Source organism: Phocoena sinus, chromosome 7, assembly GCF_008692025.1.
Source record: "Phocoena sinus isolate mPhoSin1 chromosome 7, mPhoSin1.pri, whole genome shotgun sequence".
In the NCBI taxonomy this organism is placed as follows: Eukaryota; Metazoa; Chordata; class Mammalia; order Artiodactyla; family Phocoenidae; genus Phocoena; species Phocoena sinus.
The window spans coordinates 21,253,718-21,397,896 of NC_045769.1; the positions used below are offsets into that span (position 1 = coordinate 21,253,718).

Consider the following 144,179-nt stretch of genomic DNA (forward strand, 5'->3'; position numbering starts at 1 on the left):
CTGCCTCCCGCCTCGACCACGCCGCTTCGGTTCCCCCTCCCCACCCTCAGCCGGCACCGCAAACAAGCCTCACCTCGCTGCTTCTAGGAAGAGAGGTAGCAACAGCGAGCCCAGCCAGCCAGAGGCGGCGGAGAGGAGGGCGGGGCGGGGGGGGAGAGAGCCGACCGAGGCCGCCCCGGGTAGGGACCGCGGAGGCAGAGCTGCCCTGAAGACCCGGCAGCCGCCCTCCTCCGCCCCCGCGCACCCAGCAGCACCCTGCTCTGACTATTTGAGAAGCGAATTATGCTTGTTCCACTAGTGTGATTTCGTCTTCTCTTTCCCCTACTGCTGACTCCTGAGCCGCCCCCGCCCCTACGCCTGCCTCGCCTCCGGCTGCATGGCAGCGCTGCCCGGGCGCGGGGGCGCAGGGCCGGCCCCCCGGGAAAGGGGAGGAGGGGGAGGAGGATCATGAGGCCGGGAGCCTTGGCCGCGTCGGACGGCGAGCGGCAGCCAGAGGACGAGCCCGAGCAGCCCCCGCCCCGGAGACACCCGCACGCCGACAAGCGGTCGCCGCCGCAGCAGCATCGCTGGCCTCGGGCGGACCCGGAGCCAGAGAATCAGGGCGACAGCGGCCCCGAGGAGGCCCCCGAGGAGAAGGCGAGGCCACCCACCCGCCCGGACCTGCCCTTATCCCGGCCCTTGCCCCTCGCCCAGAGGGACATTTGATGGCGCCAAGGGAAGGGGGCCGAGGATTTACAGACTGCCGCAGGGGCGGGCGGGGGGCTGAGACCATGTAATTACTCCTTTCTCTAGTCCCCTCCCACAAGCCCCTATTCTCTACCCCGTATCTCTACTCCTCTCTCTGCCTCCCACCCCCCAAGCACACACCCTTCTTCTAGCCAGGATCTTAAAGCTCAGGAAGGAGGTGGCTCTGCAAGGGTTAAACGGTCTTTTCGGTTTTTCCCTTTCTTTCCCCCCGCCCCCCGCCTTCCAGTCCCTGATTTTCCCACCTCTGTTCTCCTAATTGGCTTTCCCCTCTTCTGTGCAGCCCTTTGGCTGCAAAGGCAAAGCACAAGCCCCTTGCCCAGTTGCACCTGAATCCCTTCCCTACCCCCACCGCTGCTCTCTTAAAAGTAATTCTGGTGCTTCTGGGGGTTAATTGCCCCAGTTTTCTGCCCAGGAGAATTAAAAGTTCTCCCAACCTCCTCTCTTCCCCACCTTACCTCCCTCAGCCCCTCACCACCAACCTCCCGTTACCTGAGGAAAACTACCTTTTCTCTCTAGCACATGCAGTCTTCAATTCTTCACTGAGCTAGCTTGCCCTAAGCCCAGCTCAGGCCACTCCAAATTTTATTGATAACCTTCCCCACCTTTTTATATGAAAGAAAAGATTTCCCACTGCCTAGGCATTTGAGAAAAACCCAATAAGCCTCTCCTGGGGAACTTTCTAACAATTAGACCTTGATCTCAAGGCCCTGACAACCCATCCTCAACATTTTTTTTCTCGCCCCCCCCCCCCCCGCCCCTACCAGTGCCACCAGGTCAAAAGCAAAAAGGAGACACTCTGAGCAAAGCCTAAGGTTGGGGTAGAGGTGGAGGGGCAAGGAAACTTTTGCTATTGTTGGGCTTTCCAGGTAGAGTTCAGAGGCAGTGGCTCGCAGTCGTCAGTCCTGGGGGCAATTTATTTGCTACTTGGAAGGGAGGTAACAGGAGCCAGTGCGAACGAAGCCTCCCCCCATCACACAGATACGCTGCGGACCCCCTCTACCGATCCCATCCTCTGCAAAGACTCCGCGTGCCCCTACCGGTCGCTCTGCTTCCACCGGGCACATGCTGATGCCCCAGAGCGGGCTGCCCTGGTGGTGGTGGTGGCACTGCTGTGCCTGGTGCCGCTGTGCATTGTGCCTCCCAGCCTCCCAGATGCTGCGCCACCAGGGTCTCCTCAAGTGCCGCTGCCGTATGCTCTTCAATGACCTGAAGGTTCTCCTCCTGCGGCGCCCCCCTCCAGCGCCCCTGCCCATGCACGGCGAACCCCAGCCGCCCGGCGTGGCAGCCAACAACACCCTTCCGGCTCTGGGTGCCGGGGGGCGGGCAGGCTGGAGGGGGCCTCGAGAAGGCGTGGGCAGGGAGACCCCTCCCCTGCCACCTTCAGTGGAAGATGACTGGGGTGGCCCAGCCGCAGAGCCACCTGCCTTGCTGCTCAGCAGTGCCTCTTCTGATGACTTCTGTAAGGGGAAGGCTGAGGATCGCTACTCGCTGGGCAGCAGCCTGGACAGTGGCATGAGAACCCCGCTCTGCCGCATCTGCTTCCAGGGGCCGGAACAGGTGAGACCCTTTTTCCCTTTTTGTGCTTCCTTCTGGGATCTCCAGGTCTTGCAGGTTGCTACTCACCTACTTGCCCTGGGGAACCACTGTGCTGTTTCTAGTGTGAGGACTGTAAGTTTTAAGGGCTCCTCAATGATGTCTCATGTGGTTAAGTTTGCCCAAGAGGTGTCTGGTGCCTGACGGAGCCTGTTTGGTGGCTCACTTGTACCCCATTTTTGCATTTTCCTTCCAGTGCTCAATTAGAATATGTTCAATTCCATCCAAAAATTCCATAAGCATCCTCAGAGTAGAAGATTCAGAAGTTGGAAGGGGTGAAGTGAAGAAACTTGGTGGTACATTCATGCTTGTTGCTGAGGTATCCTTGTACCTGATTTGTTGTTAGTGACATTTCCCCAGCCCATCTTCAGTTCCAGATTCAGACTTCTTCCCTCTCTGATAGTGTGTGGAGATCTTGTCCTCAGCAAGCCTATGCCTGTTCCTTCACTTTGATACTAACCCCTCCCATATTATATCGACATCCACAGCAGTCACCGAGGATGAGATGGAGAGGGATTGTAAGTTCATGAAGACTATACAGTTTGTTATGACACTTCTTGGCAGACTCAAGTTTTTCTAGGTTGAAAGCAGGTAGGTAAGTAGGGTGAGAGTGAGTGTAAGGAATATGGAGAAGGAAGTAGGGAGTCTTGTCATAACTATTTCCCTTCTCAGCCCTGAAGCACACAAACTTAGAAAGTCCCTTAAACTCTCCCCATCCAGGATTGGAGATGCTTAGTACCTTATGGGCCAGAGTCTTCCCAAGGCCAAGGGTTCTCCCTACTACATTCAATCAGATTTTCACAGACATACTCACCCCACCCCCTCTAGCTCCACTTTCAGTCTAGTTTCTGCAGTGCTGGATAGTATGTGCACATTCTTCTAGAATCATGAATTGTGGCAACACTTTCCACAGAATCCCAGATCAGAAAGGTTCACCTGAAAATCTGATCTAGTTAGTGATGCTGGTGAAAGAACATTCAGTTGCACCCTGGGCAGGGTTATGTGGTCACATCAGCCACTTCTTCACTAGTTTCCCGGAGGTGGGGTAAGACTCCTCGGTGCTCCTTGGACAAACGATGGTGTAGCAGGATGCCATGCCGGTGCTCCTGAGTGGCTCTGGTTCTTGTTGAAGGCTTTCTCTGTGAGAGTCAGGCTTCACCGACATTTTCATTCATTTTGTCCTTGCCCAGAAGGGGCAGGGCACTTCAGGGACAGATGATGACTGGGGCCGTGGCCTGGGCATTATGAGAGGAGGTGATGTTGATCTCAGTGTGAATAAATGTCTCTGAGAGGCTGAGGGCTGGGTTCCTCCTTCTTGTGACTAGGATTGCCTGAAGTCCCAATTGGACTGCAGCCCAGAGCCAAGGACTCTTGTTAGGCAAGAAGGCCCAGGGTGCCTGCACTGTGCCCCTCTTCCAGTGTTGGCTATCCAGCACAGACACAAGGAGGAGTGGCGGGGCTGAGAACAAGAATTGTGCTTTACTTTAGGACGCTCCTGGTCAGCATCTGCCCCAATCAGAAGCCCCATCTTCTCCAAAAAAAAAAAAAAAAAAAAGGATTTATTTAGCTTCCTAACTTCTTAAGCTATTTCTTTCTTCTTCCATGTGCCCCCGTTCAGGTCTGCATGTCACAGGGGCCACTGGGAGTGTGGCTTCTGGCAAGAACACCCTTGTCTCTAGAATACAGCAGGACTTGGAGTCTGTTCTGGAGGATATTTACCTGTTGTGTGAACTTCTTCAGATTTCTTTATACCCTTGAGCCCCTTTTCCAACTTCTGTGATTTAGAGGAAGCGTTTTCTGTTCCCCTCATTTGCTTATAAATGTGTTGAGAGGATCCGGAAGATAATGAGCCTGGAAATGACTTGAAAGTGACTAATATATAATGGCATGTACTTTGCTCACGGAAAAGCAGTATTTTGCTAAATAAAAAGGATCATTAGGAATATTGTGAAATACCCTCACGTGATACAGGGTCTGGTTGGAGGTTAGGAGCTTTCTTTTCTTGTTTGTTAATTTTACAATGTGTCATAAATAAAGCATGGAATAAAAAAAAAAGCTAACACCAATAAAGGAATGGGCTCTGTTATTATGTGGGAGGGATAGGGGGTCACGTTGATACTCAGACTGGATCAAATCAAGCACTCCCTGCATATTATTATACTTCGGGGGTTTGCTTTATTTGCGCAGCAGCCAGGAGATTTTAATGGGATTGTGTTATTAGTAATAAGAGTAAAATGTGTTAGATGTGAACACATCTTCCCACTTTTTACTTGTGTTTCTTCACAGGATTTCAGTGAGGAAGGGAGACAAAGAGGAGGAGGTGGGGAAAACTCTCTAGAGAAGGAAGAGAGGGAGAGAGACAGCCAGACACAGAAAGTGAAAAGCTGAGATTTCAGTATTTTGTTTTCTGTTCAAGGAGGGAGTGTCCAGCAATTGTCCACACGTGGCCCTGAATGGAGTGCAGACAGTCTGCAGTCTCAGTAGCTGAATGTCTTGGTCTTTTCTCTGCCCAGACAAAGGAACTGAACAGCTCCCCAGTCTTTTGCCACTGCTCCAGGGGCTAGAAGGCTGCAAAAACTGAAAATTTGGGTGTCTTCCTGCCAATGGCTTGAAATGTATGTGGTGAGGGGCAGGAAACTGAAGGATCCAGCTAGATCCATATTTGTACATATCTGTAAAGGACTTACTACTTATTCATTCACACATGCATTTATTTAGCAAATGTTTTGTGTACCTACAGCATGCCAGATGTTGTTTCAGACCCTGAGTATCCAGGAGTGAACAAAACAGATGAGGTCTCTGATCTCCTGAACCTAAAGTTCTAGTGAAGATACAGAAATAAACAAGTAAACTAGTAGACAAATAAAGTGATTTCAGATGGCGTTGAGTGCTGTGATGAAGACAAAATGAGTTAGACAAGAATGAAAGGGAGGGCTTGGGAGCTACATTACACAGAGTGACCAGGAAGAGCCTCCCTAAGAATGTACCATCTGAGCTGATACCTAAGTGATGAGGATGACCCAACGCTGCAGACATAGGTCTAGAGGAAGAGTTTTCCAGGTGGAGGAGACCCAAGTGTGAACAAGCTTAGCATGTTTGAGAAATAGAAAAGATAGGAGGAGGGAGAGGGATGGGGTGTGAACAAATGCTTTGAGGGCCAACTTGGCTCAAGGCTGGACAGCTGACTGACACTCTCCTTCCCTCAGCTGGTCACTCAGGTGGGACAGGGGTCGGTCGATCAAGGATCTGCGAGAGTGTGGGACAAGAGCCTGGTCGGCAACACTTCACTCTCCATTTCTGCTTGAAGCTCCACTAGTTCACGTCAGGGGACCATGTGCCGTGGTGGGCAAGCTGAGGTCTCCGAAGCCAGATGGCCCCAGCCTGAGGCCTGAACGATTTACACAACTTCTCTGTGCCTCAGTTTCCTCATTTGAAAACCGGGATAATAATGATAGTCCCCAAATTCATAAGGTTTTTCTGAGCATCAGATCAGTCCACACAATCAGAGCCGTGCTGTCACAGTGTTTGTTGTTGCTGTCATCTCAGAGGCAAGAGACAGTGCCCCTCCCACACACCTTGTTTAAAAGGAAAAAGTGTGCCCCAGCTCCCAGTCTGGCAGGAGGGCTGCTGTGACGTGGTCTGTCTGTGGTAGTAGATTGCCTCTTGCCCCCTCACAATGCTCTAGACGGAATGCTGTTCTTCTGTTTCCATCATCAAAAGTCTATATTAAGTGCCTACCTATGTGGGCTGCTCTGCTGAGCAGGGTCTGGAGACACGGGGCAGATGTGGCCCTGCCCCCTCAGGGAGTTTCACAATCTAACCCAGACATCACAGAGGCTTAGAGAGATCAAGGGCACACAGACAGTGAGTCGCAGGTGAATTACAGTAATATCGGGGACGAGAAAGAGATGCATGCTTAAAAGCGGCTAGTGTGTGGGGTGCCTATTCAGAGAGACAAGTGGATGAATTTGCTACCTTTTCCCCAATTAGTCAGAGAAGGTTTCTCTCCTGCTGCTGCAGACCAAGTGAGAAGAAATAGATTTAGGCTGAGTTTAGACAGCTGGAAGCGGAAGAGATGTGAGACACACGGATACCTTAACAAAGAGGTGAAACCGCCTCCCAGGCTGGGTCAGCTGTGGAGCCCCTGGAGTGGGTACAAAGATGGAATCTACCATGGCAGTGTGGTGATGGGGCATCTGTTTTGGACCTAATGAAAAGCAGGAAATGAGTCTGTAAGAGATTAACAATCTTGGTCTGCCTCCCTTATTCTTCCTACGGTTCATTTCCCTGAAGCTCTGAGTTCAGAAGGGGCAATAGTATGTGGAATATTTTAGTCAGTGTTTTGGGATCTCAGAAAATAAGGGAAGGGCTTTGCAGGGCTCAAGGGAACCTGGAGACCCCAAGATGCAAGGAGAACCCTGGGAATGGAGATCAAGCAGAACATTTTAGGAGAGACCCAAATGGTATATTATTTTTCTTAGAAATATGGTTCAATTTTACATTTCTTTCTGTGATTAATTAACTAATATCTGTATCCACAAAGAATAGACCCATCCCTAACATTTATGGACCCCAGGGCAAGAGTATGGATGGAGGCTCACATATCATAGAACAAAATATTTAAAAGTAATAAATCCAGCTAACAAACTGTTAAACAAAGTGCATTTTATCCTTCTATCCTGACAAATATACCTTCAAAACAACCTGGAAGACAGATTTGCATTTAAAACTCTTAGAGTCCTCTGAATTCTGTACTAGCCAAATGAGGATATCTGGCCCTTGGTCAACAGGCCACTCTGATTTGATTCTCTTTCCACTGCTGGCTCCATCCTGCACCATAATAAGCCTTGGACATACATGTGTGGGCACACTCACTGGCTTGTCCAGGCTCTATCTATACCACCTCCAAAGAGCTTCCCCTTGCCCCTCTTTCTTTGATTCTGAAGAAAGAGAACCATGAAGGTTTTGGGAGCAGGCTCATGGCTGAATAGGAAGGCATTCCAGGGTTCCAGGTAACTGAAGCATGTTCTAGAAGGAGGATGTGGGTCCTTGACCCTGTAGGCACCTCACCCTATGGGAAGCATGCAGCTGAAGAAGAGTCAGAGTGGAGCCTTCTATAGCAAGGGGCCCTCTTGCCTGGGTCTAAGGGAGGTACTGCAAAGGGACTGTAAGATCCCTGGAAGCAATGACATGGTTGTGTTTGCTCATCAATCCAGTTCCTGGCACTTGCTTCACGTTCTATAATTATTTGTTGAGTGAATGAGCCTTTAGAGTTCATCCAGTGGGCAGCCCCACAGGTAGGGGAACTGGGGAGAAGAGACTGCGAGGGAGAAGGATATTCACTGGCATCAAATGCTGACCGTGTGTTGTGCGCAAGAAGGGGCAGACCTGTTCTGTGGAATCACAAAGGGCAGTGCCTTGGCCAGTGATGGAATCTCCAGGGAAGCCAACTTGGGTTTTGATATCAGAAAGAACCTTCTATCAAAGCTGTCCCAAGATAGTATAGGCTGCCTTAGAAAGAGGGCTCAAGTGGGCAACTGGAACTAGTGACCCTCAAGATCCCTTTTGAGCTTGAGACTTGGGGTTCGTTATGAGATTTCTTGGGGTCCAGAGAGATTTTTAATCTAAGCACAAAGAGATGGGTCTGCATCCCTTCCAATTCAAGGGGTCATCTAGTCCCAGAATATCTATTTCCCGTGTATATAATACATGGCATGTATTATGCCATGGCATCTTCTGCAAAGATCACAAAGAATATTCTCTGTCCTGTGTTCATAGAAATCGTAAGTTGTTGGCAAGCATGTGATTGCTGCAATCCTGAATTTACACCATGCACATACAACAGGAGAGCAAGCATTTCATGAATGGCAGGGAACAGATACCATCGTGGACCTAGAATGCAAAACCATCCCAGGAAAGGGGAAGCACACTTGCCACACCTTCCCCAAAGTCATGAGCGAGCTGTTTTCATTTTCCCATCTGAGATTTTTTTTCCCACTGAAGTTTTTCAGTTGCTACATCTGCTAGTCCTAGTCCTATTTAAACTGGAAGGTCCAAGGACCACTTCCTTAGGGTTCTCACCAGTGCTCTAATACTTATTGGGAGATGATGTAAGGATGTTCAAACCTCAACACTGGGTCCCTGGCTATTTTCCATATTTAGCTATCTATTCTTTACATGCACACACGTGCAAGTGCATACATGTGAATAAAGTGTTCAGTGAAGCTGTCTGTCATTCACAGACAGAATTAGGGACTGGAGGAGGGGAGACACCTGGTGTCTTGACAGTGGTGGAGTGCTTCTCACCTCAACTGTCTGTAGATCCTCTGCATGGGGTTCACTTTGGAGTAATCCTTCTTCACTTGCCAGACTGCATCTGTTTGTGGTGGTTGGCTAATTTGTTGGGTGTGGCTTCTAGCTGAGGCCCCCATACAGAGAATTACTTAATAAAGCCAGTAGAGCAGGAGTGAAACATGCATTTCAAAAGAGCCTGGAAGGAGAAAGGAGAGATACTGGGAATCAATCTCTCTCTCTCTCTCTCTGCTCTTTTTTCCAGCTGGTATGTTGGAGAAGCCCAGTTGTGGCTTGTGAGTTGGGAGAGGTGGGTAGGTTTGACGGGGAGGGGATACTCAAAGGAGTGTGGGAATGAGCTAGCTGCTTCTTGTTTGATGAGAAGGAAGCCAAGTTGGAAGTGAGCCCGGATGTGAAGGAGCTGGCAAGTGAATACTGTGTGGGCTGAACCGTATACCATCCCCCTCTCAAGAAGTATCGTATGTAAGATAGAGTCACTTAGACTCTGTATTACATATAGTACACATTTGATACCTCCCTCTGTGTATGTTAAAAGTAAAAATGGGACGCACATGGGAATGACCGACGCATGACAAAATAGGTGAAATTGAATGAGTTATAATTTGAGTTCTAGGTAGATGCAAACTGTCCGCAAAGAAGGGGATCTGCGAACAGAAGCTCTGTCCAACTCTGTGATCCAAGCCCACAAAGGGGACACACAAGCCCCAGTCTGGCACCCAGAGCAATTCTCGTTGCTCTGATGAGAATATCTCCAGGGCCTGTGCTCAGAGGTGTTGAGGAAAACAGATCGAATTAGTTTCCTTCTTTATTGAAAGGTTACTCTGGATGTGGCTGAAGAGAATCAACATCAATTTCTGCAGAAGAAGCCTCTTGAAACTACCCTGGTGGCTAGCATAGGGCTCTGCATACAGTAGGAATTCAGTATTTGTTGATCCTTTCCCCTCCATCCTGGTACATGTTCATTCCAGACTGATAGAGTTATCTTTGGTTCCTAGTGCACACGTAGTAGAAGGCATATTTGCTTGTGTGTACATGGGCACATATGTGTATGTATGTGTCTATATAAATTAAAATGCCAAGCAAGGGGGATATGGACAATCTCTTGAGATACCTTTCACCCCATCCAACCTCCTTTTCTGATTCTATAACGACAAATAGCAATGATTCTTGTTCTAGTAATCACAGTGATCATCATCCTGGCTTGCGACCACTTGACCAGGAGCAGATCTTTTCTCGTACAATTTCAGAAGGATGGGAAGAACATGGGATTTCAAGTCAGGAAGACATGGATTTAAATCACAATTTGGGGCCTTCCTAGCTGGGTGATCTTGTGTGACTTATTTAACCTCCCTGCACCTAGATTTCATTGCTTATAAAACAGGAATAAAATACTGAGCTTGAACACTTGTCATAAGGAGTGGGCAGGATTAAAGTTCTAGGCACACAGCAGCTGTTCATTAAATGGGAACAATATTTGTCCCATTCTGTTCGTGTAACTCAGAGACCTGGAGTGGGGCCCCCAGATTACACTGCTGCCTTTTCTACCACACTGTCTCACGACAACCTTAAAAAATCAGATACTCTGATTAAGGCTGTGCTTTGACCACAGTAAACGCCAGCTGTTTTGTGCCCGACCCTCAGGGATGCACGTTTAGATCCAGTGTCTCTGTTTGGCTGACTTTCTGTCTTCCGTTGCCTGACTCTGCTGGACCTCTGTCCTCTCCTGCCTGGGTCCTTCACTCCTAACATATTTGTCTTTACCATCTCCATCACCACCATGTCCCTGACAGATCTTTGTTAAGCAACACTGTCTGCTTGGCAGGAACTGTGCAGAAAGACACTTTTCTGGACTCTGAGTCCCTAGAGGCCAGGAGCAGACCATGCACATGGAGGAGCATGTTGAGGAAGTGGCAGCGGAAAAACCTGCTCAACGTGTGACAGCGAGGTGTTTGCATTCAGGGTCATGCCTAGACTAGTGTTTCTGGAAGCTGGGGTAGGATGGATACCCCAGACAGACACGACGTTAAATAACATAGATCCTCAAGTGAGAATGTTGTTCTCTTCTCATTTTGCTCTCATGCCTTATGATTATGTCCAGGAGAAAATCTCATTGAAGAGATGATACGTCTTTAACACCCTTCTAACGCTTGTCATTCTCCTCTGCAAACAAAGAGAGAAGGCACCAGGCTCAGAGCCTTTGGACATACAGCAATACCTAGCTAGAATCTGTTAATCTTGTTTTGCTTGCATTTGTTTGTGTCTATTCTTTTTTATTAACAGACTTTATTTTTTAAAGCAATTTAATGTACAAAGAAACACTGAGTGAGTTCCCATATACTCACCCTCACCCCTCCTCCCTACTTCCCCCACCATCAACATCCTGCATCAGAGTGGTGCTTTTTTCCAATTGATGAACGAACGCTGACACATTGTTATTACCTAAAGTCCATAATTTGCACTGCAGTTCACTCTTGGTGTTGTACATTCTAGGGGCTTTGACAAAAGCATGATGACATGTATCTACCATTATAGTATCATACAGAATAGTTTCACTGCCTGAAAAATCCCCTGTGCTCCACCCATTCATCCCTCTGCCCCCACCCCTGAACGCCTGCAATATAGTCTGGCCTTTTCCAGAATGTCATATCGTTGAAATCACGCAGTATGTAGCCTTTCTAGATGGGCTTCTTTCATTTATTTGTATGCATTTACGGTTCCGTCTTTTCATGGCTTGATAGCACATTCCTTTTTAGTGCTGAATAACATTCTATCGTATTAGCACAACCCGTCTCTTCTTTTTATGGTGAATGATACCGCTTTTTCACTTATGGTAGTGGCAAGAAGTCTCCTTTAGACATAAATTTACTGAAGTAAAAATATGAGACATTTACAGAAAAATGTTACGTACGAAGAAAACAATAGTATGAATATGTCGAACAGTGTAAGCGACTGAAGTTTGGATAACACTGACCTGGGCTGCACACATTACAATAGTTCTGAGACATCTGTGGGCACCAAGAAGTGCGTCAGGAAGGGGAAGATGCAGAGGTGGTGCCCTGGAATCTGCATTTCTAACCATTAGCTCTGACAATTCCGAAGTAGGTGACGACTTCACAGTAATATTGTTTATTAGGCAGCAGTTTGAGGAGGAAGCCAAATAGGAAGGCGAAATGCTTCCGCCAGACCTGAGGTTCCCAGACATATAAGACACAGAGGTGTGGGCACCGGTAGAGGAGAGGGCGGTAGTTGGGTGGGCACAGGACCATGTGACTAAGAAGGAAGGGATATGTGTCACTCGGGGCAGAGGCAGGAAGGGATGCCTCTTGCATCCCTCTCCATCCCTGCCTCCGTGATCTGAGAGCTACAGGGTTCACATGGGGCAGCCACAAGATGGAAAAGTCTAGCCACCGTGGGAGTGTGACGTGACGGAGAGATGCAGACTTTGACTGTGTTAAGACATTGCCCAGCTAATGTTAATTTCCCTGATGAATACAACCATCAATTCCCTCTCCTGAATTATGTTCAGAGGGTAATCTTGAGCAAAGTCCAATCAGGGGCCTCTCTGGGGAAGCCCCAGAGTCCCAGAGTAAGGCAACAGATGGTGCACAGCCCGCTTCCTCACAGCTCACTGAATACCGACAATGAAGTGCTTCAGCTCTGGAATGGCACATCACACTCGCCTACAACTTGGCTGGATCTAGAAACATGGCTCTGCCTAACGGCAGCAGGGGTGGAGAGTGTCATCCTCCTAGGTACCTGGAAAGAGAGGAAATCCAGATGTGGGTGAGCTCTAGAAGTCTCCCCCTCCACAGTATTAGTACCTCCCTCTTAGGGTTGCTGTGGGATATCAATGAGATAACACACGCCAAACATTTGGAACACTGCTGACCCACAGAAAGCATGGGATAAATAGTAGTAGTTATTGTTATTATATAAGGAAGAGGTTGTACTCAGGAATATCCAAGCCCCTTCTAATTCTGTTGTCCTCTTTTATGCCGTATCAGGTGGAGGAGCTGTACCTGGGGGTGGTATAAATCCAGTTTCTCTTTCCACCAGAAGAAATCTCCCTAGAAGAACGCCCTTAGCACTAGGCCTTAAAGACTGAACCAGGGGGCTTCCCTGGTGGCGCAGTGGTTGAGAGTCCACCTGCCGATGCAGGGGACAAGGGTTCGTGCCCCGGTCCGGGAAGATCCCACATGCTGCGGAGCGGCTGGGCCCGTGAGCCATGGCCACTGAGCCTGCGCGTCCAGAGCCTGTGCTCCACAGTGGGAGAGGCCAGAACAGTGAGAGGCCCACGTACCGCAAAAAAAAAAAAAAAAGACTGAACCAGGGAAAGAATTTGGAAAATAGGAAATGAAGGCTTTTCCAGACATAGGAACAATGGAAGCAAAAAATCAGAGATGTTTTTGGAGAAAATTAGCATGGTGGATAAGAATATGGGGCTTTCAGAGCCAAGCAGAACTGTGTTCAAATCCCAGTGTTGCTGTGCAGTAGATGTGTGACCTTGGGCAAGTCACTTACAGACTCGAAATCTTAATTTCTTCCACTGTAGAATGGGAATGCTAATAATAGTACTTGTCTTAGAGGTACTATTGTGAGGCTCAAATGATATAATGCATGCAAAACTCTTGGCAAAGAATAGAGTACAAATGCACAATAAATTCTCAAAGATGGAGTGAACATTAGCTCTTGATGTTATCTGATCTACCAACTCTCAATGGTCTTCTCCAAACTTTCTTTGAGAACCTCTGCCTTGACGTGTGTATGATTGTGGGCTGCGGACCTCAGGAGGAGCTTCCAAAATATCACAGGGGTAGATGAAACTAAATATACCTAAGCATTGCCAGTATAGTAAATAAAAATTATCTCACAGACACACATACAAGTTTTCAAATGTATGTGGAAGGCACCGTGATGAGCAATATCAAAAGCATCCTTCACTTCAGGGCAGCTTCTTGTCAATAAATATATTCTCAATGAGCAGATACTCAAAGTACAACTACAGTCATTTGAGAGTTTGTGAAACTCTTTTAGCATTAAAAGGGATCCAAATTAAGGGACATTCTACAAAACAACCAGCCAACATGTCAAGGTCGTGAAAGATGAAGAATGAAGGGGGAACTTTCCTAGATTGGAGGCGTCCAAAGAGATATGATAACTAAATACAATGCGTGATTCAGATTGGCTTCTGGACCAGAGAAAGGGCATTAGTCAGACAGTTGGTGACATTCGAATAAGGTGCATAGATCACTTAATAGTATTGTATCAATGCTAAGTTCCTGGTTTGGGTCATTTTATTATGGTTCTATAAGATGTTAACCTTTGGAAAAGAAAGGTGAAGGGTTTATGGGAAGCTATGTTTATAAGTTTTTTTAATGAATCTTAAATTATTTCAAAATGAAAAGTTAAAAAATAATTTAAATGGGGGGTAGTTTCTCATACTTGGAAAAAAAAAGAGTACAGAAAAAAGAAAAAAAGTATAGAAAAAAGAGCATGGGTTTGGTGGTTAGAAAAATTGGGTTAGAATCCAGGCTCTAGCACTTAGCAGCTAAAAGCAACTTTGGGCAAATCAATTCAATCCCCTGAGATTCAATGTTTTCTTTCTGCAACATGGAGCCAATAAAAGAAATGCATTAAAGAATTATTGTGAGAATTTGAGGAGACAACACCTGCCATAGTACATGAAGGGGACTCCAGAAAAACATTCATTCTCTTTCTGGTCTCTCTTTACCCCTCTGTCTGAAGAGGATGATAAATATTCCTCACACATTTCCCCGGGTATAAGTACTGTGTGCTAAGTGCTCTGAGATCGACAGGGTGACACCTGAGCAGTGAAAAGTATTGAGTGGGCAGGAATGTTTTCCCAGTACGGGATCTTAAGCATATAAACAGAGTTCATAATCATCAGTATAAATAGCATTGGCCATTATGCAGAGTTCTTTAACACTGCCTAACCTGACATCCCGAAAGGAGCATTTTGGCATACTGAGTGACTGTGGGCTGTAGATTTGATTCATCCTCTGGCGATGCCTCAAGGAGCCACAGACCTAAGCCTCCGTGAAGCAGTGTGCTACTTTAGAAAGAAAGCTTTCTAGTGCTGAGGCTCTGAGTTCTCCAGTGTGTTCAGAAAGCAACCGCCCAAACCAGACAGCTGCAGGTGAACGAGGGCAGGCGTGAGTGGGAGTGAAGAGATGTCCACTCCTGTTGTGTGTGTGTGTCTGTGGGTGAGAGCGAGCGAGTGGGTATGTGTCTGCACATGACTACAACTGTTTAACACAGAAGAAAAAGGTGCTTGAGGGGGTTGGTCCATTAAGCTGCTCCTGTCTTTCTGTCATCTTTGTTCCAGAGAGAGCACACGGGGTCTGGTCCTTGCAAAGTCAGTACTGACATTCTATACAATAATCGCTTGTTTCTTACTTCTGACATCCATTAAGTGTTTGTCTGCAAAAAAAAAAAAAAAATCAGTTTGAGGCTTTTGGAGATGTATGTGATATGATTTCAAAAGTTCTATGCCTCCTCCCTCCCAAAACACATAGAGAGAGGTTCCTCGAGATTTAAATAAATTTTCATCATTTCTACGAATGCAATGCAAGTTTAAAAAAAGTGTTTATTTGACATGATGGCTGGAATTTGCTTCACAATAATCCAGTGACTAGAGGGGAAACAAGACTGGTCATGAGTTGATAGATGCTGAAGTTGGGTGATTGGGTACATGCTTTCTTCTACTATTCTATTTTTGTGTCTGTTTGAAATTTTTTGTAATAGAAAGGTATGGCCTATTGTCTGGTTAATTAAATGCTATGAAAAGACAGTTATTAAACAGGTTTTACAAAAGGGGAGGTGGAGCTAGCTGAGGGCTGAAAAAATAGCCTGGGGCACAGTGATGCTGAGGACCAGAGCCAAAGACAGGACCAGAGTGCATCCCAGTGGGCACTTCATCAGTCTTGCTCAATGAGGGGAATGAATTTGATGACCTCTTAAGGGATGTTCTGTCCCCAAAGGTCATGATTTAAGGATGAAATTGTCCTGTTGTCCATTTCTTTTCTGGTCCTCCTGGTTTGGTGGCAGCAAAAGGATCAGTGTGACAATTCACTCAACAGACGTCGAGTGAACGCAGCCAGTGCCAGGCCCTGGGAATGTGGAGATAAGATAGGGAGCTCAGAGTCCAGTGCAGGAACCCAGCATGCTAAGAAGCAACCATAAGATGACATTATGATGAGTGCTTTGGACCAGGGTTGCGTTCATTGTGCTGAAGGACCTCACAGAAGGGGTGACTAGTAATGTCTGGGAAAGCTAGAGAAGGATCGCCAGAGAAGCTAATCCTTGAGTGGCCACATAGGGATGAGTAGGGAGAATTCTCCAGGTGGAAGTGCGTGTAAGGTAAGGCTATACGAGACCTACCCTCACTCTCCACGTCAGGAACATTTTCCACTCAGCCTAATCCTCTCTGCCTTTCACTGCTTTTCAAATCACCCTTCTCTGCTCTAAGACCCAGAACTGCTCTCCTCAGAGAGCTGGGTGGATTAAAGTGTGGGCTCCGTGCAGACGGGGGAGGGGAGCATTAGCTCCTCTCTAGAAGCTATTCCGCTCAATGCCAGCCTTTCTGGGTTTGGTCCTACTGGACTTTCTGTAATTGCATCCCAGTGGTCTGACTGTTCTTGGGGGCCACCTACCTGGTAATAGTAACTCCACAAAAACTCTCTTGGCTGATTGAATTGAGTTTGTATCTGAAAGCTTCACTTGTGGGTCCAGAAGCTTCCTTACCCTCCAATGCGTGCAGAGGCACTGGATCATATTCCTGTGCTAGGGAGGAAAGAGCAAACTTTATTTTCCTAATTTTTAGAGGTAAGAAACCAGGTTCTACAGAAGTGAATGGAAGGCAAAATGCTAAGATGGGAAATACCAGGAGGAAGATATTTGCCCCTCACAGGAGGAAGACATTTCCTTCTCCACCCTTTTACCAGCTACAGAAGTATTCATTCATTCACTTCCTAACAGATGAACATATTGTAGTGAAGTGGTAATTTATCAGGATGTTTGGAGAATGAAAGAGATTAGGGAGGGGAAATGGGGAGGAATGGGACACATTTGTGGTTAATTTAATTTTCCAGTGAATTTGGGGATAACCCTATAATTTATATTTCAACTTTTATTGCTGACAATCTTTATAAAACATAAGTCCACTTTGCAGTGTATTTGAACACCACCACAAATTCCCTTTATGTTGAAGTGTTGTTGCTTAAAGTTAGGTTCTGTTACAGAAGACAAAGGAGGGACTTCCCTGGTGGTCCAGTGATTCAGAATCCGCCTTGCAATGCAGGGAACGCTGGTTCGATCCCTGGTCAGGGAACTAAGATCCCACATACCGCGGGGCAACTGAGCCCACATGCCACAGCTAGAGAGAAGCCCACGTGCCGCAGCTAGAGAGAAACCTGCACACCGCAACGAGGAGCCTGTGCGCTGCAACAAAAGATCCCATGTGCCACATCGTAGCCAAAAACGAAATTAAAAAAAAAAAAGAAGGCAAAGGAATGTCTTTTTAGCTTCACAGACCACAGGATATCTTGTAAAAATCAGTAGGTGGATTTTATTGAAACTGTGATATCAACTTGTTTCATCTTTCTCCCACAAGAGTGGTGTAAAATTTCCAGTTCATTCATTTAGCACATATTTATTGAGCAGCTGCTTTCTGCCAGAACTGTGCGAGGATTCTGGCTATCCACAGAATCCTCAGCAGAGCTGAGCTAGACCACAGCTCCTGTCTCCTGGGAGCTTTGCTGTCTTGTAACTGCAGCTGGGGCCATTATAATGCAGGATGCAAAGGACTAAGAATTGTGCAAAGTGCTCTGGGTGCACAGACTTGAGGATCAGGGAGGGCTTCTCACAAGAGGAGACAGCTATGGGAGCCCTGAAGTTGACCCAGATGAGAGAGTGGAAGGGCATTCCAGGCAGAAGGAGAAGCTTTTCCAAAAGCCCAGTTTGCTTCAATACACAAGCATTCCCTCATCTTCCGTTCTCTGTACTCTGGTCCGTAGTCATGTCTGCCACCCTAGGGCATCAGCTACAGCAGCTGTGAGCCTCACTCAGCTTGGGGCCTCCCCTGTGCAGGTCCCGGCCTAACCTAGTCCTGCTTCCGCCAAGAGGCTGCCTTGCTGAGCCCAGTTAAGGAGCGAGGACACCGGGGTCCGTCCATCGTGGGTGATCACCTTGGTAACAACCACCTCAGGTTGCCAGGGGTAGGGGTGCAGGAGGTTGACAAAGGAACGTGCAGAGGTACAGCAGCTCTAAACCCGGCAGGGTCCCTCCAACGTGCGTGGCAAACATCTCATTTAAGACCCAGGAACACTTTCATTTCAGGTCCCTCACCTGGAGGTCACTGTCTGGCCAGAGCTGAAAGAAAATGTCGTCAACATGGCACAGCTCCCATAATCTTCCCAGACCTTCAGCTTTCCTAGTTCTCCCAGTCCTCTGTGGAGCTCTGGTAGACACAGCACCAACGTACTATGTTTGCCTTTGGATTCCTTTGGAAATGATCATTCCAAAATCGCCATAAGCATTATTACTACCTACCCTCGGGCTAGAAAATGTTAACAGCATAGAACAGTACACTGAGAAAGGGACCTTCCTTCTTTTACGAGATAAAGAAATCGAAGCCCAAAGAGAGTAAGTGATGCGTCTGTGTTACCGTCAGATGCACAAACACCGGGCAAGGTGTAGATAACAGAGCCATGAACAAAACAGACAAGGCCTCAACTCTCATGGAGCTCACAGTCTAGAGGGGAAGTCTAGCCGGATCATGGCCCGCAAGTCAGGATGGCGGTCCTGTTGCTCCTTGGCCACCTGGGCAGCTGCTCTGACTCCCTGGCACAATCCTGTTTGTAGCTCTTGCCTCCCCTCCACTGACAAGCCTCCACCCCTTCCTGGATAATGTTAACAATTTCTTGATCAGCTTTCTAGTCCCTTCTCCACTGCATTTCTGCTTCATACATGCACAGGACATCCTTTCCCTTGCACTTGGTGATGTCGGGCAGGCAGCGGGACCCCCAGCAGCAGTAGCAACATCCGATCTTTTCATATTGGCCCTCCATGATCTCACCAGACTCTGAACAAGTAGCTATGGGTGAGGTAAGTGTGATGGCCAGAAGTACAGCCATCACGCTCCAGGAATATAATAGAGTCTTTCAGGATAAAATTACGAAATAGAAAGTATCATTCCTTACTCCCCTTATGGTTGAGGAGACAGACTCAGAAAAGGCAGGTACCTTTGTTGGTTTGCAGGGCTGGGTTTGGACTCTGGGCTCCTGACTCCAGGTCCAGGGCTCTTTCTACTCTTTAATTAAACATAATTCAATTCAGCAACTATTTTTCAAGCACCTATGATATGCCAAGCATGGTGCCAGCCCTACGAATACAGATGAATAAATGTGGTTCCTTCTCTCAGTGGCCTTTCAGTCAAACAAGAGAGAAGTATGTATGCAAGCAAATTGTTGTGAAAATCACAATGGAGAGATGGTCTAGTTACAACATATGCAGAAAAGAGGGGAGGGCCAGCTCTGAGGGAGTCAGAGGTGGGCAGCTTCATAGACAAGAACCTCCAGCTGCTGCTAAGAGGACGGGCAGGAGTTCACCAGAGACCTGTGGCAAAGGGGCACCAGGCACTTGCCAAGGTGAGGGGGTGTGACACAGTGTGGTGGTCGGACATGTGAAAGGAGGACTTGTGAGGAGTGTCAGGAGACGGGAGGCTGAGGACCAGAGGCCTCCGAGCATGTCCAGCTTGCTGCCTCCCTACATCTACTCCTATCACTAAGGAAGCTGGGGAAACATCCAGGCTACCCTCTGACTCTACATAATAAGGAGTTCTGAGCAGTTCACTCTCCTGCTTCTTATTGTCATGAGAAAAAAAAAAAAGTTAAATGCCCTCAGTACAGTAACAGTCAAGGACTCCTTGGATTTGGACTTGACTTTCCATCCAGCCTCCAGCCTCATGGCCTCTACTCCCCATCAGATGCTCCAGCCAATCCCCACTGCCTGCCATTCCCCAAATACACCCCATGGCTCTCTGACTTTTGATTTCCATTCAAAGGCTTTCTTTCGCCTGGGACATCCTTTTCCCTCTTCCTTTATCAGCCCAAACCCTAACCTCCTCCAAGCCCTACCTCATATATCACTTCCTCCATCCTATACCTCATCTCTTTCTGGCTGTGCCCCCATAGCATTTACTCACCACGGACAGCCTGCCCTCCCCTCCCGCTATTTCCTTCTCTCCGGGCAAAAGCAAGCTCAAAGGAGCTTGTCCCATGGGTCCCGTTCACCTTTGTATCACCCACCATGCCTGGCAGTTGTAGGGGCTCAAAAGGGTAATGTAATTAATGCAACCCAGGCCAATTAGGTATTTGAACACTTTCACGGATTCACTCAAGAAAAGAATCTCTATTTTTTCTGACCAACATTTCCCCCTTTCTGCTAAAGTGGGTGATATGCACTGAATGGTTTTCCCCCAAATGCTTATGTTGAAGCCCTATCCCCCAACATGGTGGTATTTGGGGATGGGGCTTTTGTGAAGTAATCAGATTGAGCTGAGGTCAAGAGGTGGGGGTTGGCTCACGGTGGGATTAGAGATATCAGAGAACTTGCTGGCTCTCTCTGCCAGGTAACAATACAATGAGAAAGTGGCATCCGCAAGCTAGGAAGTGAGCTCTGATCAAGCTAACAATTGGGCTTCCCTGGTGGCGCAGTGGTTGAGAGTCCGCCTGCTGATGCAGGGGACACGGGTTCGTGCCCCGGTCCGGGAAGATCCCACATGCTGCGGAGCGGCTGGGCCCGTGAGCCATGGCCGCTGAGCCTGCGCGTCCGGAGCCTGTGCTCCGCAACGGGAGAGGCCACGACAGTGAGAGGCCCGCGTACCGCAAAAAAAACCAAAAACCAAAAAAAAACCTAACCATCCTGATCTTGGACTTCTAGCTCTCAGAGCTGTGAGCAGTAAATGTCTGCTGTTTAAGACACCCAGCCTATGATATTTGGTTATAGCAGCCTGAGCAGACTAATACAGTGGGCGAGGGGAGACTTATGAAATGTATCATTTTTAACCATCTCAGTAGCTGACATGTCACCCTCCCAGTCACTCCTTCAAAACATCGAGCACCTACAGTGAGTCCATCCTTTTCCCAGCCCTGGGAATTTGTCAGTGAGAGTCAGACAATGTCCCTGCCCTCTAGGACTTACTTTCTTGATATCAGAGGCAGAAAGCTGTAGACATCAGACAGGCCAGAATTGAGGGGCATCCAGCAAACAATTAGGCAATAGTTTTCAGGGGTTCTAAATGTTACTCAATGTTACTTAACGTAGGGTGGGCATCATTCCAGTTTCCCTGGGGATTGATAAGTTTCCCAAGATGTGGAGCTTACAGTGCTCAAACTTGGACAGTCCCAGACCCACCTGGACAGTCGATCACCCTATAAGAATGTTCCAGCTAACTACACTGTAGACTAATACACCCCAGGACAATAACTCCGGTGCTCAGTGCCTAGCTGCCGTAAGTTGGGTAGCACTTGTTGATTGACTGGCTGATGGGTGACTGTTTTCACACTCTAGGAGAAAGCAGCCATTAGCTGTTTGCCGGGCTGCTTAGAGTCAAGGAGGCGTGATCTCTGAGACCCTCCTTTTTGATCTCATACAGGGCAGGAGGGAGGGCTTCAGAAATTAGATCTCCAGTACAAAGCGTCTCAGATTTTAATGTGCATATGAATCACCTGGAGCCCCTGTTGAGCTGCAACATCTGACTTCCACGCATCTGGAGCAGAGCCTGAAGATCTGCATCCCGACGGGTACCCAGATCAATGCAGATACTTTCTGTCCACAGACCACAACTGGAGTATCAAGGGGCTCAGTAGTTCTCATCCTTAGAATTATCTGGGGGGGCTGGGGGGCGGATTCTACAGATCTGCAGCCACAAACCCAGACCAATTAAGTCAGTCACTAGGGTCGAGAGCAGACATCAGTATTTTTAACTCTCCCCAGGTGATTCCAATGTGCACACAGGGCTGCAAATCCCAGGGAGGGGAAGGAGAGAAAAGTTCTGCCTGATGATAAGGGCTGATGGATTGGTCCAGGTGGGCTAGGCTGTGATGTCAAGAGATTTATTGGAAGTGGAGTCAGAAATCTAAAAGAAGTCTAGAGGCAAAATTGTTTTTAAAAATTGGGGGCATAATGGTTTGTGTTCTTTGGCCTTTTAGCAGGGCATCAACAATGTTTCCCTTGCCCTCAGGGTGATGGAGCCCAGTGAGCAACCTTGGGGAGAAGCAGGAGGTCCCCCTCTGAAAGTATCTGATAGCAGAGAACAGAGGTCGCGAAACCAGCAAATCACAGGTTTCACAGACTGAGTCATCTAAACGGGTCCTCCAACTATTCAGAATTTCTTTCATTTCCTTGCTTGTGGATGCTTTCTAGCATCTGTTTCCAACATTTCCCATTCTCATCAAGCTGCCAACCTCCTTCCAGCAGATGACCTTGCCTCCTACTTTACTGAGAAAATAGGGGTCAGCCATTCACATGCCATCATCTCTCCCCTCCCGCCGGCCATCGCTCCCTCTTCACTTCTGCAAATGTCTGTCTTTACCTAGGCTCTCCCCTTCCCTCCTACCTGCCTCCTTCCCAAAGTGACCACACCAGTGCCCTTTGCCCCAGCATCCTCCGTCTCCTCCGACTTCACTTCATCCATTGCCACCGCCAGACTCTTTCCATCACGTGCTCTCCACTGGCTCCCTCTCCTCTGGATACAGGCGTGTTCAGGTCTTTAATATCCCTTAAAGGGGCAGCACTTCCTCTTTCATCTCCTCACGCCCACTCCAGTTGTGCATTCCGTTTCCACCTCCACCACCTACTGAAAATGTTCCTTGGAAGGTCCTTGGTGATCTAATTCAAAAAACATGTGGCCTTTCAGAACGCTCTCCTCCCTAGATTCCTCTGCACATTAGGCACTCTGGAGTTCCCACTCCTCGCCTCTATGTTTCTGCTTTCGTCTTTGCTAACATCGTGTGCAGTGAAAATGAGGACTTGTGGCTCAGCCCCCATCCCCTTGCTGCTTGTGAAGTCCTGTCCAGGTTTCAGGCCGCTCATTTGTGGGTCCTCAAGTCAGTTGCATGATTGAGTTGCAACCAGCATTCCCTTTCTCCACCCGCTGTCCTACCGTTGAAATAGACAAGAATAGGATAGGAAAACATTTGCATGCATTACATGTGGGAAGGCGAGTATTGTTGAGAGGCTCCTATTCTAGTTTGTCATTCTGTACTGCCAAGCTGGGAAGTAAAAACAACATTTCCCACACTTGTGCAACATTTCTAAAATCACAGTAAGACTGTCTTCTGAAAACTGAGCCCTTCTCCCAAACTCCCTCTTCTGCTGATGGTTTCTCCAGGGTAATATCCTCCCATCTGTGACTTTTCCCTCTCGTTCTGTCCACACCGACTGTCACTAGGTCCTGCTCCGAGGAGTTGAGCATTCATCCTCCCACACACATCTCTCCTGGCTTCAGTGGCAGTTACAGATATCACTATTCATACCCCAACTATGACAATAGCCTTCAAACTACTCTCCCAACCTCCAGTCTCACAAAGCCCCCCAGTCCGTTACAATCCTGAACTGTCATTTACAAGCTAACCCTACCTGCAAAGTGGAAATATTTAATACTTTTCTCTTAGGGCTGTTCTTAGGATTAGTTGAAAGATACATAAGGAATATGTATAAACCTGGATAATGGATATGTCAAGAGGCTGGCACACGTTAGGAACTCAGATATTACTCTCCAGCCTCCTAATTCATCAGACATTCTGCTGCTGAACCTTCTATGGCTCCCTATTGCCTACTGAAAAAAAAATATCTCAATATCCTGGTCTTAGTCTCCTAAGGGTCCTTCAGTTTAGCCACAGCCTTCCGTCTAAGCCTTCTCTTTCTGCTGGTTCCTGTGCTTCTGGACAGTGGGACGACTCACCATTCCTCCCACAGACATGCACATTCTCGTCTCTGTCCTCTTTTCCTGGGCAGTGCCTTCTGCCTAACTGGTCCTTGCCCTCAATGCCATGCCACCTCTCTCCGACCTCGTTATCACAGTACAGTCTTGCAGAAGGGGACACAGGAGCCCCTCACACACACACACACCAGCTGGTGGCTCCACTGGAGACCTGTGGAAGCAGATTGGGTTCCAGCCCAGGCACTGCAGGCATCTTCAAGGGCAGGGTGTACTGCTGCACATGGTAATCAGTTCCCTGGGACCCAGTGCAAAGAAGAAGGTGGCATGTGGACCTTTCTGCAGGCTTGTGGAAAATAAAACCTCACCCCTGACTCTCTTTGCAGGGTCCCTACCTCTCCCACCATGAGCCAGATTTGCTCATTCCTCTGGCTGGAATAAAGTCCAGAATCTTTCTAACATACCTCCTCCATTCCCACTTCTACATATAGATTGTACCCACGCACCCCTATGTCCCGACCTCTCCCATAGCCATCCTGCCACTCACAGCCACCCCAGCTCCCTTGCTGGGCCCTCTGCAGGTCTGCCCTCAGCACCAGCCCATGCATCAAAAGGACAGGTGCCTACTGGAGCACCAGAACATTTTTGCACCCAAAGGTGTCCTTTCTTCTTTTGGAGACAGGAAATCCTGGATTCAAATAGCCGCCCTCTCTTGTACCAGTGACCTTGTGGACTCCTGCCGCCCCATAGAAAACACCTTTGGTTCTTCTTATCTGTCAACTGGAGGGAACAGTATGAACGTGATAGGTGGTTGTGAGAATTAACTTCAGTTTAACCTGTAAAGTGCAGCACAGTTCCTGGTATCCTAAGGCCACAGGGTTCAAAGTGGGTGCTCTTGGGGGGGTGTGTGGGCAAAGATGCATTTTCTTTGATCTGGGCTGGGCATATAGTTATTTTTAATCAAAAGAGTCCACACATCTATGTGTTAGCATACGGTATTTGTTTTTCTCTTTCTGACTTACTTCACTCTGTATGACAGACTCTAGGTCCATCCACCTCACTGCAAATACCGTATGCTAACACATATATATGGAATCTAAAAAAAAAAAGGTTATGAAGAACCTGCAGCAGGACGGGAATAAAGACGTAGACCTTATAGAGAGGACATGGGAGGGGGAAGGGTAAGCTGGGACGAAGTGAGAGAGTGGCGTGGACATATATACACTACCAAATGTAAAATAGATACCTAGTGGGAAGCAGCTGCATAGCACAGGGAGATCAGCTCGGTGGTTTGTGACCACCTAGAGGGGTGGGAAAGGGAGGGTGGGAGGGAGGGAGACGCAAGAGGGAAGAGATATGGGAACATATGTATAGCTGATTCACTTTGTTATAAAGCAGAAACTAACACACCATTGTAAAGCAATTATACTCCAATAAATATGTTAAAAAAATAGAGTCCACACACACACGCACACACACACACACACACACTCCAGAACTGACTCTTGAAGAACTGGAAGATCCAGAATCATTGGGCCCTTCCTTCCCTTGAGACACTGTGGGCTGTTGCTAAGTAGTGGTTGTCCCTCACTGTAGGCTGTTTGCTACAGTCCCTCCTCAACCCCCTGATCTGCTGCTCCGTGTACATGGCTGAAATTCAATATTGCTGTAATATCCCCAAACTTCCATGCCGGTTGGTGAGCAGCTGCTGTCTGGGGCTCTACCATCCTGGCTATCCCAGTTCCTCCCTTGGGACTCCACTTCCCTGGTATCACCAAGCTCCAGCAATTAAAGGGTTAATGCCAAGCGCAGCAGGGGGCCTTTGGGAACCTTTGTGCTACCCAGGTAGATGAGTGGTTGATGTCTGTGCAGGTCCTGTTGCCAAATATTTTGAACAACATCCCAGCCCAGACATAAGGGAGCTTGCCCCACTGTGTCCACCTCCGAGTCCCCAGCCTTGAGAACAGGTCCTGGCACACAGTAGGTGCTGTTTGTTGACTAACTGACTCTGCCTTATACTTTCAAAAATGTTAGCTTCCTCTCCTTTGCCTCATCCTCCCCTTCCTTTGATGCTAACAGGAAGGAAAGCAGTCCACCCTGGATCCTGTCTGTTCACTCAGCCCTCCCTCAATCGCCCTCAATCCACACTGGCTGCTGTGGGTGGGGTTGGGTTGGGTCTGGTGGTGACCCCGGCAGAAGCCCTGCAGCAAGCAGCAAGCAGGCCTCCTCCAGAAGCCAGAGGCAGAGAACACAGACGGTGCCTTCTGCCTTGTGGGCAGCCAAAGGTAGTCATGCATGGGAGACCGCGAGTGCAATCAAAACCATTTTATTTCTCAGACAATAGAAAGAAACAGAAGAGCGATCTCAGGACAAAGAAGGAGCTGCAAAATGGTATAAATTAATGAAAATGATTCTGCTGGCACTTCTCACTGCTTGCCTGCCTCCTTGGAACGGTTCTAGCAGCTGCTGCCCTGGGCGCCCGGCACTTGGGGGTCTGGTACTCGGGGAGGGCAAAAACTTGGGAATCTGAAAGCGGAAGGGAGTGTCACTAGTTCTGCAAGAAGCTGAATGACTCAGAGGAGAGTGAGGGGGAGGGAGAGGGAGTTGACGCGCATCTGTGGCGCTGTCCACAGCCTGGACAGGAACGCGTGGACATCCAGTTTGAGAAGCCAAGGAAGCTTCGATGGGAGTCCTACACTGCTCCTGGCTGGGTAACCTTGGGCAAGCTGCCTCACCTCTCTGGGCCCCAGTGTTCGCATCACTGAGTAGACTGGGCTAGTGGAGCTTCCAAGACCCTACCCGCCCTGATATTCAAATACTCGTCATGAATGCCCCCAACTCCATTTCCTTTGTTGCAATTACTTGGCTTGTCTCTCTCTCTCTCTCTTTCAGCCTGGAGCTCCTCCTCAATGCCAGGAATTATTTCCTTTCTGTTTTTGGTCATGAGGTCCGAGGAGCCTGGGAGGTTCTGTGTCTGTGCTGGAATGACAGAATGATGGACAGAGGGATGGCCAAGCCCATTGCAGGCAGCAGCCAGGCGGGCTACTTACAGTGGAAAATGTGGTGGAGGATTAGTTCAAATCACTGGCTTTGACTGGGTTCGCGTGGGGTTCATTAGTTCACACTGAGACTCGGGCCTGGAAGCGCCCCCTTTCTCCTCTCCCTCCCCCTCCCCCAAGGATACCGTCAGGTGGAAGGCTGTGGAGGACAATGTGTGTCAGTTCCTGGCCTGAAACTGACGGCCAGCCCAGCAAAATCATGGGGGGTTTATATTCATGTGTCACCCTAGATTTACAAAAACTGCAACAACGCAGATGGGAAAGTTTCCCCCGCAGCGCACCCAGAGGTCCCTCATTTTGGCCATGAACACTAAGCATGGCTCCCAGAGCCCAGGCTGCAACACCAAGCCTGCAGCAGGCTTTGCGGAGATGCTCCAGGGAGCGGTGATAGGTCTGAAGAGCCGGGCCCACCCCCTCGACTTCCTGTTTCCTTTGTCTGGGGCGAGGGCTGCTGGCGAGGTGTGGGAAGGAGGCAGGCAGCTCCGACTGGAAATTGGCTTCTGCGTCCGGGCGGGCTCCGAGGGAAAGGGGGCCGGGCTGGGGGCGGGGCCCAGCGGGCGGAGAGCCGGCGGCTGCTTGATGTAAGGAGTTGGTTTCGAATCACGCCAGCAGGAGGCCTAGAGAGATGGTGGAAATTAAGTGCACGACTCCCCCGAGGCTCCCTGGTCCCCTATCACCCGGGCAGAGTCCCAGGTGATAATGGGGTCTCCTGGAGGGTCTCCGTGGGATCCCTCATGATGCCTGTTTTATATTCGAGGGACCCCAGTAAAACCCAGAGCCCCAAGTCGGTGCCTGCCCCACGGTGGGCAAATGAATGACCAGGAGGGCAGGGGAGGGTTTGCAAAGGACTGTACAACTGCCAGGCTCCTTGAGTTAATGCCACTTTCGCTCTTGCTGAAGAAAAACACTTCTCAGTTGACCAGCTAAGAGAGAAGACTGTGTCTCAAGGAAGGAGGGGGGATGAAGGAATGAATGGATTTTGTGTTTGACATATTTACTAAGAAACGTGGAAACTGCTTAGCACCTGCTAATCTGAGTCAGAGCAACCTGAATTCCCTGCGATGTGCAAATGCCAAGGGAGCCGGAGCTGGAAGGAGGGGTGGATCTTCCAAAGGGAATCATGGCCTTTTATCAGTTGAGGATGGAGGAACTGAGGGAGGTGCTGAGGAAGGCGGGGTCATTAACTGCACCTAGGATTTCTTGGCATCTTCTGTCAGAGGCCAAGCACTTTCTTCTCTCATGATATGGCTGCTGCTGGAGGGGATCTGGGCATGGGATCTTGGTGACCAAGGTCTATCCTCTCAAACTATAGTGCAGGAATTACAATATTGAAGGTCAAAGACTGGTCCAAGGTCACCCTCTCTTGTAAATTGGAGATGATAACAGCACCCACTTCAGAGGGTTGCTGTGAGGGTTAAAGGTCTTGCCATGTAGTAGGCGCTCAATGGATGTGGATGATCATTTCAAGACTCTAGAGTCTCGGAGCCATGAGTGTCCTGGCTCAGCCAGTGAGTAGCTGTGAGACGATATGGATCAGGGTCTGTTCAGGAAAACAGGGCCCCCGCTAGGTACTTCAAGGAGGGAACTAATTACGGAGGTGTTGGTGGAGCTATAAGTCCAGGTAGATGTTGAGGCAAGTCGGAGAAGCCATGGAGTAAGGTGGTACCATCCCTAAGGTGGAGGGACAGAGGGAGGAGCCTGCGAGGTTACTGGAGCCTGGGAATCCAGGCTTCCTGGTGGGACCTGGGAACACTGAGGAAGGGTTATCGGGGATGGGGTGGGGGTTAGAACTGAGGAGGCTACATAGCTACTGCTGAAGTTGTTACCTGAAGCTGGGAGAAAATGAACTTCTCCCCAGCTCCCACCTTCCAACCTCCCACTCGGCTGGACCAGTTGGCAAGGAAGCCTAAGAAGTGTAGTCTCCAGGGGTCTGTGCCCTCCAACATAGAGCAGAACAGGGCAAGGCAAGGAGGGAGCTGCACAGGGACCTGGGGCACACTACTTACCCTCTGAAGCTTTAATATTCTAAACTGCTCAAGAAAAAGTGGGGAAAGGGAGAGAATGATGTCTGACCTGGTGTGACTCTTATGAGGCTTACACGAGATAAGGTGAACAAAGCCCACAGCACAGTGCCTGGTTGTAGTAAGTATTCAGTAACTGTGGTTCATGCCAGTCCTCCTTTCAGGGTCCAATTCGTATGTCACCTCTTCTGGAAGTCACTGCTGACCTCTGTGATCTGACACCACCTTGCTCATATCTTCAGCAGAGTGTTGATCACGCTGCGGTGCTGTTTGGGATCAAATGTCTGTCTCTTCCACTGGAGGATGGGCTCCTGGGGGTGGCTTCCTCCTTTGGCATTCCTTGCTCTCGGAGCGCCTGTCACTCAATAGTTATTGGACGAAAGCCCAGTAGGCCAACGTACAACATGTAACTCTTCAAAACCGTCTCCAGAGTTCATGGGCTATGGAGTTCTAGAAGTTTAGTGAAGGGAAAGGACAAACAAGGCGAGAAACATAAAGTTCAAGGAAGATGAGAAGTGTGAAGGTTTGGAGAAAGATGTAGGGGCTTGCTCACAGCGAGGATTGTCAGATCTCCTGGCTTCTAAGCTAGTGGGTGATTAGAATTTTTTTTCTCTTTATTAAAAAAACAGATATTCATTGGGGTTGGCATATATACACTAATATGTATAAAATAGATAACTAATGAAAACCTGCTGTATAGCACAGGGAACTCTACTTCGTTGTACAGTAGAAACTAACACAACATTATAAAATAACTATACCCACCCCCCCCAAAAAAAAACACATATTCAGTGTGGAAAATTTATGTAAACAAAAGAAGAAAATAAAAGTTATCCATAATGCCAATCACCCAAAATAACCACAGTAAATATTTTGGAGTTTATCCACTCAGTCATACACATATGGCATTTTCTTCCTTGCTAGAATAGTTTCAGTCTGTTCTGCAACCTATTTTTTTTTTAAACTTAACAATAATGCTTGAGCAACTTTCCAAGACATTAAATACTCTCTTACAGCACAAATTACAAAGCTTTACACTAGTTCACTATACACATTCACTTTTATTTAACCAACCCCCTCTTACTGAAATTTTTAGCTTGTCTGTAATATTTAACTGTACTAGAAAATTCTATAATGAAATCTGTGTAGCTTAATCTTTTTGCACATTGTCATTATTTCCTTAGGATAATTTCCTAGAAGTAGAATTACTGATCAAAGAACATGCTCATTTTTATAGCTTTTAACAAGGATTGCCAAATTGCTTTCAAGAAAGAGTTTTTTAAAAAAATTATTTGCATTCCCCATTTGCTATAGAGGAAATGGTTCTGGGTAAACTTACCAACACTGAATTGATCTAATGCTGTTTTGCCAAAAATCAATTCATCAATTTGCAAAATGGCCAGTTGGGAAAGAAGGGGATAGGTAGATAGATGGATAGATAGATAGATAGATAGATAGATAGAGCAAGGTAAAGCCAATTCATTAAATGACCAATTAACAGAATAAATAATTTAACACATGTACTGATTAACAGTGTTGTAAAGCAATTTCTATTGCATGGGAAAATTTTCATGTGGCTTTGGAGATCACCATTTAGAGTGAGTGGACTAGATTTCATTTTGTCTGTATAGTAGCAGTTTAAGGATTGCTCCCTTTGTTGAAACTATGGGGTTTTGTGTGTGAGAGTATCTTTAATAATCAAAAATTTATATTTTCTCATTAGAAGCCAGAATGTTGGCATTTTAAATGGGAATCTTTCCATTTTTACTGATTTCTTTTGAATTCTTTTGAATTCTTTTTTTTTTTTTTTTTTTTAGTGCAGGGTCTGCATTGGGTCTTTGTTGCTGCCCGTGGGCTTTCTCTAGTTGCGGCTGTGGTGTGCGGGCTTCTCATTGCGGTGGCTTCTCTTGTTGCGGAGCACGGACTCTAGGCACGCGGGCTCAGTAGTTGCGGCACGTGGGCTCTAGAACGCAAGCTCCGTAGTTGTGGTGCACAGGCTTAGTTGCTCCGCCACATGTGGGATCTTCCCGGACTGGGGATCGAACCTGTGTGCCCTGCATTGGCAGGCGGATTCTTAACCACTCCGCCACCAGGGAAGCCCCTGAATTCTTTTTAACATCATTTTCTGTTGCCACACTTTTAACATTTTTATGAGACTTCCACTCATTTCTCAATAGTCCCTTGATTTATTTCTAGCAATTAGTAAATAAAATATGATATGTGATATGCATACTACTGTTACTTCTTAGTTCCCCTCTTAGCTGAAAATTCTCTAGCATTTTTAGGATTAGTAAACAGTTTGCTTTTTATCCTTCCTCAATGATTTAATATTGATGGTTAGCGTCTGTCATATTTGAGACACTCATCATACTCTTCATTACAGTAATCTCTCCTGGATTCTTGTGCCCTTTTTTCTGCTGCTAATTACTCTTTCATGTCAAGTCTTCTGCAAACTTCTGACAAGTCATCATATTCCAATTACTCCTTGTTAGAAACCAAAATGCCAAGATTTCATATCCGATGGAACTGTTTCCTCTGATTTCTTTAGTGTGCTAGTGAATTTCTTTCATTTTTTTCAATTATATGTATTTTTAGCATTAATTTGCCAATTCCCCAAATTGCATATCATGTACTTCTAGCAGTTAAATTTTTAAATTTCAGCATTTCTTCTGTGTGATAGGATTGTTTGGGACATTTTTGCATGTCATTTTCTGTTTATCCAATCTTTAGCCATTGGGAGCATTCTTTTATCAGTTCCTCAAATGGCATATCAGCTTTAATTTAGAATTTCTGGAATGAATTGATGTGATAGTTTCTGCCTCTTTCTTGCTTAGCTCGTCTTTTGGTATTTATAAGATTAGGGGCCAATTAACGTTTGGCTTCTTTGTAGGTTTATGGTTATGGTGAATGTATAACAAATTTTGTGATTCTCTTTTGCATTGTTATCTTCACTTTGACCAGTTTTGTCCTGAATTGTGAACTATATAAAGTTTCTACAGATTCCTACCAAATTGATCTTACTGTTTATTTTTTTCTGACATACAAATCATACATCATCACTAGCCATTTGAACAGTGGGAATAGTCCTGAAGGTTCCATCCCCACACCAATCCTCACAGTACTCCAGATTCCATGGGTTATTTTCAGGGTGAATTTGGTCAATTTGCCCACTTATTGGACTAACCGGCTATTTGGGAAAATCCATGTTTTATCAAATTCTTTTCTGATAAGACAGTCTGCTTCCTTGTGGAGGTGCTATCTCCTTGCATCCTTGCCACTATATTAGTTTTTTATTGTTGCTGGAATTGCTACAATCTTAGTAGCTCTAAGTAGCACAGATTAATTTTCTTACAGTTCTGTAGGTGCGGAGCCCAATATGGGTCTCACTGGGCTAAAGTCAAGATGTTGGCACACCATCTGCTCCTTTCTGGAGGCCTTAAGGGAGATCTCGTTTAATCTCATTCAGACTGTTGGCAGTAGTCAGTTCCTTGTGCTTATAGGACCGATGTCCCTGTTTTGTTGCCGGTTGTAAACTGAGGGACTTCTCAGCTTCCAGAGGCTCATGGGCCCCTTTTGCCATCTTCAAAGCCAGCAACGGCTGTCAGTCCTTTTGCAACTGACAGAGCACCATTTATGAGAAGTCTAGCCTTTCCCCCACGGCCTTGTGATTTCACATTTGTCATAAATCAAGTAACCGTGGATATATATATGTGGGCCTGTTTCTGGACATTCTGCTCTGTTCCACTAGTATTTTAAATTAGTTCAATACCACACTGAACTAATTTCTGTGGTTCTATTATTGGTCTTGCTATCTGGTAGTGCAAACAGCTTTGTTCTTCTTCAAGATTGTGTTGGTTCTTCTTGGCCCTTTGTATTTCCACATAAATTTTAGAATTAATGTATCAATTTCCATAGAAAGATGGGATTTTGATTGGTATTGTATTGAATCCATAGATGTACTTAGGGAGAGGAGCATCCTCTTTATTTAATTTATTAAATAAATTTAATAAATCTACTTAATAATATTTGTTAAAGAAATTTGTTAAATTTCTCTCAGCAAAGTTTCGTAGTTTTTGATATTAAGTCCTTGCACGTCCTTCATAAGATTTATTTTTCAGTATTTGAAATTCTTGGTGCTATTGAAAATGATATTATTAAAATATTTTTAACTTTCTGTTTGTCACTAATATATATATGGATGTTTTATAAGCCCTAAAATCAAGAAATTTTGCTGAACTTATTTTAATTGTAATAATTTGTAGATTAATTTTTCCAAGGTACCTAATAATATTGACTACAAGTAATGTAATTTTATTTCTTTATTTCGAATTCTTATAAAGAGCTGTACTTTTTTCTTGATAGATGAAGAGACTAAGATTTCCAGGATAGTTTGAATACAAATGGTGATAGTGAGTTTCTTTGTCTCATTTTTTATTTCAGGGGGAAATCTTTCAGTATTGCTCCATTAAGTATTATTTTTGCTTTAGAAGTTTTGTAGGTGTTTTATAAAAGATTTAGAAATTCTCCTCCAGTCCTAGTTCACTAAGAACTTTTATCATGAATGGGTGTTAAGTTTTAGTAAATCTTTTTTTCTTCATCTATTGATATGGTCATATGATTTTTCTCCCTTATAAATAAATAAATAAACATATTTATTATGTTTCTAAGGTGAACTACATTGCTTGGTTTTCATTTGTTAAACAATCCTTGCATTTCTGTATAAACCCACTGGATCCTGGTGTGCCATCTCTTTGTATATCACTGGATTCAAGTTGCTGATGTTGTCTAGGATTTTTGTGTCGTGTTCATGGCAGAGACTGGCCAGTAATTTTCTTTCTTTTAATGACAGATTTTAGTATCAAAGTTATACTGGCTTCATAGAACGTAATTTCTCTCTTTTTCTTTTTAGTTTGTATAACATTGATATTATTTATTTTTTAAATATTTGGAATAATTCATCAGTGAAGACATTTGGGCCTAGAGCATTCTTTGTGTGAAGATTTTTAGTTATGAATTTAATTTATTTAGGAGATATAGTGATGTTAGATTTTCTATTTCTTTTATGTTGGTGCATATGTTGTACTTTTCTAGAAAGTGTCCATTTCACCTACATTTTCCAAAACTTTTGGCACAGGGAGTTATAATATTCTATTATTAGCTTTTTAATGTCTTAAAGGTCTGTGACGAACTTAATTCCTGATATAGGTAATTTGTGCTTTTCCTCTTTCTGTCTTATGAGTCTTATTAGAGATCTACCCATTTTATTATTCTTTTCAAAGACTCAGTTTTTGGCTTTGTTGGGTTTCTCTATTGTGAATTGTTTTCTACTTCATTAACTTCTGATCTTATTTTTATTTTTTTTTGTGGTACGCGGGCCTCTCACTGTTGTGGCCTCTCCCGTTGCGGAGCACAGGCCCCGGACGCGCAGGCTCAACGGCCACGGCTCACGGGCCTAGCCGCTCTGCGGCATGTGGGATCTTCCCGGACCGGGGCACGAACCCGCGTCCCCTGCATCGGCAGGTGGACTCTCAACCACTGCGCCACCAGGGAAGCCCTCTGATCGTATTTTTATGATTCCTTTCCTTCTACTTTCTTTGGGTTTAATTTGCTGTTCTGTTTCTAAATTATTCAGGTGAATGCCTAAATTACTGATTTTTTTAGCCTTTCTCTTTTCTAATACAAATGTATAAGGCTCTCAGTAAATCTTTAGTTGCATCACCCATTTTGATATATCATATTTTTATTACTAAGAATGGAAATTTCCATTGTGATTTCTTCTTTGACCTGTGGATTATTTAGAAGCGTATTACTTAACCTCCAAACATTTGGTGATATTCTAGTCATTTTTTGTTATTGATTCCTAGTTTAATTTTTTTTTTTTTTTTTTTTTTTTTTTTTTTTATGCGTTACGCGGGCCTCTCACTGTTGTGGCCTCTCCCGTTGCGGAGGACAGGCTCCGGACGCACAGGCTCAGCGGCCATGGCTCACGGGCCCAGCCGCTCCGCGGCATGTGGGATCTTCCCAGACCGGGGCACGAACCCGTGTCCCCTGCATCGGCAGGCGGACTCTCAACCACTGCGCCACCAGGGAAGCCCCCTAGTTTAATTTGACACAGAGAATATTCTGAGTGATTTCAGTTCTTGAATTTTCTTAGAACTTGCATAATATATGTTCAAATTTGGGAAATGTTTCACGTGCACTTAGAAAGAATGTACATTTTATCATCAGTATTAACAGTGTTTTGCCTATATCTGTAGGTCAACTCGGTCATTCAATTTTGTTTTTCAGACCTTCCGTATCCTTACTTTTTTCTTTTCCTTGTCTGCTTATTCTATCAGTTATTAAGGGAGATGTGTGAAGTTTTCCTCTGTGATGGCAGCTTTGTTTGCTTCTCCTTTTAGTTCCGTCCATTTTTGCTCTCTATATTTTGATTTTTATGTAAGTTATACATAAATTAAGAATTGTTATAAACTCCTGATAGATCGACCGTATTATCATGCCTTCCTACATTTTCCATAAACAGCTGACAAACTGTGGGAGACAGCCTCATCCACTGAGATGCTAACAACAGCTCTAACAGCCCCTGGAGCACAAAGCTGGGATTTAACAGGAGACACAGTGAAGCAGAACCATAAGTCCTGGGATCTGCCAGCTGGGAAGCTTGAACAACTCATTTAATACTTGTGAGCCTCAGTTTCTTCGGCTCTAAACAGCTGGGTTGTATACCTGCTTGCCTTACCTGTTGTACAGGTATATTCAAGGTTAAATGAGATAGCAAGTGTGAAAACACTGCATAAATTCTAGAGCAGAGATTGTGAACTAATACATGGGCTGCACTCAGGCAGTAGGCTTTTTTTTTTTTTTTTAACATTATAAAGTCATATTTCACATAAAGATACAGATTTCTGCCTTCCCCTCTGGGAAGAAAAATCTGACAGCTGTAGGCCTGGCATCAGACACATGGCCAGTGGGCTGTGGCTGAGCATATGCTCACCCTCAGCTCACTCTCACAACACAATCTCAGTTGTGTCACACCCTCCCCTGCTTAACACGTGCACACATGCACTTACACTGCCAGGCTTACACATCTTTACCCGCCTCTTCTTTTTTTTTTTTTTTGCGGTACGCGGGCCTCTCACTGTTGTGGCCCCTTCCGTTGCGGAGCACAGGATCCGGACGCGCAGGCTCAGCGGCCATGGCTCACGGGCCCAGCCGCTCCGCGGCATGTGGGATCTTTCTGGACCGGAGCACGAACCCGTGTCCCCTGCATCGGCAGGCGAACTCTCAACCACTGGGCCACCAGGGAAGCCCTACCCGCCTCTTCTTGATCTGTGGCTCTTGCTAAAGCATTATGTCATTATTAATTGTTTTTACTCATTTAGAAGTCAGACACACACAGGGACAGAGATTTTTAGTGTTTAGTGTTGCTAAGTGCTGAAACACATAGCTGAGGGAGGCTGTAGAAACACTTTCCCTGGAGACCTAAAAATAAAACTGATGCACAGCCTCTCCTGGATGCAGGGGAAAAGCAGAATGACTGTACCAAGTTCTCCCAGGTTTTAAATTGGGCTGGGGGTGGGCAGGAGCTAGTTCAGACTCTGTATGTTGGAGGAGGTGAAGGTGGAGATTTTTCATAGGTAAATTATATATTGTAGTGTAACTCAACATTTGGGAAACAAAAAGTTTTTGCAATATAGACAACAGAAAGAGCATGAGGTTTTTGCTTATCAAAAAGATTCATGGCTTTTTCAAAATTTATTGAACTGACCACTTAAAACCTGTGAATTTCACTGTATGTAAATTATATCTCAATTTTTTTTTTTTTAGATGTTGGGGGCAGGAGTTTATTAATTAATTAATTTATTTGTGCTGTGTTGGGTCTTCATTTCTGTGCGAGGGCTTTCTCTAGTTGTGGCAAGCGGTAGCCACTCTTCATCGCGGTGCGCGGGCCTCTCACTATCGCGGCCTTTCTTGTTGCGGAGCACAGGCTCCAGACGCGCAGACTCAGTAGTTGTGGCTCACGGGCCTAGTTGCTCCGCGGCATGTGGGATCCTCCCAAACCAGGGCTCGAACCCGTGTCCCCTGCATTAGCAGGCAGATTCTCAACCACTGCGCCACCAGGGAAGCCCATATCTCAATTTTTAAAAGCACAAAGTGAAAACAAATATTGTTGTTTGGGAGGCATGGGGTAAACTATAATTCTAACCTGTATCAGGCACTTACACTATACTAAGTACCTCACATGGATTAATTTAATTATTTTATTCTCACAATACCTTCTAAGGTGGGTACAATTATTATCCCCATTTTGCCAGATGTTGAAACTGAAGTTCAGGGTGATGAAATAACCTACCGATTTCTCCAGATGTTAAGGGGAAGAGCCAAGTCTTAAACTCCAGGTTGAAAAACTTCAGTGCCCAGATTCTCATCCATTCTATTCCATGTTCTAACCATTTGAATGATTGCAAAGAAGAAGAAAATTAATGATGGCAATCTGGAGGAGTGCCAACTTAAACACCTGATGATAAACACACTTTGCTTATTCAGTTTTAGGTTCACTGATTCAGAAAAGCCAAGCCTCCCAAAGAGGTATCATTGGGTTCTTATGGGCAGGGTAGTCTAATTCCATACAAGAAAGCAAGGATACTTGGAAGCACTGGTAGCTCCTTCTCAAGGAAAATTATGACCTCTTTGGCCTTAATAGTAACTGGCTTTGTTTTCTTCAGGACATCTCATGACAAGATGTTTCTGTCTGTACAGAATACACACTGACCCAGGCAGAGAGGTCATCTGAATAACCTGAAACCAGTGGTTCTTAATTTGAGCATTTGATTCTCAAATCTAAATGCTAAGAACCCTGCCCACAAAAATAGTGTTCGTGGTTCAGAGATCCCCTGAAGCTCATTCGCGGACCCCGAGTTAAACACCTTTGCTCCAAACCAGGATAGGGCCATGTTCCAGGGACCTCAGCCTTCAACTTCTCTGATGATTCCAGGCATCTCGTCACCAGTTGCCAATCATGTGGTTTTAGTTTTCTTCTCTCCTAGTGGCTTGGTGTCCATCTCTTGCTTTCTCCTTGTCTCCTGGAAAGTTGGTCCGGTAACACATTGCAGGAGAAGCTGGCTTTGCTGATTCTCGTTCCTGTTACTCCTCTTGGCCACCTCTAGTCATCTTCGGTAATTTACATTTATTCACCGGTACAACACACACACCTAATTATGCATCATTGTGCACAACAGGTTTTTGTTTGTTTGTTTGTTTTGCGGTACGCGGGCCTCTCACCGCTGTGGCCTCTCCCGCTGCGGAGCACGGGCCGCGGACGCGCAGGCCCAGCGGCCATGGCTCACGGGCCCAGCCGCTCCGCGGCATGTGGGATCTTCCCAGACCGGGGCACGAGCCCGTGTCCCCTGCATCGGCAGGCAGAGTCCCAACCACTGCACCACCAGGGAAGCCCCTGCACAACAGTTTTGATCAGTCTAGTCCTCGTTTCACAGCTATCTCAGTTACAGAGACTTGTATAACAGGGCTTTGTCCACAGGTCCACCATGTATGGATGTGATGATTTTTCACTGGAAAGAGTACCGGTTTGGGTTGGAGGGGGGTGCTGGTCAGTAGGGGTAGAAATCTAGCCCATTCTTTACTCTTCAAGCCAGGTGCCCTGGCCCAAGGTTGGGTTTTTCTAGAGGAACAGGCATCTGTTTCTAGATCAAACAAATGCAGGGTCTGGGACAGTTGCAGTCCTGTCTGCAGTGTCACCAGGGAGCCCAGAAGACTGATATATCAGAGGATAAAATAACAATGTCTCTATTCTGGTTTTGTATCACCAGTTACCTTGTCTCTTCTTTCTCCTCAGTGAATACAACATTCAGTGTTCCCAGGGCTACATTTGCTTGGAGGAATGAGACCTGAAGGATCCATTTCCTGTACTGCCCCATCTCCATTTCACAGGATTCAGGTTTCTGCTATGGCAAGATGAGAGGGAAGGAAGGCAGGAATGGCTGGATAATTTTATTAGCATTTTCCCTCCTCTCTCTTCCTATTTAATTCCTAGCCATCATTCATATCTTGGCTCAAACATTGCTTCTTCAAGGACAGACCAACCCCCTTTTACATGTCACTTATAGCACCACACAGCTCTCTTGCCTTGGACTTACCAGCATTGCAATTTAATATTTATTTTGGATAATGCTATAGATATGAAAATAGATAGATCGGTTTCAAGTACAAATACAAATGGGGAACGCTGTATTTACCATTTTATCCAGGTGGTCTGGCACATGCAAGGTGTTCAATTATATATTTGCTTGAATGAATGAGTGAATGAATGAATGGATGAGTGGGAAGTAGTTAGTACAGATCGTGGGAAGCCTCAGAGTTTTGACTGAGGAGGTAAGACCCTCCTACAAAAGGTAGGAAGCCTCTTTCCTAGGCTAAATGCACCCTCTTGTCTCTCCCCTACCCTCCAGTTTTGAACTGTGTATTACAGCTCTGGCTTTCCAATGTAGCCATTCCTCTCTACTCTTACCTAACTTCAGAGAAATTTTTCAAAATCTTACTTAAAGGAAAAGAGGCTACACTATACATCCTTATCTGTGGTGATAAAAATCATGCACTTTGGACTTAGGTAGACCTGGATTTGAAACCTGGGTTGCCCACTTGCTGGCTGTGTAGTTCTGAGCAAATGGTTTAATGTCTCCTCGCCTCAGTTACTTCAATCTGTAAAATGGGTGTGATAATATCTTCCTCATAGGATTAAATGAGTTAAGCTATGTGCAGTGTTAATCAGAGAACCTGACCCATAGTAGGTGCTCAATCAGTAGATGCTTTTATTATTAACTAAACTGAATGCTCATAAAAGAGTTGGAGAATTAAGAACCCGTAAGAGTTGGGCCAAAAAGAGCTACTATGTGACATCTGCCTTTCTTGTTTATTTCCCAGAAAATATGGAAAGAGGAAAACCTTAACAGCTTGTATAATTTACAGATTTGTTTACGTTCAGTTCTTGTGTTCCCTGAATCTACCTTTGTATCATATAATGGTCCTAAATTCTAAGCAGATTTTTCAACATTCCACTGACACCACCCAGCACACTGGAGAGATGAAGAAGAAACCAACCAAGGCATTGATTGGTGATACAGCTGATACACTCATATGAGATTCCAGATTGGATGAGCATGTCAGGGGGCAGCCATGCAGCAAGCTTGTTGTGTTTCCCGAAAGGCCAGTAGAAGGTCTGTAATCTCTTTGCTCAAAATTATTGTACTTCTCTAGACATTAAACTCCCCACAGCCATGGCTAATTTGAAAATAGCAAAACTCTGGATGAAGTGCAGAAGCCAGGATTACGTTGACCTGATTCAGGTAGGGCCTGGAGAGTTTCTTATTCTCCTGCTCCAAACAGAATGTGTAACTCATCTCCAGAGGTTCAGTTCATTGAGTCCACGAGCATTTATGAGTGTCTGACATGCACTGGGTGCAACTCGGAGTACTGGGGATACAGAAGCACCACCTGCCCTTGAGGGAGTAGATTTGTTTCTAGGGAAACATGTTTTATATTCTGGAAGCATTGCAGCAATCACAAATTTATTTTTTGGAAAAAAAAAAAAAAGGAGAAGAAAGTCCATAATCCCATCTCCCTAACGTGATTACTTTTATTTTTGCGTGTTCTTTTGTTACGTCTTTGTTTTGAACAATATCTAAAGAAGTAGTTTTGATGATTCTTCTTGTCACATCGTTAAAGTTTGGGGAGGAAATTGCTTAAGTTATAAGTGCTTCCCGTTAACTAATTCAAAATCCGGTCCTGAGTAATGGACCCCCTGGCTGCCTCTCTGATTTCATTTCCTGTCATTCTCCTCATTCACGGCAGCTTTCATGTAGCTCTTTGCTCAACCATTCTGCTTCTACCTCAGGGTCTGTGAATTTGCACTCTTCTGTCTGGAACAGTGCCCCTTCTGGTCGTCACCCGGCTCATTCCTTCACTTCCTTCCTGTCACTAGAGAGGCCTCCCTGGACCCTCCTCTAGTAGATTCTATCACTCTGTATCCCCTTATCCAGATTTAACCATCTTCACAGGACCTATGACCCTCTGGCATATGGTTGGTTTTTTGTTTTCACATCTTTATTGGAGTATACGACCCAGCAGTCCCACTACTGGGCGTATACCCTGAGAAAACCATAATTCAAAAAGAGTCATGTACCGAAATGTTCATGACATATGTATTTTAAATTACTTGGGTGTGGTCTATCTCCTCCTATTGGACGGAATCACGTGAGAGCAAGGGTACTGTCCGCTTTTTTCACTCCTATATCCCCAGCGCCTAGAGCAGTGGCTGGCCTGAGAGAGACACACATCTGACCCTTGAAAGATGCTTCTGCTTTGGCTCCCTTCCCCTTACATTTTGCTCGGTGGAGGTCGTGAGGAACTGCCCACCTTCCTTGGTATAACATTCTTCTAGGACGAGCTTCTCGACTGTAAGCACTAACTTGCAGAACCTGGAGACTAAAACCACGGAGACCCCTCTGCTCTCTGTGGGTGACTTGTGAGCTTCCTGACGCAAGAAGGGGAGATGCTCCAATGAGCAGCCTCCTGTCGTTTCCACAGCTTGCAACTCAAGTCAGCTGGGAAGGGCCAGTGGCATTTGCTTGCCAAAAAACCCTTCGTTTTCCTGGTAATCTTTTTTAAAAACTGTAGTAAGAACACTTATCATGAGACTTATTCTCTTAAGTGCACGATACAGCGTTGTTAGCTATAGACACTATGTTGTACAGTAGATCACTATGTGTTAGTCTTGAATAACTGAAAGTTTATACTCGTTGAACAGCAGCTACCTGTTCCCTCTTCCCTCTAGCCCCTAGCAACCAACATTCTACTCTCTGCTTCTCTGAGTTGGACGACTTTGGGTATCTCATGTAAGTGGAATCATGCACTATTTGTCTTGTGACTGACTTATTTCACTTAGCATAATGTTCTCCAAGTTCATCCATGTTGTCACATATGGCAGGATTGACTTCTTTCTAAAGGCTGAATAATATTCCATTTTATGTATATACCACATCTTCTTTATCCATTTATCCATCACTGGACATTTAAGTTGCTTCCATATCTTGGCTATTGTGAATAATGCCCCAATGAATATGTGAGTGCAGATATCACTTTAAGAGCCAGCTTTCAATTCTTTTGGGTATATATCAGAAGTGGGATCCCTGGATCGTATGGTAGTTCTACTTTTAATTTTTTGAGGAACTTCCATACTGTTTTCTATAGGGGTTGCACCATTTTACATTCCCACCAACAATGCACAAAGATTCCAAATTTTCCACGTCCTCGATAACACTAGTTATCTTTTGTTTTTATAATAGCCACCCTAACAGGTGTAGGTGATATCTCATTGTGGTTTTTATTTGCATTTTCCTGATGATTAATGATAATGAGCATCTTTTTATATACCTGTCAGCCATTTGTATGTCCTCTTTGGAAAAATGTCTATCCAAGTCCTTTGCCCATTTTTAAAATCAAGGGGTTTTTTTGCTACTGAGTTGTAGGAGTTCCTTATATATTTTGGATATTAACCTCTTCTCCAGCACTTTGGTTTGCAAATATTTTTTCCCATTTTGTAGCTTACATTTTCACTCTGTTGATTATTTCCTTTGCTGTGCAGAAGCTTTTCAGTTTGATGTAGACCCATTTGCCTAATTTTGCTTTTGTTGACTGTGTTTTTGGTTTCATATCCAAGAAATCATTGCCATGTCCAATGTCGTAAAGCTTTTCCCTTATGTTTTCTTCTAGAAGTTTTATAGTTTCAAGCCTGATGTTTAAACCTTTAATCCATTTTGAGTTGATTTTTGTGTATAATGTAAGATGAGTCCAATTTCAATTTTTTTTTTTTTTGCGTGTAGATATCCAGTTTTTACAACACTCTTGGTTGTAGAGGCTATCCTTTCCCCATGTGTATTCTTGGCATCCTTGTCAACCATCATTTGGACGTATATGTATGAGTTTATTTCTGAGCTCTCTGATCAGTTCCATCAGTCTATACATCTGTTTTTATGCCAGTACCACACTGTTTAACTTTAGCTCTTCAATAGACTTTGAAATTGTGATATGATGCCTCTAGCTTTGTTCTTCTTTCTCAAGATTGGTTTAAATATTTAGGGTCTTTTGTGGTTCCATATGAATTGTAAGATCGTCTCTCCTATTTCTGCAAAAAAAAAAAATGCCATTGGGGTTTTGATAGATTGCGTCAAACCTGTAGATTTCTTTGGACAGGATGGACATTTTAACAGTATTAAGCATTCCAATCTATGAACATAGAATGTCTTTTCATTTATTTGTGCCTTCTTTAATTCCTCTCATCAATGATTTATAGTTTTATTTCTGGTCATTTTAACTTGTGCTTTCTTTACGTACTCAGTGTCAGACAGCTGGAGCAATGGTTGATATGTTTCCCTCGTCTTCCAGCACCACAAACTACCGTGGAATTTCGACATTCTCTGGAAAGGCAACGTGTCCATTGTTCGCTCTTCCATTCATATCCTTCACACCATCCCCACACGACTTGGTCATATTCTTTCTTTCCTTACCTGCCCATGGAGAAGTGTAAAAAGAAAAGAGTTTGCTTTAAAAGAAACAGGAAGCTGATGTACATCAGAGCCCCAACAGTTCCTCATGGGAGGACAAGGGGTTTAGTGAACACAGGAACTGATTTAATGCTCTAGAGCCCAACCTCCCTGCTGCATTTCCTTGACAAGACCTGATGAAAGCTAAATGCACACATAATATTCCCATTACCTTAGAAACGCCTACAAAGATGAGAAAATAACACTGCCAACCAAGGGGGCAAAAATAGAGATACTAAAACCCACAGACAATCCCTAAAACCTCATTTTAGCTGGTGGTGTCACATTTTCCACTTGCCCAAACCCCCATATATTTCACAAAAGCCTTTGACAAAGTGCAGCATGGTCCCCTCTGCCCTGCCCACACTCCGGCGGCAATTAAGGAGAAACGTCCTCCATAAATCAAGGCATCATATTAACATGGATAATTTAGACCTAATCAAGCAGAAATAAAAATGTTGTCTACTCCCTAAAATAACAATTTAATATTGATGTTACTTCTCCCCCACAGATATAAGGTAATGGTTCTCAGCTTAAATGTAAGAACCACATGGGGAGTCAGATGCAGATTCCTGATTCAGGAGGTTTGAAGTGGGGCCCAGGAACCTGCCTGTTTCACAAGCACAGCCAGTGATTTTCATAGCAGTGGTTTTCGTTTTTCTTTTTTTTTTTTGGACTGTAAAAATCTTCCAAAGCCTACAAAGAATCTGGAAAAATACAGAATGTATTTCTTTCTTTTTTTGTTTTTAATTAAGATTTGTGTAGTTTTAAAAATTTTATTTATTTACTTTTTTTTTTTTTTTTTTTTTCTTTTTTGTGGTACGCAGGCTTCTCACTGTTGTGGCCTCTCCCGTTGTGGAGCACAGGCTCCGGACGCGCAGGTTAAGCGGCCATGGCTCACGGGCCCAGCCGCTCCACGGCATGTGGGATCTTCCCGGACCGGGGCACAAACCCGTGTCCCCTGCATCGGCAGGCGGACTCTCAACCACTGCGCCACCAGGGAAGCCCTATTTATTTACTTATTTTTATTTTGGGGTGCATTGTGTCTTCACTGGGCTCTCTCTAGTTGCGGTGCATGGGCTTCTCGTTGTGGTGGCTTCTCTTGTCGCAGAGCACAGGCTCTAGGTGCGGGCTTCAGTAGTTGTGGCTCGCGGGCTCTAGAGCGCAGGCTCAGTAGTTGTGGTGCACGGGCTTAGCTGCTCCGCGGCATGTGGAATCTTCCCAGACCAGGGCTCGAACCCGCGTCCCCCGCACTGGCAGGTGGATTCTAACCACTGTGCCACCAGGGAAGTCCCTGGAAGTGGTTTTCCACATCCAGATTTTGCCAAAGACTGAACTAAACGCTCTCAAACATATTTTTTAGGTCAGACCTCATCCCAAGACTCTCTAATAATAATTAGATAGTATTCACAGGAGCTAAGACTGCATTTTTTTTTAAAAAGACCCTCAGGTGACCCAAGAACCTTTGCCTTAATCCTCCAGGTGTCAGCTGGGGATTGGAGGCAGGTGGTGTGCAGTGTTGCTCAGACATTAATGTGTACATGAGTCGTCTGAAGATCCTGTTAAAATGCAGATCCTGACTCAGGCAGGTCTGAGATGGAGCTTGATACCCAACTCTCAGTATTAAAGCTAATCCTCACTTTTCCCTTTAAAATGTGTGTTATATCTGTCTCACCTCACAGAGATGTTATGAAGATCAAGTGCTATAATGTATGGGAAAGAACTTTGTAAACTTTAAAAAGTTATTTACAACATTATTATAATAATTATAAGTATTATTCTCAAGTGTAGAATATAGTTGAAGCCATATTTAAGCCCACGGGTCTGAGTCTATGTCTGAACTTTCTAATGTACATCCCGAGTTTCCATATTTATCTGTCTATTAGCGATTACTGAAGAAGAGGGAATGCTACCTGGCTGCCCCCTCCAGACCCCCGCCTGGCTCCACAACCCTCCTGGGATGCCCTCCCTGAGTAGTGGATGTCAGCTTTGGTGGGAAGCTTTAAACGTCCAGATGCCTCACACCAATTCCATCCTAACTCTGGAGGTGGGGCTTGGACACAGCTGTTTCCCAAAACTCTTCAGGTAATTGCACTGGGCAGCCCGGATTGTGAGCCACTGCCTTGGAGGGACTTGCTACCCAGGGTGGACCAGAAGTGACCTGGTAGCTTACTGGAAATCAGAGTCTCAGGCCCCACCCAGAACTACAGAATCAGAACCTGCATTTGAACAGCATCCTCCATCGAGCAGTGCGCACGTTTAAGCGCTGCTCCAGGGCAGTTGTCCAGCCAACGTTTCACTGGCGTGCAGGTCCTCTATAAAGACACCAACTAGAGCTTATAGCTTTGGGGCGCACTCACATCAGCCATGTACCTGATGGGGTCAGAAGCCACTTCTGGCCAAGCTCAGGCTCAAGAAACCAGAGGGTTGGGCTTCCCTGGTGGTGCAGTGGTTGAGAGTCCGCCTGCCGATGCAGGGGATGCGGGTTCGTGCCCCGGTCCAGGAAGATCCCATATGCCGCGGAGCGGCTGGGCCCGTGAGCCATGGCCGCTGAGCCTGCGCGTCCGGAGCCTGTGCTCCGCAATGGGAGAGGCCACAGCAGTGAGAGGCCCGCGTACCGCAAAAAAAAGAAACCAGAGGGTTATATAACTACATCCCTTGCCTTTCCTTACAGGCAATTCTTCCTCTCTCCACCCCATCACATCCTTCACTTTCTACCCCTTGGATTCCTCTGATGTGTTCAGCTACTAGTCCCTCAAACGTGTTCACCCTTATCCTTTAGACTGGGATTATCAAAGCAGGGGGCACAGACAGCCTGCTCCAAATGCCCTGGGTGCTTTTATAATGCAGATTCCTGGGCAGCACCCCTGACTGGCAGAATCAGCATTTCTGGGGTTGGGGCCGGCAGCACAGAGCTATTTGAGAGCTTCTGCCTCAGTCTTCAGAGTTTGTACTTTGTAGCGTCGTGCACTGCTTTAGTTCTACTAATAAGACTTTGGTGGGTGTTCTTTTCTCCTCTGTTCCTCTGACCCTTCTCCTCCCTGGCTTCCACACACTCCCCAAGGCTGCATATTTCTTTTCTCCAAAAATGCAGTTTCCTTCTTCCACCATGCGACCCTTTTCCTATAAATTCACTTTTCTCTCTCTGCTTGAATTGGAGAGCTGCTCTGTTTTTGCAAGGTTTTGCCATCACTGGTATTTTTTTTCACGTTCAAAGACCGTGGGGGGAGGCTAGGGTCTGCTTTACTGTAAGGGAGGGAGGGAGTGAGCAGGCAGGGACCCGCAACAGGAAGCACAATTAAGAACGTTCCCAGCAGGAAGGCTGCTCTCCGGGAAGCACAGAGAGCTGTCAGGACAAGTGACCTTTCTAATCACGCCTGACAATTCACAGCCTCGAAGGTGGAGGGGCTGCCCTTATCCTGGAGGTGTCGTGTCGTGCTGTGTCACCCCAGACACCTGCGTCTGAGGCTCCGGTGACTTGGCTTCTAACTGGAGGATGAATCAGAGCACGCGAAGGGCTTTGTTTCCCAGGAAAAGAGAAAACATTGAGCAGGGGGCTTATGTGGATGGGGTGACTGTGTCAAAACCAAGGATAGAAAGGGATTGGAGGTGGATATTGCCTCCCCAGGGATTAGCCCTCTTCCTGAGGGCTCAGGTGATGCTGATCAAACAGGCCTGCTTGAGGACGCAAAACAGACAGGATCATCTTCCAGTCCCTTCTGGCCCAGGGGAACCATAATGACTCACCTTTTACCCACCCCAATAGGAAAACAGCTTTATTTTTTCTTATTGTAAAAAGTAATGCATGTTCATTCTAAAAAGGTCATACAACACATAAAGGTATAAAGAAGAAAGTAAAACTTACATGTCCCATCATTCAGAGATAACCATTATTAACATTTTAAGGACATTTCTATGCATAGATATGATATTTTGAAACAAAATGCAATCCTATCATAGGTACTGTTTTTAAGCTGCATTTTTCACTTAACATCTTGAACATATTTCCATGTCAATAAATATACATGTAATAGACTCATTCTTAATGACTTCACTGTATTCCATTGTATGAATGACCCTCTTGAGGTTGCCTCTGATTTTTAATCATGATAGAATCTATTATAATGAACAGTCTCATAGTTTAACCTTTCTGCAGAACTGAGTGTTTCCTAATGATAAATTCCTAGAAGTGGAATTGCTGAGTATGAAGAGCAGTCAGTTTATTTTAACATCTTTATTGGAGTATAATCGCTTTACGATGTTGTGTTAGTTTCTGCTGTATAACAAAGTGAACCAGCTATACATATACATATATCCCCATATCCCCTCCCTCTTGTGTCTCCCTCCCAGCCTCCCTATCCCACCCCTCTAGGTGGACACAAAGCACCGAGCTGATCTCCCTGTGCGATGCAGCTGCTTCCCACTAGCTAGCTATTTTACTTTTGGTAGTGTATATATGTCAATGCTACTCTCTCATTTCGTCACAGCTTACCTTTCCCCCTCCCCGTGTCCTCAAGTCCATTCTCTACGTCTGCATCTTTATTCCTGTCCTGCCCCTAGGTTTGTCAGAACCTTTTTTTTTTTTTTTTTTTAGATTCTATGTGTTAGCATGGTATATTTTTAAGACTTGTTCTCTGTCCTCTAGGAAAGCTCTACCAATGTACACTCCCACCAGCAGGAAATAGAGTACCTGTTTCTCTTTACCTTCCTCAGTTCTGGGGATTAAAGTCTTTTCAATCTTTGCCAATTTCATGAGTGAAAAATGGTACCTTACAATCATTTTTATGTGCATTTCTCTATTTATAAGAGGAGTTTAACATTTCTTCCTATGTTCATTGGCCAATTGTGTTTCTTGTTTTGTGAATATCCTTGACCTTCTCCCCCCGCTTTGCGGGGTTAACCTTTCTTATATTTGTTTTAAGTACTTTCTATACAGTAAAGATAATAACTTATTGTTGTACAAGTTATAACTATTTTGTCTTGTTTACCACGTGTCTTTAACTTTATGTCGTTTCTGCCACGAAGTGGTTAAAAATTTTGATGTTATCTAACTTCTGTGGTCCCAGCTTTTTTGGAACCACATTTAGAAAGGCCTTCTCTATCCCATGGTTATAAAAATATGGATTTGTATCTTCTTCCTGTGTATTCTAGTTCCCGTGGTCTTTTGACTGCTGTCCCCTCGGCCTGGAAGGAATGATCTCTCTCTGCACTGCAGCTGGGTGGTGTCTTCTCACTCCTCAAGTCTCAGATTAAATATTATCTCAGGGAGCCTCTCCTGGTTATATAACCCAAAGAAGGTTCTCCCAAGCCCGGTTCTTCTTTCTTTTAGCACCCTATGGTTTTCCTTCATAAGTTTTATCCAGAATTGCAGTTACATATTTTGTCTACTTATGCAATATTTGCAACTAGACGTAAACTCTATGAAGGACGGAAATCGTAGATCTGTTTTGTTTTCCCAGCACCTCCCCTAGGGTCTGGCACACAGTGGATATACAAAAGATATTTGTGAAAACTCATGAAATGTTAAATTCATCTAGAATTTATTTTGGTATAAGGTGTGAACTAGAGATCTAATTTAAGTGTTTCCAAATAGTATCTTGTGATTACAACACACAACTATAATACAGACTAGTTCTCTTTTTTAAATTTATTTTTTATTGAAGTAAAGTTGAATTACAATGTTGTGTTAATTACTGCTGTCAGCAAAGTGACTCAGTTTTATATATATATATTATATATATATATATATATATATATATATATATATACATTCTTTTTCATATTCTTTTCCATTATGGTTTATCACAGGATGTTGAATATAGCTCCCTATGCAGACTAGCTCTCTTTTAATCCCTGTTTCACTTGCAACTGATAAATGAAGCCTGGGATATGGGAGGGGGTAGAATCAGTGACTCTCCTAATTGTGGTTTTCCAGCCCCACTGTCTCCTCTCTCTACAATAACTTCCCTTTCTCCATTATTGCCTTAGCCTTAAGTGCTTACCATAATGCTAATTTCCAGGCTCAGCCTAGAGAGGATCCTTAATTAATGGTATTTACTGGCTGATTCAAATCATTTAAATGGCAGGGGAATCAGATATCTTTGATGTGTTTCATATAATATTCACATCAGTCTTCGGAAGCCCTGAAAAATCTATGCTCCCTCCACGGCTCTGAAAAACTGTATTTCTCTACATCCTTTCCGTATCTAGGGTTCACGTATAACAGTTGTGAATGAAGATGAGAGAAATGGAGAGTTAGAGACAGAAAGAGGAAGATGACAACACCCACTTACATGTGCTCTTAAAGTCTTCAAGTGCCACCTCGTGTCACCTGCCATTGCTCCTTCACAACTACCTGTGGAGTAGCTGCGGCAGCTTAAAATCAGGCCTGTGGAGACTGTAACTTTTAGTGTTTAAAATTGGATACCAGTAAATTTTTTCCAATTTATAAAAGTAATACACTAGGTGTAAAATAATGGAAGAAGTCACAAAGGAATTGATTTGACTCCATTTAAAAACCATTTTTTTTTTTTTTTTTTTTTTGCGGTACGCGGGCCTCCCACTGCTGTGGCCTCTCCTATTGCGGAGCACAGGCTCCGGACGCGCAGGCTCAGCGGCCATGGCTCATGGGCCCAGCCGCTCCGCGGCATGTGGGATCTTCCCGGACCAGGGCACGAACCCGCGTCCCCTGCATCAGCAGGCGGACTCTCAACCACTGCGCCACCAGGGAAGCCCTAAAAACCATTTTGATGCATCTAAAAATGTTCAACTTTATTAATAATCAAGGGAATGCAACTTTAAAAAGCAATTAGATACCATTTACCTCTAAAAACAATGGAAAAGAGGAACCAATTTTACTCCATTTAAAAATTATTTTATTAAACCTAAAAAAGTCAACTATATGAATAATCAAAGGATGCAACTTAAAACCACAGTTAGATACTATTTACTCCTAAAAAATTCATTGCAATGTGAGAAATTACAATAAGTAACGTTGAGCAGACTGTGGTAAGGCAAGCACTTCATACACTATGGATGGAAAAATAAATGGAGAGGATATATCTGGAATGGAATTTCCCAGGAAGAAGCAAGAATCCTACAAATGTCCATTCTCTACTGTCCCCTAATCTTACTTCTAGGAAACTCTACTGAAAACGCTCATCATGGGCTTCCCTAGTGACCCAGTGGTTAAGAATCTGCCTACCAATGCAGGGGACATGGGTTTGAGCCCTGGTCGGAGAAGATCCCACATGCTGCAGAGCAACTAAGCCTGTGCACCACAACTACTGAGCCCACGTGCCACAACTACTAAAGCCCATGAGGCTAGGGCCCGTGCTCTGCAACAAGAGAGGCCACCATAATGAGAAGCACGCTCACCGCAACGAAGAGCAGCCCCCGCTCACCGCAACTAGAGAAAGCCCGTGTGCAGCAACAGAGATGCAACGCAGCCAAAAATAAATAAATTTATTTTAAAGATAAATAATTAATTAAAATGTTCATCATGTAGTTGTTTATTAAAATAAAAATGTGAGAAAAATCATGTTTGACAATAAGGACATGAAAAAATTGGAAGCTCAGTCACAGTATAGATTATTATGAAATCATTACCAATAATATTTCTGTGGATAAATTAATGACATGGGATATATTCCTGAATCTAATAAGTATTCAGGGTTTGATTTCAAATTTTATTTTTAAAGTATATTTATATTTTTATAGGAAAAGGATTAGAAGAGAGATAATAAAGTGTTAGCAGTGTTTATCTCCAGGTGATAGGGGTAAAGGAAATATTCTGTTTCCTTCTTAATATTTTCCAAATTCCTCATAATCGACTATATTATTTTTTTATTTTATTTTATTTTTTTGCAGTACACGGGCCTCTCACTGTTACGGCCTCTCTCGTTGCGGAGCACAGGCTCTGGACGCGCAGGCTCAGCGGCCATGGCTCACTGGCCCAGCCGCTCCGTGGCATGTGGGATCTTCTTGGACAGGGGCACGAACCCGTGTGCCCTGCATCGGCAGGCGGACTCTCAACCACTACGCCACCAGGGAAGCCCTTACTTTTAAAAAGCCTTCCCGGGGCTTCCCTTGCGGCGCAGTGATTGAGAATCTGCCTGCCGATGCAGGGCACACGGGTTCGAGTCCTGGTCTGGGAAGATCCCACATGACCCGGAGCAACTGGCCCCGTGAGCCACAATTACTGAGCCTGAGTGCTTGGAGTCGTGCTCCGCAACAAGAGAGGCCGCGATAGTGAGAGGCCCGCGCACCGTGATGAGGGGTGGCCCCCACTTGCCACAACTATAGAAAGCCCTCGCACAGAAATGAAGAGCCAACACAGCCATAAATAAACAAATAAATTTTTTTTTAAAAAAGTAATAGAAAAGGAAAGCAAGATTAATTAAAAAAAAAAAAAAAAGACTTCCCCACTCTTCTCCCTTCCTATTCCTTGGTGATGCTAACTTGATCTTGGGCTACATTCACTGAAGTGTGAAATCCAGAGAGGGAAAGTAAGAGCCCTCCTATATACCTCTCTTGTCAGCTTAATACCTGTTAGGTGCAAGATGAAGCTTTTAAGAGCATATACTTCCAGATGGGGGTTAATAAAAGGGTGACATGAAGAAGGCACTTAAAATCATGGGACATGAAAAATGTCTAGGATACATAGGCAGGGTTAGGAAGCTAGATTGCCTGCCCATAAGTACCTGAAAGTTATCATGAAGCAAAGGGAGAAAATTACTCTGTGCCACCCCAGAAAGCAAGAACAATGGCTGGAAATCACAGACAAATAGATTTGGGTTCACCATAAGAGAGAACGGTCTAATGATTGGAACTGCCCCAAAGTGAAAAGGGTAGTCTCAGCGAGGAGGGATATTCATTGCTGGGGTCATGGCTAAGTGACCACCTGGTGGCAAAGTTGAGAGGGGTCTGGCATTACTTGAGTGGCCATGCTGGTTAAATGCTTTCTATGGTCTCATCTAGGCCAATGATGCTATGCTTTTCCCATCATAAAATGGGAAGGAGAGTCCTGGAGATATCACTTAGTAGTTCTCCCCTCTCTCTGCTATTTCCTCAATTCCAAGCAGAAAGTCACCAAAGCCTTTTGAGACAAGTGGTTTGTGTCTGTGGATGGGATGGAATGGGATGGGGCTTGGAAACGAGGGAAATGGAGCTATATAGCACTCTTGGTTGTAAGTGACAAAAAGCCAACTAAAACTGTATCAAGCAAAATAAAAGGTATATTAGCCCCCAAAACAGGGAAACCAAAGTGAATGGAACTGGGTGCAGCGTGGTTGGAACCAAGGATACTTAACTATGGCAATTTCAATTTCAATGAATCTTTAAAATTAAATACAAGTAAAAATTTTCCAATTTCCATGGTATTCATGGGCTGATTCAAATCATTTAAATGGCAGGTATAATCCAATTTCAGATTCCATCCTTGATCCATGTAGCAGAGTCTGGCGATATCATAACAAAGGCCTCTTCATGTGGAAGCAAGATGGTGTCCAACAGCTCTGAGTTTATGTTGTACTCACGGTTCACGGTTCACGAATTCAGACTGAGACTGTGTCTTCCTCCTAAACTTAAGTAAAATCCTTAAGAAGACCATCTTAGATGATTTGGGTCGTGTGACCTATTCCTAAGCAAATCACTGTGTCCAAGGTAGTCCACTGATTCGTTAGGCTGGGTTACACATACACACCTGAATTTAGGTGTGGTGGAGGTAAGTAAGCCTTACATGGACCTTCTGGGTTGAGCAGGATATGTAAAGTGTCCTATGTCCAGTATAAGGAGCTCTCTCCTATTTTAAAAATATTTTGGAAAAAGAGATGTATCAGCTGCCATAGAAATCTATTTTATGTCCATACCATCTGGTAATTCTACCTCTCTTCTAGCATGAATTCCTTCCGCTATAATTTCCACCCTTCTTGTTCTGTGCCATCTTCAGGGTAGATTTAGATCAAAACCTCTCCTTTCACAGACACGCTGTGAGGATTAATTAGGTTTTCCAGAAACCATCTGTAAAGTGCCATGGGATCTTCAAAACCAGATGCTTTGTAAAGATATGTTGCCATTAGAATCAACCCTTCTTTTTTTTTTTAATGTTTTATTTATTTTATTTTATTTTATTTATTTTTGGCTGCGTTGGGTCTTTGTTGCTGCGTGCGCTTTCTTCTAGTTGCAGCGAGCGGGGGCTACTCTTCATTGCGGTGCACGGGCTTCTCATTGCGGTGGCTTCTCTTGTTGCGGAGCATGGGCTCTAGGCGCGCAGGCTTCAGTAGTTGTGGCACGCGGGCTCAGTAGTTGTGGCTCGCAGCTCTAGAGCACAGGCTCAGTAGTTGTGGCACATCGGCTTAGTTGCTCCACGGCATGAGGGATCTTCCCAGACCAGGGCTCAGACCCGTGTCCCCTGCATTGGCAGGCGGATTCTTAACCACTGCGCCACCAGGGAAGCCCAACCTTTCATTTTTTATGCTTATGGAGATGGGAGGAGGATGGATCAAAAGACAGGAAATGGAAGTCTGCAAATAATCTTGAGACTTTTATTTTGACCATGATTATTGTTCTCTTCCCTCTCCAAATACTTTTGCCTCTGCCATTCACAAGGAGCAAGCATGAAGAGCAACCATGATAGGTTTGCATGTCCACACCCTTCTCTAAGAAGGGAGTAGGAGAAGTTGGGAACAGGAGACTGGGAGTGGCAAAGCAGGTTGTATAACCTGAACCAAGTCAGAACCAGGGCCCTCAGGATTAGCAGCTGACAATGCTGAGTGCTTTCTTTTTTTAGCTCGGGTTAATGAACTATGAATGATGTATAACTGTCGGGGCAGTATGCAAACGTCATAGTCTGGGCTCCTCTGTCAACCTGCAAGATCCCTTTCTGGGGACTGTCAGGGACAAATGCTGAGAAGCACAGTGCTTAGTGGGAAGGTGGAATGCAGGTTCAGCATAGGCCTGGCTCATAAGCCACACCTTAGGCAGGACCAGGTATACTGGAGAGCTCTCCTGTCCAGTCTGCTTACCTAGCTTACGTGGGCCCATCATCAGCCTTCAGGAAACCAGTTTCCATGGCTGTTCCAGGGAGCAAGACCTAGAGTCCAGGACAGCAGCTCCATGGGCCTGACTTTTTTCCCTTTAAAATTTTTTCCCCAATTTTATGTTTAAAAACATTCAAAAATATACAAAAGTTGAAAGAATAGTACAATGAACACCCATATACTCTTCACCCAGATTCACCATTTTGTCACATTGTGTATTCTCTCTCTCTCTCTTTAGATAGATAGATTAGATAGATAGGTGGATAAATAGATAAATAGATAGATAGATAGATAGATGTAGATATGGCAGAAAGGTAGATAGACACACACCTATATATACACACAATATATCTCTCTAGATGTATCTACCTCTACATCTATCTACCTATCTAGCTAGCTATCTAGCTATCTATTGCCAGCAAGCTAGCTATCAAAAAATTTTCTCTAAACCATTTGAGAGTGGGACTTCCCTGGTGGTCTAGTGGGTAAGATTCTGTGCTCCCAGTGCAGGGGTCCCGGGTTCAATCCTTGGTCGGGGAACTAGATCCTGCATTCATGCCACAACTAAGAGTTCGCACGCCACGACTAAGAGTTCGCACACCACAACTAAGAAGTCCGCATGCCGTAACTAAAGATCCCTCATGATGCAACTAAGACCCAGCTCAGCCAAAATAAAGAAATAAATAATAAATATTTAAAAAACAAAAAATAAACCATTTGAGAGTAAGTTGCAGACTTCATGATACTTTATCCCTAAATATATCTTTATGAACCTCCTAAGTACAAGCATATTCTCCTATGTAAGCACAACACAATTACCACACCCACGAAATTATAATTGATAACAGTGCTAAAAGCTAATACCTCGATTGTCCCCATAATGTTCTTTTTTTTTTTTTTAACATCTTTATTGGGGTATAATTGCTTTACAATAGTGTGTTAGTTTCTGATTTATAACAAAGTGAATCAGCTATACATATACATGTGCTCCCATGTGTCTTCCCTCTTGCGTCTCCCTCCCTCCCACTCTCCTCCTCCCACCCCTCCAGGCTGTCCCAAAGCCCCGAGCTAATATCCCTGTGCCTTGCGGCTGCTTCCCCCTAGCTATCTACCTTACTACGTTTGTTAGTGTGTATATGTCCATGACTCTTTCTCGCCCTGTCAAAACTCACCCTTCCCCCTCCCCATATCCTCAAGTCCGTTCTCCAGTAGGTCTGCGCCTCTATTCCTGTCTTATCCCTAGGTTCTTCATGACATTTTTTCCCCTTAAATTCCATATATATGTGTTAGCATACGGTATTTGTCTTTGTCTTTCTGACTTACTTCACTCTGTATGACAGACTCTAGGTCAATCCATCTCATTACAAATAACTCAATTTCATTTCTTTTTAAGGCTGAGTAATATTCCATTGTGTATATGTGCCACATCTTCTTTATCCATTCGTCCGATGATGGGCGCTTAGGTTCTTTCCATCTCCGGGCTATTGTAAATAGAGCTGCAATGAACATTTTGGTACATGACTCTTTTTGAATTTTGGTTTTCTCAGGGTATATGCCCAGTAGTGGGATTGCTGGGTCATATGGTAATTCTATTTGTAGTTTTTTAAGGAACCTCCATACTGTTCTCCATAGTGGCTGAACCAATTCACATTCCCACCAGCAGTGCAAGAGTGTCCCCTTTTCTCCACACCCTCTCCAGCATTTATTGTTTCTAGATTTTTTGATGATGGCCATTCTGACTGGTGTGAGATGATATCTCATTGTAGTTTTGATTTGCATTTCTCTAATGATTAATGATGTTGAGCATTCTTTCATGTGTTTGTTGGCATTCTGTATATCTTCTTTGGAGAAATGTCTGTTTAGGTCTTCTGCCCATTTTTGGATGGGGTTGTTTGTTTTTTTGTTATTGAGCTGCATGAGCTGCTTGTAAATTTTGGAGATTAATCCTTTGTCAGTTGCTTCATTTGCAAATGTTTTCTCCCATTCTGAGGGTTGTCTTTTGGTCTTGATTATGGTTTCCTTTGCTGTGCAAAAGCTTTGAAGTTTCATTAGGTCCCATTTGTTTATTTTTGTTTTTATTTCCATTACTCTAGGAGGTGGGTCAGAAAGGATCTTGCTGTGATTTATGTCATAGAGTGTTCTTCCTATGTTTTCCTCTAAGAGTTTGATAGTTTCTGGCCTTACATTTAGGTCTTTAGTCCATTTTGAGTTTAATTTTGTGTATGGTGTTAGGGAGTGATCTAATCTCATACTTTTACATGTACCTGTCCAGTTTTCCCAGCACCATTTATTGAAGAGGCTGTCCTTTCTCCACTGTACATTCCTGCCTCCTTTATCAAAGATAAGGTGTCCATATGTGCGTGGGTTTATCTCTGGGCTTTCTATCCTGTTCCACTGATCTATCTTTCTGTTTTTGTGCCAGTACCATACTGTCTTGATTACTGTTGCTTTGTAGTATAGTCTGAAGTCAGGGAGCCTGATTCCTCCAGCTCCTTTTTCCGTTCTCAAGATTGCTTTGGCTATTCGGGGTCTTTTGTGTTTCCATACAAATTGCGAAATTTTTTGTTCTAGTTGTGTGAAAAATGCCAGTGGTAGTTTGATAGGGATTGCATTGAATCTGTAGATTGCTTTGGGTAGTAGAGTCATTTTCACAATGTTGATTCTTCCCATCCAAGAACATGGTATATCTCTCCATCTATTTGTATCATCTTTAATTTCTTTCATCAGTGTCTTATAATTTTCTGCATACAGGTCTTTCGTATCCTTAGGTAGGTTTATTCCTAGATATTTTATTCTTTTTGTTGCAATGGTAAATGGGAGTGTTTTCTTGATTTCACTTTCAGATTTTTCATCATTAGTATATAGGAATGCCAGAGATTTCTGTGCATTAATTTTGTATCCTGCTACTTTACCAAATTCATTGATTAGCTCTAGTAGTTTTCTGGTAGCATCTTTAGGATTCTCTATGTATAGTATCATGTCATCTGCAAACAGTGACAGCTTTACTTCTTCTTTTCCGACGTGGATTCCTTTTATTTCCTTTTCTTCTCTGATTGCTGTGGCTAAAACTTCCAAAACTATGTTGAATAAGAGTGGTGAGAGTGGGCAACCTTGTCTTGTTCCTGATCTTAGTGGAAATGCTTTCAGTTTTTCACCATTGAGGATGATGTTTGCTGTGGGCTTGTCATATATGGCCTTTATTATGTTGAGGAAACTTCCCTCTATGCCTACTTTCTGGAGGGTTTTTATCATAAATGGGTGTTGAATTTTGTCGAAAGCTTTCTCTGCATCTATTGAGATGATCATATGGTTTTTCTCCTTCAATTTGTTAATATGGTTTATCACATTGATAGATTTGCGTATATTGAAGAATCCTTGCATTCCTGGAATAAACCCCACTTGATCATGGTGTATGATCCTTTTAATGTGCTGTTGGATTCTGTTTGCTAGTATTTTGTTGAGGATTTTTGCATCTATGTTCATCAGTGATATTGGCCTGTAGTTTTCTTTCTTTGTGACATCCTTGTCTGGTTTTGGTATCAAGGTGATGGTGGCCTCGTAGAAGGAATTTGGGAGTGTTCCTCCCTCTGCTATATTTTGGAAGAGTTCGAGAAGGATAGGTGTTAGCTCTTCTCTAAACGTTTGATAGAATTCACCTGTGAAGCCATCTGGTCCTGGGCTTTTGTTTGTTGGAAGATTTTTAATCACAGTTTCAATTTCAGTGCTTGTGATTGGTCTGTTCATATTTTCTATTTCTTCCTGATTCAGTCTGGGCAGGTTGTGCATTTCTAAGAATTTGTCAATTTCTTCCAGATTGTCCATTTTATTGGCATAGAGTTGCTTGTAGTAATCTCTCATGATTTTTTTTATTTCTGCAGTGTCAGTTGTTATTTCTCCTTTCTCATTTCTAATTCTATTGATTTGAGTCTTCTCCTTTTTTTTCTTGATGAGTCTGGCTAGTGGTTTATCTATTTTGTTTATCTTCTCAAAGAACCAGCTTTTAGTTTTATTGATCTTTGCTATCGTTTCCTTCATTTCTTTTTCATTTATTTCTGATCTGATTTTTATGATTTCTTTCCTTCTGCTAGCTTTGGGGCTTTTTTGTTCTTCTTTCTCTAATTGCTTGAGGTGCAAGGTTAGGTTGTTTATTCGAGATGTTTCCTGCTTCTTAAGGTGGGCTTGTATTGCTATAAACTTCCCCCTTAGAACTGCTTTTGCTGCATCCCATAGGTTTTGGGTCGTTGTGTCTCCATTGTCATTTGTTTCTAGGTATTTTTTTATTTCCTCTTTGATTTCTTCAGTGATCACTTCATTATTAAGTAGTGTATTGTTTAGCCTCCATGTGTTTGTATATTTTACAGATCTTTTCCTGTAATTGATATCTAGTCTCATGGCGTTGTGGTCAGAAAAGATACTTGATACAATTTCAATTTTCTTAAATTTACCAAGGCTTGATTTGTGACCCAAGATATGATCTATCCTGGAGAATGTTCCATGAGCACTTGAGAAAAATGTGTATTCTGTTGTTTTTGGATGGAGTGTCCTATAAATATCAATTAAGTCCATCTTGTTTAATGTATCATTTAAAGCTTGTGTTTCCTTATTTATTTTCATTTTGGATGATCTGTCCATGGGTGAAAGTGGGGTGTTAAAGTCCCCTACTATGAATGTGTTACTGTCAATTTCCCCTTTTATGGCTGTTAGTATTTGCCTTACGTATTGAGGTGCTCCTATGTTGGGTGCATAAATATTTACAATTGTTATATCTTCTTCTTGGATCGATCCCTTGATCATTATGTAGTGTCCTTCTTTATCCCTTTTAATAGTCCTTATTTTAAAGTCTATTTTGTCAGATATGAGAATTGCTACTCCAGCTTTCTTTTGGTTTCCATTTGCATGGAATATCTTTTTCCATCCCCTTACTTTCAGTCTGTATGTGTCTCGAGGTCTGAGGTGGGTCTCTTGTAGACAGCATATATAAGGGTCTTGTTTTTGTATCCATTCAGCCAATCTGTGTCTTTTGGTGGGAGCATTTAGTCCATTTACATTTAAGGTAATTATCGATATGTATGTTCCTATTCCCATTTTCTATATTGTTTTGGGTCCGTTATTATAGGTCGTTTCCTTCTTTTGCATTTCTTATCTAGAGAAGTTCCTTTAGCATTTGTTGTAAAGCTGGTTTGGTGGTAATGAACTCTCTCAGCTTTTGCTTGTCTGTAAACGTTTTAATTTCTCCATCAAATCTGAATGAGATCCTTGCTGGGTAGAGTAGTCTTGGTTGCAGGTTTTTCTCCTTCATCACTTTCAGTATGTCCTGCCACTCCCTTCTGGCTTGTAGGGTTTCTGCTGAAAGATCAGCTGTTAACCTTATGGGGATTCCCTTGTGTGTTATTTGTTGTTTTTCTCTTGCTGCTTTTAATATGCTTTCTTTGTATTTAATTTTTGATAGTTTGATTAATATGTGTCTTGGCGTATTTCTCCTTGTATTTATCCTGTATGGGACTCTCTGTGCTTCCTGGACTTGATTAACTATTTCCTTTCCCATATTAGGGAAGTTTTCAACTATAATCTCTTCAAATATTTTCTCAGTCCCTTTCTTTTTTTCTTCTTCTTCTGGAACCCCTATAATTCGAATGTTGGTGCGTTTCATGTTGTCCCAGAGCTCTCTGAGACTGTCCTCAGTTCTTTTCATTCTTTTTTCTTTATTCTGCTCTGCAGTAGTTATTTCCACTACTTTATCTTCCAGGTCACTTATCCGTTCTTCTGCCTCAGTTATTCTGCTATTGATCCTATCTAGAGTACTTTTAATTTCATTTATTGCGTTGTTCATCGTTGCTTGTTTCATCTTTAGTTCTTGTAGGTCCTTGTTAACTGTTTCTTGCATTTTGTCCATTCTACTTCCAAGATTTCGGATCATCCTTACTATCATTATTCTGAATTCTTTTTCAGGTAGATTGCCTATTTCCTCTTCATTTGTTAGGTCTGGTGGGTTTTTATCTTGCTCCTTCATCTGCTGTGTGTTTTTCTGTCTTCTCATTTTGCTTATCTTACTGTGTTTGGGGTCTCCTTTTTGCAGGCTGCACGTTCGTAGTTCCCGTTGTTTTTGATGTCTGTCTCCAGTGGCTAAGGTTGTTTCAGCGGGTTGTGTAGGCTTCCTGGTGGAGGGGACTAGTGCCTGTGTTGTGCTGGATGAGGCTGGATCTTGTCTCTCTAGTGGGCAGGTTCACGTCTGGTGGTGTGTTTTGGGGTGTCTGTGGCCTTGTTATGATTTTCGGCAGCCTCTCTGCTAATGGGTGGGGTTGTGTTCCTGTTTTGCTAGTTGTTTGGCATAGGTTGTCCAGCACTGTGGCTTGCTGGTCGTTGATTGAAGCTGGGTGCTGGTGTTAAGATGGAGGTCTCTGGGAGATTTCCACCGTTTAATATTATGTGGAGCTGGCAGGTCTCTTGTTGATCAGTGTCCTGAAGTTGGCTCTCCTACCTCAGAGGCAGAGCCCTGCCTCCTGGGCTGGAGCACCAAGAGCCTTTCATCCACACGGCTCAGAATAAAAGGGAGGAAAAGTAGAGAGAATTATTAGAAGTATGAGGAAAGAAAGAAGGAAAGGAGGAAAGGAAGGAAGGAAGAAAGAAGCAAAGAAGGAAAGAAAGGAGGGAGGGAGGGAGGAAGGAAGGAAGGAAGGAGGGAAAGAAGGAGAAAATGTAGAGAGAATTAGTAGAAGTATGAGGAAAGAAAGAGGGAAAGGAGGAAAGGAAGGAAGGAAGAAAGAAGCAAAGAAGGAAAGAAAGGAGGGAGGGAGGGAGGGAGGAAGGAAGGAAAGAAGGAGGGAAAGAAGGAGAAAATGTAGAGAGAATTAGTAGAAGTTTGAGGAAAGAGAGAAGGAAAGGAGGAGAGGAAGGAAGGAAGAAAGAAGCAAAGAAGGAAAGAAAGGAGGGAGGGAGGGAGGAAGGAAGGAAGGTAGGAGGGAAATAAGGAGAAAATGTAGAGAGAATTAGTAGAAGTTTGAGGAAAGAAAGAAGGAAAGGAGGAAAGGAGGAAAGGAAGGAAGGAAGAAAGAAGCAATGAAGGAAAGAAAGGAGGGAGGGAGGGAGGGAGGAAGGGAGGAAGGAAGGAGGGAAAGAAGGAAAAAAGACAGGAAGAAAGAAGATACAGTAAAAATAAAATAAAGTATAATATAGTTATTGTACTAAAAAATATTTAGAAAGAAAAAAAAAAAAAAAGAATAGCTAGAACCCTAGGACAAATGTTGGAAACAAAGCTATACAGAGAAAATCTTACACAGAAGCATACACATATGTGTTCACAAAGAGAGGCAAAGGGGGAAAAATCATAAATCCTGCTCCCAGAGACCACCTCCTCAACCTGGGGTGATTCGCTGTCTAAAGGAGGGAAGGAAGGAAGGAAAGAAAGAAAGGACGAAGGTAAAGTACAATAAAGTTATTACAATTAAAATTAATTATTAAGAAAAAAAAATTTTTTTTTAAAAAAAAACCATGGACGGATAGAGCCCTAGGACAAATGTTGGAAGCAACGCTATACAGAGAAAATCTTACACAGAAGCATACACATACACGTTCACAAAGAGAGGCAAAGGGGGAAAAATCATAAATCCTGCTCCCAGAGACCACCTCCTCAATTTGGGGTGATTTGTTGTCTAAAGGAGGGAAGGAAGGAAGGAAAGAAAGAACGAAGGTAAAGTACAATAAAGTTATTACAATTAAAATTAATTATTAAGAAAAAAAAATTTTTTTTTAAAAAACCATGGACGGATAGAGCCCTAGGACAACTGTTGGAAGCAAAGCTATACAGAGAAAATCTTACTCAGAAGGATACACATACACGTTCACAAAGAGAGGCAAAGGGGGAAAAATCATAAATCCTGCTCCCAGAGACCACCCCCTCAACCTGGGGTGATTCGCTGTCTAAAGGAGGGAAGGAGGGAAGGAAAGAAAGAAAGAAAGAACGAAGGTAAAATTCAATAAAGTTATTACAATTAAAATTAATTATTAAAAAAAATTTTTTTTTAAAAAAAAAAACCATGGACGGATAGAGCCCTAGGACAAATGGTGGAAGCAAGAGTATACAGACAAGATCTCACACAGACGCATACACGCACACATTCACAAAAAGAGGAAAAGGGAAAAAAATCACAGATCTCGCTCCTAAATTCCCCCTCTTCAATTTGGGATCACTCCCTGTCTATTCAGGTATTCCACAATGCAGGGCACATCAAGTTGATTGTGGAGCTTCAATCCGCCGCCTCCGCGGCTGCCGTGAGAGACCTCCCCCTCTCCTCCCTGCTCTCACAGCTCACAGGAGCTCAGCTTTGTACCCGGCCCTGCCCCTGCGCGCAGGTCGCTGGAGGGCGTCTGTTTTTTGCTCAGACAGGACGGGGTTAAAGGAGCCGCTGATTCGGGAGCTCCGGCTCACTCAGGCCGGGGGTTGGGGGATGGGGGAAGGCGGGGCACTGCGTGCGGGGCGGGCCTGCGGCGGCAGAGGCGGCGTGACGCTGCGGCAGAGGCCGGCGTGACGCTGCACCGGCCTGAGATCCGCCGTGCGTACTCCCGGGGAAGTTGTCCCTGGATCCCGGGAACCTGGCAGTGGCGGCCTGCACAGGCTCCGCGGAAGAGGGGCGCGGAGAGTGACCTGTGCTCGCACACAGCCCCCCTGGTGGCGGCAGCAGCAGCCCCAGCGTCTCCCGCCTGTCTCTGGGCTCCGCGGTTTCAGCCGCGGCTCGCGCCCGTCTCTGGGGCTCGCGCTTCCCGCCGCGGCTCGCGCCCGTCTCGGGGTCTCGCGCCCTCAGCCGCGGCTCGCGCCCGTCTCTGGGGTTCGCGCTTTTAGCCGCGGCTCGCGCCCGTCTCTGGAGTTCCTTTAAGCAGCGCTCTTAAACCCCTCTCCTCGCGCACCAGGAAACAAAGAGGGAAGAAAAAGTCTCTTGCCTCTTCGGCCGGTGCAGGCTTTTCCCCGAACTCCCTCCCGGCTAGTCGTGGCGCACCAACCCCTTCAGGCTATGCTCAAGCCGCCAACTCCAGTCCTCTCCCTGCGCTCCGTCCAAAACTGAAACCCGAGCCTCAGCTCGCAGCTCCGCCCGCCCCGGCGGGTGAGCAGACAAGCCTGGTCGGCACCGATCGTCTGTGCAGGAATCTCCCCGCTTTGCCCTCCGCACCCGTCGCTGTGCACCACTCCGCGGTTCCGAAGCTCCCCCCTCCGCCTCCCGCAGTCTCCGCCCGCGGAGGGGCTTCCTAGTGTGTGGAAACTTTTCCTCCTTCACAGCTCCCTCCCACTGATGCAGGTGCCGTCCTTATTCTTTTGTCTCTGTTTTTTCTTTTTTCTTTTGCCCTACCCAGGTACGTGGGGAGTTTCTTGCCTTTTGGGAGCTCTGAGGTCTTCTGCCAGCCTTCAGTAGGTGTTCTGTAGGAGTTGTTCCACGTGTAGATGTATTTCTGGTGTATCCGTGAGGAGGAAGGCGATCTCCACGTCTTACTCTTACGCCATCTTCCCGCCGACCCCCATAATGTTCTTTAAGCTGATCTTTTTCTATCCAGCTCCCCAACCTTTGTCTATCATTCGGGATATTGACATTTTTGAAGAGTGAAGAGTCCAGGCCAGTTGTTTACTTGTAGACTTAATTTTTTTACTTGTATCCCTTAATTTGGATAGGTTTAATCACTTTCTCATGATCAGATTCAAGTTCAATGCATAAACTCTTAGCAGCATCACCTTTAGCAAGTTACTCAGTGACGCAGAACCTTAACTTACTCATAATATTACATGCCTCATATGGTCATTGTGAGAACCAAGAGAGAGAATATCTAAAGTTCTTAGCACAGGAACTGACAAAAGTCAGCACCTAAAAACTGCTTGCTCTCTGATTAGCACCATCACTGACATCACCAGCCTGAGCCTGATAGACCCTGTTCCCAAACAGGATTTCATTTCCCTGAGAAAATTCCAGAGCCCCCAACTCCAATCTCTTCACGTGCAAATGAGAAATAAGTCTTTCTCTGAATAGCTTGTTGATCTATTGTGAGACTCAAATAAGAAACATGATCAATGGCACAGAGCAAACTGGTACATGATATGAAAATACAAGGAAGCATCATTACTGTTTTTTGTGTTTGCATACTTTTTTTTTTGCGGTACGCAGGGCTCTCACTGTTGTGGCCTCTCCCATTGTGGAGCACAGGCTCCGGACGCGCAGGCTCAGTGGCCATGGGTCATGGGCCCAGCCACTCCGCGGCATGTGGGATCTTCCCGGACCGGGGCTTGAACCCTGCATCGGCAGGCGGACTCCCAACCACTGCACCACCAGGGAAGCCCTGTTTGTGTACTTTTAAATTACTCTCTTATGTAATAGAAAAACCCAAAGTGGAAGATAAAACAAAATTAACATCTAACAAAAACCTAATTCCTGTATTTAACTTTTTATTTTTTATCAGCAGAACTTAATTTTCAAATGAAATTTGCGGAACCTAATATACAAAGCAGATTAAAGTAGAGCCACTCTGAATGAAGTTTGGGTGGAGATGGAGTACCCAGGGGCCTTGGGTCACACCTGCAGAGACCCCAGGCTCTGAGGATCCAGGCTGGGACACTGCAGAGAGGCCCCAGATGCTGTGATGGTTATAGACTTCTCAGGGTTGTCTCAATTTCCCCAGTGGTATCTGCTCACAGAGATATGCCATCATTCAACTTCTCCTTCTTATTCCTGACCCATTTCCACTGAAGAGTTGTAGTATCTACAGACCCCAGTGATGATTTACTCAGTTCATTATTAATCGTTACTAATTGCTTATAAACATCCTTCCCTGGAAAGAGCGCTAAATGCCTTGCACTCAGAGACAGACACTGACAGATCACATAATGAGGCACCCGTGATGTCTCTGACAGAGCAGCTACTGCCAGGAGCCTCCCAGCCTAAGTGTCACCTGCACCTGAGTGCTTCACACCCTGGGCTGGAGGCTAAGTATTCCTGTAGCCCCACCTTGTCTGCAAACCAACAAACTCATGCTAAAGAACTCTGACAGCGGGCTCAGGCCTTGCTGCACCAGAGCAGGGCCACGTGGTAGGACAGAAAACTGACACGAGCCCCGTTTCTATTTTGTGCCAGCCAGGTCACCTACTCCTCTTTTAATCTTCACCTTTAATCCTACTAGGCAGACGACAAAACCCTCACTGAGGTAACTTGTTCAAGGTCACCCAGCCATGGAAGTGTGGGATTCAAATCAAGACCCTTTAGATTTCAAAGACTATGCACTCCTATCCTAAGGGTTATAGACCAACCTATTTTCTTAGGACTTCTAGAAACACTGTGTTAGTATCTATGGCTCACTGCCACCATCATCTCCTTTCATCCTTCCAACATCGCATGAACAAAAGTATTAATAATATTAGCTAATGCTTATTTGTGACCTGCTATGTGCCAAGTGCTGTTCCAAGTGCTTTCTGTATATTAACTCATGTAATCCTCACCATGACCCAATGCGGCATGCACTATTCACTATGCAGCTACAAACACTGAGGAACTGAAAGGCTCAGTCGCTTGTACAAAATAATCTCATTACAGCTAGTGCTATAGTCTGAACGTTTGTGTTCCCCCAAAGTTCATGTCGAAATCCTAACCCCAATGTCATGGTAATAGGAGGTGGGGCCATTGGGAAGTGCTTAGGTGGTTAGGGTGGAGGCTTCATGAATGGGATTAGTGCCCTCATAAAAGAGACCCCAGAGAGCTCCTTTGTCCTTTCTACCATGGGAGGACATAGGGAGAAGATGGCCGTCTATGAACCAGGGAGCGGGCTCTCATCAGATACCTAATCTGCTGGTACCTCAGTCTTGGACTTGTCAGCTTCCTATAACTGTGAGAAATAACTGTTGTTTATGAGCCACCCAGTCTGTGATATTCTGTTATAGCAGCCCAAACAAGTTAAGACAGCTAGTAGTTGCCAGAGCTGGGATTTGAACCCAGGGAGTCTAGCTCTAGAAGCTAGGCTCTCAACAACTGCTAAAATTGGACCGGGGGATTACTAGCTCCAATTTACAGACAAGGAAACAGAGGTTCAGAGGGCTTGGTGACCTGCCCAAGATCACATGGCATTCATTATAGGGGGTTTCAGGATAGTGTAGACAAGAGGCCAGAACTTGGTCTGTGAAATAAAAGTGTAATTCTCTTCCGCTGGTCAGGTTCAGGGCTAGACTAGCACAACAGGGGCTGCCAAAATAAAGCAGGTATGCCCAAGGCTTAAAGTCACAAGAAGTCAAGACTAGGAATAGTTGACAAGAAGACAAAGCATGGTAACCAGGGCTGTGGTAACCAGATCCCAGGAAAATTCCTGGGGTGGGGAGAGGGTGAAATCCTAGTGGGGTCTCTTTCGAGGACCTGTGGTCCCATCTTGGTCAGTCTAAACTCAAGACTTGCAAGGTCCGGAACTGCAGTTAAGCATTAAGTGTTGGAGCCGTATTTGGAAAGCCATCTTCTGACTCTGATCAAGCCTGAAGCTACGTGAGAAGGGCTACATGTGGGACACCGGAGGGACTTCTGGAGAAGGAAGTTCAGATGGGCTGAGAGGACGGCTGCTGGGGGTCTGGAACTTCCATCAGGCCAGTGGGGAGACCCTGTGGCCTTTGACCCCTCTTCCTCAAGAGGCCATCCTTCTTATGGAGACGCGTATGCAAATGTTCATAGTAACCCCAAACTAGAAACAATCCAAACCTTTAGCAGCAGTAGAGCGGAGAATACGTTACGACATATTTGTACAGCGTAGCATTCTACAGCAATGAAAACGTTCAGATCTGTAGGTAACAGTCCGAACCCACCGGTAACTGTGCCCTGCCACGCCTCCATCAAGGGCACTTGCCATGCGCTCTCCTGCCACAGGACCCAGATTGGCTGTCCCCTCCCCATCTAGTTAGTGCCTGTCTTCCAGCCCTCGGGCCACATGTAGCACCCTCAGGGCAGCCCCCCGTCGGGTCACTGAGTTCTCTTCAAAGCAGCAGTTTTACATTTGTTTGTGTGATTATTTCATAAATGTTTGCCTCCCCTGCTAGACCAGAAACAGGAGCCAGTGTCTGTTTTATTTGCCACGACGTCTCCTAGCATCTTGTACAGCACTTGGCACATAATATGCATCAATAAGTATCTGAATGAATGAATGAATACATGGAAATGTGGTCTTTTTCCTACACGCTGCTCGACAAATGGCTTAAACCTGTTTTCAATAGTGCTATCACAGGGGTCGCTGTGCATTGTGGGGCTCTGGAAACTCCCACTCTCATGTCAATGAACACAGCTCCCCTGTTATTTGTTTCAAATACTGGCATTCCTCATAGGATACATTTGAAGAAAAGTTTCCAGGTACTTTAAAAAAAAAAGTATATTTAAAAACCACTCTTCTAGACCTTGCCCTTCCTGTCAGCTATCCCCTGCTCCCTCCCCTCTTCTCTTCCCTTCTTCCTTCCTCACAGAAACTTCCACAGAACTAATGCCTGGCAAAGGTTTAAAAATAGAAGCCCCTCTCCCTCCCCCTCTTCCTCCGTTTCCTTTCCTTCCCATCCCCCCCATAATTTGTTGTAAAAAAGGAAACCGTCTGGATGTGCCCCACTGAAAAGACACGCTCTTCCTGACTAAATGAAACAACACACTGATGTATCCCTCCAGCCTGGCGGCCGAGCCCCTGTGAGTTGCTGTATGCAGCAGTCTGCTCCTCTGCCCCGGGGGGCACACACCCCCCCCACCCCACGTGGCCACCTCATTCAGGTTTCCAGATGGAACTCGCGGGCACACATTGGAGTGAACCTCTGAGGATACTTTAAGGTGCTACCAATAGGAGCTCCTCCCAAGGGGTCCCCTGGGACGGCTTTGGGACTCACCTACTCAAGAGGGGGGAGACAGAGAGTCACACTGCCTGGGAGGGGGCGTGAGGCCTGAAGTCAGATGGCAGTCTGATGTGCTTTGTTAGCAGGGTGGGTGTATGAGAGAGAGAGACAGAGAGAGAAATAAGCAAGAGCCCAGAAGGTGTCATGGGGTATGTGTGCAGCCAGTGGACACCGTGCAATTATGAATGAAGAGTGAGACACTGTGGCGCAGAAGAAGAAAATAAATAAGAGCTTCTAACATTCAAAAGCTTAGTGTTCAATTCTCAGGTACATCACATAGCCTCTGCATGACATTGGACCAATGACCTCATGACTCCTAGCCTCTGTTCACTCATCTGGAAAGGGGATAATACTACTCACCTCTCAGCACTGTTGTAGGCTTAAAGGAGACCGTGTTTATTTGGTGCCCACGTGCACTAGGCAGTTAATCAAGTACCCTTGCCCTTATGTGGCAGGACATCTTCACTCTGACGATATTTTGAAACAGTCAATATAAGAAAAACGAGAGTGGCTAAAAAAACTGCCTTCAGTAAAATTTATAATTTATTACAAACTGGCAGAACACTCACAGCTTCTTAACAAAATTCAGATCTGCAAACTTTGATCCAGAAAAAAAGTAAATTTGGAAGGATTGTAAAGGCCACAGAATAAAATTTTCAACAACAGAAGCTATAATTAGCTAATTTTAATATGGACCCAAACCAGATCAACGAATCAATGAGTTAACACATATTTTACTTATAAAATGATTTATCCCAGTGAAAAGTTTCAATAACATTAAATGAGAAATAGGAAAAAGTGGAAACAGTTTAACTGCTCTATTTTTAAAAAGATTGATCAAAAATTAAATTGGCTTAATGGAGTTCTCTTTGGAAAATACATTTTCAAAGAGGTTATAATGCATACATATCTCCCATTAAAACTTGGCATTTATAAATACAGAATCAGAATGTCCTTGGGCTGCAAATGGTAAATAAAAACAATCTTTACCATGGTCATAATGATGATGATGTTGACTATCAAGAAAAATATTTAGGTGAAAGAAGAGCGGGATTCGGTTGGGTAGATGTGTTGGGATGTCCTGATAAGAAAGGAGTGTTTAGATACAGGGGATGCCAGCATAAGAGGTATGTGGTCCCTCTGCCTCTTTATTCCTTAGGTTTATATTGTATCGTTCCTCTGAGGGACTTAGACAAAAGGAAAAGGGAAGAGCGTAGGGAGATGCTTGGCGATGGCAAGCCCTTGATTCCTTCCACATGATTGGACCACCTATGACAGCCCCCAGCACAAGTTGCTCAATTTCCATATGGGTCTATGATAACTCTGGGTTGAGAGGTAATAGGCCAAAGATTCATGGGATGGAGCTCTTTCCCACAGAGTTTGAGTCTGTATGTGGATATTTGCCGACTTGGCTGGGGCCAAAACGAGCCTGCCAATCCATTCCTCAGTGAGTCATTTATTTTATTTTATTTTTTAAAATTTTTGTCTGCACTGGGTCTTCGTTGCTGCGTGCAGGTTTCCTTTAGTTGAGGCCAGCGGGGGCTACTCTTCGTTGCGGTGCGAGGGCTTCTCATTGCGGTGGCTTCTCTTATTGTGGAGCACGGGCTCTAAGCACGTGGGCTTCAGTAGCTGTGGCACACAGGCTTTGTGCTCCGCGGCATGTGGGATCTTCCAGGACCAGGGGTGGAACCCGTGTCCCCTGCATTGGCAGGTGGATTCTTTTTTTTTTAATTTTTATTTTTGGCTGTGTTGGGTCTTCGTTTCTGTGCGAGGGCTTTCTCCAGTTGCGGTGAGAGGGGGTCACTCTTCATCACGGTGCGCGGGCCTCTCACTATCGCGGCCTCTCTTGTTGTGGAGCACAGGCTCCAGACGCACAGGCTCAGTAGTTGTGGCTCACGGGCCCAGTTGCTCTGCGGCATGTGGGATCTTCCCAGACCAGGGCTCAAACCCGTGTCCCCTGCATTGGCAGGCAGATTCTCAACCACTGTGCCACCAGGGAAGTCCCCCTTGATGAACCTTTTAGCAGCTCCTAAGCTCCCCAGTTTGGTTGTTTCAATCTATTCCCCCCCTCTTTTTCTCTGCCTCTCCTCCATTTCTCTTGCCTCTGGCATTTTTGTCTGAGAGTTAGAGTCAGGGCAAGAAAGGTGACGCTCATGGTGAATAGGGATAGGGTTTTACTCCAGGAGAGGGAGGTGGGACATGTCATGGGGGAAGTTGTTGCAGAGGTGATGGAAAAGGCACCATGACCACATGAATATCCAGACAAACCCATAGTGTACAACCTTGAACTTACATCTGCCTACCCCTTCCCTGGCTCCACACACATACCGCTCTTACCAGCACAGATGTACATTGCCATATATCCTGATCATCCTCCAATCTTTTGTAATGTCTCTTCACCATGGCTTGCACACAGCCCTGCCCTCCTGCAGCTTGCAACTTAATATTTATCATTCCTCCAACAAGCATTCACTGATTGGAGCTATTAAAAATGCAATGGGTAGGGGCTTCCCTGGTGGCGCAGTGGTTGAGAGTCGGCCTGCCAATGCAGGGGGCACGGGTTCGTGCCCTGGTCCGGGAAGATCCCACATGCCGCGGAGCAGCTGGGCCCGTGAGCCACGGCCGCTGAGCCTGCGTGTCCGGAGACTGTGCTCCGCAACGGGAGAGGCTACAACAGTGAGAGGCCCGCGTACTGCAAAAAAAAAAAAAAAAAAAGCAATGGGTAGACATTATGGATGTGATAGTAAGCTCCTTGTAACTGAGAGGCTGGTGAATGATTAGAAGTGGCACATGTAGCATTCTTACTTGCTGAGTTGAATGGTTTCCATGGAGTCTGTGAATGTTTTCCACACTATCCTGCAGTCTAAGACAGACTTGGCTGATGAGGATTTAAAAAGCAAAGAAAAAAAACAACAGAATAAAAACAAAAATAAATGATATTTACCGTACATAATATATATATCAGGAGTAATTCATCCCTTTTGTCAGATGAGGGTTCAGGAAGAAAGAGGAAGGAAAGGGCAACCAACCATAAGAATAATTTTGCTCTCCCCGCTCCCCTCCCGCAAGGTTGGGCTGAGGGAAGTCTTGAGCCTCGATTTAATGACCTTTTGCTCTGGGTGATCATGTTCTGAAAAGACATAATTCAGGCCAAGAAAACTTGTAAAAGATCAAGATAGAGATCAGAAAGTTGATTTATAATCACAGTGTAAGACACTCCTTTTCCATACCTAGAGTGCTTATGTCCCCACGTCAAGGGGAGCTTGTTGTAGGATCTTATGTAGCTGAGAAGCTAAACAAAAGATAAGGAGCTTGCTTAGTGACATGGGGGCGTGAAGAAGTGAATCAGATACTCTTTAAAAATAATTTGGGTCAAGCAATAGAAATCTACCCTTCTCCACTCTGAGGAGCAAATCTTTCCAGCGCCCTGAGGATTCCCATGGCTACATGTCTCTCCCTCTGCTGCGTTACAGAGGCACAACCATAAATTGCTCTCTCTGGATCCTCTGCTTCAGAGCTCTGAGATGGGCATGGAGTTTCCAGTGGTTATTGTGCCACTTCCAGTAGCTCTCTTCATCTGTCCATGGAGTGTGCTCACTTCAGTTACAAAGAGCTCCTGTCCCTACGCCTTCGGCCTAGTTCACTTTCAAGCAATTCCTAGACTCGCGTTGAGTTGTTTTGCATATACAGAGCCTTTATAGAATCTTAAAAAGTCAGACACTGTCAGAGACTGGTAGAGATTATTTAATCCTATGTCCTCCATTTAAACAATGAGAAAACAGAGACCCAGAAAGAGAAAGAGACTTGCCCAGTGGCAAGTAGAGGAGCCAGGACTCAAAGCCAGGCTTTCATCCCAGTGCTTCTTATTCACCTCTTACAACATTACGGATGTACCCACTTTGGGCACTGGCACTCTCTGGGGCACTAGCGTTGCCTGCCGTCTGTAAACTTACCCCCAGCCAAGTGGCCCCGCCATGCTTTTCAGTACCTGGGACAGCGGAGAAAAAAACAGGCTCTCTCTACAGGGACCCTGCCAATCTATTGCAGACTCAAGAAAAGTGAGAAAAATCATCCCTTGAAGGGGTGAGCTGATTTGTGCAACCAATTACTTCTTTAAATGGCTGTCCTGCTAATTTCCCAAATAGAAATGGTCCAAGTTGGGAGAGATAAGGCACAGGAGACTGGACATCCAGTTGTGATCTGGGGACCAGGTTTGGTGGCGGAAAGGGCTGTTTCCAATAGCCTGTTCTGTCTTCTAAAATCATGCAAACATTCCATCTTCTGGTTCTTTTTCCCAAAGGTCAAGGATTTTCATCTGCTTTTTTTATATATATAAATTTACTTATTTATTTTAATTTATTTTTGGCTGCGTTGGGTCTTCGTTGCTGCGCGCGTGCTTTCTCTGTTTGCAGCGAGCGGGGCCTACTCCTTGTTGCGGTGTGTGGGCTTCTCATTGCAATGGCTTCTCTTGTTGCGGAGCACAGGCTCTAGGCGTGCGGGCTCAGTAGTTGTGGCAAGCGGGCTCTAGAGCGCAGGCTCAGTAGTTGTGGCACACGGGCTTAGTTGCTCCACGGCATGTGGGATCTTCCCAGACCAGGGCTTGAACCCTTGTTCCCTGTATTGGCAGGCGGATTCCTAACCACTGCGCCACCAGGGAAGTCCTTCATCTTCTTTTTAAGGAGATGAAGTTCTCACCATTTCAGAGAGGATGCTGTGTATTTGTCACTTCCTTTATTCCATTTTCATTCCTATGTCCTGAGCTTAAACCAGAAAGATGTTTTATTTCCCAATGAAGAGATAGGAGGCAGTGAGAGTAGAAACTGAGGGGTGTGTGTGTGTGTGTGTGCGTGTGTGTGTGTGTGTGTGTGTGTGTGTGTTGGTTAAAAATTAGAGGCTTGTCCTCATATCTTTATAAATTATAAAATTCCATTTTCAACAGTCTCCTTCAATGCATCCCTCCTCCCATAACTGAAATTGTGATAAACTTTCAATAAAACTTTGATAATAAAAACCAAATATACAATGAAACTTTTTAGTAGCTATAAATGATTTTTTTCTTGCTTTACATTTTAAGGTATTAATGTAGCACAGTTTCCTTGAAAATTCTGAATATGTAACAAGCTTTTATCTCACAAAATAGTTTTCTGAAAGCATTGATTTTGCCTGTGTATTTTTTGTTTTTCTGCTTTGCTTTTCACCAACAAGCTCATTATACCACTAGGTCGACAGAGCACGGGTGGGTCAATGACCAGCTCCACGCCCCCTTCACTAAAAGTAATCATGAAAACACATTTATTGAGTCTCTACATTATTCTAAGCTTTTAAATCTGATTATTCTTTCCAACAGTCCTATTAGGTAAGTACTACTATTGCCCTCATTTTAGTGATGAAGAAAGTAAGGTGCAGAGAGGTTAAATAACTTGCCCAGTAGTCCCCCCAAACCACACCATGCATCTTTATGTATTTACACTAACAAACTCACACTGTTTTGTTTTTCATAGTCAGGTCCACTGACCTACACGCGTCACCCCGTATGTGTGTTCTAGGAATTGCCATGGCAGAAAGAGCACACGCATTGCCACCAGAACATGTCTTCCCCCACATTATCACATTAATTTATTTAAGTAAAAAACTATTAACATTGCTCTGAAACTACAGTACAGGAACGTTGCGCCATTGCTTCAGACCACACGAATGGACAAATGGACACACGCACACACTCGTACTGGGGGGATAAGCTTATATATGGAGGGCTCTCTGAGGTGGGTGATAGTGGTTTCTTGGTTATACAAGTGACAGTAACTATGTAGTGCTCCTCTCATGAAAGTCAGGGGAAGCACAGAGGTGAGGTTTGTAGGCTTGGTGCTTGTGTGCTGACCACCCCCCAGTGCACTGTGTGAGAGAGTCCTTGACCCTGGCTGGAGTCCAGCCCTGGAACTGGAACAGTGGTGCTGCAGCCAGGATGACCCCTGAATGTGGTGGGTCTTTACTGCCATGCACCTCCTCAGGGCCTTTCCCTTGAAGCTTCTCTCACCTGTTTTGGGGGAGAGGACCAACTCTTTTGTGCACCTCCTGCCATGATGCTTTCACAGCCAATTAAAATTCTATTCCATTCCCAGCGAGGGAGCTGGCAGCTTTGGGTCTCCCCAGCAGGACGGACTGGCTGCAATTAATGTCTCTTCTGGATCCTGATTAGCTAAGGGGAGGCCAGGATACTTATCCTACCCCCAAGGCCACCTTTAAATGAGGAAATGGAGATTTCCCCATCTTGTTGCCTCTACTCAGAGTCATCAGTTAATGCAAACGTGCTAACCCTTTCTATTTCACTCTTGGGAGTGGAGTTGGATCAGAGAGCCAGAGATCATCTCTCACCTGCACAGTCCCAGGAATAAAGGGAAGGGGAGATTCCTTGATTCCTTTATACAAATTCCAAATCATTGGAATGAATTGAAAGCCTACTCTGTTAGGCATAGGCTAGGAGCTGGGGATTCAACAGAAGCCACAGGTATAATGTTTAGTGTTTCTATGCTGAAGCTTTGAACGTGGATGGTAATGAATAAGAATAATGCATTTAAGAAAAAAGAGAAAGTCAAAATGGTGGAAAAGGAGAAGGAAATTAATACATATGGGAAGTTTGCTATGTGCCAGATATTTTACATTTATTACAGTATGGATCTTACAAAAACTGCATTTTTACAGATGATGGAACTAAGGCTCAGAGAGGTTAAGAAAAGTATCCAAGGTCACAGAGCTAACGTGATAAACGGATTATACAAATAGCCCTAGATCTTTATGTTTCCCTGTAGATACTTCCTTTTGTAATGCCTACTCACACTGACTCTGAAATAGACAGATGACTTGCTTTGGCCAATGGAACATTAGTAAGTTTGATTTAAGCAGAGGCTTTAAAAGTTCTTGTGCATCAGGGCTTGCCCTCTCTTGTTGGTGGGAACTCTTCCCCCATCATGTGAACAAGACTGAGCAATCCTACTGGATGCTAAGAAACATATGAGCAGAGGAGGACCACCCCTCCTAGATCAGCCAGACTCTAGCCAACTCCAAGATGCATGGGCGAGCCCAGCCAAGGCTAAGCCAAACCAGGTCAGCTGAGCCCCTCAGCCAACTTATAGCCTTGTGAAAAATAATAAATGGTTATATTTTAAGCCATTAATTTTGGGGTACGTATGCAAGAGCAGCTTGAACTAACTGATACAGCTAATAAATGGCAGAGTCGGAAGTTGTTTGATCTTAAAGTGTGTGCATCATCCTTGTCATGAAACTTGTTATGAAAAAACAGGAAAAGGCTGAAAAATAGGAAAAGGCTGAAATCGTAGCAGGGAAAATACAGGTTAGATTATGATACGTTTTTAACAACAAAGTTGCCCAGTCATACAAGGGTGTGGCATTCTCATATGTAGGAATCTCAAAGAGAAGGGGTGGGCAATTATCCAGGTGCAGGCTCTTAAGAGTGGGGCCCTTCAGACCAAGTGCCTTAGCCTCGTAGTTTCCCATCTCAGAGACTGGGCCATGCTGAGACTCTTGACAAGAATACTCTGAGTCATCCCTATCATCTACCAGTTCCTTGGAGAAGGAATACCCCACAGCACCCAGGCTAAGATTCTGCAGCCTCCAGCTGGCTAGGTGCCCCCTGGTTCTCTTTCATGGCTGAGACTCTCCCCCAAGATTGCCTCGGTTGCAATGCTGCAAATTCCTGACTCAGCCCCAGTCCCGAAGCCACCTCCTGTGCTTTCCCTACAGTGGAAAGAAAGGTAGAGAGGAAGAGACTGCCTGCATTTCTGTGCCTCCTTCTCAGGGTAAGAGTCATGGCACTACTGACAGCTGTTCATGAGAATGTGGAAAAAGGACAAGACCTTAAATATGGGCCAAGAGCAACAGGTATAGACACATTGGAAGAACATGGATGGAAACTGGCTTGTCTTTCTGAAGACCAGTTTGGACTTCAGAATGTATTAAGAGCCTTAACAATGTCCATGCACTTTGAATTAGCAATTCCATTCATTCCTGTCTTCTAAGGAAATAATCATGGATATGATGCACAAAATCATAAATCACCATGAGAAATTTTTCATGACATAGTGTGAAAGAAAAAATACAAGTTAGGGACTTCCCTAGTGGTCCAGTGGTTAAGACTCTGCACTCCCAATGCAGGGGGCCTGGGTCCGATCACTGGTCAGGGAACTAGATCCTGCATGCCGCAACTAAAGATCCCCCATGCTGCAACTAAAGATCCCACATGCTGCGGCGAGGATCCTGCATGTGGTGACAAGGATCCTGCGTGCCGCAGCTAAGACCCAGTGCAGCCAAATAAATGAACGAATAAATATTTTTTTAAAAAGTATTAAAAAAAAGAAAGAAAAAATACAAGTTAAATACTAGCTGTAAATTATGATCCTGATTTGGGGGAAATTATGTGTGCATGGGGGGGGCTATAGTTATGAGGAAATTTTTGATTTATTATAAATCTGTATATATTTTTAAGATATAGCCTTTTCTGTCTCAGCCTCCAGACATGTGGATCCTTGGCTGTCTTGGACGTAGCAGGGAAACTTACCTTAAAAACCTACGAGGGGGGTGCTTCCCTGGTGGCGCAGTGGTTGAGAGTTCGCCTGCCGATGCTAGGGGACGCAGGTTCGTGCCGCGGTCCAAGAAGATCCCACATGCCGCAGAGAGGCTGGGCCCGTGAGCCATGGCCGCTGAGCCTGCGCGTCCGGAGCCTGTGCTCCGTGGCGGGAGGGGCCACAACAGTGAGAGGCCCGCGCACCGTTAAAAAAAAACAAAAAAAAAAACAAAAAAAACACCAGCGCTTTGGGCTTTCCTGGTGGCGCAGTGGTTGAGAGTCCGCCTGCCAATGCAGGTGACACGGGTGTGTGTCCCGGTCCGGGAAGATCCCACATGCCGCAGAGCGGCTGGGCCCGTGAGCCATGGCCGCTGAGCCTGTGCGTCCGGAGCCTGTGATCCGCAACGGGAGAGACCGCAACAGTGAGAGTCCCGCGTACCGCAAAAAAAATAAAAAACCTACGAGACTGGTTAAGGTCTAGAAAAAACGTGGCTGAAATGATGCATGACATGAGAATAGGATTTAAAACTAGAATTTTTCAGTTGAAGGGACCACTGCTGAGGGGAAGATGAATAAAGTTTTAAACAATCATGAAGTATAAGGAGAGAGAGAACATGGACTGGGTTGCCAAATCCCAGAAAAAAAATTGTTTTGAAACAAGTCTTGATTTCTTGCTTAACCACCTTGTCACCTGAAAGAGGTTAAAGGCAAATGAAAGGAAGTAATGTTTTACATACCGCCACTAATTAAATGAAATCAGGCCTAAACACCATGGTGAAGACTGAGAATCTGGGTAGGTTTGAGGAAGCGTTTCCTAGTATGTGTGTCTCCTGGGCAGGTGCCGGAGAGCCAGAGCTCGACCAAGGACGCTGAACAGCTCCTAAAAGGAGACGGTGGGCTACAGTCAGCATCCTTTGGAGGGAAGCACTGCTGGTCCATAAATATCCCCCCAGTCTTTAAGTGTAGAGGCTTAGGCTGCTCTGTAAGCTTTGGCCTTGTCCGGCATTGGTTTTCATAATATGGATCTGACAGGGAAGACTGGAAACACTGGTAAGCACGGGAGACTCTGGGGTCCCCCTCCCCAGCGTTATCTCAAACTGGAGCACCCCATCTGTCAAGGATGGTCCTTGACAGGCAGTCTGACCAGAGGCTGGAGGATGGAGAGAAAGGTCTTTGAAGACCACGCCCCTTCCCAGCTCCAGAAGTAAGAGATACAGAATTCTTTCAAAGAAAAAGTAAAATTGCCAAGATGACAGAAGCTACAACCACTTGGAGCAGCTTAGCAGAAGCTTGGAGTCAACAGACTGGCATCTATTCACACGCTGCCGTAGTAATTCCAATTCTCCTTAACAGGCTTATTCCTGACGGGGAACTGGGGCCAAGGCTTCAGGAATAGTACACTTCCTTGAGAGGTGTGAAAAGAACTGGGCTGAACTTTCAGCAGACTCTGGAATGGGTATCGCCTGGGGAGAGGCATCAATATCGAGGGATGTGGGACCAACTCTTTGAAGCTCTGAACCCAGAGAGGGAGATGTCTGTCCTTTTTTCCTATTTCAGTGTTGCCCCACTGCACCACCCTAGAAAAGGCCACTGTCCTCTCTGGGCTTCAGGGTTTTCAGTCTAAATGGAATATAATCTGAACAAAGTTCGTCATGAAGTAGAAATACAAGTCTTATACAGAGAAAGAATTGAAAAGCATTTCAATGTTTACTGCAGCCTCTTTAAAAAACAGGCAGAGGAAATTATAGGGCAAAAATCTCCTTTCCCCCCTCATACTTCCCTTTCCTTGCTAAGCTGTCTATTACACAGATCATATTAGCCACTCTGCCCTCCTTCCCTGCAGTACCAAGGGCACCGCAAAGCTCTCAGTTGGGCTATGAACACACAAATTCACAGCCTTACCTGAAAGAGGAGTGGCAGCTGTAAACGCTCATAGCTTAAGACCTTTTCTTTACCCCATATCAGGGGGTAGAAACACATGCGCCTGAGGGAGGAAGATTTGGGGAGAGAGGGGTCTTACGAAACACTGAGACATCTGGGTGGATGGAGAGCTGGGGTAGCTGTTTTATCCTTCCCTCTCCCTGTAATAAGGAGGCAGTTAGCAGGAGGTGATTGAGTAATTGCCCTCACCTTGCCATTGACTTGTACCCTTGGCTTGGCCTGACTTGTGGGAAAGAAAGAGAACACGGTGACCTGGAATCTCTGAAATTTCAGCCTGGTGGCCTGGAAGCTTGGAAACAGGCCCAGCCCACTGCTGTACGCAAATAGTCCAATTCTGGCCAGCAAGGTTTATCAAAGTTATGTTTTCCTATTAAGTCAGGCAAAGGACTGAGGGCAAATCAGCCTTTAATTTTAGCTCTTTGGTAACAATGGCGATGGTAATGGTAAGTTGTACAGAAAGATACATGGACAGTATATGGCACATTTAGGTCATTAGAAATACGGATATGATTATGAATAGCCACAGAAAATATGACCTTCTTTCTTTCTGCCAGCCCTGGTGGCACGTGCTTTGTTTATTATGCTGATCACGCTTGACTTTACGGAACTGGATGTTATTTAAATTCAATTATTGTAAGGTTAAGTTCTTCTTCCTAGTACCAGTTGAGTAAATTCAAAGGCAGTTAGAGGGAATAGGTACATTTGTCTTATACCAGACATAAGGGAGAAAAGCACTGCAGTAATAAAATAATTATCATGAAAATAGAAAAACGTGGTTCGGAGGGTTTGGTTTGGGTTTGTGTGTTTGTTTTCCATGTCTCTTCTTGTATCCCTTTTTTTGAACTGATGAACAGGAAAGCTGGAAAATTTTCTATGAAGAGGGAGGCAGATAATGTGTGTGTGTGTGTGTGTGTTTGTAAAAGTAAGCTGCTGGTATGAGAGAACTAGAAATAATTATGCAGTTAATTGAATTCAGTGTGGATAACTAGAGCTCATTAAGGCCTTAAATCTTTTTTTTTTTTCTACTTAGTAATAGAGTCTTTCTTTTTTTAAATCGAATTATCTTGCAACAATTCTCTATTTACTCTACCAGTATTGACACACTGTGGGTCTCCTAAAGCCAGGGTGTGGCCTTGGTGCCATTGAGAGGGGAAGTGAGAAGCTTGGGGCTGGCCTGGCTGGAAACGGAGCGTGTAAAGTGCTATGGATGAGTGGCCAGAAATGGCTCCATCCAGAAAACAAATAGCTGCGTGTACACGGCCTGACACAACACGCAGAGAATTCAGAATGGCTTCTCTGTATATAATAGTGGATTCTAGGGCCATGGGGATCTTTGAAGGTCATCATGTCAATCAACCTGCCTCCCAGAGAGAAGGGGGAGACTTGCTTTATCACCCTCCTGGACAGCAGAAGCCACATCCCCTCCTGATTATCTACCACAACCTTTGCTGGTAAGAACGTCCTCATGATAGGTCATCTTTCTTTTTAATTTTCTTTATTTTTTTTTGGCGGGGGGGTTCGTGGACCTCTCACTGTTGTGGCCTCTCCCGTTGCGGAGCACAGGCTCCGGACGCGCAGGCTCAGCGGCCACGGCTCACGGGCCCAGCCGCTCTGCGGCACGTGGGATCTTCCTGAACCGGGGCACGAACCCGTGTCCCCTGCATCGGCAGGCGGACTCTCAACCGCTGCGCCACCAGGGAAGCCCGATAGGTCACCTTTCTTGATCCCGATTCCAGGGTACATCGACCTCTGTCCCATCTGTGGAATCAAGAAATCACTGCCTGGTGTCCTGCAGGAAGAAGACACTGAAAGCTTCTAGGTTTTCCTTCTGTTCACTGAAGGAAAACCATCTGTGCTCCCCGTTTGTCTCCTCCCTCCCAGCTTTGTTCCCCCAACCCAGATCACAGCTACACAAATAGTTGGTCGATATCATGGACCAGTTTGGTGGTGCCCATAAAGTTGGGAGGATGTGTTATTGAGAAGCCTTCCTGTTAGCTGGTCTCCTGGAATATGTGGAGTCCCGGGAGTGATACCAGACAGTTCTCTGCGTTCCCTGTCAACTATCTTTCCTCATAGAGGCTACCTAGGATGGGCACTGAGGAGTCTCGACTCTCCTTGGGGTTCCTCCTAAGGCTCCTCCACAATCTCAGTGAACTTTCCTATTCCTGTGCCCATTCCTCCCACTCCAATACGCACAGGTTCCACTCCACTCAAGAGGGGAAATTCTAGGGGCTTCCCTGGTGGTGCAGTGGTTGAGGGTCCACCTGCTGATGCAGGGGACACGGGTTCGTGCCCCGGTCCGGGAAGATCACACATGCCGCGGAGTGGCTGGGCCCGTGAGCCGTGGGCGCTTAGCCTGCGTGTCTGGAGCCTGTGCTCCGCAACGGGAGAGGCCACAACAGTGAGAGGCCCGCGTACCTAAAAAAAAAAAAAAAAAAAAAAGGGGAAATTCTGATTTTAAGGCGTTAGGTCCTCTGAGTCTTCACAGTGGAGCATCTACAAGGCAAGTGAAACTTTCCTTATTAATACAGACCACATCTCAGAGAAAAGTTTAATGCATTCCTATGCTTATAAAAATCTGTCTTTTTTTTTTTTTTTTTTAATTTGGCTATGCCACGCTGCTGGCAGGATCTTAGTTCCCTAACCAGGGATTGAGCCTGAGCCCTTGGCAGTGAAAGCACCGAGTCCTAACCACTGGACCGCCAGGGAACTCCCCCAAATCACTGACTCTTAATTTTGACTTAACAAGTGTCTCCCCCTGGCCAAGGGTGGGAGTGAGAGGGGGAGTTAGAACCACTGTGTCCCCACTGTAGCCACCACATCAGTTAATACCCGGTGAACACTGCCCGGAATTGGGTTCGGAGGAGAGGGGCAAAGGGGAAAAGCGTTTCTGCCATTGCATTCATACATGAGCAGGGATTCAGCAAGGCCATCTCTCTTTGTCAGGGCTGGAAAGGTAAGGATCTGATGAACAAGGCTGCTGGGGGTGGGAGAAGGGATGGGAGGCAGGGGTCACGGGAGTGGGCAGAGATGCTGTGGGTGTGGACAGCCCGATGGACAGAATTGGTTTCAGAGCCTCACCCTGCCTTTCTCTTGAGCTAGTAACAACCTCTCTGAGTGGGTGCCCTCATAGAGTAAACCAGGAGAAGTAATTATTAGCCTCATTCAGTTATTGAGGTAGTAGATGATATAATGTCTATAAAAGCATTTTGGAGAGTCCGCCTGCCGATGCAAGGGACACGGGTTCGCGCCACGGAGCGGCTGGGCCCGTGAGCTATGGCCACTGAGCCTGCGCATCCCGGAGCCTGTGCTCCGCAATGGGAGAGGCCACAGCAGTGAGAGGCCCGTGTACCGCAAAAAAAAGAAAAAAAAAAAAAAAAAAAGCACTTTGTTAGAACTGTGAGATGTTTATTACATTAGGATTATTAATAAGGAGGGAATCTTATTCAAAGGAGGGAGAAAGGAAGGAAGGAAATTGATCAGTGTTTGAAGTAGGTGAGAAGGTGGCCTTATAGACAAGGAGATCAGCCATAACCTCTATTATAAGCCTTTCCATATTCGCCTAGCATTTACTGAGACCTTATTGTGTGCCATGCAGGGTGGCACACCCTTATAATATAAGCTTTCATATTATAGAATTTCTTACAAGCTAGCTTATGTAACAGTTACTTTGCTTATCTGTCCTAACCTGTGTTGTACCAACGCCTTTCTATGATGTACTTAAACAGGTGAATTCTCCTTACACAAGGGTAAGAAACCTTAAGCTCCAACCCAGAAATATAAAATTCTTTTGTTTCAGCAGACTTAATACCAGAAATAGTATTTCTGGTATTAAAACTCTCCCAGATGACTATTTTATGGCAGTTCTCAGACCTCCAACACCCCCTCCATCACCTTCACTCTCAGTCCATGGCTTTGCTTAATCTAGAAAATGGAAGAAATAGAAAACTCGCCAAATCCATGGTTAATTCTCAGTTCTTATCCAACTGGACCCAACAGCAGCTTCTGACAGGGCTCCCTGTTTCCTGAAAGGCTTTGTCTTCTTCTTCGGCGTTTGGAACATCACATTCTCTTCTCAGCCCACTGACCTTTCCTCTCAGGTTCTTCTGGTTCTTTCCCATCTCCCAAGCTCTGACATCTTGGCATCCTCCAGGAAGCATCCCTCGTATCCCTCCCTTTTCCCACCTGCACTCACTCCTGGGCTCGTGGCTTGAGACACCATTTTTATGCCAGTGACTCTCAAATGTATATCTTGAGCCTGGACCTCTCCCCTAAAGTCCAGACAAATATGTATTGCCGTCCCAATTTCATGTCTTCACTTGGATATTCAACAGGCATCTCAAAATTGACACATCTCCAAATGAGCTCCCAATCTACCCTCCAAAACCTGCCCACCACCTCAGTCTTTCCCATCTCAACTGATGGCAACACTCTAGGCTTCTCACTGCTCAGACCTTCATCATCCTTGACTTTTCTCCTCTCATCCACCACACCCAATCCATCAGCAAATCTTAATATCTGTATCTTCAAAAATATACCCAGAAACTTCCTCAGTACTTCCATTGCTATCTTCAAAAATATATCCAGAAGTTTCTCAGAACTTCCATTACTACCCTACTGGTCCAAAACACCATCACCGCTCGCCTGGATTACAGCCTCCTGGCTCCCTACTTGGACCGTACTTCCTCCTGGTCTATTTTCAGTACATCAGCCAGCAGCATCCTGTCACACGTGGTCAGATCATGTCCCTCTCCTCTGCTCAAAACAAGCTCATGATTTCCCATTTCCTTCACAAAAAATGCCAAGTCTTTAAAATGGCCCACAAGCCTTGTCTGACTTGTCCCCCATTCTTGATTCCCATTATATCTCTGACCTCATGTCCTAATCGCTGTCCTTCCATTCACTCTAGTCCAGACACACCAGCCTTTTTGGTGTCCCTAGAACATGCTAGGTATGCTTCTGCCTCAGGGCTTTTGCACTTGATGTTCTCTCTGCCCAGAGCCCCAGAGACCTGCATGGCTTGCTCCTCATCATCCTCAGGTCTTCACTCAAATGTCCCCATTTTTAGAATTTCAACTTGTCCCCTCCCTGGTATTCCATTTTCCTTTTCCCTACTTTATTTATTTATTTATTTATTTATTTATTTATTTATTTATTATTTTTGGCTGTGTTGGGTCTTTGTTGCTGTGCGAGGGCTTTCTCTAGTTGTGGCAAGCGGGGGCCACTCTTCGCGGTGCACGGGCCTCTCACTACTGCGGCCTCTCCTGTTGTGGAGCACAGGCTCCAGACGCACAGGCTCAGTAGTTGTGGCTCACGGGCCTAGTTGCTCTGCCCGTGGGATCTTCCCAGACCAGGGCTTGAACCCATGTCCCCTGCACTAGCAGGCAGATTCTCAACCACTGCGCCACCAGGGAAGCCCTTCCCTGCTTATTTTTCTCCATAGCACATAACAACATCTCAGGTACTTACAGTTCACTTGTTTATCGTCTTAAAACGTCTGTCCCTCTTGACTAGAGAATTTTGATTAGTAGCATTCACTGCTGTATGTCACCTAGGAAAGAACTTGGAACATACTAGATGTATATTTGATGCATAAACGAATGATTGAATGAGGCCCAGAGAGGTTAAGCAACTTGCCCAGGATCACACAGATTATAAGAGCCTGGATATACCTGAATCTGTGTGGGATTAGGGTCCAAGCTCTTAACCACCATGTTAGTCTCAATAAAGGGAAATGTCCCTAAACTGCACCCCAAGGCTATTGTTTCCTTTGTTCTGAACTCCCAGAGCTGCAAACTACAGCAGTACTGGGGCTGTCTTTTCTTCACTAGACTATTTTTTTCTTTCTGCTCAGTGGCAAGGATGCCTGGTGCCCATGTGGGTGGAAGGCAAAGTCTTTGGCTTACCTGCCACTGCCATGGCAACTAGGTAACCTAAGGACTCCAGAAGCAAGTCCTTTCAGACTGAGGGGAGAAAAATTGAAGCAAGGCAGAAATAAACAGAAAGAAATCTGTGAATGGAGACATGACTGGAGTCTCGCGCCTGCAGCTTGCTGTGTTATTTGGCAGCAAGGAAAATCCATCCTGTTCTCTTCCCCACACACCAGCTCAGCCACAGCCAAGGGCTATGGATAACCTTGTCCTGCCTCTAGCATGACCCCACTTAACCCATCCAAGCGGCCTCCTGTTCAGCCTCCCCAGGGAAAGAGGGCCCCCAAACACTCAGTGATCCCTGGTAACACAGAGGACAGTCCTGGGCCAGAAGGGAGACCTGTGTTCTGACCCCTTAGCCACCTCACCAGGGTGGACTCTCTTAGGCATTTCTTTTATCTCAACCTCCCTCTGGGCTTAGTTGACCCTTTACTTAAGGCATGGCTCCCGTCTTACCTATTTGATCGTCGGAGCATAGATTAGAGTTGTAGTAGAAAAAACTATGAAACTAAAGTCCTTATGGAAAGGCGAGTTAGAATTAGAATATTTTCACAAGAGGACTTACTTGGGCCAGGCTCTGTGTCCAGCACTTTGCAAGCATGATCTCACTCCATTCTTACAGACAGGCTTTGAGGAGGTAAGAGTTGCCTGCAATGGAAAGATGAAGAAACAGAGCTTCACAGAGGTTAAGAGACTTGCCCAAGTTTGCACAGCCAGTAAGAGCTGAAGAGGCATTTAAACCTAAGGACTTGGTCTCCCAAAACCATGCTCTTCACCCGTCCCTTACACTGTGTCCCATGGGAGCCCGGTGATTAGAGAAGATCCGTCTTTCTTGCCTTAGTCATTCCCAGGGTCGTCTCTGGGCCCCAAAGCTCCAAGCTGTTCATTGAGGAAATGTCTGGTGCCCTTTGCATTTAATGAGTTGTTCTGTGCTGTGGAGTTTACTGAACACTGCAGACAAGTCTGTAATAATCCTCCAGCCCAAAGGCTGGACCCTCAGGAGCTGGGCCAGAGGGCCCTGTCCTCTGCCTTACCCTGGTGCCTGTCCAGCCAGTAAATGCACCTTTATTGTGCAGCTATGACGTGCCCCGTCCTGTGGGTTATGCAGGAGCACCCCAAATCCCAGAGGAAACAACTGAAGACTGATTAAGGGCCAAACTGTGGGTGATGACGCAGGGAGAGAAGATGGGTCTGTAGCTGGCAGTCATGGGAGACTTGGCGGAAGGGCTGGAGCTGGACCACAGAAGAGACCCATGGGCACAGGTGTGGGTTCAGAGTCTGATGTCAGAAAGACCTGGCTTTACATTCGGGCCATACCACTGGTCGGCTGAGTGACCACTTTTTTAAAAAAATTAATTTATTTTATTTACTTAGTTTTGGCTGTGTTGGCTCTTTTCTGCTGTGTGCAGGCTTTCTCTAGTTGCAGCGGGCGGGGACTACTCTTCTTTGCGGTATGCAGGCTTCTCATTGCGGTTGGCTTCTCTTGTTGCGGAGCACGGGCTCTAGGCGTGCAGGCTTCAGTAGTTGTGGCGCATGGGTTTAGTTGCTCCGCGGCATGTGGGATCTTCCCAGACCAGGACTCCAACCCGTGTCCCCTGCATCGGCAGGCAGATTCTTAACCACTGCGCCACCAGGGAAGTCCCTGGCTGAGTAACCTTGAGTTGGTCATTTAACCTTTTCAATAGGCATCTCTATTATACTGAGAGATGTTTATCACCTCAATTTCCACGTTCCACCATTTTAACTTTTAATAGAGTTTACTGCAAAGAACACCTTCCTTCAGTCTAACCAGAACCTGTCTGGCTATTGGCTCGTTTCCATTTTTCCTTTCTTGAAGAAGCACAGGTTGACCCGTCAAAGATGGTACAGTGTCCAGGTTCAGGCCTCTTAGAAAAAGATTAAAAAAGATTATGGCCCTCCTCCCCAATGTACATAAAAATATGCTAAATCATAAGGTAAAAAGCTTACGTGAATGCCAAGGTTAAAACAGCTTCTCTGCAGGTTCTTCTTTCTAAAATCCTGGATTGCTTCCTTCATCGAAGTTAAACTTTTCTAACAGCTTTGGTGTCCTTGCTGTCTAATATTTGTGGCACTGAAAGCAAGTCCCTATCCTGCCTTTTGGGTTGACTGGTGCCAAGGGAAAGCGTGGGGGGACTGGGAGCTCCAGGGGAAACTGCATACCTTTGGCCTCTCGGCCTGTGGCCAAGCACTGGGACCAGGCCAGGTCATGCTAGATAACTCGGGGACTCCAGTGATGGTCCCACATCCAGAGCCACGATGGAGAGCCCAGGTCTTGTTATCAGTATGCCTGGCCAGCGGCTCTTTCTCCCTTGTCTCATGGCTGCCATTTGGAAAGCAAGGAGAACAGCCTTTGTTGTTGTTTGGCACTGTTGCCAGGGACCGGGAGTAATGTCTCTTACTTGATTGGCAATTTGACATGGCTGTTTAACAACCCGATTAATCAAACCCAGCTCATCCTTTAGAATTAACGAGCCTAAGAAATACTTCCATGAATAATGAGGGCTTTTGCCTCTCCCTCAGCACCTCTCCCCAACCTCCCCCTCCTATTTTTTTCTCAGAACCACACAGCAGCTTCTCAATACCAAGGGCCTCAATGGCTGTGGTGAGTGCCCAGCAATGTGGGCATTTCCTGCCTGTTCTACTTCTCTCCCTGGAGCCACAGCTGCCCACCTGGAGCCAAAGGCTGGCCATGTCCTAGAGGAGCAAAACCTCTTATTCATCAAACAGCTGTGTGTGCACTGCACTGTTAAAGTTGGATGGAGTGTGGGATTTCCCTGGCGGTCCAGTGGTTAAGACTCTGTGCTTCCACTGCAGGGGGCGCAGGTTCAATCTCTGGTCGGGGAATTCAGACCCCACATGCCGTGGGGCATGGCCACAAAAAAAAAAAAAAAAAGTGGGATGGATTGTCTAATTGTTTCAGGCACTGTACTAGGTGCTAAGGTGCAAAGATGGATATAAGATACACATTGCTTCTGTGAAGGGTCACACTGTAGTGACCCAGAGACACATGGGGGAAGGGCTCTCACAGCGGGTATAGGAAGGCTCCAGGCCTTCAGCCACAGTGAGGGGGCCTGTCAACACTGGAGGATCAGAGTGGGGAACCAGGGAGGACTTTATGGGGATGAGGCACCCTGAGCATTTCTGCCACCATGTTCCTTCATTGTACATATATACAGGGGGTGCTGGGCACTTAGTGAGGTGTTGGGGTCCCAAGGTCAACAAGACGGACATGGTTCCCATTCTTATGGAGTGGGCAGTCTCATCCCCGCTCCTCAGGGCCAGGCAGGAAACCTGAGCAGACACCTGACTTATGTTTTCACTCACTCAAACACAAAGGTTGTTGAGGACCTGCTGAGAGTAAGCTAGGCTCTGGGGGAATGGGGTGCAAAGATGAATGACCGCCCCCCCATACCTGCCTTCCAGGGCTCCTCTGGGAGGTAGACAGGCATATGCAGAGAGCCTCATAAGGTTGTGCTGATAAGGCCCTCAGCAATCAAGGCATTGCACTCAACCTAGAGAAATCAGGGATGACTCCCTGTAGGAGGTGGCTTTGGAACCATCATGAAGACAGAGAAGCAGTTTGACAGGTATAACAGGTGCCAAAGGACACTCTAGAACACATCCAGGCCAAGGGGCAGTCTTTGAATGATAGAAATTGAAGTGAAAGGGAAAGATGATTCCAAGCATCTTGGGAGGAAATGGCTGGTTCTACAGTCTACAGCCAAGAGCATGATTAAATATACAGCTGAAGCTCTGTAACTTATAGGTCAGGAGCGCCTGTGCCTGCTTATTCAAAGTTGGGAACAAGATGTGGTTTCCTGAATAGCGAAATCCCCAAACTAACAGAGACATGGCTTAAGTGGCCGTATCTCAAACACATCAGCGTGGGGAGTAAGGAATGGGGCTGTGCATGGCAGCTCCCGGGTCCTTTGATAGGCGTGAGGCAGAAGACATTTTCCCAAAATAGATGAGTTGGGGGAGGGAGGGCATAGGAAGTAAGGAAGGGGGAGGCCATGGGATAGGTCAGAAGGGAGCACAGGTTGGGGAGTTGGGTGGGCCCCACTGCTGAAGTCTCTGAGAAGGTATATGAACGCATTGGGTGGACAGGAGTCAGCAAGAAGAAATGATAGACCCTGAGTGAGGAGGGAGAAAAAGAACACACAGGGGGAGAGAGGGGAAAGGGAGGAGAGAGGAGAGAAGAGGAGTCAGCGAGGGAGGTTCAAGGAGGTCCTCTGGGGCCGCAGCATCAGGCCCAGCAGGAAGCAGACGCAGGCTTCAGTCGTGGTCATGTGACGTATGGTCGCAGGGTGCTCTGGAGACCGAACCCAGCCCTGCGGTCCACTCACAAGGGGCTTCAAATGCAGCCACCGTCTTTGCCTCCCTGCTTCGAGGCCTGAGCCAGGCTGGGCTTCCCGGTCACTCCCAACCAGGTCCGAGGAACGGGCCCAGAGGGCCCCAGGCCTTCCGAGAGGGCACCTGCCCAGCCTCCTAGGTTCCCAGGATTCAGGCCTGCCTGCTATGTTTTTGTCACTCTGGGACCAGGGGCAAGAGGCTTCACAGAGCCGACCTGGGTCTCTATGGGCCGTCCTTCAGAAGAGTGCAAAAGCTCAGGGCCAGAGCTCCGGACTCAGGCAAAATGATCCTCACGATACACTGTATTCAAAACTCGGGTTCGCTGTTGACATTTGACTATGGGGATGCTTTACGTTAAAAAGTGCCACCTAGATTCCCACATGTACAGCTGATAATGGTTGTCCCTGTAACTGGGGTCTGGGCCCTCCAATCCGTCCTAATCTCCACCAGCTGGCTTCTGTCACTTGTGTCGCCTGTCTGGCCCTGAGAGCATTTGAGTTTGAGACCCCTGGCTGAGCCTTTAAAGAGAAGCCTGTCTAGGCTGACACCCCCTTTGGATGGCAGAGGGCTTCCACAGAAAGCCCCCGACTCATTTCCGCAGAAACTCTAGGTCTTGGGCAGTACCGAGTAGGAGCCGGGGGCTCAGAATTGTTAGCTGACTTCACGGAAGCTGGGGATCTGGAGGCCAGGCCTCCCTGCTAGTGTCTGGGGCCTCCCAACTAAGCCTGTGGTCTGGCCTGCCCCGAGACGGGGAGGGCTGGGGGGCAAACCAGCACTCAGGCGGCCAGACCCCCAACTCCACCCCCCCGACGGCGGGGCTCGCGCCTCACCACCCTCCGCCTCTCTCCCTGCAGGGGGAGCTGCTGAGCCCGTGCCGCTGCGACGGCTCGGTCAAGTGCACGCACCAGCCTTGCCTCATCAAGTGGATCAGCGAGCGGGGCTGCTGGAGCTGCGAGCTGTGCTACTACAAGTACCACGTCATCGCCATCAGCACAAAGAACCCTCTGCAGGTACAACCGGGGGCTGCCCGCTGGGACGCTGGGGCTCCGGCCAGGGGTTTCCCACACCCCCTGCTTTTCGGCGGGAGGACGACTTCACCTTAGAGTCTGGGCGGTTTGGAGAAAAAGAACGAGATGGGCCAGGTGGGCGAGACGGCAGATGGCAACCGGGCAGGAGGGGGTGAAAGAATTTTTGTGTTTTCTCTTAAGCCTCAGCCAGAAGAGGAGAAAGGGATTGGGGCCAAGAGAGAGAAATAGATATAGAGGTAAAGAAATGTGGAGAATCAGATGGGAGAGAGAGAATAGTGAGCTAATGGATGACTGAATGAATGGATGAAATCAGAAAGATAAGGAAAAGGAATAGGAAGAAAAGAGGGGAGGAAGGGAAGGAGGGAGGAAAAAACAAGGAAGAGCAGAGGACAGACGAGTGCAGGAGGGGAAAAAGGTAGGGTGGGAGGGTGAGGAGAAAGACAGTAGTAAAGCTAAGGGCGGAAAAGAAGAAACAGAGAGAGAGGAGACTCAGTGGTACTTCCCAAACTTGAATATGTCATTCACCTGGAATCTGGTCAAAACACAGACTGTGATTCAGGCCCGTGGGGTGGGGCCTGAGATCCTGTTTTTCTAACAAGCTATCGAATGATGCAGATGTGGCTGGCCCACAGACCATCCTTCCTGTGACAAGGGACTAGAGAAAATTGGAGACGAGACAGGAGAGGGAAGCAGAGGAAAAGAGAAGAGGGGCAAGGAGGAAAGAAATGGGAGAGACTCTGAAGAGTTGTTTGTGAAGGGCCAGGGCCGGGGGGCCAGGGCTCAGGTGGGCTCTGCGAAACAGATTCACACAGGGCTGGACCCGTCAGAACTAAGGGCTCCCCCACCATCTTCCCTGAACCCTCCCGCCCTGCCCGGATACATCCATCACCCCCAAGCAGCTGGCAGGCCCTGCACCATGTCGTAAATCCTCCAAATCACACAGCTCCCCCTGCGAGGCACACAGAGAGAGAGAGAGCTCTTTGCTTCTGAAAATACCTCCACAAACGCACGGTCAGCCAGTTAAGCTGCCACATAATCAATGAACCAGCGTGCTAGTGAGGGCGGGAACTCAGCAGCTTGGCACCCGTTGTCTCTCTCCTCCTCTCCGAGGGGGTGGGAGGGAGTCAATCCTGCAGCCCCAGGAGGGCGAGTGCTCTGGAGGTGATGGTGGCATGGGATCTTTGCATGAAGGGACGCTGGAAACACCTGGAGTTGCAGTGTCCGCACGTGCGGGCCAGCGGGGAGGCTTATTTCTGGAAGGAGGCATTAGAGCCCCCAGGCACCTCGGCCATCCTGACAGTGTACCAAGGGGTCAGAATAAGAAGTGCTTCTCCCTGCGCTGGTTCCATCTTTAGCCAGTCATTCCAAAATCTTGAAGTGTCTTAAAATAGCAGTGCCGTGAGGCAGCTGACTCCACGCCCTGGAGTGCGTTAACTCTTCCCTTCCTTCTCAGCTGATTCAAACCTTGGAAAAGGGTCAGAGTCCAAACCCACAAGCTCACCCCCAAGTGCCCCCTTGGCCCCGCCCTTGGCTCATAAACAGGAATCAGCCCTCGACACAAAAAATGAAGAACGATTTAGGGATAACTTTTTCCTGGGAGTAAAGTACAGGTCATTCTAATCTCATAAGTGCGGTAAGCAGATGGCAGTATTGACAAATTTGATCTATGGCTTTATTCTTAAGTTACTACCGTGTCTTTAACTGTGAGGTTTTAGTCACTGGAGACTCTCTGATTCTGTTACTTCTGGATTGTGAGTGGACCATTGCATTCCATGGTGTGTGCTCAGTAAATGCCATTTCACTTTTCCAGATAGTACCGGAAGAAGGATGTAGTCCGGACTGGCAGCCGTGTTGTGTGATTGTGGCCCAGATTGTCCCAATTGCATGTCCTGGGCTCAGGCTCAGCCAAGTGTGAGACGGCTGCTTGCTCAGCCATGGTGGGGCAACTTCTGCTCTCCCAGGCGAGCCCGACCATCTGTGGTACAGGATGGAGCAGGCAGGCCCTACCACGAGGGAGCAGAGCAATGGATGGGGTGCCAGAGCTACCTCTGCTGTCAGAGTAGGAACGTTTCTTCCAGGTCTCAGATCTCTCACCTCTTGGTTCATGACCCATACGATGCTGTGAGAAACAGTGGACAAGATAGCACGTTATCTCAGTGACCCTCTGCAAGCTCTGTTTCTAGAAAGAGCCCCTTGAGAAAGGAGGCATTTCAAGGTAGCCTTGTGGTCTCAAGGTTCTGTGGCTGCTTCTCATCCTCTTTGCTACGCCTGAACTGCAATCATATTAATGAACATTTAGTTAGTGCTAACTGGGGACCAGTCAATGTTCTAGGTGTTCCCATACATTATCACATTTAATACTGAAAACAACCCAATGCACTATTATTATTCCCAGTTTACAGATGAGACAGTAGAGGCACAGAGGGGTCAGCAGTTTGTCCAAGGTCACCCTGGTGGAGCAGGGTTACATCCAAGGGGTCTGACTTCTGAATCTGGCCCTTAACTTCTACCCTGCAGTGCCCAGCATGGAGTTTGCTAAGTACAGCTATAAGTAGGCCCACCTTGACATGCATAGCTGTACTTTTGCTGAAACATAATGAAGAACAGAAATGATGGCAGTGTGTACCCTTCAGAGCACTGATTAATTTCACTTAACCATCACAATACTCTAGGAAACAGGAGGGACCAACTATCTCCACTTTTTGGAAGTCTTGATGATTTTTTAAAAAAAAAATATATTTTTGTAAATGTATTTATTTATTTACTTTTGGCTGCGTTGGGTCTTCGTTGCTGCACGGGCTTTCTCTAGTTGTGGTGAGCCGGGGCCCCTCCTCATTGTGGTACGTGGGCTTCTCATTGTGGTGGCTTCTCTTGGTGCAGAGCACAGGGCCTAGGTGCACGGGCTTCAGCTGTTGCAGCACACGGGCTCAGCAGTTGTGGCTTGCGGGCTCCAGAGCACAGGCTCAGTAGGTGTGGTGCATGGACTTAGTTGCTCCGTGGCATGTAGGATCTTCCTGGACCAGGGCTCGAACCCGTGTCCCCTGCATTGGCAGGCGGATTGCCAACCACTGCACCACCAGGGAAGTCCCTTGATGATTTATTGACTTCTCCTAGGTCACAGTCCACAAGCTGGAGAAGAGCTGGGTTAGGATTGGGTCGCCTGGCCCTTGCTCACTTCCCCTTCCTGTTATAAGGAAGGAATCATCCCGTCTTCATGTGCTTTCCTCTTTGTCTCTCCATTTGCTGCACAGCAGGGCACGGAGAAATCTCAGGACACTGCGATCAGGATCTCGCTGGGGACGAAGCTCTGGGGGTCTGGCAGTGGCACAGCCTGGTGCCTCTGGAGCCCTTCTCCCCTTCCCAGCCTCCCTGGGAGATTGCAGAGCTCTCCTGTCCTCTGTTTTCTCCTTGCAGCTCTGTGGAGTCTCCCATCGGACAGACAGGAGGAGAGCCTTGTGCATATCACCCCGTCCTGTTCTTTCTTCTTCCTGCTTCAAATTGTAGTCGGGAGCGCTGTTTAGTTTCCTCAGGTGGCTTAGGGGCTGGTAGGAAGGGGCTTTAGGGATTGAGGGGAGCTTCCTGTGCCTCTCCATTTGGGGTTTGTGAAATCTGGAGCAGAAAGGGAGGGTATTGATGTCACAGAGGTGGAAACAAAAAGCTCAGTCAGGAGGCAGGCTCTGGAAGAAGCATTTGTTGTCTAAGAGGGGAGCCTGTCTGATCGGGCCATCTTCTGGAAAATGCCTTTGTTATGTGTAACCCTAGGCTGGAGGGTGGAAAATGTAAAGGCCCAATTACCTGTGATGGGATGCGATCTGTATAATTAAGTGCAAAGGCTAATGTCCTACATCTAGACTAGCAAGCAAAATGTTTTCCAGTAGTTACAGTTCGTTAGGGACCTCTGGTCAGTCCTGGCTGGAGCCAGAATCAGTGCTTCCATCCAGGCCATTTAATGTGCAGGGAGGGCTCACTGTTGGCAGAAAGAAGGTTGTCCGCCTTTCCTCGAGAGTTCTGAAATGCCTCCTGAAATGCCTTCTGGGGATGCTCTCTGCAGGGCATTATGCAAACTGCTACAGTCAGGAGATAGTCCTTCCCTCCACCTTCCCAAACCAGATCCTGTCACTTCCCTTCTTAAAACTGTTCAAGAGGGCTTCCCTGGTGGCGCAGTGGTTGATAGTCTGCCTGCCGATGCAGGGGACACGGGTCCGTGCCCCGGTCTGGGAAGATCCCACATGCCGCGGAGCGGCTGGGCCCGTGAGCCATGGCCGCTGAGCCTGCGCGGCTGGAGCCTGTGCTCCGCAACGGGAGAGGCCACAACAGTGAGAGGCCCACGTACCAAAAAAAAAAAAAACAAACTGTTCAAGAGCATCATGTTTACTCTTATGATAAAGTCAAAATCTGTGCATGTTCTTCAAGCTCCCACGTGGTCTTCCCTTCTTACTTTCCCAGTCGTCTCACCCCATACTCCCTGCTCTCTGCTCCCCCCCTCTCTGGTCTTCTTCCAGGTTTTCGTGTTCAGCATGCTTTCTGCTGTCACAGGGCCTTTGCACGTGCTCTTCCCTCTGCGGAGCATGCTTCCCTCCTCACTTTGCCCAGTAAATTCCCAGTCAACTCATTGCTTCCTCTGGGAAGTGAAACCCCCTATCGTAGGCGCTCACATGCCATGTACCTCCCTTTCTTACTCCAGATGGATTGCTGTAGTAAATAATTATTTGGTTGTCTGTGTTCCCTAGATGAAAAGCCCTGTGAAGGCAGAAGCCTTGTATGTTTTTGCTTACTGCTTCGTCTTCAGCACCTAGCAGGAAGCCTGGCACACAGAGAATACCCAGTACATATTTGCTGAGCAACAGTATGAATAAATTCCGAACGAAAATCCAACTCACGGCTCATCTAGGCCTATGCTACCTGGACCAGCCATAGACTCATAGAATTTTGGAGTAGAAACCCACCCACACCCGAGCCTTCAACCCATCCATCAATACTGCTATTAGCATAGTGCTTTTTTCTGTTTAAAAAAACCCCTGAAATCTCAGTGTTCATATACGGTCAGTAAATTATACTGTTTTTCTTACCTCTCCCCCACATCCTGTGTCCTGTCTTTGTCTGTTGAATTGGTAATCTCTAGCATGTATATTAAATGACATGCCAAGTGTTGTTGTAGAAAACAAGTGAAAAAATAATAATAAAAAAAAAGGCCTGTGCCCTCTCAGCACCTGTTAGTGAGAAAATAATGTGTTGCTCAGAAAAGAATATTCTGGGGACCCGGAACACCACCTACACTCTGCATTTCCACTTTTTCTTCCCATTTTTCTGTCTGTATCCTCATCAACCACAAAGGCCTTCCTTCCCAGCCATGCCCGCCAAGAACCCCCTCCCTGTAAAGACTTCTGATCATTTAGTGTGATACAGGTTTCCTCCACGTCAAAAGCACAGTGTTAGCCTCAGGAACTTGCAAAAATAGCCATCGCATTACAAGTTGGAAAGCCCAGGTTTAAATCCAGAGGCGAGAGGTTGGGGCAGCAGAAGGAGGACGGATGGGAATGGGATGGACGTGGGGTGAGGGCATCCAAGCAACCGCTAACCCGCCGTTCTCTTCTCTGCAGTGGCAGGCCATCTCTCTGACAGTCATTGAGAAGGTTCAGATCGCAGCTGCCATCCTGGGGTCCCTCTTCCTCATCGCCAGTATCTCTTGGCTCATCTGGTCGACCTTCAGCCCCTCAGCAAAATGGCAGCGCCAAGACCTCCTCTTCCAGATCTGCTACGGGATGTATGGATTCATGGATGTGGTGTGCATAGGTGGGTCTGGGGCTGGTCTCTACCGGAAATGGGGAGCTGCATACTGATGAGTTAGACATATCCCTCAGGGTCCCTCCCCCTTGAAGGTCAAAGCAGAGATGGCACCAGGCTTGAGACCTGTGAGCTCAGGAGGGGCCAGAGGCTTAGATTTGAGGGGTGAGTAGAGAGTAGGAGGAAGCAGAGCAAAGGAGGAAGATCTAAGTGTTTCCCAAGCAAATCTGCCCTTCCCAGTTTAAGATAAGAATAAGGAACCTTGTCCTAAAAATATCGGAGAAAGGTAGGTTGGTCAGTCTACCTGCCTCAAGCAAGTTGTGGAAGGCCTCTTATCTGTTGTGTGCACCACCGTTGCCAAGTCATGACAAAGGATGCCTATACATTTAATTCCGTTCTCTTCACAGCAAAATGCCCAGAAACAGCCATGACGATACCTGCTCCCTTTATTTCCCAGCTTTCTTTAAGCCTATTAATGCCCAAGCTTTCTCTAGCCTAGTGGTTTGCAAAGTGTATATAGTCCTGGGGTTCCACACACAACTTCAGGAGCCACTCTTAGGACTGGAGAATGAAATGCTATACAGACAGGCTCTGAAAGTTCACCCCTGCCTCACCCTGAGCTTCTGTACTTTCGTCTGTTTATGTATGTGTCTGTTCCAGGTAAGGTTTTGTTTTAAAACCTTCAGTGTTTTAGCAAAAGTTTGGAAACTCACCACTGCCGTTCCTGCTTGTTCCCTTACACCATTCCCAAATGTACGTTCCCTCCTCTTCCATTATGTTAGGTTGGTTGGTGGAGGGCTCTCTGTTTTTCCCAACAGATGACTGTGGCTGTCAACACTGAAGTCTTCATCCAAGCGACTGAGGAGGTGGGGAATGACCCCGGTTTTCTCTGAGTCAATGAAGCATGCTCAAGCCCTGGTCATACACCCCAACCTGGACCTCTCAGGTTAGCCCCCAGGCTGCAGCACTGAGAGTACCAGAGCTCCACAGTTGTCCTCGCCGCACATCAGTTTGTGTATGATGTCAAATATGCTACACTACTCTGTTTGGCAAGAAAACATCTATTAGCTAGAATTGGGCTGAGAGGGTGTTCGTTTTCTTTGGGGTCTTTTAATACTGGGAGTCAGAGAGGCCTGGAGAATTGCATACTGATGACAGCAGCCAGAGACCGGGTGACGCTGGAACTTGTAAACTTGTCTAAGCGTCTTGCTGCCTCTCCCTGCTGGCTAAACTCCACCCTAAGTACCTCCCCCCTAAGTTCAAGAGCCTTTTAAATACTGCCCGTAGGCAGTGAAAGAAACAGACCGCCCAGGCTTGGAGGCCTGTGCAAGAGAGAGGACTGTGGATGGGGAGGAATTTGACTTTGAGGCGTTCTAATTTAGTTCCCTCTCCTACCAGACTCCTTTCCTACTCTTGCTGGGGCACAGGCTGTAGATGCCAAAAACCAGGTGTGTCTCCATATGGAGGTGTGTGGCTCCGGCATGGAGGTGGAAGCAGTGGAAGCCTTCCTGTAGGGGCCCTTCCAGCTGCCCTTCATTCTCCTTCAGGCAGGCTTTTGATCAGTCCCTGGTGTGCGCATCTGTGAGACATGCTTTCCTGTCACGTGGTGTATGGATCAGCTTTGGCTGCAGTAACAAACATCTCCAAAATCGCACTGCCTCACAACAAGCATTTATGTCCCATTCATGGGTCTGCAAGACGGTTTGGTTCTGCTGGGCTTGGCTGGACTTAGCTTCTGACTGTGTATTGGGTTCAGGCCTTCTCCTCATGTTGGGGCCCAGGCTAAAGGAGCAGGGACTACTGGAGTGTGTTCTTCTAGCCAAGCACAGGAGCACAGGAGTGTGGGTGGAAACTTGCAGCGCTTCTCAAAGCTTCTGCTCAGTAGTGGCACCCTGTCCCTTCTGCCCACAGCCCATGGGCCAGTGACGTCACCAGTAAGCTCCTCCCCTGGAGGGAGCGTAGTTGAGAGAGAGAAACATAAATACCATCTCCCAGTCAGGGCTCCATAGATTTGAAAACGGAGAGAACGGGACATAGAAAAGGATTGGTCATGTGATCGACCCGTGCAACTCCCTTGTTTTTTTGTGGGTTTTTTTTGCGGTACGCGGGCCTCTCACTGTTGTGGCCTCTCCCGTTGCGGAGCACAGGCTCCGGACGCGCAGGCTCAGCGGCCATGGCTCACGGGCCCAGCCGCTCCGCGGCATGTGGGATCTTCCCAGACCGGGGCACGAACCCGTGTCCCCTGCATCGGCAGGCGGACTGTCAGCCACTGAGCCACCAAGGAAGCCCTGTTTGTTTTTTTTAGGAGATGCTGTCCATAGGAGAAAATGCTGGGAGACAAAGTTAAAAAGGGAGTAATATGTGATCTAGTTAAGAGAGTGGGAGGTGATGGGCCGGAGCTGGAATTCTTGTGGTGGTTGCAATGATGGATGATGATGATGATCAAGAGTAATGATGGTGGTTGTAAGGGTGAAGTTCAAGTACGAGACACTTCTCCTCCTCTGCCATGTTCTGGTCAGTTGCAGTGGAGGGGGCGGGGAACACACAGCACTGCAAAAGTGGGTGTAAGGCCCACGTACCGCACACACACACACACAAAAAGTGGGTGTAAAATTATCAGCTTTTAAGGGCTCTCTGGAAGGGAAAATCAGGTGGAGCCTCTTTATTTTTAGGCTTAACTAGACACTCAGACTCACGGAACTACAAGAGAGCATGTTTGGCACCAGATTCACTTAGAGGAATGCAGCACAGGACCCACAGCCTCCATAAGGCAGGTCCAGCTTACCTCTGCAGGAGAGTCCTCGCCACACTCCCTATCCTAGTCTAGGGCTAGTCTCTCAGCCCCCAAATGATAGTTCAGAAACAAGGAGATGAGATCCACAACAGTGGGTCCATCTTGACCTAGTTTCCAGGGTCCCCGCAAAAGTCACACTTATTCACCAGAGTCACTGGACTCAGAAAGCCCAATGCTACAGCCTCCCAGCAGTATTCACGGTAAAGCACCCACCCGTCAGGGGTCACCTCCAACTTAGGCAATGCTATAACCCAGCTGACGCTCCACCTTCATCAGATTTTCAGGGGCAACAAACCAGAATGCCAACCCAGGGTCCAGTCTGTTCCTCTAGAAGGAGAGTGTGCCATAATTTCTCTCCTACACCTCCTGCCTCCATTCATGAATCTGGACTTCTGGCCTGATTCACTGAACCAATGGGAGGCAGAGAAGCTAGAACAGGGACAGAGACCAGGCTGGGCCAGCCAGGGGGAGCCATGATGTTGTCCTTTTACTGCACGAAGGTGGAAACCACAGAGAGCCACAGGGGGGGCACCTACAGACTTCTGAGGCAGTCACCAGCTTTAAAGCTCAATCATTTAGCTCACTTCCATTGGAAAAGAGAAACTTTCCTTCCAGAAGTCCTGGGAGAGTGGAAGAAGATGATATGAAAAGGTGGGCAGAGGAAGAGCGGGACCCTCACCAGAGAGTGGGTGGAAGTGGAAATGAGGGAGGTGGGTGTTTTCAAGAGATGTTGGGTAAATAAAAATGTTGACTGAAAGAATCCATATCCATAGACCCAAGCTGCCTGGATAGATGGAGCAGTTTAGTACCTGGATAGAAATTTTATCCTCGGGAGAAAGGAAGATGAGTCTAGCCCCATGTTAGCTCAAGAGGTGGAGTAAGAAAGGAATAAGACCGTTTGTTAAAATAATTCTTTGAACTTTCTCTACTTTTCAGACACCTTGGTCTATCCCCTAGACTGTTAAATGGCCTCAGATAGTATAAATCTGAGTAAACATAATATAGAGGTTTAATTAATCCTTAAAAGTGTATTTAGTTTTTCTATCAGAGTGGTGTGCTAAGGGAAAGTTGGTGAGAGTTGGAGAGGCACATGTGGAGAAACTCCACTGAGCAACACCAGCTCAGCAGATATTCTCTGCCATGAAGCTAAGAGGACGCAGAGTCTGGGACATGGTCAGCTTGCTGCTTGTGGAGCTCCATCAGCCCCATCCATGGCTGTGTCCACCTGGCTGGCCTCCAGGTCAATCAGTGAAAGCAGTGACTATCAGACAATGGCCTTTGGTTCTCACCAAAGGATTTTGCCTGAAACGGTTTCCAGGAAGGTCCGGATTCTCTGTTTGATGCAGCATGGGTCCAGGGTTGTGGACAATGTCTCTGGACTTGGTCATATCAGAGGGTTGTATATTCTGGGATATGGGCTGCCTCTACAGATTAAGCATCTCTTGGCTTACCGTCCTAACTCCCTAGACCAATCTGTGCCACTGTGAAAACCAGATGTAAGTTGCTGTAGACAGAGCAAACCACCAAACCCCTGCAACAGAGAGGAACTGAGAAAGGGGCCAACAACCCTAAAAGATAAGCAGGGTAAGTATTATCCATATTTAACAGGTGAGAATAGGTTTAAAGCAGTTGGGCTCCAGGTAACGTAACTAAGAGCTGGCAGAGCTGAGGACCGGACCACGAACTTCTGGCTCCAATCCCTGGGCACTTTTTACCGCCTATTTCATCTCTGATTGTGCTGTGAAATTGCAGATTCAGGGATTGGATGAGGAGGCAGGTTGAGGGGAAATTGGTCCAGTAATACCTTGACCCATAGAGTAGTGGCTGGTAACAATAAGAAATTCAGTGAGCCCCAGCTGCTCCTGTCCCGTACTCAGGGTTTTGGAGGTTAGCCGTTGTTGCACCTCCCTTTTAATCAGTGCTGTTCTGACACCAGCTGAGAGGGAGGCTTGAGAAGTTGAGATGAAATTTGGGTAGTTTGTCTCCCCATGACATTCTGGTGAAAGGTACTTGGGATGTGGGTGGCTAAATTCACTGGTTAGCATGAAATTAGGGAATCCATTCCTTCACTCAGAAATATTTATTGAAAGGGCACCTGCTCTCAAGGATCTTACACTTCACTGGGGAGGCAGACAAGGTGATTATTGACGGCAATAATAAGAGCTGGGACACAGAGATGAGTGAGCACAGGAAATGACTGGATCAGAGTGGGCTTGGGATGGTCAGATCCATTCATTCAGTATCATCTGTTGGATGTCTTGTTTTGTTCCTGAAACCAGGGAATATTAACACAGAGATGAATGAGACACAGTCCCTGCCCTCAAGGAGCTCACAGTCTACAAATAAATCACAACACAGCAGGAGTTTTACAAGATATAGAGGAAGGTAGAACCGAGCAGAGAGCAATTAACTCTCTCTTAGAGGTGTCCAAGAAGGGTTTCTAAAGGAAGGAACCCTATCCTTGAGCTAATTTTAAAAGATATGTCAAAATTTATCCAGGGGCTTCCCTGGTGGCGCAGTGGTTGAGAGTCCTCCTGCCGATGCAGGGGACACAGGTTCGTGCCCCGGTCTGGGAGGATCCCACATGCTGCAGAGCGGCTGGGCCCGTGAGCCATGGCCGCTGAGACTGCACGTCCGGAGCCTGTGCTCCGCAACGGGAGAGGCCACAACAGTGAGAGTCCCATGTACCAAAAAAAAAAAATTTATCCAGAAGAGTGGAGAAGAACCTTCCAGGCAGAACATGTGTGGAGACACAGAAACATGTGAGAACAAGGTGTGCTTAGGAAACTTTGGGCAGATTTATATGGCTCGGTGCAAAGAGCCTGGGTGGAGAGGTGGGTCATGGGGATGGGGAGGTTGGCAAGAACCAGATCTCACAGATCACGAATCACGTGCTAAGCAGCTCAGACTACCCTGTTGGTGACGGGGAGGGATTGATAAGATTTTATACGGAGAAGAATTATGACCAGATGTATGTTTTAAAGAGACAGCTCTGGTAGCTGTGGGGAGGATGGATCAGAGCTGGACAGACTAGACATTGGGAGAGGCCAGCTGGAAATATGCTTGTAATAGTCTGAGCAAGAAGGAAAGAGATGCAAAACAGTGGCAATGGGGAAGAAGTGTATGGGATGACCTTGAGCAGCACATAGGATGTGGACTTGATAGGACTGTCTGAACTCCTTCAGGCAAGTGGGAGCCCTGGGGCTCTGGCTCGAGTGGGGACTAGGCGCCATTGCTGAGCATGAGGATGGGGTGGGCAATGGATGAAACAAATGGGAACCGAAGTAAATGTCTTCAGCAAAGGCAGCAAAAAAATAAAGGACCATCCTAAACCTAAAATCTAGGCAGAGAGGCAAGAGGCAGTTGCTAAGTCAAGAGTTTGCAGTAGAAGAGATGCAAGACACATGGAGGACATTATCTGCAAAGAGGAGAATGCAAGGCCAGGAAGGTGTCTCCTTGCTGGGGTAGAAAGAGGGAAAGGCTTTCTTTTAGTGCACAGATGGTCCCCTCCTGTGACATAGAGGAAGATGTAGAGGGCATTGAACCATTTCTGACTAGGGCTGGTAACTGATGGGAAGGGGGAGAGGTAAGGAAAGTAGGCAGTTGAAGACAGATTTGGAAGGCAGCAATTAGAAGCTGTGGATTTTGAATAGATAACTTAGGAGGAATGTTCAGAGAGTAGATGACTAAGGACAGAGACCCGGGCAACATTAAACACTTACGGGATGGAAGGAGACAGAAGATGAGAAAACAGCAGGAGAGACTGAGCCACAAAACCCAGAGAGCTGGGTCTCCGAAGTGGCAGGCGTGGTGCTACATAATGGTCTGGGACTGCAAATTGCTCGGTTTCTTACTAACCTTTTGACCTTAAGTGATTTGCATAACCTCTCTCTGCTTTTGTTTTCCCATCTGTGAAATGGGCTGATAATACTGTCTTCAGAGGTTTGTTGAGAGGATTGAATAAGATGGCACGTGTAAAGGAGCAGGCACTTATACGTATCAGTGACCAGGGCAGGAGGTACTTGGTCAGGGTAGATTTCGAGGTAGACACTTAATAAAGGTATGCCAAAACAGTTAAAACCTGAATCCAGCCACAGCCTGGAGAGCCTGACCCGGAGTCCTCCCATAATTGAGAACCTGCTGTTATTTGGAGCAGTGCCTCTTCTGGAAGGTTTAGGCTCCCTCACCCGTGTCCCCTCAATGAGAAGATCTGATTACATCGAGCGTCCTCGTTCCACCTGCCTACTCTTCCCTCATCTCTAATGACGCTGTCTTCCCCGGCAGAGAAGTTGACAGAGCCACCCAGGAAACAAATGGGACATTCTCTGCTCCAGTGGGTCAAGTTATTAGGATTTAACAAGAGCAAATTAATTAAGGTCTCTGGCACCAAAAACATTTTTTTTTCACTCCACAGACCCAAGAGATTGGCCACCAAGAAGTCAGCTCTGCAAAAATGAGGACCTCATCCTCAAAATGTTTGTTTTTCACTCGTGAGTGAAATAGGGTCAGGGTAAGGAAAGCGAGCAGGATTCTGAAGCTGCTCCAAATCTTTCAAACAGTGGCTTAGGGTAATTGATGAAATTATAGAAAGGTTTTGTTAAAACTTCCTCTGTGTGCAGTATACTGAGTAACTTCCCTATGATTTAGAGGTACCTGATACCTGCCCTCTGAGATAAAGGGATTCAAATCCCAGTTTACAGCAAGTGGGCAGGGGGTGGGGGCAGCAGGGCTGTGAAAACATTGTTTTTCAAACTTAATTTTAATTCATATTAACAAAAAACACATATATGCCGCAAGGATTCCTTCCCTCCCTCCCTACCTCCCTCCCTCCCTCCTTCTGGGTAGAAATGACCTCATCTGTCAAACCTCTTAGTTCCCTGATTAGGAAACTGAAAATATGGAGGAGGCAGCCTGGTGCAGCAGAAGAGACTAGGCAGCAGAAGACCTAGATCTGATAAGCAGATAAGCTACCAGCTACCTCTGTGTCCTGGGGCAAGTTACTGCCTCTCTCTACAACTCAGCTGACTTACCTATAAACTGAGAGGGTTGAACCTGATAACCTACAAGGTCTTCAGGTCTGACATTCCAGGATTTTTGAATTACTTTCATCGTGAGAGGTCATGACTGTCGGAGGTTGACAACTGTGACTGCGGGGATGGCCAGTACTGCTGGGCCAGGCCAAACAGCCCATAAGCATCAGCCACAGCAATGGGCCAGACGATGCTCAGCCCATGTTCTGTTACCTGCGTGTGGCTTGTCCAACTTCCTGGATTAACTGTTAACTCATATCCCCCCCACCCCCTTCCTTAAGCACCTCCCCTCCATCCCCCTACCCCCGCTTCCTGTATGTGGTCACCCCTCTCCACACCTGAGCTGCTGGATGCTCGGAGGATGAAGGTGACCGATTTAGAAGTAGACACGCCAAGCACTCACAGCCCCCCTCCAAGGAGACCCCTCGGGAGGCAGTTCAGTTATTCCAGTTATGCTGACAAGGCTCAAATATTTTAGGAACAGCTCTTAGGAACTGCCTTTAGTGCCTGCAGCGCATTTTGGGATAGATTCAGAAGTGGCAAGTCTGTCTATTGATGATGGTGGGTTTGTGGCTAGAAATAGCTGCAATCTGGTAAATAAAGTGGATGCTCAAGCCAGCTAATATATTTTGGGGACCACGTGAAATGTGCCATTGAGCCACAACTGCTTTTTTCTGTGGCCCCTAATCTAGCACTGAAGGTATTTTAGTTAGGGTAACTCCAGTAGATAGAAACAAATTAAACCCCCAAATTCAGTGTTTTAACCCAGCAGAAGTTCCTGTCCGTGGGGGGGGTTCTCCTCCACACAGTGATTCAGGGACCGAAGACCCTAGCGTCTTGTGGCTCCACAGTTCCTTAGGCTTTTGAATCTTTTACCTCCATCCAATAGAAAATACAAGAGGGTATGGATAAGGTGCATGCGTGTGTGAGCACACACCACACACACGCACATATACCCTTTTCCCCTCAGTACTCATTTCTTAAATCTTGGCTTCACTCATGCTCACATTCAGTGCCAGTCACCTAGCTCCACCTGAGTGCAGAGGGCTCTCAGAGCTCAGTTTCCTGTTCTGTAAGGTGGAGAAAATATCACCTCCTTTATTGGGTTTGTGAGATAAGTTGACCATATTTGCAAAGCCTTTTTAGTGATAGGACATAGGAAACATTCAGTAAATATTGACTCTCATCACCAACACCGTCATCACCATCACCAACACCGTCATCACCATCACCGTCACCATCACCATGACCTTCACCGTCACCACCCAGCGTCGCTGAGAAATGCAGTTCTGTTAGTATCTGTCCGGATAGTGAGAACCCTAAGCCTCATAAAAAACCCACAGGAAAAAAAATCTACAGTATCTTAGGGCAGAGGAAGTGATGAGAGTTGGCACATAGGGAGAGGGTGAGAAAGTGGGCAGAGAGGAAGTCTCCTTGTCCAGAGCCAGGCAGGAGATCAAGGGGTCCACAGGTGGTCCAAAGGAGATTTATGAACCCACTAAAACCATAACGACAGTTCATGTGTCTGGATTTTTTTCCAGGAATGTGGTCCTTAGCTTTCATCAGATCCTCAAAGGGGCACATGATCTAAAAGATTAGGAACAACTGGGCTACAGGGAGGCTGTCCCTCCTTCAGTGAACGCTCGAAGACCTGTTGTACAAAGTACAATTTTAGGAGCTGTCGGAGTCCCGGAGGAAAGAGTAGCAGTGGGTGGCTGTCTTGTCTCCTAGAATCACAGAAACGCACTTCCAGGAACGGACCTCTCAGTTACACCAATGCAAGGATATTTGGGACATGTGTAGAATCAGCTGGTTTCCAGAGCTCCTTTCAGGTCTAGCATGTTATTCATCTATAAACAATGAGTGAGGATTGGGAAGGACACTTAGGAGACAGAAGAACAGGTGCTCGTCGCTGGGAATGGGGTTGGCAATAAAGGAGGAGGAGATATGAGTGGGCTTCTTCTGTCCTGTAATTTCCCCCAGACAATCAATGTGGCATTGAGTGTAAATGTGTGTCCGGCACAGTGCAAGCATCAGCACGCAGGATTCATTGCCTCATTTAATCTCATAACTACCCTATAAGCAAGGGGATAGCAGCTCCCACTTTCTGATGAGGAAACTGAGGCTCAGCACGAGGAATTAACTTACCTCAAGCCGCAAGGCTAGTAAGTGGTAGGTACTCTAAATGTTCAATACATGTCCATCAGTGAGTTGACCCTCAATTGCGGGACCCAAAAGTCTTTGGGTCTAGGAGAGGAAGTATCCATTTCTTCAGCTGCCTGAGCTTTTCATGTCTGTCACATCTGGAAATAGAGTATTTTTTTTAATTACCTATAGCTCTTTGATCAAAATTTGGAGACTTCCGTGAGGCAGTAGGTCTGGATGAGGACCATGTTCTCAGCAGTGCTGCTCAAGTGTGGTCCATACATCAGCATCACCTGAGAGCTTCTTAGAAATGCAAATTCTTAGTCCCCATCCCAGACCTACTGAGTCAGATTGTCTGGGGGTGGCGCCCAGGAGTCTGTGTTTTCATAAACTCTCCGGTTTGAGAAACGCTGTTCTAGAGTTAGTTGTCTGCAACCTTTATGCCACTTAAACTAGGATACTAGTAGGAGAAGAGGTGAGGGTGGGAAGCAGGATTTGGTGTCACTGAGGGGACCAGATCTCTTCTCTGCATACTTCTCAGTCAACCTTGGCCTATTAACTCCGTACATCTTGGGAATCTGTTTTTGTTCCATCACACGTGCTCATAGAAACACACAGTAGGTTCAGGAAATGCTAACTAAACAGAATTAAATTGTATCTCACCGCTGTGCACACAGCAAGAACCAAAGGCCAAAATTCAGCAGTGGAGGATTGGGATACCACGTCAGGGAGAACTCCCTGACAGCACCGTGGTGAGTTAGGGGCAGGGGGCTGTGCAGGCAGGACAACCTGCTCACAATGGCCACCTTCCCTCCCATCCTCATGGGCCGAGCAAAGGGCCATTTCAGCTGGAGGCTCGGGGAGAGATACGATGACAAATGAAGGCTTCCAACATCTTATGGAGCCTACAGGAAGAGGGCCCCTGAAAGATGGAGGCGTGAGAAAGAGGAATATTTGGGACATGTGTAGAATCAGCTGGTTTCCAGAGAAAAAAATGTTCTTCTAGAACTGTATCAGTGAATACAGCCCAGGGTTGGGCCCCTTGTTAGGTGGGTACGAGATAAATTAAATAGAAAACCCCAGAAAGGGACTCAATCAAAATGTGTTGAATTTCTGATATTGCCATGCATTCTAATTTTCTATTTTGTTTTTCTACTACTTCCCTGCCTCCATTCACCAATAGCCTTCTTTCCTCCTGTTCTAACTTTAGTCTCTCTTTCTCTCTATCCATTTTCCCATTCATCTTCTTTCTCTCCCATCTCTTCAACTTTGCCCACTTGACCTGTCCCTATCAAATGAGTGCCACCCATCTTCCCTCATTAAAAAGATTCTGCGGCTCAAGGAATGGATAAGTAATCTGTAGAGCAGGAAGCAGAGAGAGGGCTAGGGAGTGGATGCGAATGAGGTAGTTTGTGCTTTTCCAACTTTTGCCAAACAAGCATTATCTACAAAAACAGGTGCACCTTCCTTCCCTTCAGCCATCTATCCATTAAAATGGTTTAATTATTTCCTGAACACTAGACAGATAATGAGGAGGTAGCATTCAGACCAGAAATTTAAGCCACGCTCTTCAATCAGGGTAAAATTGTCTGATTAAGAAGCTAATTAAGAATCGAGTGTAGTGACTCTTATTGGAAACAGTGAGTTTGGGGCTTCAGAAAATCCTGATTCCCCCCACACCCCCGCAAAGGCCCCTATGTCCTCCATCATCACCAAGGCTTCATTAAGCTCTCAATACTGTATTAGCTGCCCAAGCCTCAACCGTATCTGATCCCTGTCCTCGACGGGCTTACAATCTAGGGGAAAGGGCATAACAGTGTTCAAACAAGGCTTGTGAAATAAATGAACAAGTGAGCACTGCAGTGCCAAGGGTGCATAGGCATGTATTCAAAAGGTTGAAGGAAGCGATGAGAGTTGGCACATTGGGAGAGGGTGAGAAAGTGGGCAGAGAGGAAGTCTCCTTGTCCAGAGCCAGGCAGGAGATCAAGGGGTCCACAGGTGGTCCAAAGGAGATTTATGAACCCACTAAAATCATAACGACAGTTCACGTGTCTGGGTTTTTTTCCAGGAATGTGGTCCTTAGCTTTCATCAGATCCTCAAAGGGGCACATGATCTAAAAGATTAGGAACAGCTGGGCTACAGGGAGGCTGTCCCTCCTTCAGTGAACGCTCGAAGACCTGTTGTACAAAGTACAATTTTAGGAGCTGTCGGAGTCCCGGAGGAAAGAGTAGCAGTGGGTGGCTGTCTTGTCTCCTAGAATCACAGCGTGTTGGAGGTTGCAGAGGCTTTGAGATGTTCCCATCCAGTCTCTTTGCTTGACGTGGAGTTGGCTGGAGTGACTCATTGCTCTTTGCTCCTATGAATCAGCTCTTCCTCGCAGGGGACAGACCAGCCGCCCCTGGATTTACAGCGATGCAAGAGAATCCCACTGTACCTCATCCCCAGTCATCTCACTCACCGTGAGTCCAGCCTCCCAAACCATCTTCACCATATGGACAATCATCCCTTTCCTATGTTTCTCATCCTTTTACTGGCCCTTTCTTCCCAGCCCTTCCACATGCCCTCTGGACCTCATCATCCACCACTGGCAACCTCTCTTCCGAACGTTCCTTTCCTCATCCTTTAATTGAAATAAAGCTGTCTCCTGAGGACATTGTTTCTTGCATGGCTGTCTTAAGTGGTGGCTGCCCTGTCTCCAGGACACTGTATCCTGGGGGCCTGGAGGTGGGGTGAGTCCTCCTTGCTCCCCATTACCATCTGCAAACTGCCTCTCTTCCTTTATCTTTCAGAAGCCCCAGCTCCTTTGAAGTGAATGTCATCATACTTCACCAGCCCTTTGACCTTCTTGATGCTGCTGGCTGCTGACTGCCTACTCACTCCTCACATCCCCTGTGCACCTGGCTCACACACTCCCTCCCACCATACCTGTCTCAGCATCTCTGTAGATCAGTGGTCCTTGGAAGAGGTGTTCCCATCCCCTAGGGGGCATTTTGCAAATGTATGAGGTTTTTGATTTCTTTTCTAAAGTGGCTGTGCCCCAGCATTTATATTGAAATTTATATTATCGTGTTATAAAATGACGTCCCCTTTGTTCTTCTTTATATAATCTGTTAGGGCATTATATTAATTAAAAAAAGAAACCATAGTAGCTTGGGTTATTTTGTAAGTTTCATTTCAGAACAGAAAAGGGGATATTAAAATGTATTTGTTATAATTTGTTATAAAAAGGGGGCATTTGGTCTGATAGAACTGAGGATGTTCTATCAGAGGATGAGGATGGCTGATGCAGATAATCTAGCCAACTCCCTGCCTTCCTCATTATTCCGGAACTTTCCCTCCAGCCCACCTCAGCCCCGTTCGAGTGGTCACTCCCTAGTGCTCATCATGGCCGAGAGCCCCATCCCTTCAAAATCTGGATTTAAACACCCCACTCTCTGATCATCACCCCCTATCCTTGTAGTTCACTGACTCTAGCAATTCTCCAAATTCATAGAAACCTCTTGGCATTGACCCTATCACTTTCCACTTCTCCATTTTCATTATTCCTTGTCCCTTTGTGTTCTTACTTCCATCCTCCCCGGTCTAGACTCCATGGGCCAACATGATAACTGCTCCCTTTGCAAACATCCATAATTCTCATGTCCCACTCTCTCTCCTGCCATACTTACCTGGAAAGACAGTCTATGCTAATTAAAACCACCCAACCAATGACTAGACCCACTTTAAGTTGTGGCCATAAATCTCAGATAGGTGCTCAACCCTGTCAGATAATTCTACCACCTCTCCCTTGTAAATTCATTCTCTCACTCTGCAAGATAATTATTTTCCACCTTCTCTTCTCCCCACAAATCTTCAACACTTTCCTGCCTTATCCCTTCCCACCTTAGCTGATGACTTCATGGAAGAAACAGGTGCACTTGGATGAGAGCTACCTGATTTTCCCACTATTGCATCTTTCCTCCTACCTCCTCTGTGCCCACCAAGCTAATTTCGTCCTCATCCTCATTGCACTTGAGCTGACCTCTAAACAGCATTTCCAGGAGTTATCACACTCTCTTTCATGAAACATGCCCTTCTCTAGACTTCTGGGTCTCCACACTTGCTGGTCTTGCTTCTACACTATTTATTGCTCCTTCAGAAACTCCCTTCCCGGCTCTGCCTCCACCAAACCTCCATATTACCAGAAGCTTCAGGCAAGACCTCTCCCTAAGCTTCAGACTCATACGTCCAACTGCCTACCTAGCCCTTCTATTGAGATTCCTATCAGGTGTCTTAAATTTACCGTAACCAAAATATAACTATTAATGAATGTAGTAGGCTGAATAATGATCCCCCAAGACACCCAGGTCCTAGTCCCTGTTAATGTTACCTTATATGGCAAAGGGGACTTTGCAGATGTGACTAATCTAAGAATCTTGTAACAGGTAGAGTTTCATGGATTATTCAAGTGGACCCAATGTGATCAAAGTGTTCTCATAAGAGAAAGGCAGAGGGAGACTCAATGACAGGAGAGGAGTAGGAGATGTGACATCAGAAGAAAAGGGCGGTGATGCAAGGAAGTGGCAAGGAACACAGGCAACTTCTGAAAGCTGAAAAAAGGCAAGGAAATAGATTCTCCCCTCAAAGCCACCAGGGAAAAAACAGCCCTGCTGACACTTTCACTTTAGCCCAGGGACACTGATTTTCCGACTTCTGATTTTCAGAACCGCAGGAGAATACATCTGTGCGGTTTCAAGCCACTGAATATGTGGCGATCTGTTACAGCAACAATTGGAAACTAATACAGTGGCTGCCACCACCACACAGATCCGCACCCCTGACCCTCACACCTAACGTACCTCAGTCAATGACACCAATACTCATCTAGCTGCTGAGGCCAGAAGCTTCAGAGTTTTCTCTTGACTCACCTCACCTGCCAGCAAGTCTGTCAGCTCTGCCCCCAACATACATCCTGACTCCAGTGGCCTCTCACTTCCTCCACCGCTACACCTTAGTCTAAGCGTCCATCATTGCCGAGTTGCATCACTACATCACTTCCTCGGTCTTCGGCATCTACTCTTGGTCCCTCTTCAGTCTATTGTTTCACAGGAACCAGGATGACCTTTCTGAAGGGTATATCAGACCACATCGTCCTCCTATTACAGCCCTTCAATGGCTTCCCCTTATACTCAAGATAGAATATAAATCCCTTGCCATGGCCTATAAGGCCTTATCATAGACTGGCCTCTGACCCCCATCTCCCTGCACTGCCCACTCATTCACTCATTCCCTGCGCCCTGGCCACACTGACCTCCTTTCTGAGCCGGGTGCCTTCCATTCCCACTTCCTGGCCTTTGTGCCTACAGCTCTTACCACTAACGTGCTCTCTCTCCAGACTTTACATGGATCCCTCCTTCTCATCATTTAAGTCTCAACTCAAGGGAATTCCCTGGTGGTCCGGTGGTTAGGACTCAGCGCTTTCATGGCTGTGGCCCAGGTTCAATCCCTGGTCGGGAAACTAAGATCCCACAAGCTGCGTGGCCCGGCCGGAAAAAAAAAAGAAAAAGAAAGAAAACGAAAAAAAAAAAGAAATTAAGTCTCAACTCAGATATCACCTCCCTCACAAGCCCTTACTACCGTCTCCATCGAACAGGACTCTCAGTGTCTGCAGGCAGTGGCTACTTCCCCCTGTTTTATCTTCCTCATAGCATGTGTCCGTGCCTGAAATAGTCTTATTGGTTTGTTTCCGTGTCTGTTGTGTGTCTCTCCACTCCAGCTCTCTGAGGGCAGGACTCTGCCTGTCCTGTTCACTGCGCTATCCCTAGTGCTTAGCACATAGTAGGCACACAATATTTAGTTTCCTGGTTGTCTGACACAGCTCGTTTCTGACTCTACACTGCCCCTGGCCAATAGAACCATGCCAGAGTTCGCTCTGCCAGCAATGTGTGTATATTAGTAGCACTGGGCTTTTTGTTAAATAGCCAAGAGGTGATCGGTGGAACTTGGGACATTCAGCAGATATGGAATGACCATAGGGTTTCTTTTATGGTAAAGGCACGGGATTCAGTCAACATCTGCTAAGTGCCAGGTGCCACAGACACAGGGCAGAGGGAGAAAAAGATATTTGTATTACGCCTTAATGGACAATGAATTTGGATATTGTCAGGCCAAGGAGAAGGAGGGATAGAGCAGAGGCAGAGGAAAAAGCACTGCATGTATGTGCCCCACTATTTCACACCCTCGGTGTGGCGGCCTTCCACAGACTCCCAAAGACTTGCTGAGCCTAGAAATGTAAGGATGGTTGCCGTGTGGCCCAGAGCTGAAAGGTAGGTTTGAAAAGAACAAATCAAACCAATATAAATCTGGCTTACCCGATGCCTATACTCACTTATAAACAGAGGGAGACTCGTTTCTCCCGGCAGTGAGCTGCTATCTCTTACTCGCCTTTGTTTTTCTCTTCTCCCTGCTGTCCAGGCCTCATCATCCATGAGGGACCCTCCGTGTACCGCATCTTTAAACGGTGGCAGGCTGTCAACCAGCAATGGAAAGTGCTGAACTATGACAAGACGAAAGACCTGGAGGATCAAAAGGCAGGAGGCAGGACCAACGCCCGGATGTCCTCGTCCACCCAGGCCAACGCGCCCCCCTCCGGAGAGGAGGCTGCGGGCACCGCTGGCCCTGAGGAAGGCCCTGCCCGGGCGGCGGGCCACCCCTCAGGCCCTCTGTCCAATCACCACTGTGCTTACACCATCCTGCACATCTTGAGTCACTTAAGACCTCATGAACAGCGGACCCCCCAGGGCGGCAGCCGAGAGCTGGTCATGAGGGTCACGACGGTGTGAGAGGAGAGACCTGGGAGGGAGCTGTGACCACACACGCACGCACGAGAGCGAGGAGAGCAGGGGCCGGGGAGGGCCGCCCCTGACAGGACGCCATCTGGGGAGCAGGTGTGGGGAGGCATGGAGGCACCCCAGGGGCCAGAGGGCAGGCGGCGGGGGGTGGGTGCCTTGATGGGCCTGGGGGCAGGACTGGAGCTGGAGGGAGGCTGGCGCTGTGAGCGGTTTCCTGATTTCCAACCGGTCAATACCATTCTCCAACAAGCACGAGGAAAACCAATACAAACTCAGCGACGAAGTGCAATACATACCGAGCCTCACAAAACACAACAGCAGAGGCACCCAGATGTGCCCCCCTGTGCAAAACGCCTGGGAGAAGTGGTGGCTGGGGAGGGCTAAGCTGCGTGTCTGGTGGCGGTGGTGCCCACATGTGCACGTGTGGGAAGGAAAAGCACTTGTAGCCGGCCTTGTTTTACCTTTGAGTTTGCTTTGGTTTCTCCCTGGGCTGTGTTCCAGGGACAGTTGGGGGGAGGGAGAGGGATGGGTGGGAGCTGGCAGAGATGAGATTCCTAGCATTTGTGGCCCCTGGGCTCACCTGGGTGGGCAGGATTCCTGACTCAGGCCTTGGGGGCAGTGGTGCAGGGAGGGAGGTGCTGACCTGAGCGGCCAGAGGGAGGGGGGTTTCTTCCCCTTCCAAACCTTTCAAACTGGGAACTCCCAATTTCAGATGGGCTCAAAGAGGACGTAGGTTTGGAGTAGAGTGTCTTTCTGTGCCCTTGTTACTTTATTTTATGGTGATTTGGCTCAAAGATGTTTACAGGAAACACACACACACACACACAACAACAGTACAGATTTCCCATGGGTTTCTTGAGCACAGTCCTGCGGCCATGGCTTCAGCCTTCAAAGCTGTCAATCCAGGAGTGATTTTCCCAACCACCCAATACCACCCATGGCCACGACATGCTCAGTGACACGGCCCCTCCTGGTTTGGCACCTGCTGAGACCCAGGGCCCCCCATGGCAGGGCATCTCCTGCCCAGGGTCTCTCAGGAGAGCTGCTGCAGCGAATGGGAGGAAGTTGGCCGGATGTGCCCCAAGGAGTGGAGTGGAGACCAATCTAAGTATTCCTTGCTGCTCGGGACCCTCCCCCGAGGGCAGTTTGGCTAATCCCTCAGTGCTCCCTGCTCCTTGGTCCCTCCCATACAGCAAGGCGGGCCCAGGGACCCTGGCAGGGAGCGCTGTCCCTTGAGCCCGCCTGCTGGTTCTGGGGCCCTGCCAGGGAAGGCCACGGGGTGGCCACCTGCAGAGTTTCTTTCTGTCATTGCACGATGGCCGCGTCATCCGTGGGTATGAAGGGACACTGTCAAGTACTTTTTTAAACTAGTTTTTAGGGTTTTTTAAAACTCTCTGTTGTTTATATTATTCTCTTAAAAGCTTGAAAATAAAATTTCTTTCCCTACCACTAGTGTCCTTTCCCATATGTGAGTTTTTCCTGTCTCTGTCCTGTTTTCCCTCTATGGTATAATTTGCTTTCCCTCTCCTGTGTCTGCTCCGCCCCTAGAGTCTTCTCCCTCACAAGAAACGGTTTCTCCTTTGAGGGTACAGATGGGGCAGGGCCTGTGTGTGTGTGTGTGTGTGTGTGTGTGTGTGAACCTACAGTGAAGCCCTGGGACTCCTGGCCTCTTCTGGTCTTCCTAGCAGGTGAATTCCTTCAAGTCGAAAAGAGGACCAGCTCCCCAAGTTTTCCCAGGTTTCGGCCCAGGACTCCTGGAAGCGGAGGCCACTAATGCTGGGAGGAAATTTGGAGAGTTTTCTCCCCATCTGGTCATTTCAGAGAAGCTAAGAGAACCACAGGTGAGGGGCATGTTAGGACCTCATTCCCCTGACAGTTTTCCTTTGAACATCAGAAAACAGCCCCCCAGAGCAGGGCCCCGAGAGGGGGCTCAGACATATCACTAGGCAGCAGGCAAGGCTTTCCCTCCCTCCAACCTGACCCGGCCCTCCTTCCTGGGGCCAGCAGTTGGTCAGGCAACGTCATCAGTGGGATGTGCACAGGCTTAGGAAGGCTCCTCCTCTGATGAAGCTCACATACAAGTGAAAACCAACAAAACCATACAAGTAATTCATGCAGAGTGAAGGTATCTCTTTTTTCTTATAGTCTAAGAATGGGCCATTCAGTTTAATTAAATATTTACGTGGGAATTCCCTGGCGGTCCAGTGGTTAGGAGTCAGCACTTTCACTGCCGAGGGCCCGGGTTCAACCCATGGTCGGGGAACGAAGATCCCACAAGCCACGTGGCACGGCCAAAATATATACATATATTTATGAAAAATATAGCTGTGTCCAGACATGCATTATCTATTTTCAAAAAAGTATCAGAATGCAACAAAATATGCACGTCATCAAAACTATAGTGGCCACTATGTCATCTTTCTTTGGTGATTCTCAGGGAGCTTCAGAACATGGTGGTCATGCAGGGTCATCATTCAGAGTATACTGTATTGAAGAAGAGGTGGTTAATGAAAAGTTCTAATAGGATTCTGGAGTTTGTTGGATCTTCATGATGTAAGCACCAAGAGATCAAGGACCATCTGTCTTGTTTACCACTATATATCCAGGACCTACAGGCCTACAGTAGTGCCTGGCATATAGTAGGTGCTCAATAAATATTTTTGAGTGAATAAGACACTCCTGGAAGAGAACGGAAGGACCTTCCAGCATGCAGGAGACATGCCTCCACTTCTATCAACTTACACTCCAGTTCTCAAGGTCAATCATAGAATAGAAAAGGTCAACCTTTGACCTCTCTACCCAACAGGATGGTAAATTCCCTGTGCCTTGGGGAATGGTGCTTTGGGGTATAAAAATGAGCGAGCTGGGTTTTTATATTTTATATGCATCTCTGGGGTTCGAGGTAGAAGTGCACCCTGACAACCTGAGACCACTGTCCTTTTCCAAATGTGCGAATCATCCTTCATACCGCAAGAAAAGGCCTAGATTTCATGCAGATTTATCCAATGCAGAGCGGTGAGAAGTAGTCCAGAGAATTCACCTGCACATCATTCCCAAGTATTGCCCCATGCATGGGACAAGATACCAGTTAACACCTAAAGCTCTTGCTATGCGTCAGGCACCCAATTAAATATTTATATGCATCGACATACTTAGTATTCCAACAACTGATGAAGTAGATACCATTATTATCTTCATTTTACAGATGTGGGCACCGAGGCAAAGAGGTTAAGTCACTAGTTCATAATCACCAGCCAGGATTCCATCCCAGGCAAACTGGCAGGACATGTGTCCACTCCTGCAGGACAACTGGCACCAAATAAAGGGAAATCTGGGACAGGACAATGCAGGGGGCTCATTATGGTAGAGATGTGTTGAAAACTTTTGGAGGTTGGAGAAATTGGGACTTAATAAACTATTTCTGTCCCCTACCAAAAATATTGAGGGTACCTAACAATTTTTGATATTGTTCAGTTAATACACTGGTTGAATGGAAGCCGCTATAGTAGAAAGTTGGCTTTATCTGGACAGTGGGGAATTCTCAAAGGACAAAAGACACAATTCAACCATATATATATATATTTTTAATAGTTTTTAAAAACTATTTTTTAAAAAAATTATTTATTTATTTTGGGCTGTGTTGGGTCTTCATAGCTGAACGTGGGCTTTCTCTAGTTGCAGCGAGCGAGAGCTACTCTTCGTTGCAGTGCGCAGGCATCTGATCATGGTGGCTTCTCTTTGTTGTGGAGCACGGGCTCTAGGCGTGCGGGCTTCAGTAGTTGTGGCAAGCGGGCTCAGTAGTTGTGGCTCTCAGGCTCTAGAGCGCAGGCTCAGTTGTTGTGGCGCACGGGCTTAGTTGCTCCATGGCATGTAGGATCTTCCTGGACCAGGGCTTGAACCTGTGTCCCCTGCAATGGCAGGAGGATTCTTAACCACTGCACCACCAGGGAAATTCTCAACCATATTTTTATGGGCAAAAGGTCAGTTTCCATAAGGAATCACAGAAGGCTTTTCTAGAAAAAAAAAAAAGTAAAAATTATCCTATTTGGGGAATAGAATTTTGCCCCTGGTTCCAAGTGAGTAGTGTAGAATAGTGGGTTGGTGGCGGAGGTCTAAAAATAGCCCATAAAATTTAGGAGGACCCCACAATTATTACCCCACAAGAGGCCTTATCCCTGTATACCAGGAGAATCAAATCTGTAACCATCTTAGAGCACAGAACCACGAAGACCATAGAATTTTTAAGTACCTATGAGATAATATACTGCTGTTTTTTGTTTGTTTTGCCCTGTGAGATTCAAAGATAACAGAGAGTAGAGGCGTGGTTTGAATACAACAACAACCAATTTCTAAGGGAAATGATGTGCTTTGTAAGAAGAATGCCTTATACTGTGGAGGTGAGAGAGCTGGGGGCAAGATGAGAAACGCACTTTGCATTATCCCTTATCACCTTTTCTCAAATTATCCTGTTAAGTAACAAGCAAACAAGGACAATTTTCACCTGTAAGGGTCTGAGTTTATAGCAGTGATGCAGTGATCCTAAAACCTCCCCCTACCCCTACATCTCCACCCACCCTTGTTGGCAGAAGGGCATGTGGGAACTGGGAAGTGCCTGGGGTGCCATAGATGATTAAGTAACACTCCAAGATGACTCTAAGTGGTGAGGATCTGGGACTGGCTTCACCCCAGAGCTGAGTCCAGGGTCTGGGCTGCATTGGGTTCGTGCCTAAGCACCCTTGTCCCACCATAGAGTCCTTCTTCTTGCTGCCTCTCCCCCTCCAGCATCCTATCTCCTCCTCACCCAGCCTCTCATGGAAATAAGAATCCACTGGGCGAAGGCTTTCTTCCTGCCCAAGCCCCAGTCTGATGAGAACTACAGCCCTCAGTGCCCTCCTGAGCCCCAACCACTGGCCACTGAGGCGAGTCTCTCATCTTTAAATGAGTGACCCGTAACTGTGTACCAAACACCTCCCCAGCACACTCAGTTTTGACCCAAGGGCTCAGTAGATGTTTAGGGAAGAGAAGAAGTTGTGGTTGAGGAGGGTTTAGGGAAGAAAAGAAAAGCAGGCTCACCCTGTGCTCGTGCCTTCTTAACTTCTGAGAGAGAAAAGTCCTGAAAACAGAGCATCCTCAGTGTCCGTGGTGCCGGTTGAAGTCTGGTGCTTTGCTGTCCACCTAAGGCCCTGCCAGCAAGGAAAGGTGCGGCACCTGGGCCAGGTGGCAGCATGGCACGGAGCACCTCCAGGGTATCCACGATCCTGAGGGGCCCTCTCACATGGGGAGGGGACAATCTGCTTCTGCATCTGTTACATAAGAACGTGGAAGCTCAAGCTCTCCATCTGGTAATACTGCCTTTTTTCCCAGTCACATTGGGGACATAATAAAAATAGCCAAACATATAGTACTCTCTATATGCCAAGACTCATCTCAAGCTTTTTATGTATATTAACTCGTTTAATGCCCCAAAACAACCCCACAAAGTTGGGAACTACTATTATTTTCATTTTTCTAGTGAGGACACTGAGGCACGGAGAGGTTAAACACGCTGCCCAAGGTCACGTAGACGCACACGGCAACACGAGAATTTATACCTCCGCAGTCTGGTGCCGTGTGTTGAGCTGTTAACCACTATATTATACTGCCTCTCAGAAAAGTGAAAGTGCATTTAAAAGGTTTATCCTGATTCAAGAGATGCTGGAGAGGGCTTCCCTGGTGGTGCAGTGGTTGAGAGTCCGCCTGCCGATGCAGGGGACACGGGTTCGTGCACCGGTCCGGGAAGATCCCACATGCCGCGGAGCGGCTGGACCCGTGAGCCATGGCCGCTGAGCCTGCGCGTCCGGAGCCTGTGCTCCGCAACGGGAGAGGCCATAACAGTGAGAGGACCGTGTACCTCAAAATGAAATTAAAAAAAAAGAGATGTTGGAGAAAAGTGAATGGGCCCTACACCAGTTGGATGTAACTCAGACACCATCTGTGTCACCTGCCCCTCAAAGTTAGCTGAAGTCTGCTGAAACCTCTCCATCCCTCATGCTATGGGAAGGTTGATGCCCTCATCAGGGTTTTTAATAATTCAGACACTAAAATTCTTTTCATTCACTTCCTACTTGACTTTCCAGGATCTCCTGAACACAGGGTTTCCGTTCTCTATCTTACCGCCATCTCTTTATTTTGACTATAGGTTAAGCCCAAATGTTGGACGAAATTCCTCCACCTATGTCTCCCTCTAACCCAAAGTATTACCACTCACAGTTGTGTATAATATAATTTTACCAGAAATTTTGAAGTAATCTGAAGATTATTCATATAAAAACCTGCAATGAGAAACTGCTATGTGGAAGGTTCTCGCCAGGTAGGTGTCTCAAATATAAACCAGATATAACCATCTTCAAGGATCTCACTCTCTGGTTACTAGACTCTAGTAAGCGGCTCAGCATTTCTTATCAAAAGCTGTTCTCATGAAAGAGCCTGACAAGATTCCTCTTACTAACTGTAAATAAGTAAGTTAACACTATTCCCTCTCCTGTGGAATTTGCATTTTTAAGAGGAGACCATTCCTAAGCAAGAGGAGTAGCCCTGTAAGGGGTGGAATTTTAATCATCATCAAACAGGTACAGGGTTGTCTTGAGTTCTTTTAGCCAAAAAGATCACAACTGTGTATGTGCATTTGACACACAGACACATACACAGAAATAGAGTGAATGACAAATGCATTCCCTAAAAAGTGACACTGAGTCCAGGCCTCTTGACTGAGCAGCTCTTTGGATCTCCTCGGGAGAACGAAGACACCCAGGTAACAGGTGGTGAGAGACAGGAAAATGTTCATCAATCTCAGGCCCCCCGGGCTCTGTCATGTCACTTGGTTTGAGCAGCCTCTTTGTCTAGAGGTTGGATATGGGATATCACCTTTTCTGCCCCAGCCAGTGGCCATTGCAAGGGGTGCCTTGTTGAGAAGGGGACCCTCAACACCCTCCAACACAGGCCACTGTGTCTCTTCAAAGAAGGGATGTAGATTCTGGAGTTGCCACCACCCTGAGCATGCTAAGCCCACACCTGCCTAGTGAATCATGGTGACACTATTGCAAGCCCTAGTCCCTCTTGCAAAAGCCTCAAGGCTGAAGCATTATCTCATGCCATCCACAACTCCTCAAATCATTTTGGTCCACACTTGTTGCTTTTGTTTATCTAGTACACAGAGACCCTCTTTCCTATGGGGAACACATACCATGTGGTTTTGGTAGGGTTGAATCCCTAAAACCACTCCAGCTAGGGGTGGTACTGTGACCCAGGCCTGGATGGCCAAAGTATCTTATGTCTCTGTCCACAGGGATTGGTTCAGAAATGGACATGTGACCAAAACCCATCCAAGTCTTCCGTGGGATTTTCCTATCAGAGCTAGTGGGAAACGCTGTTTCCTTCCACCATGGTTCCTAGCTGGGAGTCAGCGAAAATGAAAGACCTCACTTTCTGCCATGTAGAAAGCATCTATCTATCAGAATAAGGTAAAGTAGAGACATGCAAAGAAAAAAGCAGGAGAGAGATGGTGCTGATTCTCTCCCAGATCCATGATCGAGCCAGTTTCTCGGCTAGATATCCCAGGACATTTGCCAATGAATTCTATTTTTGCTTGCTTTAGTCTAAGCTGGATATATGTTTCTTGCCACCAAAAGTATCCATCGTGAATACAAAGATTTCCATACACCCCATGACAGAACTTTGGGTGAAATCCATGGTGCATTGGTTTGGGGCCAAAAGCACTGGGATGGGTTGCCCCCCTTTCCTGTTGGTTTGGGGCCCAAGTCGGCACAGTGGAAGCGTCTGCACCTATTATTCTCCCCTAACTATTTTCATGAATCTGTTCAAGGTTATCAATGGTTAAACAGGAAGGTAATATGCACAGCCTACATGAGAAGAGTGTTCTTTTAAACAGTATCTTTTCAATTCTTTTCTCTTTTTTTTGCGGTATGCAGGCCTCTCACTGTTGTGGTCTCTCCTGTTGCGGGGCACAGGCTCTGGACGCGCAGGCTCAGCAGCCATGGCTCACGGGCCCAGCCGCTCCGCGGCATGTGGGATCTTCCCGGACCGGGGCACGAACCCGTGTCCCCTGCATCGGCAGGCGGACTCTCAACCAATGTGCCACCAGGGAAGCCCCTCAGTTTTTTTCTTAAGATTGCATCAGAGGTGACAGTGACAGGACCTAAAATGACAAGTAGACAGACCTTAATCAGAACTCTGATTTAAAGTTATAGGAATGGGCAGGATCCAGTTACGAGGTCCCAGGACAGAAGCCAGGATACCAAGATTCAGAGCAGAAGGTAAGAGGGAAAGCTGAGAACAAGACCTTGACCCACCAGCCACAGCCAAAGGGTTTCCGGTTCTCCCTAGCACTGACCGTGTAAATGGCATGGCCCCATACACATGGGCCACCTTACTGCTACTGCTATTATTCTTATTGGATTAAGTAAACCACCCTGGGTTCCTGACTTTATGTATGGGGACCTATGGAAGCAGCCACAAGTCCTCTGGGGGCAAGTCACTTGCTTTTCTGGTCTCTGGATAATCAGTTTTCCTCTCAGGATCTTTGTAATATCAGAAGTAATGCATATAAAGTAGGCAGTGAATAAATTACTTCTGTTACAATTTTATTGCTCAACAGAGTAATAAGAAAGTTATACCATTACCATAGCATATAAAAAGCAAGGTTAAGTGAAAGCAGAACTGGGTACCTGGCACCAATACTGTGTCTTGTCTGGTTTTCATTCAGCAGCAAGTAACAGATACCCAACTAGGAGAATCTGAAACAATTGAGGCTTTATTTTTCTTCTGCAATGAGACGTCCAGAATAAGTGGCTCTTGGCATCAACCCAGCTGCTCAATAATGCCACCAGTGACCCAGGCTCTTTCTGTCTTTCTGCTCAGGCATCCTTAGTCCGTTGACTTGTCACCTGTGGCTGTGACCTCAGAGTCTCGAGTGGACCATGATAGCTCAAAGCAGGAAAGAAAGAAGGGGTGACCCTGTCACATCCTTCCTTTATATCGGGAAAAACAAACGCTTACCCAGAACAACATTTCTATTCCTAGATGCTTCCACGTGTATTTTTTTTTTTTTTTTTTTTTGCCAGAAATGTGTCACAGAGCCACCCTTAGCTGCTGGAGGGGCTGGGAAAGAGATTATCTTCTCAGTACCTCCTGTGGAATGCACCAAGGGAAAATGAGATGAGAAGGGATGCCGGTTAGGTCAGAGAGGGGCCCCTGCCCCACCCTGTGTGTAGGCAGATAAATTACTGTGCTGTTTTGGAGGGCCATCTCGTAGTATTCTATTAAGTGTAAAGTGCACATATCTTTCAACCCAGGAGTTCTATTTCTTTGGAACTCTCCTATCCTAGAGCGACGGCGACAGACGTTGCCTTCTTAAAGAGCTTGGGAAATGAGGATCAGACTGGTGTCACTGTAGTAATGAAGCAAATTGGAAAAAAAAAAACCCTAAATGTCTGTCAACGTGGGAGTGATGAATTGTGAGACACAGAAACCATGGGATACCACTGGCATCAGAGAGAATGTCATAGACCTGGAAGGACCGACAGGGACGGATCTCAAAGTCATGTTGTTAACTAAAACACATCATCTGTAGGGCAATATACACAATGATCGTATATGTGTAGAAGAACCAAAAAAGAACCCCACCCACGTTTCAGTTTTAAAATGCCATACTCAAAAGAATAAGGATGGATACCACCAAACTAATCAGAGCTCTTTCTCTCTGGGAGAGGGTGAAGTTGGGGAATGTGAAGAGGAAATTTCTGTTTATGTTGTTTGCATTTTAATAAGAAGAATAAACTGATGTTATATTTGTGTAGTTTAAAAAATATGGTACATATACAGAGTGGAACATTTAAGTGACTATTGAAAACAATGATTAAAATCTTTTTAGAGGGCTTCCCTGGTGGCGCAGTGGTTGAGAGTCCGCCTGCCGATGCAGGGGACATGGGTTCGTGCCCCGGTCCGGGAAGATCCCACATGCCGCGGAGCGGCTGGACCCGTGAGCCATGGCCGCTGATGAGCCATGGCTGCTGAGCCTGCGCGTCCGGAGCCTGTGCTCCGCAACGGGAGAGGAAAAAAAAAAAATCTTTTTAGAAAATAGGTACCTTGTAGTTGGAGGAAGCCCTACCTCATCTTTCCTGAGAACTTTGCTTTGAAGGAGGGGCTGCCCCGCAAGGGTGTGGAGTAGAGGATTCCTGGGGCTTCCAAGGTTCTGTGTTTCTATGATAACAACAGTTTGAGAGCCAAGAAACGTGCAATTGAGAGTTTACTTGCTGTTCCAGGGAGGGCAGTGGCACGGAGGAGGATCTCAAGTTGGATTCTAGGAGTGGCCTCCCCCAAGTTCACTTTGGCCATGGGCCTTCAGACCAGAGATTTTCTAGGGAAAACTCATGGTCTCCCAGAGATCACGAGTTCTTGCTGCCAGCACACACTCGAGAGAAGCCTGGCTGAGAGGCACCGAGGGCCTCCTGCTGGTCCAGCTCTGCATGCGCCGGAAGAGGCTGCAGGCAAAGCTGGCCAGCACAGAGCCAGCATCATCCAGGTTGCAGGCAGCTGGTTCTTTCCCCTTCTCTCTCCTACTCCTCTTTTCCCACCTTCCAAGTCCTCCCTAGGAGAGGGTTTTCAAGCAGCAGCCAGATGATGCCTTCCAACAGCAGACGATGGCGGACACGATGTACGATGCCAGCGCGCCCCTCCCCATGCCCACTCGGGCTCCAGCCATCAGGAGCCGCTGAGCTCTGATAATAGGAGCCAGTCAGTCCTCTGCCCAGGGATGTGTCAGCTGGGCTAGTCACTGCAGGCTCCTATTTGTCCAGCCAAATGCCTGAAGCCTCCCGAGCGCCAGTCCTGGCCTTGGAGCCTGCCAGATGTGACTGGGGAAAGTCAGTCAAGGAGATTGACAACGTGGAGAATCTGAAAACAAACAAGGTGAGGGCTGCTTTCTGGGCTCTGAGGCAGATAGAGACCCTGGGGAATCAGGCAGAGTAAACAAACAAACATCAAATAAACAAAGCTTTCTTCAGTGGCAATGACACCAACAAAAGAGAAAGTAAAACGAGCGAGCTACGTTCTTTTTGGTGTGTATTTGAATATATTCATAATAAAATTAACAAAATAGCCCTCATCTCATCACCCTTCTGTGCCCTTGTTTATGCAGTCTCTCTGGCCTGGAAGTTTCCTCCTGTCACGCTCCACGCATAAATCTTACAGATCCTACAGGGCCCAGTCCAAATGCTACTTTCTCTCAGAAGCCTTTTCCCTGACGCCCCCTCCTCCACCACTAGTGGGAAGCAACCGTGCCTTCTTCTGGGTTCTTATGTCCTTTTCTTGCACCACGTTGACGGCAGCTATTCCATTCTCACCTCTAAAGTAGTTATACGCATGCTAATTCCACCAACCAGCCTGAGAGTGCTTTAAAGGCGGGGATTCTGATTTGTTAACCTTTCTATCCTCAGTACCTAACGCGTGATCTAGGATGATGGGAACTAATAAATGAATAACTAGATCAATCATTCATTCATTTCATAAACATTATGGTGCATCTGAATATAACAGGCGCTGTACAAGGCAGTGTCATGTTAACAAAACAAATAAGGCAGTGAACCCATTGTCTTCATGGAGTTTACAGTCTGGGAGGCACAGGTAGCCGCACAGACAGATAATTACGGTGAGGAGGCATTGGTGCCATCATGAAAAGTACGTCCAAGGCAGAGGGAAGGATATGAAGGAGAGAGTGTTCAATTCTACCTGGGGGGAAGTTAGGAAAGTCTTCACGAAAGAGGTGATGCTAACTTGGTACATTAGTTCAGGTCCATGCAAAGGGAAGACTAGACATGCAGGAGATCTGTTGGTGGAGGGAGCAGAGGAAGAGCCCTCAGACCACAGTGTGGCCTGACACCTGTGGGAAAGGAGGGAAGGGTAGGAAGAGGCTCAGACTGCAGGGCAGTTACAAGAAGTACTCTGCCAGACCAATGGGGAGTCCTTGAGCCAAAGCTGCCATTGCAGGAATCTCAGATCTTGTTGGATGGGGCTGCCTTAGTGACCCACCGTACCCAGTTGCTGGCTGGGAGCAGCCCGCAAGAATCATGGCCTCAGCAGGAACGTGGTGACGCCTCCAGCAGGGCAGCAGCTGGGGGCATCATCAATTATGCTCCCTGCAGCAGGAGATAGGAGGGCACGTTTTCTTGGTCTTTATGCTTAAGTAAGTATCAGCAGGCATGTAGGTGAGGGGATGTGGGAGCAGACAAAAGGGAAGATGTTCCAGGATGAGGAACGTGCATAAGCAAAGACACCAGAGCATGAAACAACGGGGCTCGTTGGTGGCCTGTAATAGTTGGGCATGAATGGAGTGTAGGCTGGGGTGTGGGGAGGCGCGATGCAGCAGGAGATGAGGTGCACTGGTGCACCTGTGGCCCCATCCTGGGGGGCCCCATCCTGGGGGTATTACATGGGAGCAGTGGGGAGCTGCGGAAGATTGGAGGGGTATTAGAGCAGATTTGGGCTTGGAAAGAGGCTCTGGTGGTCACACAGAGGAGGGCTCAGAGGGAGGTGGGCCAGACGGGAGGCCCTAGCAAGCACTGGGGAGCAACACACTGAGGATGGATGAAAGCAGCAGAGGTAGAAAAGGAGAGGAAGAGGGAGATGAATGAATGGAAGGATGGATGAACGCAGAAACGAGCGAGCGAATGCAGGTGGTCAGATGCAAACCAGCCGTGCCCTCTCAAGGACAGCTCGTTGTATCCAAAGCCCCGGATTCTGCTCTGCGTGCAGATAGAAACAAAGAGCTATTGTAACTCTTTCCTGCTGAAGAATTTCCATTAGGTGGAAATATGCCTGATTCATTATCAAGGGACAAATCCCTCTCCAGGGTCCTGCTCTGCGGAAACACACTATCGCTTGCCCCCCAGCCCAGGCTCATCTCAGGCAGGCATGCAGGCGACTCTGTGCCCAGTTGGCGCCCGGATCCCTGGGAGGCCAGGCTGTCCTTTTTCACTCCATTCATCTTCAGGGCCAGATGGTGTTTGCCTCATTGACTTTCACTGCTGATGGCATCTTGTTTGCTGGGTTTTCACAGGTTGCTTCCTTTCCTTTACTTCAATTCATTCTCCCACTTGCCCCACTTTTGCGTCCTGTGTCATGTTCATCACGATGGCAGGGAGACACCTGGAGTTCTCAGCAGGTGGACGTTTCCAGGGAGCCAGCCAAACCCAGTTCCTATGGCCCAGCGCCTACCCCCACCCGACTCCGGCTCTGCGAAAACATCGCGGTGGGAGCCCTGAGAACAGTAAACTCAGTTTTATTGAAAAACACATCTTGTTAAGCAAGAAGCCAAGGCCATCAACGACAGCCATGACCCAAAGGATGATTTCTGGTCCAATCTACTTCCGTCTTCCCAAGCTCTCTGTCACCATCTTGCATAAGCACTAAGTCTATAAAGCAACTTCACGATGGTCCCCATCCAGGTGCTCTGCAGGGAAATCAGCAAGGACAGTCAGCTCCTCCACCTGCTCACGCCACGCCTCCTGGCCTCAGGGTCTACCCCCAACTCGAAAGGTTCCATCCTTCCTTTCCAGGCAGACAACACCTTCTTTCACCTTTCAAATTCAGATTTACTTTCTGCCAGAAGCAATGTTTCCAGCAATCTCTGTCCCTTACGTCTGCAGCCTTGTGCAGTTGTGGCTACTTGTTGACTTGCTTCGGTCTGAGTCCCCTTGGACATTAGGTGTTTCTGTTCTATCTTCTTCACCTTCTCAGGTCCTCAAGAGTGAGAAGAAGCCTTGCTCCTCCTTTGGGGCCTCCAAGCATCTGGGCAATGGCTTGTTGTCAGCCTGCAGTTGAGTAATGTCAGTGTACGTGACTTGCAAGGCCCGGCTTCCAGGTCTGCTCTAGCTGTGTGGTGAGTCCTCAGGCCGGCACCTCCACTCAGTGGAAGGACCGGCTTCTGCTCACCTGTAAGCCTTATCAGGGCCTTTTCAGGCAAAGTACTCTGAGGTCCTAGGAAGAAACAGGACAGAGAGACTCACAGCCATTATCAGCAAGTGATCAACACTGGAAAAAACATCCAGTTTTACGTTTGTCTTATGTTTTCATCACTCTCATATACCCTGGTCCTTCTTGTTTGGCTCCGCCACTTGCCTTCGGCCCTCCTCCCCGCAAGTATTGATGACATTATGTAACTACCTCACGTTTGGATTTAACTGACTCTAAGTGTAATGTCCACAGTCTTTTTTTTTTTTGCGGTAGGCGGGCCTCTCCCGCTGTGGAGCACAGGCTCCGGACGCACAGGCTCAGCGGCCATGGCTCACGGGCCCAGCCGCTCCGCAGCATGTGGGATCTTCCCGGACCGGGGCACGAACCCGTGTCCCCTGCATCGGCAGGCGGGCTCCCAACCACTGCGCCACCAGGGAAGCCCTGTCCACAGTCTTTTACTGATAAACACATAGTTCCCTGGGCCCCAACTCTGCACTTTGGTGGTGATGGGAGTGGTGTGTGTGTGTGTGTGTGTGTGTGTGTGTGTGTGTGTGTGTGTGTAACTGAGAAACAACTCAGCAAGTGCCAACTGGCAGCCTCTCTGGATCAATAATATTAACGATTTCAGAGAGTTCCAAAGAGGTATTGCCAACTCTTTTGGCTTTTTTCAATATTATTATCACTATTACAAGGACACCCCAAGGCCCTTTTACTTAAAGACATGGCGCAATGCCCCAAGTGAGAGTAATGTTGAGTACCGTCTTCAAGGGCTGCAACCTCAATGTTAACTGGAGGGGTGGGTGCTTGGAGCTAAGCTTGACCTTAATTTTGCGGTTAAGGTTTCAGTGGGAGGGATGGCATGGTCTCCTGAGAGCTTATTTTTCACTAGTTAGCCACGTGACCACTTACTCTGCACTACCCTGAGAATTTCCACCTGCCTAAACATGTCTTAAAAGAAGATATGTTTATAAAAATCTAGGGTTTCACCGGCAAAACAAGGTAGTGTTTAAGCACCTATGCCCAGGCACAGACATTTCGGTTCCACTCTTTGCTCTATCATTTACTGGGTGTTTGTCCTTCACAAGGCCCTCCTCTCCTGGGGTCTTCATCCCCTGTTACGTGGGGTGCAGGGGCTGGAGGGTTGTCTAATGATGATTGTTAGCTGAGAGTCTGTGGTGGGCATTCAGTGTAGGGAGAGGGGATCCAGAGAGAGGGTATATGGCTCAGGCGAGAAGACAAAGGTCTGAGAAATCTATGGAAATCATTCATTCATTGTTCCATCCATTCATTCATTCACATTCATTCATTCAACATACATTTTTTTTTAACATCTTTATTGGAGTATAATTGCTTTACAATGGTGTGTTAGTTTCTGCTGTATAACAAAGTGAGTCAGCTATGCGTATACACATATCCCCATACCCCCTCCCTCTTGCGTCTCCCTCCCAGCCTCCCTATCCCACCCCTCTAGGTGGTCACAAAGCACCGAGCTGATCTCCCTGTGCTATGCGGCTGCTTCCCACTAGCTATCTATTTTACGTTTGGTAGTGTATATATGTCCATGCCACTCTCTCACTTTGTCACCAACATACATTTCTTGAGGGCCTGCTCTGGGTCAGGCATTATTCTAGGTTCCAATGTGGTCCAACAGAAATTTGATGTAAGCCATATGTGGGATTTTAAACTTTCTAGTAGCCACATTAAAATGAGGAAATAAGTGAAATTAATTTTTCTGACATGTTTTAGTCAGCCCAACATATCCAAGGTATTACCATTACAACATGAGATCAATACATAAAGCACTAATGAGATATTGTATGTTCTTGTTTTTATCCTGAGACTTTGAAGCCCTGTGTGTGTTACTCTTCCGGTACATCTCAAGTACTGGCTACGGAGGCTGCGACAGCTGGAGACTTGGGAACAGCCGTGACAGCTAACGTTTACTGGGTTCTCATTAGGAGAGAGGCATCGTGCTAAGCGTTTCCATACATTAAATAAGTCCGTCCCGTGGCACAGCTGATAGGTATTGCTTTACACTTACTTCACAGAGATGAGGAAATGGAGGCCCAGAAACTATTAGCTGAACCAAACCATATGGCTGCTGAGGGGTGAGCAGAGCAACACGGTCTGTCCGACTCCACGTACTTAGTCGTGTATGTACAATCCCATTTACTGTGTCCCTTTGGGGCGGTTGGCCCGTGTGAATCTGTTCATACCATGCGGTTACTTCTTAGTTCTCAGGGCTGTGGTGAGGGATGCAATGAAGCTGTTGTGACCTGTATGAACTTCTTGCTGTGCCCCACCCAGGACACCAAGAAAGGTCACATCCTTTAGATTCCTCCAGTTTATTTTTAATTTTTTTTGTTTTGTTTTTGTTTTGTTTTTTTGCGGTACGCGGGCCTCTCACTGTTGTGGCCTCTCCCACTGCGGACCACAGGCTCTAGACGCGCAGGGTCAGCGGCCACGGCTCACGGGCCCAGCCGCTCCGCGGCATGTGGGATCTTCCCGGACCGGGGCACGAACCCATGTCCCCTGCATCGGCAGGCGGACCCTCAACCACTGCGCCGCCAGGGAAGCCCAGATTCCTCCAGTTTAGATAAAAGCCACCCATTAAGCTAATCAGTAGGAATTCAGTGTCACCCTTTTGGGATCCTCCCTGTCCCTGGGACTTACAGAGCCCTCAAAGGGGCTCTGCAGCCACCTGCCGCTGTCCCATGCGCCACGCAGGGCCATGTAGAGTGCTGGGCCTCTCTCAACTGGAGCTGTGGGCTCGCGATGAAGTTGACCTGAGGTAACACCACAGGACTCCGCCCTCCACAGTGCATTCCTCAAGCCACAACCCAGCGGCAGCAGGTGAACCTAAAATCTCAGACTTTGGAGCCCACATTAAAAAAATCAGGATATTTCACAGAAAAATATAGAGCTTCTCTCAAAACCCCCCACAAAACCCAAGTATGATGACCCTCAGTCCATATACCCACATGGCTACTTCTGGGCGGGTTCCTTTAAGGGGAGGCATTTGTTACCGTTGCCAACGGCCCTCACCGTTCCCTACTGTCCCTGACACAAAAGAAGATTAAAAATATCATTTATCATCACACGTTTGCCGTTGTTTTCAACTGTGGAGACAATGATCTCTCTGTGCTCACGTCTCTACTAGACAGACCGCACACAGACAGGCTGTGTGTTGTCTAAGGGCAGCAGCTTAACTCTTCCTTACCTGGCACCTTGCAGCACCTGCCCAGCTCTCAGGGTCCCTCCTTCAACCCTACACACAGCCGGTCTCTTCTCTGGAAGCACTGCACTGGGGCAGAGTCAGGCATCCAGCCCTGTAGAACCTGCAAGCTCTAAGCTTCTTTCCAGTTCTGAAAAGCCTTTGAAACACTAAGCATTCATTTTGTTTTTCCAACAGTAGGGTTTGAGCGTGTGGACATGCTTCTGAGCAGGCTGAATTTAAAACCTCAGCTGTCCATCTCTCTTTTGCTAGGAGCTGGGGAAACATCAACCATGGCTCACCGGGTTGTCTTTCTCAGGAGAGCATGTAGTAAAGTGACTAACGGCCCAGATTTGGGAGCCAGACTACCTAAATCTAAATCTGGCTTTCACCACTCACTACTTATGTGAACTTGGAAATGTTACTTGGTCTCCCTTGGCCTCACCTTCCCAAATGGGAATATGTACTGAAGTATATAGGGTACTTGTCTCAGCACCTGGCACAGCTAGTGCCATGGAAGTGATTGCTGTCATTCTGACAAAACACAAACCAAGTAAGTTCTCGGCAGGTCACCATTAAATCTGACTGGTGCAGAGTAGACAGAGGAAAACTGTTACTGTTTCCTCTCTTAATACCATGGCCACAGAGTGCCAACTCTGGGAGAGACTTAACTTCTTTTAGAGTTTCTGAGTTCACAGCAGGGACTAAGTGCACTTCATCTTTTTTCTGCACCAGGAAATAAGCATGATGATATGCCCCGAGGAAACAGGCCCAATAGAACAGCCCTGTTTACTCTGTTCACCGCTCAACAAAGAGGGGTATGTGTACCACGGGGCACAGCAGACAGCCCGACCCTTTTCACAGGTGGGGAGGCCCAGGCCTGTTCCCAAGTGTGGACACACATGGAGATGGGCGGCCTGGCTCCAGCCTAATCACTCCCTCTGAGTTCAGGCTACAGCAGGAGGTGTGGGTACTGGGCAAAGTGTTGTCCCCCCACCCCATACAAACTACAGAGAGAGAAGGGAAGGATTTTGCAGAAGAAAACACAAATGCCAACCCAAAGGGCAGGATAAACACAGCAGGGGGCCAGGGTCAGCTGGACACAGGGCAGGCTGCTGTGAGTGACCCAGGCGAGCAGGTTGTAGAAGGAATTTCAGGTGGCCTGGAGACATTGAGAGAAGAGGGGTAGGACTCAGGAGACTTGGGTTCCAGGCCCCGTTATGCCGCCAACTAGGCGAGTGACCTTTGAGTCCCCTCTGCTGGGCCTCGGCCAAGGAGGGGATGGACCAGGTATTCTTACTGTCCCTTCTGGCTGTGACACTGTCTGACCACTTTCTGGCCACCCTTGTTATGTGTTCTGTCTGTCCCAGTCCTGTCAGCGGTATACCGTGACCCCCCCAAAGCAAGAACCATGTCTATGATAAGATCCAGGCTCCTATGTCAGGTGCTGCCTAGAACCTCAGACCTCACTGGGCTCAATAAACCTTTTTTTAAAAAATAGCGGTAGCTTCCATGCTGGGCACCCCACATTTATGTATTCATTTATCCATTTTTCCATTAATTCAACAGCATTTATTAAACATTGGTCATGGTGTGGGTACTGGGGAGAATGAACGAGACAGCCCAGGACGTAAAATCCAGAAACTCGCCCATAGGGCATGAGCCTGGACCTCTGAGCACTGCTGTGTCAAAGCATCCTGATGTGCCCCTGCTTAAGGATACCTGCCATGGTGTCACCCTCATTTCACGGGTCAGGTGCTGGGGGTACCAGAGGGCCAGGCCAGCCTCCGGCATCATCTGAAGTGCCATGCTAGCAAGATCCCTTCCATGTTACACCTTCCCCGTCTTGTTAAGGGCCAGTGAATGGTCTGAAACCAAAGCATTTCCAGAGACTTTCCCCAAACTGAATGTTTCCTGGGCTTTGGTGTCAGGAGCGTCTATTCTTTTCCCAGAAGCCTGGACGGCCTCCCACTGATGGAGCCTGATAATAAATGAGTTCATTACCCAGGCTGCTGGGGCCCATGACAGCCCATCTGCTGGCATGATTAATTAAAACTTTGACTGGCAATGGAGGTGCCATCTCGGGGCCGGAAAGCAATTAATTGGAGCATCTTCCAGCCCATCATTTCTGATGGATCCTAGAGAGACCAACGCCAGAAACAGAGAGCAGGGTATTCGTGGGCTGGTCCCTTTGCCTTTCTCTCCTCTGTGTTCCCTGCAGAGTCTCCTTCCCTGTGAAGTCCACTCTAATTAAGCAGAGGAAGAATGATGAACCAGATCCTCGAATACCCCAAGTGGTTATCCCCTAAGTCAGATTTCCTTACAGAAGGGTTTTTCTACTCCTCCCAGGAGCAGGGAGTGTTGGGGTTTGCGTTTCCCCCTCTCTTTTCTTGACCCCTGTGCTCAGACACAGTGAACTCCTCCCACTTCTGTCTCCACATGGAGATGGTTTCATCCCTCCCTCCCTCTCTTTGTCCTGCCAGCTGTGTATGGAGCCAGGCTGCTAGGAAAGGCCTCAGGCCCAAGCAGAGCTCTTCCTCCTCTGGACAGCTTGTCACGTGAGACTCGCATACTATCAGGAAAGAAGAATGAAGAATGAAGACCCAGATGTCCTGGAATCAGGTATGACCTTGAATTAACCCATGTGTATACTTGGTCGCTTCTAGCAGGTGTTTGTGATTCTGGTACTGATGTCGAGATGGCTGGGAGACGAGTTGCGGGTGGGTGTCAGGCTGAGCACCTAACAAGTATGGCTAAGAGAGAGGATGGGCAGGAAATCGGGGTCACCTTGTGGGACGCTGACTCAGTTGGCTTAAGAGTTCAAGTTCTGCTTTCCCCACACATTCACCGTGGGACTGTAAGGAAAAGTCCCCACCTCTCTGCATCTGTTTCTTTTACATTCCCATTTGGAGATTCTTACTTGACTTATTGTATGGAAATGTGACAACAATCAGGAAAATTTCCTGTGATAAAAGATTTGAGCTTCAACAGGGGAGCTTCTATTACCTCGTCTCAAAGCCCCAGTGCCTGCTCCCTGAGCATGTGGACAGGCCGTCTCGGATGTCAGTCTATTGACGTGTCTAGAACAGTGCCTGGCACACGTTAAGTACTCCATAAATGCTCGTGGAAAATATGAGGGAAAATAGACTAAGAAGTGTCCTTCAAGCCTTCACGTAGTCCAGTGTTTTTGAACTTTTTAAAGTCATGGAACCCTCTGATGAAACAGTATCTTACAGGGACTCCCAATAAGGAACACAGAGAAGGAGCCGCTCTGGTTCAAGTGTGTATGAAGAGAGCCAGGAAGCCCTCACCTGCCCACACTCCGAATTTACAAATAAGGAAACTGCAGACGTAGCCCAGGGCCGCCCCCTCCCAGCCCAGCGCTCTCCCCACAACTCCGAGGCTACCAGACCACCTGGGGATGGGCCTGAGCTACCCCGCCAGGCCACCCCGCAAGTCTTCTCCACCGGACCAGCCCTACCTTTGTCTGTCATACATGTTAAGCTTCTGTACAGGCTTTCATCTGAGGAAAGGGTTCTAATGTTTAAAAAACAAATAAGCAAATAAAAACCATTGTTGGGGGAGTAGGAGAAGGGAGTATTAACTGAGGCAGAGGCTGGTGCTGGGGGAGATTCAGCTTCCTTTTATCAGATGACCCTAAAGAAGTCAGAATAGAAGAGGCAGGGACGAGACGTGAACATCCTTCCCTGTGCTTCTTCGGGGGATTATTGTTTCATTCTGTGCAGTAGGGAGGGTACTCCTGCTTACTGACTAGGATTTGATTTGGGAGGAGAAAGGCAGAAAAGAGAAAGGGGAGAGGTGAGGAGGGAAAGAGACAAAGAAGAATCCCTACTTTGTCCCTGGTAGACCTGAGATGCATGGAGACCAAATGCCTCCAAGCCAAACGGGAAGGAGTGACCAGACAGCCTTTCTGCCAGTGTCCCTAGCCCATGTCTAGAGCGAAATACTGCCAAGAGGAAGAGGGAGACACCAGGAGATGGTGCCCAAACTTGGCCACATGTGGAATCAGTGAGGGATCTTTAAACACTAGTGATGCCTGGTGCCTGCATTGTGATTCAATCGGCAGGGCCTGGGGCCCCGGTGGCAGGAGTTTTTAAAGCTCCTCTGGTGATTCTAAGGTAGAGCAAAGTTCGGAAGCACTGCACCAGGAGCAGGGGTGGGTAGCCCTGCCTGAAGCCTCCCAATGAGCAGCGTCTGTGATTCTTACCTCACTTCTCCCAAAGTGTGGGTCCCGGGGGACAGGAGCCTGGAGCCAGACAGGACAGAGGTGCAGGGGCATACCGGCATACCTGCATACCTGCTGGCATACCTGCTGGCACACCTGCATACCTGCTGGCATACCTACAGCCTATAGTTATTCTGTTCCACAGGGTTTCCTGCTCCATGGGGCACAGGCAAAGTGACACAGACAAGAGCTTTGCCAGAGGCTGCAGAAAACAGGAGGTGCCAAGTTGGAAGCATTTTTCTGAAAAGGGAGAAAAGGTCAGAGAGGGACAAGGCTGAGGCAGGAGGGAGAACGACAGGTGTGTCGAGGTGGGGCAGTGAGCAGCTGGCGGCTTGCTCTGAGAGGAGGAGAGGGAAGAGGCTGGGGGATGACCTTACTCAGCCTGACAAGTGGGCCGAAATGGGCAGACAGACACACGCCCTTGACAGTGGGCTCTGATTTTCCAGGAATCTCAGGACCCCAGCGGGAGTCGAGACAGATTCCCACCACTAAATGGCTGTCAGTGGGGTCAGGCTCTGGGCCATCCCTCCTCTCGACTCCCTTGGGGAATGCCTTGGTTTCTATCCTCATTCTCTTTCAGACGCTATTCCACCAGCCTCCCAATGGCTGACCCTGCATCCTCTCCGTCCTCTCTGCCAGAACAACCTTGAAGTGCCCATCCGATTGTATTTTTCCTTTGAAAAATACGGTTCTTCTCACAATAACTGCCCTGACCTATCTTTGCAGTCTGACTGCTTGCCATTTTCCATAATACGCCTCACCCTCCAGCCAAGCCAAACTACTTACACTTTTCGGGGCCTGGTCTGAACTCTTGCTATGTCCTCTATTTCAGCATCCTGCCCCTCTCCCATTAGATTCCTGTTCCATTCATGGTCCGTCTTAAATGCCACCACAAAAGTGTCCCCAGTTACCAAGACTGAAATCAATCTCTCCTTCAGTGTCTGAAGCCCTTTTTGGTCCCTTTTATAGCCTTTCTCACCTTGTGGATTCTGGCTATCTGTGAACTTCTGAAGGACCAGCAATGTGTCCTCCCATTCTAATCTTCTGGAGTGTGCCCAGTGGTGTTTTGGGTACAGCTGGCACTCAATATATGCTTATTAAATTGAATTTTGTAAACAGGGAACCCAGGGCACATGTCAGGGAATGGGTGGGCAGTGGGACCTGCTTGTGGGGTAGCTGGAAAGAGGCACCCCTTCCCACCAGCCTTGGAGTTGGATAAGAGCCCCGTGTCCCACATATGCCCATAAGGGCAAGCGTGTGGTAGGGTCACATGCCTGGGCCAAATAAGACACTGACCACGTGGTCTCTGTCCTCATAACAAAGAACTCATGAATAAAAGGTTACAAAGACACATACGTATCAATAACAACAGCTAACACCCAGGGAACACTTTGCGGTTTGTTTCACATTTATATTATCGATAAATACAGACACACATACTCTCTCTTCACTGTTCACTCTGGCCCTTTACACTCACACAAGATGGACAAATGTTCATCACCTCTTCATCGAGCGAAGACACCACACACACACACACACACACACACACACACACTTTTTTACATTTATAGAAAGAAGGGGACTAAAATTATTGCATCTCTTCTATATTTCTGGTGCTGATCTAGGTACCTGAAGATATAAAAACACACTCCCCAGAGGCCTGCTCACGTGTGTGTGTGTGTGTGTGTGTGTGTCCAACTCAACCCACCTCCTGTCTGTACCACACCTCTCCTCTTCTAACTCTACACGTTTACTCTCTGCAGACATAATCATCTCAGTGGCCGCTATTGGTTGAATTGTGTCCCCATGAAAGCTATGTTGAAGTCTTCACCCCCAGAACGTGACCACCTTTGGAAATAGGGTTGTTGCTGATGTAATTACTTCAGATGAGGTCCTACTGGGTAAGGTGGGCTCCTAACCCAGAACGACTGGTTCCTTATGAACGCTGCCCTCGGAAGTGAATATGGTGGCCCAGCAAGGGAACGTGTGCATGTCTGGGTGCACGTTGGGTAAAGGATTATGCCCTGCGTGTGTAACATGTGAGTATACGTGTGTAGGTACGTGCTAGAAGGTTTGAATCTGTACGCACACATATATCATGCATGTAAAGTCAAGGGATGATTTTGGCCTCTCTACCATCACACACACACACACACACACACACACACACACACTATAGCCTTCAGCCCTGAACCTTCCTGAGTCCTCTCGGCTATCGTGCACTCCCCTGCGTCCCTTTGCCGGTGGGTGCACGGCAGTTTATGAGTGGTGATTAAACCTCTCATCTCTACTGATCATCGTAGCCCATAAAAGGCATCTAACCCTGGTGCTGTTGGAGGATCAGGGCTCAGGGAGTTGGAAAAAGGGGAAGGAAAGCTTTTTTTTTTCTTTAACATCTTTATTGGAGTATAATTGCTTTACAATGTTGTATTAGTTTCTGCTGTATAACAAAGTGAGTCAGCTATGCTTATACACATATCCCCATACCCCCTCCCTCTTGCGTCTCCCTCCCAGCCTCCCTATCCCACCCCTCTAGGTGGTCACAAAGCACCGAGCTGATCTCCCTGTGCTATGCGGCTGCTTCCCACTGGCTATCTATTTTACGTTTGGTAGTATATATATGTCCATGCCACTCTCTCACTTTGTCCCAGCTTACCCTTTCCCCTCCCTGTGTCCTCAAGTCCATTGTCTACGTCTGTGTCTTTATTCCTGTCCTGTCCCTAGGTTCTTCAGAACCATTTTTTTTAGATTCCATATATATGTGTTAGCATACAGTATTTTTCTCTGACTTACTTCACTCTGTATGGCAGATTCTAGGTCCATCCACCTCACTACAAATAACTCAATTTCGTTTCTCTTTATGGCTGAGTAATATTCCATTGTATATACATGCCACATCTTCTTTATCCATTCATCTGTCGATGGACATTTAGGTTGCTTCCATTCATCTGTTGATGGACACTTAGGTTGCTTCCATGTCCTGGCTATTGTAAATAGAGCTGCAGTGAACATTGGGGTGTACGTATCTTTTTGAATTATGGTTTTCTCAGGCTATACGCCCAGTAGTGGGATTGCTGGATCATATGGTAACTCTATTTTCAGTTTTTTAAGGAAACTTCATACTGTTCTCCATAGTGGCTGTATCAATTTACATTCCCACCAACAGTGTAAGAGAGTTCCCTTTTCTCCACACCCTCTCCAGCATTTACTGTTTGTAGATTTTTTGGAGGGAAGGCTTTAAACAAAGGAGCCAGGTGAAGTGACGCCTTGCGATTTGACCTACCTGCTGAGGTTCCAAGACTCGGAAACGTGCCTATGCACGTGCACACATGTCTCCGCCCAGCCAGAACTCAAAATGCCCTCGAGTCCTTTTCTCTCAGAGAGCTTCCCATTCTTCATCTTCTGTTCCACCATCCCTCAGAGGCAGGTGTCCGTTTTGCAGGAGAAAACAGATGGCCTGCTGGAGTGACGCAATCCGGGACACAGAGCAAGTTAAGGGCAGAGATGGAGTTGTCCCTCTGAGCGTTGTTCCTGTCAGCTAATCCACAGAGGGTTACGGGTGTCCATCCAAAGCAGGCAGAGCAGGGCATTTTAAAGCCAGACAGATGCTGGTGGGGAGGAGGAAGAAATACAGAAGTGGAGGGGCCGACAGTAATGGGATGTATTACTGTGCACTACTGCGTGCCAAGCATTTTATGTGGATCGTCCTCATTCATCCTGACAACCCTGGAAGCTAGGCATGGTGGACATAAGCCTTGTCTGGTAGCTGCATCAACAGGCAGAGACTGCTTAAGTGGGCCATGGTCACACAGCCAGGCAATGATTGAGGCAGGATCAGAAATGTAGGCAGTCTGATCCTAGGTTGGGCTCTTATTCATGATATTTGGTGGAAATTAAAAAGCAGCCTTCTGCAGAGACAGGAGGAATGAAAAAGGAGCTGTGGAATCACCAAGCGGCACAGACTCTGCAGACGACTGAAGCCCTGGATTCACGTCTGCACTCCTTCCTCCCTGGCCCCCAATTTCCCGCAGCTGCCAAGCTTGGGCCAGTGGTCATGGTGCACGAGGGACTGCACTCCTCAGAGCACTGCCCAAGGCTCCGGTGTAGAGAGTAAACAGGCGTGGGAGGGACACGGCATGCCTCCACGGTAGGCCCTGGACAGACGGCAGGAACCGTCCTGGCTCCACCCGGAGAATTCTGCAGAGTCTCGGGCTGTGACACAAGATGCAGGATGGCGAGCAGGAGGCCTGGGGGACTGGAATTTACCAACACTTACTGGTTTACTCTGTTGGAAGTGTTACTTCAATCAACTGATTTTAAATCTCAGATAAACCCACCAATTACCATATGTAGAGCAAAAGGGAAGTTTAGACGGGGAGGCAACTTCTCTGAGTTTATAGCCAGTACGCGAAGGAACCGGTGATAGGCGGCCAGTTGGCGAACCCAACATCGATTTTCTGCCCCCTTCTCCCTGACCTGTCTCCAGTTAGGATGCCTGAAACGATACAGATGCTCTTACTTCCCAGGTGCCCTTGCAGCGAGAATTGGACATGTGACACAGTTTCGCCCAAAGAAGTCAGCTGCCTCAGCACCACCCCCGTCTTTCTTTATAAAGAGGCAGCCACAGCTGGTGCTGCCTTGTCTACCTTTTTTGCTGCTTTGAATGGGAACAAGATGAGGAAAAGGCCAAAAGAACTGATCTTCCCCACGACATTCCTGGGCCACGGAATCACCGGCAGCTGCCTATACTGCACTTCTTGCATGTGGAGAGAATAAAGGCTTGCTCTGCTTCAGCCAGCGTTAGCTGGTGTTCCCACTGTTCACAGCCTGAAGTTCTCCTGACTATTCTGACTGCGAAGTTCGCATCCCTGCCGTGACACCAGTGAGGGGAGCAAGAGGTAGGCGTGTTATTTCATCACTCCTACGTATTTTGTAGTATTTTAACATTAAAAAGATTAGGATGCAAACTAAAATGGCCACTGGCTTTTCTCCATTTCTTAACATAATTAATGGCGTTTAGATGTGAAGAAATACTACACCTGAAAAGGTCCCATGAAACGGACTGCTGGGCCCATCTGGTTTCTTGGGTTCTCCAGCGTTCACATTGCCCTTCCCACTGCCTCTCGTTTGCTCGTGTCACATGGAGGGAAGGATGGGAGGCTGAGTCTTTATCTCCAGGGACAAGTCCATAGATCCCTTTAAATAATCACAAGCCCTAGCAAGCCTCCTGCTGCTTAGAGAACAAGGTTCCTTTGAAACGAATACTTCAGCTGTTTATGCCATAATATAGGTATGCTGCCATTGAGTAAAACTTCTTCTCAAATTGTCTTTGGAGCCTATAATTCATCCTTTTGGATTTCTGCAGTGGTCTACAAATTTTGAGTACACTTGATGTTTGGAAACAGTGAAAAGTCACCTCTGGTCAAACCTTATGAATAATGATCAAAACGATGCAGCTGGTTTGCTTTAAATGAATGACTGAAACAAGCATGCTGCTTCCCAAGATTTCTTTGAAGAATTCCAAGAATTCCAGCCCCCTCTTCCTTTTTTGAGTCCCATATCTCTCCCCTTGCCTTTGAAGACCAGCAAGTGTGGCATTTGGGATGGCCTGCCTTCTCCCACCGCTCGTGCCCCGTAGCCCTCAGGCAGACGCAGGTAGAGCTCGCATCTAAGTGCCTCAGTTCCATCCACTTGTGAAACACTCGAGCCACAGATACGTTAGTTTTGGACGATATTTCCCCTTTAGTAAAAAAAAAAGTTAGGAGGGGACTGGTATTTCCGTATTACTTTGCATAGGGCTCATGCCTCAGCTTCATGTCTGGTCCAAGACAGACTCTAATCTTCTGAGGTGAGCACATTCTATTCTGTTCACCTCATCTGGCAAACACTGGGACGCAGGCCACAGGAACTTGGTGTTGACAAACAGGGTTCTTGGGTGCTGCTAAAGCTGCAGAAATGACACGTCAGCCTTAGGATAGCTTCTGCTGGATTCTGCCAACCCCTATCACACATTCCCAGGTGGGACTAGGGTATTACACCACCTGGCATCAGAGATGCCTTATAACTTCCTTTAACCCCCATCCTCTGCCAGCTTCTGTCAATGCAAACTAGTAAGAAACGACACATCTTTCAACCTTTTATTCTTGCTAGGGCAGGGACAGCGAAAAGCCACGCACACGTTACTTAAGGTTGGATTTGCCAGAGGTTCACCATGCCCTTCCTTCTGCCTCTCTGGGCAGGACTGTTTCTAATCCAAGTGGGTGGACCACCAGAATAGGGAGAGGAATCTCTTTCCTGTTTTCAAAATCGCTGGAGACCCCTCAGCAGGGCACAGTCTTAACACTATGGACAGACATAGCATCCTGTGAAATACACAACAAAGGCACGTGGCCACGTGGCATGCGTCTGCATCTTCGATGGTGTGTTGGATCTGGTCTCAGTTTCCCTCATTTGATCAAATTCAAGCCCAACAGCCGGAAATGCCATTTTTAAATTAGGAGCAATGACAAAGGTATCACAGACACTGCCTTCTGTGCTGTCCTGGTCCAGCTGTTATCTGCTTGCTGTTACTTTCAAGAACAGAGTTCATTTTCGTTCGTACTCCTGGAAGGGGAATTGTTACACAGATGTTTGGTTTTGGCCATGAAACCACAGCTTGGGGGCATGGGGGCCTATACTGTGACCTAAGGAGTAGAGTTCGCTGTTACTCACATTTGACTAATTTCAGGTTTCCGCAGTAAGGAACCCACGTAATTCAGAGATGACTGGACTCTCCGTGGGCAGCCTATGTCACCCTTGCCCTCCTTGACGCAGGTCAGAGTTCATCACAGTTATACGCATCCTCTAAAATAACCAACTCTAAAGACACTAGTGAGAAATAGAGATTTCACTGAATATTTAGTGGGGATGTGAAGACTCACACCCCACACGGGAAAAAACTAAGAAAAACGTGCCCCACAGATGCCCGTGCTTCCCTACTCCCAAATTTCCCCTCCCTGCCAGCCGCTGGACCACTCTTTTCTCCTCAACCTCCTCCATCTCTAAAACTCTGCCCTCATTTACAACACAACATTTATCCAAAGGGAGGCTGGTAATTACCCAGAACACCCTACCACCCCTTCTGTTGTTCCCCAAGCTTCCCCGTGATGATGTCATCTTCCTCCTACGCCCCTCTCCCCATCCTGCCGTCACGCTATGTGCTCACTAATCCGAACAACCACTCTGTGAGGGGCTTAGAGAAATTCAGAGACTCACCCAAGCTAAGGCATGATAGTCGAGGACTCCTCCCAGGTCTGTCAGACCCCCCCTCAGGGTCCTCACCCACCCCACATGCCGCAGTGCAAAGGCCATGGGCCTGGGGAATGTACACGTGAGGCTGGGAGAGGGGCATGTGTCTGGGGCTGTTTTCTCTACACTCCGGGCAGCACCTGTTCCCCTTATTCAAGCAGCTCCTACAAAGCCAGCTGTGAACCCCCTTTGAGTGATAAGGTCCTGCCTTCTCCCAGGCCATCCTGCCTGCTGCCTGCCGGGAGGAAGACTTACCAATGTGATTGGTGACTCGACCTTATTTATTAGGGGTCATTAAAAGCCCCGACAGATTGTAAGTACATTAAAGGACATGCGCATTTCTTCTCTCCCCCAGGCGGCCAGTCTGGCCCTACTCTGAGTGGGCCCAACAGGGTGCTCTTGCCCTGCCCCAGGCTTGGCAGCCAGCTGGTGGCAAGATCTGGACGCAGGAGGCAGGCTACAAACATAGGTCATGAGCTACAACCCAGCTGCCCCTGATTTCCACCTTGCTGTTTGCTCCCTGTGTATTTAGCTCCAGCAGGGCACTAACAGGAGAGGGGTGGTTCACAGGGGAGGGTATGTCCATTGCTTGAGCCCTGGTTTTGATACTAATTTATATGATCAAAACCCAGGGGGACCATATAATCCATACTCCATATTAGGAGGACACTTCTGAGAGTGAAAGCGGACACTGTAAATTATGCCAGGACAACAACTCCTAAGTAAACTGGGATGCGTGGTCACCTTATTGAAACTATTAAAAACCTGGGCTTCCCTGGTGGCGCAGTGGTTGGGAGTCCGCCTGCCGATGCAGGGGACACGGGTTCGTGCCCCGGTCCGGGAAGATCCCACATGCCGCGGAGCGGCTGGGCCTGTGAGCCATGGCCGCTGAGCCTGCGCGTCCGGAGCCTGTGCTCCACAACGGGACAGGCCACGACAATGAGAGGCCCACGTACTGCAAAAACAGACAGACAAACAAACAAAAAACCTACCCTGGGTCCTAACACCCTACCTTGATCACACAGAGACTGGAACACTCAAGGTTCTGCAAGAAATAAGATGGAAATAAAGACAGAAGGCAGACCTATGAAAAAGTTCTGCCCATGCCTTCCTTCTACTTTGAGTTTTCATAATACCATAATGTTTTATTCATGTAAAGCATTTTATAGTTTACAAAGTACTTTCACAAGCATGCTCTTCCTTGATAAGCCTGGAAGGCAGGTAATATGTTTAGCATTTTGAAAAGGCCACAGAGTGAGCTGCAGAGGGAGAACACGAATCCAGGATCAGGGCGAGCCTAGTGTCCTTTCCTCACCCACACCGTGTCCCCTCACGGCCTCTACTCTGGACTGAGCTACCAGCTTGTGTTCTGAACCTAGAATACCTGGGAGAACAATATAGTGAGGCCAGTGGGAGATAGTGGACTGCATCACAGTGTTGTCTGAATCGAAATGAGCTGCAAACCCAGTCATCAGCACTGTGCATATTCAAACAGAAGTATATATGTGTTCATTTACTTCCAAAACCCAGGCTGGGCTAGGTAAGACACCGCCTATCCCCAACATGGCTTTCCAAGGAATTTTTCAAGATTCTAAATTTTATACATATATTAATTGGCAAAGGACCAAACTCCAACATTTGAGACAGTGGCTTTTAATGGGGGCAGCACATTTGGGTGGTGACTGGGCGGGAGTCCCCTCCTTTATCTCTACCACCTCTGCAAGTCAGTGAATGTTAGTGACACAGAGGTCCGAAGGCACCAGGCCCGATAACTTCCAATTCCCACACAAGCCTACCATGTGTGGGACTAGTGGCCTTCCGGGGACTAGCCTGCAGCTAATGATGACATCTTGCGTGCTGCTCTCTGGGGCCACGGCAGGCACAACACCTAGAAGTTCTACGGATCTGCACATCTCATTTCAGGGAAATGGGACCTTGGTGTGTTCATCTAAAACATGATGCCCCTACTCAAAACAGTATGTTCTGAACAAGTAAACACAGCACGGATACTCTGCCTACATGAAATTACATAGCTAATTTAGTCCTTTCTCTCCCTAGCCTGTTAAACTTGCTTCTTCTTTTGGGTATTAAGATAACTTAGGTAAAAGTGGAGTTAGGGGAAGCACAAATAATCCCACTGTGTATAACATAAATCAAAAAGTATCACAAAGGACTAACCTGATGCAAACTTTTCCTGGTTGGACAGAAGGACTGATGTTTCCGAGAAAGAATTCCCCAAACCGTCAAAGACACGGGATGCTTATGAGGCCATACTCATGGAACTGATTCATACTGCCAGGAGGATCTGATGTGAATAAGGAAGAATTTAGGGAAGAAAGTTTGCCCTCTTGATTCTGACAAATGTCTCAGTTTTGCCCAAGTCACAAAGCTCCCCTGGGCCTCAACTATCCAACTGGACAGTAAGATATGATACCCTTCATTGGGGTTGCTTTACAGGGGCAAACTGTTTGTCAAGATTGATTGAAGTGTGCACGGTATAATGAGATGTCCTAAAGGCCCAGAGTAAACAGCTCCCCTCTCTCTTCATGGAGTTCCATTTTCAATCAAAGCACAGAGGGTTTTTAATTCTCAGCACAGTACTGAAGAATTCTTCTGCAATTAGTAATTAGCAGCAGTCCACAGGAGGAATGAATCATTGATGCCTTTAATGTTCGCAAAATAAAGTGAGTCAATGACTATTTATGGGGCTGCTGAGGATATGGGAGCCTGGGTACCATGAAGTTTGTGACACCAAGGAAGGAGAAGTTAGAATTT

At 46.8% G+C, this 144,179-nt stretch overlaps 1 protein-coding gene across 1 annotated transcript; it reads left to right on the forward strand.

Annotated features, from left to right (window-relative positions):
• The first annotated feature begins 1,809 nt into the window (after positions 1-1,809).
• MARCHF4 (membrane associated ring-CH-type finger 4) lies at positions 1,810-112,641 on the forward strand. Its single transcript, XM_032638269.1, has 4 exons — positions 1,810-2,304; positions 89,893-90,048; positions 95,667-95,859; positions 112,274-112,641. The coding sequence occupies exons 1-4, from the start codon at positions 1,810-1,812 to the stop codon at positions 112,639-112,641; spliced, it is 1,212 nt and encodes a 403-aa protein (XP_032494160.1).
• The last annotated feature ends 31,538 nt before the right edge of the window (positions 112,642-144,179 follow it).

What these genes read in the sequence shown, in the direction of transcription:
- MARCHF4 (XM_032638269.1), top strand. Translation starts at nt 1,810, where the DNA reads ATGCTGATGCCCCAGAGCGGGCTGCCCTGGTGGTGGTGGTGGCACTGC. An exon ending in GCTTCCAGGGGCCGGAACAG is followed by an intron (nt 2,305 to 89,892) that starts GTGAGACCCTTT and finishes CTCTCCCTGCAG; the next exon opens with GGGGAGCTGCTGAGCCCGTG. An exon ending in GCACAAAGAACCCTCTGCAG is followed by an intron (nt 90,049 to 95,666) that starts GTACAACCGGGG and finishes TCTTCTCTGCAG; the next exon opens with TGGCAGGCCATCTCTCTGAC.